Source organism: Parasteatoda tepidariorum, chromosome 9 (assembly GCF_982258835.1).
Source record: "Parasteatoda tepidariorum strain Cologne lab strain chromosome 9, Ptep-v5.0, whole genome shotgun sequence".
Lineage (NCBI taxonomy): Eukaryota > Metazoa > Arthropoda > Arachnida > Araneae > Theridiidae > Parasteatoda > Parasteatoda tepidariorum.
Genome location: NC_141763.1, coordinates 81469973 through 81614151, shown reverse-complemented (window position 1 = coordinate 81614151; position 144179 = coordinate 81469973). Strand labels below are relative to the sequence as shown.

The window sequence follows — 144179 nt, the reverse complement described above, 5'->3', positions numbered from 1 at the left end:
AAAACAAGGGAAAAATCACAGAGTAATGAAAGAAGGGGAGAAAAGATAATAATAATGATGAAAATAAAAATAACAAGAAACCGGAAGAAAAGAAATATCTAGAAAAAAAGAATAAAAATTTTAAAAAATCCGGAAAATAAAAAATTGAATATTTTCATCCGCTCACACGATTATATCCACAAAAAAAAGTGCTTTCTAATATTGTATCAATATAACCAATGCAAAATATATCAATACAATAGTGTGAGGAGAACTCAAAAAATTTTTACGGAAAAATTACAACAAATAAAATAGAACACAATAAGTATAAATATCACGTAAAAGCAGAAAATAAAATATATAGAAAAAACAGAATAAGACATGAAATGAAATCAAAAAAGCGTGAATATATATATAGCTAGCGAATATATATATATAGCGAATTCAAATGAACTTTCCTGAACGGGAAACTTTATAAAAATGATTTAAAATATTTTCGTAACAAGATTGCCACATTGCAAAAAATGAAAACAAAAGCGCAAATTGAGGTAAAAGCGTAACTAGAGGATTTTTGTATTAAAGTGCGTTCTTACTGCATTACCGAAGTGCGTTTGATTTGCTAGTTACAAAGGATGGGCCCGAAATGGATGTATACAAGGTAGTATTATACTGGATAATTTAAAGAAGTTGACAATTAATAAGTATAGAAAATAAATATTTATTTAAGAAAAAGAATATAAAATAGAAAAGCGAAAGAAACATGAACTGCCTGTTTTGCACACACACATATTTATATGTATACATATATATATATATATAAATACTAATTTTTTATTTTAGTGTCTTATAGTGTGTTTTTCTTTTCCAGGAAAACGAGGAAATAGAAAAACTTTGAAAATATATCGTTTTGAAAAATATCTTCTAAACTTAATATTGACTTAGGAATTGGATCCAAAGTTAAACTCTACTTATTTGAAGAGGGGAATTTAAAAATATTTCTAACATTTCTTAAAGCATAGATTTTGAAATATAAGATGTTTAAACTTAAACCTTTTCACTTTTAAATAGTTTGAAGAAGAAGCCACTCACGTTTACTAAATAATTCTGCAAATCCCTTCGTTTACTTTTTCTATGGAACAAATTTAAAATTCATATAAATCTAAGCATATCTAACAATTTTTAAAATTGCACTTCTTTTTAAACGAGTGTATTTGTATTAAGTCTTCAGGGTACCAAACTATTCTGTAACCGTAATTTAGAGAAAATTTCTACACATTTTTGGAATATGATTCATATGGGGGTCTACAAAATCATGTAAATACTTCTGTGATAATACATTTTATCATATTTCTCCAGAAATGCTTAACGAATTCTTTTAAAACTCCAGAAGTGATCATGCAATTCTCATACAAATTAATGTTTTTATTAGTTGCCAAATACGAATCACTATAAAATTATGAAAAAATTTATGATTATGTAATGATTATGAGTTAAAGACTCACGGAGAAAACAATTCTGGTAAAATTACCGCACTCTTTGGCAGCAGTAGAAGTTTTTCGTCTTTTTCTTCTCCTCGTAACGTTAGTTTCATTCGGAAGTTTTAGACGAAGTCAAGTTTGTCTTAGTACCTGATTCAGGCATTTCCTTGTCTTTTGGATTGGGTTTGAAATCATACAGCTGCGAAGAGGATAATTGATTGAAATGCAGGTTATAAAATAAAACAAAATATGAAGTTGTATTATACAAAGAATATTTTTTATCACTTCAGTTTTAAATGATGGTTTGGAAAGTATATCTCTTTGCTTTTAGTTGCATTTTTAATTTCACAAAAGAGTGATTTATGAAATTTTTAAATTTATTTTCAAAAAGTAAGCGAATAAATTAGTGTTTGCAAGATTCCTTCAACCATTTATGTAATAAGATTGTTCTTTTTTTTTTTACAAAAAAGTATGTGTGCTTGGTGAATGAGAATTTGAAAATGAGGTAACTATAATTATTATTCAATGGCAATCTTTTTCCATGATTTTTAACTTCCGTGATATTATAATGCAATTAATAGAATATCATAAGACTTATCAAGTATGATAATTGCTGAGTTTTGGTTTTCATGGCATCATTCAATTGAATAGCTGATTAACTATTTTTACCAAATGCACTTGGAACCTTCATCTACCCCGAAATATTAAATTTCGTACCTTTATCTTCCTGAGATATAAGAAATTTAAAAACCAGGAAAAATAAACTGATTTTATAATGTTAAATTAGATTAAAATAAAATATTTCAACATAAAATCTCATTTTTTGTCGTATTAAGTTCATCAATTATATGCTTAACTTTTTGCAAATTTGAATTAAAGATTGGCATTTAATTAAAAACTAAGATATTTGATTAAAAATAAATTTATTATAAATTCGAATCAAATAAGAAACTAGGGATTAATTAGTTACGAGGAATAGCAAAAGAAATATAATTATTTTATGCTTTGAAGGCATGGAATTAGCAGAAGATTATTTCCTCATATTGCTTAATGATGCGTAAATTAAATTAAACACTCAATGCGTTGGGTCGAGTGTAATGCAGTATACAACAAATTAGATAAAACCAAAATAAAAACTTCAAGAGATTTTAAGTATTAAGCTAATTAAGATAGCGTAAAAATGATCAAGAATGTTTAATTGATAGAGGCAAAATTAGAGACAGATTTTATCCATTACGATTTCTGTTTTATTCTAATGTAGAGAATTTAAGAAGCGTAATTAATATTTATTTAATGATTAGTGTATCGCGCTAATTTTGTGGAAGAAGCTGATTAAAACTGATTTTTTTTGCTTTAAGTCCTCTAATTGAATCAATGGTATATAATTGGAAAGGAATTTTAAAATTTTATAGCTGAATCTACTTATTCGCACGAAGTGTTTTAACTAATTTATGAAATAATTGTTACATAAAAGAGAAAAATGAATTAAAATTGTGTCCAAACGTTTATGTCCTCTTTTATGTTTTAAGATGTCTCTAAGTCTTATAATTGAGTATTATAATTACGCCTTTAAGTATCATAATTGAATCAATTATTAATAATAGAAATTGTTTTTAAATTTTAAAGTTGAAATCAACTTATTCGCACGAAGTTCTTTCACTAATTTATGAAATATTCATTACAGAAAAGAGAAAAAGAAATTTAAATTGAGTCAAAACGTTTATGTCTTCTTTTATGTTTTAAGATGTCTCTAAGTCTTATAATTGAGTGTTATAATTACGCCTTTAAGTATCATAATTGAATCAATTATTAATAATAGAAATTTTTTTTAAATTTTAAAGTTGAAATCAACTTATTCACACAAAGTGCTTTCACAATTACGCCTTTAAGTATCATAATTGAATAAATTATTAATAATAGAAATTTTTTTAAAATTTTAAAGTTGAAATCAACTTATTCACACAAAGTGTTTTCACTAATTTATGAAATATTTATTACAGAAAAGAGAAAAAGAAATTTAAATTGAATCAAAGCGTTTATGTCTTCTTTTATGTTTTAAGGTGTCTTATAATTGAGTTTTATAATTATGTATTTAAGTCTTATAATCGAATCAATAATAAATAATGGTGAAGAATTCTTAATATCTTAAAATTGAATCTATTTATTCACACGAAGTGTTTTCACTAATTTCTGAAATAATCGTCACAGAAAAAAAAAGAATTAAAATTGAGTTAAAAAGTTTGCGTCCTCTTTTATGCTTTAAGATTTTAAGATGTCTTTAATTGTTATAATTGAGTCTAAAATTATATCTTTAAGCATAATAATTGAATCAACTATTAACAATTGGAAAGAAATTTTAAAATTTTGAAAGTGAATCTACTTATTCACACGAAGTGTTTTCACTAATTTCTGAAATAATCGTTGCAGAAAAGAAAACAAAATGAATTAAAATTGAGTCAAAACGTTTATGTCTTCTTTTATACTTTAAGATTTCATTCAATTTTTGAGGTATGCATTTTCATTCCACTATTTTTTTGATCTTATATTTGAATTACTGAAACTAACTTTTAATTCAAAATAAAACTTACGAAATATTATATGCATAACGGATTTTTGGTTGAGTTGTTATAAAACTTTAATAAACGTTTACTTTTGTCATTACTTATCTATGATTGTTGATTTTTTTCACTATGATTAAAAAAAGTGATAAATACATTTGAGAAATAAGGTCCTCAATATGACAATATTATCAATAGAGGAATTTAATCCGCAATTCTGGTTTTAATTTTGACACAGTTTTCAAGACAACAACATACTTTTTAGTAGAATGTTTGTCACCCATTCTTTTAGATAAAATTTGGCTAAAAATTTGACCTAAAAATTATTAAAAAATACAAACTGTACTCTGAATACCAGAAGTATGATGTTTTCTTTGTGATTGGCTATAAGCTGAGTAATTTAATTCGGAAATACTCTTACATATAACTTTTGATTTAATTTACTAATGTGTTATCACAATTAAAATATTTCACTAATGTTTTTGAAATAGCACATAAACATTTCAAATTGGGTTCAATTTATAAGTATGATGTTTCGTTAATATCACTCTTTATATATATTTTTAGAATCCTAATCAAAGAAATAAAAATTAAGCGTGCACACTGGGGGTTGCAAGTTTATATTTAAGCATTGAAAAATCGAAATATGACAAGTCATTGTACATGTATTAAATATCATCATTAGCATTGGCATGGCAGCCTTCTGTGGGCCTAGGTCTTCTTCAGAAGTTTTTCCCAATTTACTTTTGTGCTTGAAATTGCTCAGGATTCAGGATTATAAGGGTCTTATCCATATCTCTTTCTGGGTCTTCTTCTTGGCTCTCTTATTGGAGGAATCGTAGTGAAATCCTTCACCGTAATTCGCTCCTCTGGACTCATTTTTAATAGGTTCTCTGCCCATCTCAATCTACTTAATTTCATGAATTAAATAATATCCTCCCTTTTAAAAACTCTATAAATTTTGGAATGCCTCTTCTTTCAGATATTTTCACAACAGAGAACAACACCAACCTGTACTAAACATCAAAACAGGTTTAATTGGAGGTTGAAAGTTGAAGGGATTTATAATAATTGTCATATCAACTCCTCTTTGATTTCTCCTACAATGAAATATGTTTTGTTTTATACTACATGCGACCTCTTGTACTAAGATGTGTCAAATTTTGATTGCGGTTTTGAATTTTTTTAGCTGAAAATTTAATATTTGCATCCTCCAACGTGTATACTTTTTGGTTAATTTTTGATAAGAATACATATTCTAAAAATGCTTATTATGGGTGGTCTTTACGGAACACCCTGACGAATAAAAAACATTTATATATAAGTCTTTAGATGAATGCCTATCACCCATTTTTTAAGATAAAATCGGGTTCTGCAAAATCGGGAGTTTCAAATCAGCTTTAAAAAAGTTATAAACTGACCACTAAATGACTATTGTCCTCAAAATTACAAGGTAATCAACTGAGTAGTTTGATTTGTAAGATTCATTTTTTTAAAATAATTTTAGAGTAATTAAACTATTTTATTTACACTTTAGAAGGGGAATAGGGAGTATAAGGATTTCAAATACGCTACAGTTAATTTTAATTTTTAGGGTAGTTAAAGATCTATTAATTTCGTTCACATTATTTTAGTGCTGACGTATACTAAAATTTTTAACGGTACACGTAATCAAGCTCTTTATTTACTTTTTCACGATTACTGATTATTTACTCATTTTCTATGTGCTTGTTTATTTGACAATACTGATTTTCATGGGAATTCGAATCAATTTTACAGCTTCATTGCATAAACATTTCGTTTAAAAAAGCAAGCACATATACGCACGAATTCTTTTCAACAACTGTTATTTTGTCCATTTAAAATAACATTTGAAAGATAACTACTCTCTTTAATGTGTTTCCAACAGCTTTATATTTTAGTTAGAAATTCATTTTGAAATATCAAACTGTCACTGTACATATATAAACAGTAACTATACACATACTACAGTTCGCTGCTTAATGTGTTTGTAGCAGTTAGAAATTTATTTTGAAATATCGAACTGTAGCTAAACATATACAAACAATAACTGTACACATGCTACACTTCGCTACTTTATGTGTTTGTAAGAGCTTTATATTTCAGTTAGAAATACATTTTGAAATATCGAACTATAACTAAACATATACAAACAGAAACTGTACACATACTACACTTCGCTACTTAATGCATTTGTAGCAGCTTTGTATTTCAGTTAGAAATTTATTTTGAAATATCGAACTGTAGCTAAACATATACAAACAGTAACTGTACACATACTACACTTCGCTACTTAATGTGTTTGCAACAGCTTTATATTTCAGTGAGAAATACATTTTGAAATATCTAACTGCAGCTAAACATATACAAACAGTAACTGTACACATACTGCACTTCACTACTTAATGTGTTAGTAACAGCTTTATATTTCAGTTAGAAATGCATTTTGAAATGCGGAACTGTAACTATCTTGCATAAACTTATAAAATTGGCAGAATAAAAACGTTTGAGAGAATTAGTGTGAATGTATTACAGTCATGTGGGGCTACTTTGTGCAGGATTTTGCAGTTTTTGAACTTTGACTTGTAAAAAAACTATGTTAATTCTAACTTTAGTAAAATTTATCGATATTATATTCATAACTGGACTCAGACGAGTGAATTTGATCAATATTGGCATTATTTGTATGTAATATTTGCAAATAATAAGTCAAAACATACCTTGCACAAAGTAGCCCCCAAGTGGGGCTACTTTGTGCAGCGATAGGAATTCAACTTAATAATCATGTTTTTAGTAAAATATTGATATAAAATTGTTAAAAAAGTTAATTGTTGACATTTTTAATAACAAAAATACCAAGATATGTAAAGATATTAGTTTGAAAATAATTTTCAGCTTTAAAAAACCATTTTTTAAAAAGAATGTTTTCTTAAAAAGATTGTTTATTTCAAAACATTTGAGTTTAAACAAAAGGAAACCATATACATTTTTGAGCTTTGAAAGGAATGAAATTTAAAAAATAATAACTATTACATATTCATTAACATTTATATTATTGATAAATTTGTACATAACATGCTTGTATGAATATGACATAAATTGCTCTTCAGTTTCTGTCAAAATCACCTGATGTCCTGCAAAATATATTTTAATGTGTTAAATCGTTTGGTTAATTTATTAGAAAAATCTTTGTAGAAGAAAAATGATAGTTTACTAGCTCGTTTCACGTGTTTCTTGTTAATTTTATTAGAGTTAGTATTTCTGTGGATTTTGTACTTCCGAGAAGCTTCTGCAATCGACATACCACCAACAACTGCTTGCAAACATTGTTGCAGCTTTTCTAAAGTGTAATCACGGTAGTTTCTCGTTCCAGGTATTTTTTTTTTATAACGTCTGACCATTTTTCTGTCGAAAAAAAAAACGAATGAAACTTTGCACAAAGTAGCCCCACAGTGCATTTTTTTTCATTTTCCGTTTATTTGCTATTAATTTTCAAATTTGTTTAACGCTAACATGATATAATTTTTTATTAATATATAAATAAAAAAATTTGCACTTACGACGGTTGTTTTATCAACGTCTTTGCATTTCCCAGCTAAAGTTTCCACGCGCACTTTTCGACGTCCGACGTTCTCGGAAAGTTGTTGACATTGGATAAACAAAACACACTCTGAGATTGCTTTAAAATTCGAAAAAAATGTTTTTAGCAATATAGGAGACTTCCATCTTCAAATTCCACACATTTTTAACGTGAAAAAAAAAACATAATACTGAATAGCAGCACTTGAAAAGTGCCAAATTCGAATTTGCACAAAGTAGCCCCCGCTGCACAAAGTAGCCCCACATGGCGGTACTATAAATGTGCTAATATTTTAAACTAAATGTTTTTGTAATGAAGCCATTAAATTGATTCTAATGCATTTGAAAATATGAGTTGCCAGTAAACGCACACAAAAAATGAATAAGTAAATAAAAAAAAACTATAACAATGAAAAAGTAAATAAAAATGTGACTATTATATGCATTGCAATAAATTCTAGTTTACCTCAACTCCAAAAATGGCGGAAACTACCTAACCAAAATTTTGCATCCATAATTTTGCATCCATATTTCAAGAAAGGAGAGATTTTCTTTCTTGAAAAAATATAAAATTTTTCTTTCACACATCCAACTAATGTGTATTAAAGTAAAGCAATAACAGTTTATCATCATCATCCCAGAAGAAAACTAGACTCTTTTATGTCGTTCATTTCTAGCATAATACCAAAATAATGACATTTATTATTTCATTTTGGATTTCATCCAAATACATTGTGAGATTCGTTTTACTTTATTTTTTATAAAACATTTTTATCATTACTTAAATTCTTACAAAATAACTTGGCACATAAAACCAGTAAATAGAAAATACTGATTTCTATAACAAAGCGTGTTAGTAAAAAGATTTAAATAGGTCTCTTGCTTATGGGACTAGAAGATCCATTAAAAAAGAAAGGTAAGCTCTAACTGGAGCAAGAAATAAGCTAGACCTTTTTATAATCTCGAAATAAAAATAAATCCAGTCATTTTGAAAATTGGCATTTCTTTATTTTTATTTGTTTGTTATAAGAAAATGAGTATAAAACAAATTCAAAATAATGTCAGAAAAATACTTTTTAACATATTAGTGTGAAAGCAAATTGAAAAAAGATACTTTATCGAGACTTTTGTTCTTTAGTAATCATTATTTCTTGAGATACTTAGTTCGGATCATTTTATTTTTGCTGACTAAAAAGATATTTCATAGATTTATTTATATAAATATGCTTTACCTTTTATCCATGCAATTTATATTTGAAATGCTTTCATAATTACAAATTCTGTGTTTTTTTAAAAATTTTTAAGATTTTTACAGTGCAATGATTTAAAATATTAAAAGAAATGTATAAAATGCTTTCAATAGTATAGACTGATAAGCTTCAGCATTTTATTTGAGGTATAAAATGCACTTGTAAAATTCTATTATGGTTTGATATGAAACAAGATAAATCATTTTTATTACCGTCAATAAACAAAAATAGTAGCTTTCTTCACATTCATAAGGCGTCAAGACGTAGTTCTGAAACATCTTTTACAAATGTTTGTGCAGCATGGAATTATAAGCGAAATTGCTTTTTGATCATATATGGCAGTACTTTTTTTTCGTTACTTGTACCGCCGGTACAAGTAAAAAGTATGTACTTTCACTTGTACTTCGTTACTTTTTAAATTTAGTACTTTTACTTGTACTTTCGTTACTTTTTTAGGAAAAAAGTGCAAGTATTTGTAACGAAAATATCGAATGAAATCGTTACTTTTTTCTAAAACTCGGTAAGCTTTGAAAAAAAATATTTAAAAATAATATTTATGTTTTTTTTTTAATTTATAAAATTAGTGTGCAATATATATGCATTAACAGCCAACTTCTGTTTCAACTTATACTGCACATTCAATTATTTTTTACTAGCTCAAAGGTCACAAACCCCGTGTTTGCTTTGTTTACGTTTGTGCTTTTAAAACGCGTTTCTAAAGAGTAAAACAATTTTAAATCAATGGTAATTTAAATAAATAAAAATAATAAACTAAAAATTGAAATCAATAGATAAAATTTCATTTTCGTGCAAATCCATAAAAAGTTTGATATTAAAATTATATTTGATTTTAAAATTATATTATACGATTATATTATAAAATTATATTATAATATTCTTCCGAATTTAAAAATAAATTAATATCCATAACTTTCAAAATTAAAAATAATTAAATAAATAACAACAATTTCGCAAAAACATTAAAGAACATAAGAATATTATTCAATAAAAGTTTAGGTTACTTTGAATTTTCGATTTCCTAGAAATGTACTTTTAAGTCGTTACTTTTTTTGTTCAGTACATGTACTTTTACTTGTACTTTTTACTCGTTACTTAATAAGAACTTTTTACTCGTTACTTTTTTTAAAAATACTTATACTTTTACTCGTTACTTTTTAAAAGTAACGTTGCCATATATGTTTTTGATAGCATTCTGTACGAAGAAAAACATAATTCTGGATGATAAATTAAAATATACGGTATTTAAACCATTCGTATAGTAATTTTTCGGCTCAATTACTAACGGTTTTTCTCAGATTCTTGTTTACAAAATTATAGTTTGTATTACTCCACATTTAGTAAAAAATACAAAACTGAATAATAAATATATGTGTATAAAAGGTTTTTATACACACATATTTATTGCCATGCTTTAAGGTAGTTGATAAAATTACCAATTTCACAATATTTAATTAAATTTTACCACATTTTATAAGATTATATTTCACTGTCAACTAAACCATATCATTACCAAACCTACTCGGTGAAAAGAAAAGTTCTTTTTGTGTTCTCATGGAGACTGAAATATAGTTAATTTTACCATATTCTTGGAGTTTTGACTTAGTTTATTTTCTCAATCCGGGATTTGAGTCTTAGAAGTTATCTGCTTGAAAATTTTAGATTTTTCTACCGTAAGTTTATACGTTAAATATTAAATTTGCTGTTTAAGGGGCTGTCACGTCAATGCAGAGTGTTTCTAATAGTGATTTTACAAGATTTTTTTGAATCTTTCTTACAGTATATAGTTTAATAACAGACTTATAGTAACTAGAAATGTATAAAGCTGATATTGAAGTAAAAAATATTTACTTGGAAGCTTTAGGAAAGGAAATACCCTTTTTAAAGTACAATGTGTAGCTAGATTTTTGTGAAAACATTACATAAAATGCTAATAGTGATTGAAAACCTAAAAAATAAGAAAAATCAAGTTATAATATTAATACCAGAAAGTAATGATAATTCACAGTCATTTAAAAAAATATAATTACTCAAAAGATTTATTTATTTGAATATATTTAATTATACAGTTTAGATAAGCTTTAAAATCAGTCATTTTTAAGATACTATGTCTTACAAACAGTTTTATTTCCTGAATTGATGCTAATAAACGATGCTGGTTTAAACTGTTTAATTTGATTATTAGAACTAGTGTTTTGATCTTCGAGCTCTGCTGAAAATTAGGAGCGACGTATTTGATTGATTGGGATCATACAGCAACGAAAAAGGAGAAGATGGCTTGGCAATCATCATATCCTTTTTTTTTTCTTGTGCCCAAAACAGCGGAGAGCTCCCTAGTCTCATTTTCAGAAAAGGACTTTTACTAATCAACTTGAATGAAATTATTGCTTTGAAACTGTTGAAATTATTTGTATGGTTGAAATTGATGCTTTTACACCAAAGAACCATTACATTGTGACCACCCACCATCTATACCAATGGGCTCACCCAGATTTTCATGGTTTCTCGTCCAGGAACAATGTTTTCATGGGGCACATCAGAACCCATAATCCTCATAGAGCAATCCCTGACTTCTGTGAGCTACTTGAACATAGTTGCGGACCAGGCTCACCCATTCATGGCAATAGTTTTTCCTGCAGGGGATGGTGTTTACCAGCAGGATAATGCACCATGTCATAAGGGTCGAATCGTCATGGATTGGTTCGAGGAACATTCCAGTGACTTTCCAGTTATGTCTTGGCTCCCAAATTACCCTGACCTTAATCCAATCGAGCATTTGTGGTCCTACTTGGCAAATCAAATTCGTGCTGCCACGCTACCCCCTCGCAATTGTAGGGAAATGCAGGACCAGTTGGTGAGTGCTTGGTACCAGATACCTCAGACTACCAATCAGCACCTTGTGGAATCAATGTCGCTGCGGTGCTAGCAGTTTTGAGGGCTAAAAGTGGTCCTACATGTTATATGCAGGGTGGTCATAATGTAATGGCTCTTGGGTGTATATAGTATTGCTGTTAAATATTTGGTTTAAATCGATATTAAGATAGTATAAGAAATTTGATACCTAAAAAACAGTAATCAAACCAAAATGGAGTGATAGCTGCCCAATTTTCTATGCATTGTGCAACTTAACAATTCGTTGCTTGTTTCCATTGTTGTTTCTTCGATTTGTTTAGATATTTATCCGAGTCGAGAGATTGCTTGTTTCAGATATTGACCTAAACATTAACGTCTTCATTACCTCTGTACATATATGTGGACACTTGTCTCTTAATTTCTAAACACGCTATATAAGAAAATTTATAGTTTTTCCTTCACTGAAACGTTCGCGGACGTTTAAACTTTCTGAAGATTCCAAAAAATGTCACTTATTTGGGTAGAATTCCACTTAAATACAAGTGATTTTCGAAAAATGACGTTAACGCGTTTAAAAACTCAAGTAGTTTTAAATATTATAACTTAGCTATACTGAAAATACTATTTTTTCTTTTGACTTAGTAGTTCTGTGATCTGCATGAAGCTTCTAAATTTATAGTTACTTAATGTTTTAAAATATTACAGTCAAGAACATGCAGGGGCACGCATCTGCTAATCCTTACGTACCAAGGTGCACGCACCTTGGTACGTAAAGAGAAATTTATGACAGCGTAGTACTCAAGTGAAATCTCATAGTAATATGAGTATTTAATTTTATATCGATTTAGCAATATTTTTATGAGTATTTTAATTACATGAAAAATGCGAATTAATGGATTGTTTTATATTAAGGAACAAACATATATTTAATAACTTGCGTTGCGATCTCCTGCGTTACGGAAGCTCTTGTCTTCGGTTAAAATAAAATCTTCATCTTAAAAGTGTTACTTATCAAAACTATATTTCAGTGGAAAAAAGTTTAGAACTATATTGGTCCCACCCTAATAAAAGTACCTGATAATTTCACTTACCGAAAAATTATATGTAAAGACAAATAATAATCAGGTAAAGTATCGATTCAACATTAAAGTCGATATGTTTATGTGATGCTCAAAACCATAAATTAATTTCTGAAAAATAAGAGCAAGTAAAATAAGTTAGCATAAAGTGATTGGAAAAAAGATAAAGTAATTTTATGGTTTTATGGAAAGCAAAACTGCATGACGAAAAACTAAAATTTGAATTGATAATTGTAATTAGTTTGTAATTAAGGGGAAAACAGAGAAGCAAGAAAGAAAAGCAAATAGTTCCATTATGCAGATAATAGATATGATTAAACAACTATTATTGAAGTTTTCCTGGTAAATGTTTATCCCATAGTTTCCTATTTTCTCGCATGCATTTAAAGGGACACAGTGAAAAACTGCGGAACAAACTACGGTATAAATTTACCAGCACTTTGAGTGTATCATCCGGAAAATCCATTTTTACCGTAAAACATATTATGCCGTAATTTTTGCAGCAATATTTATTTAATTAGAATGTTCCAGTGATTTTATGGTGTCATTATTACTGTAAAAACTACGGTATGTCAGATCTTCATCCCGTAACATGTTCTGGTAAAAAAAATTCTTACGGAAAAAAGTACCAGCACCGTGAATGACGGTACATTTTGCTGCAATTCGTTATGGAATGTTTCACACTGTATTAATAACTTTTAGCTGAAGGATTAGTGTTTTATAATAGTACTGGTGGGCTCAGTCCCCTCTGCTCGCTAACGCTCGCCAACCCCCGAAAATTGCTACGGAATCTTATATGGTTTGCATCGCAAACCAAGCTCGCTTCGCTCGCTACTAGCTTAGGTATATTGCAAATACACAAAATTCTAAGAATTCAAAACAATCATTCAATTCCATATAACAACTTTTTTTAAAAGAAAAATTAGATCTTTTTAGTAAATATTACGTCATTAAAATAAATTTGAATTGAAATAAATGACATGTAATTCGCTAAACCTATTAGAAATGTGCTATAGTATAAAATCTTAAGATAAAATTTCTAAAATTGATATCTCTTTAAAAAGGTTGGAATTTTGGCTACAATTAAGTCTATTGAAGATTGAAATAAGTGTATTGTAGTGGAAAAACCTGCATAAACAAACCATTATGTTCTTAAAAAACAATAGCTACGAACGATTCACAACTTTGTTAAAAAAGAAGTATAAGTCATAGAATAAATTCGTGATAAAACAAACAAATTCGTGATATGAATCAAAAATCGTCAAATAAATTCGTGAAAAAAAGCGCTTTCGACAAAATACTAAAATAGAGATCTATCGACAAAGACTTCTCACTTCTGCCTAGCTTAATAGTATGTGATTGATTATTTCAGTTATCTCTGGTTATTTCCGTTTTCGCTTTTAAAAGCGCTATATGTTAAGCCACTTCAGCTAGATTTGGCTTGTGACATTTTTAGCTGCAATCATTGGTCGATTTTCTAGCTTTGCCATTCAGGGAGTTGTAATGAGGCTTTTTTTTGTCGCCGTGTAAGAGAAATATATATATAGATTCTTGAGAAATCTTACCTTATATTATTAGATAAGAGTAATTATATAATAATAATAGAATAATACTAATAATAATAGAATAATGCTGCATAAAAAACGAAACAAAGTAGAGGGCACCTATTTAGGCTTCCATTGCTTGGCAACCTCCTCAATTTCTACTCAATCATTTTTGTCTCTTGACCATAATCAGAGGTGCTGTCTCTCCTATTGTGCTATCTGTCCTCTTCTGCTTGACAAAGGTTTATAAGCCTATTTTGAGCACACAAGCCTGAAAATTTATGTAATTGCAATAACCAATAACCAACCATAATCAGATACTAGCAGCTAAATTAAAAATCCCCAAATTGAAATATCTCACTTTTATTACTTGCATCAATGCAGATTTGATTCCATAAATCTAATCTCCGAATTCAGGTAGATAAAAGAAAATCTAGTAATTTCTATCGGTTGAAATTGCAATTTTGTTCATTAACTCAAACATTTTAACTCTCATCTAGTTTTTGGCTAGATAGAGGTTATTATGAATCCTCGTTAACTATTTTTCACGAAATATACTATTTAGCAATAATGGAAATTGCCAGTAGAAAATTTTTAACACTGCATCGGAATTTTTAAGCCTTTATTTTGCATTTCTCATTTTAAATGCTAACATTTCACAGTTTTATTTAAATTTTATTGAAAAAAAGTGTTATTAATCTTACTTATCTTACTTACATCTTTATCATAAAATGTTGTATAATAAGTAAATATCATGCGATTTGTTTATGTTGTAACAAATAAATAGTACTTTCAATTGCAAACATTTTATTTGGAATAATAACGAATATCAACAATGTAATAATAACACAGAACAATATTTAGTATAGGGGATAAATAAGCATTAATAGTGGATGCCGTTAAATAAAGGATAAATATATAATATCTAAGTAAACACCGGCATAACTTCTATCAGTTTTATGTAATTACAACCAAATATATATGTATAGATCTTTGTTTTATCAACAATCATATTATTTAATTTTTCAACCAAAGGAGAATGCTCGAAACAGTAAGATAATAATTATCTTTCTTATAATATAGAGATGTTAAAATTGTAAATGAAAATTAATATACATTGAAAGTTCAGAGACATATTATTAAATAACTACTTTCTATATTTTTTGGTTTAAAGTTTTTATTAACTGAATAATTTCTATTAACGTTTCTTTTGTTTTGCATTTTTTGTTTAGATTTATGACTTATATATGCTCTACTAATTTATGATCCACTTTTTCTAATAAATTTATGATCTGATCTACTGCTAAGGTCAATGATCTATTTGACCTAAGTACGTTTTTTACCTTTCTCAGTCTGTGTCGCCGCAAAAGTTACTATCCCCACTAACTGTATCAAATTTTTTCTCTTTCTTCTCATTACAGTTTTCAAGATAAAAATGGTTGTACCTGTTAAGTATCTTCATGTACAAAATACCAGCATATAATTGACTTGACGAGTCCAGAAACTAGTCATCTCCACTTTTTTTTATTCCAAAAATGAGATTCGGGCATTTCTAGGTTGCATACAATACATGCATACGATATAAAATATTCATAACCTTTTACTAGATATAGTATATTTTATTCAGTAAAATCTCAATTTAGCTTGAAAACATACCATATCCTGAAGATGATCTGTTCTTGGAATAAACTTTTACCGTTATAAACTTATTAACTTATAAACTTATACCGCTAGAGGGCTGCCGCTGTTGCTAATGAAATTGGTCGCATAACCTAGTAATAAATTATTTAGTTAAGGCTTTTAATTATGTTGATGCTTTTTAACACACAACGAGTGATTCACAGAGTAGTTACTCAGATGATATATGCAATATAATAAAGAGGGATAAAAGTTACTAGGAGGCGACTACAAATAATATGATACTTGCTTTCTGAAGTTGGTGACTGGAGCATTTTATGAAAAATGTGTAATTAAAATGCTTGTATGGAAAAGCAAAAAAAGAGAAGCAGGGGTCACATCATAGCAAATTTACTTATAAAGACACTATACCTGGAAAAGTTGAACTATCTTATTTCATTAGTGGTTTATGCAAATTAATATCTGCGTTGTACAAAAAAAGTTCTTTAATAGTGACAGCATAAGCTGATAATAAGGCATAATTTGGAAGAGTTACCATAATCCACAAGAAAATTGCAGACGTCAAGAAAGTCGATGAAATATAATCGATGTATCGAATCATTGTATCGATCGAAATATAAGTCGATGAATTTGTTATAATATAAGTCAAATGAGTGATCCTAGCACAGATAGTCATAATCTAAATGATTTCTGAATCTACACAAATATCCATGAATATGTAGTCTAAGACATAAATAGAGTCTTTATTTCAATTCTAAATGACAAATTATTAATATTTTCGGTTGTTAAAAGTAATATATAGTATTCATTTTAAGGTCTTGTCCAAAAACTTGCCATCTCTATGTTCTAATTATTTTTTAAATCAAACGATTAAGTGATGTTATCACGTAATGACAAAATAATATTTTGTAACCTGCCATATTTTAATATTTAAAAATAAAAAAAAGCTCCTCAACTTAATTAATTTAAATTAGTTTGGCCAGAAATAACCGTTTTTCGAGCTCATTGATTCAATTATATTAACATGATTATATAGTGATTCAATCATGAAATTTATTATTATAATATGTAAGAATAGTATTACCATTATATAAATAGTATTTATCTAATGCTAATTACATAAATAATAAATGCTTATTAACTATTATAATATATATAATTAATGGAGCAAATTAATATATACAACACTTTTAACAACTTATTTATATATTTCATGCTTATGTTATTATGTTAACAAAATGATTTTTATTAATAGAATATAAAAGTTATTTATTGGAAGTACAAAGTAACTCGATCTAGGTTATGGCCTTTACACCTGCGTGCTTTTGTTACAGCAAAAGTTATTACTCGAGCAACTATATCAAATTTTGTCTTTATTCTCTGTAGAATTTCCCTAACAGAAATCTGGAGTTTATTGTCATGCCTATCAAATGTCTTCGTGAATAAAATATCAATCTCACTTCACATCTCTGAAAATGTTTATCCTATGATGGAATATTCTCGAAATTCATAGAATAGAGAAGATAAAATTCGATAGTAAACGTAATGTACGAAAAGTATATTCTATGTTAGTTATCAAAGTAATCAGTTTAGTTTGGAAAAATTGATATTGATTTCCTATTTCCCAGGTAATTTAATGCATTTAATGTACATTCATTTTTCATATTTATTCTATAGGATTAAAGAAAAAGTTTCTATTTTTGGGGTGAGAAAATACAAACAAGTTTGCGTTATAGGCGTAGCATAGAAAAAATATACAAATAAATTTTTTTTTAGAATGAAATAATAAAAAGGTGTACACATTAGAGGGCACAAATTAAGCCTTTGCTTACGGCCGGCAAGACTCATGATCCAGAACAGCAGCTGCGATCATGCGCCGTAGGGTAATAGTTAATATTTACGTGAGAAAGATACTGAAAAACAAACAAAATCTGCCAAAACACTGAAGAGAAATGGAGATTGAACAGTATGAACACTCACATATTTTAAAAACAGATACTGTATAAGATTGACTGCTAAGACTTGGAAATATTTAAAGATGTAGATTTTAAATTCTTCTCTGTTTTCTTCGGCAATCAAACAAGTTTTGATGCTTTCAGTTCCATCATCTTGAGAAGTGATTTTTAGATATTGATAGTTGTTTTGTTTCTCGTTCAAATATAAATTTACTGTCGCTAGTATGTATATTTTTTTGCTTTATTTTTGACCAGGATTCTAAAAAATGTATTAAAGATGCACATTTTGGGATGCCAAGAAATAACTAATTGTAAAACTGAATCTGTCATTTTTATGCAGATATTCTATACAGGACTATATACGTTGATATTATATACAGGATATTCTATACGTTGGGAAAAATTAAATGACATTTTCTCTTAAACAAATTTTATTAAAATAAGCAATTTTAATAAAATTTGTATTGATGAATAAAATAAACAAGCAATAAACAATATAAATAAACAAAGAAGAATAAAAAGAAACAATCAACAATTTTTTGAAACTACTCTTTACACTGCTTACTTTACTTTCTACTTCTTACTCTCTAACGTTACACAGTTAAAAATTTCCTGGAAAAATCTATTAAATAATTATTTATTTAATTGTTATTTTACCATATTCAAGCAAAACAGTCAAATAACCATAAATAAGATAGTAATCAAACTGTTAACTGTGAAAAAAACTGTTTATTTACTGCTTTCAACTAATATGGTTAAGCAACCAGAATTTTACCGCAACAACTAAGCCCATCTAATGAAGCCGCTCAGTTCCTTGCAACTGCGTAAGCAATATATCCGAGAAGGCTAATCTGTCAGTCTCACGATTCACAGAACTGGGGTTCGTTTCTCAGCTTTGACACCACAATATTTCATCATTCTCTCAACATATGAAAAATTTCCCGCGTCCTGCACTTGCCAATGCCACTTACCTAACGAAAAAACTAGCACTTATGTCCAGTTAAGTTTACTGTTTCGAAACCATGGTTAAAAAACCGTATTTTTTTGTATTCATGGTTTTATGTGACCATACTTGTTTAAAACGGTTTCAAAACCGTAAAAGTAAATCTTTTATTTACAGTAAAATTTACGGTTAATAGGATGGACAGACTGCTGCCGGTTATTTTACCATAATTTTGGAACGAAAATTACAACAATGTACTTAATCATACAGCGTCACAAAGTTAATTACATTAAATTACCTTGTCCTTTAAATTATAATGTCACATTTATGTAGCATCAGCTTTTGATTTTGCATAAATGTGACATTGAATATTTGTTGCGAATTTGATAACTCGGTAGTCATTATTGAAATTTCTTTTTGCAGTTGACAAGTCACATTTTTTTTGTTGTCGTCTCATACAAAGGTATCCATGATAGTCACATTGGAACGTTACTATGACCTCACATCAGCCTTTTTGGGATTTCACCGTTTTACAAATAATATTGACGTAGCATAAATGACACTTTACTTAACTTCAATAAAAAGACTGCTTTTGTCAGAACCTGGTAACGGCAAAGTTACTGAAATGCTTTGAGATACTCAATACTTATAAAATTAAAATAATTAAGATATGTGCCTATCAATTAGTTTTGCAATTTTTGTTTAAATATATTCATTTTCATGCTTTTTGCAAATAAGCAATACTTGAAAGCACAAACAAAGCACAAATGATAGTAAAATTGTAAGAACAGTAGAAGATTTTAAAATAGCGAAGTTAATGTTATTAGTAAAGCTTTTCCAAAAAGATAATGAAACCTTTTACTTACCTATCTGAAACATTTCAAACAGGGCAAAAAATGTTTCCTATGGTTTCAAATGATAGGGTAATAAGTGATATTGCTGCCATCTGTTTACTAGAAGTCAAATTAATCCATATCATGAGGAACTAAAATAGACCATACTGTAAGAAGTTTTATGAAATCACAGTAAAATTTCAGACAGAAGTCTGTACACCCAATTAACAGTAAAATTTTAGGTAAGGAACATTTTTCATTTTTATGGTTTCGAAATCATTTGCAGCTAGTTAAAACCATGAATGCAAAACAAAACTCTATGGTTTAACCACTGACAACTAGGATGGTTTCAAATCCGGAAGAAAATTTGATTGGACGTTGGAGCTAGGTTTTAGATAATGGGCATTGAAGGTAGGTCGTCGTTGAGTTGTGTTTTTATCAAATAATGAAAAATAATGAGCAGTTGAACATGTATTAATTAGTTTATCTGGTTGTTTCAACTATCTTAAAAGATGGGAAATGCTTGACTTATTTTGTGTTAAGCAACTTTATGGTGCTGACATCTGTATGTGAATGAGAATATCGTATTGTAATAGTCCAGGGTTACAAATAGGCAAGCGCAGGACAGAGGAAACTCCTCGTGGGTTAAAAAGAATGGAGGATATATTGAGATGACAGCGCTGGGACATGAACACCCGTTTATTCGGTCATAAGATCGACAATATATACGCGTATAGCCCTTTAGGCTATAACGCGTACCCAGCTACAAAGAACTAAATGGCATCATTAGGATAGCCTAGTTGGTGCGATAAAATTCGAGTTGCTTAACAATATTTGGTGAAAGCAATTAATGAACGGTTTTCCTCACAGTTAACAGTTTGAATACCATCTTATTTATGGTTGATTGAATATTTTGTTTGAATGTGGTAAAATAACAATTAAATAAAATTGTCATTTAACCATTAATAATTTTTTCAAGAAGTTTCTAAAGTGTGGGATACAAGGATAATTTATAAAAATATGAGAATTTTTTTGACTATCTTCCACTATTCAATTTTGTTATCGAAAATATGGTCTCCTAACGCAAGCTAGAAGAATTTTACATTTTAAATCTAGAAGAATTTTACATTTTAAATAATATAAGGTGGAGTGAAGGAACTTCTAATAATCCTTATTAGGAATTTATTTTCCATGTTATTTTTATTTCAATAATATATTTAAATAAAAAATAAATATGGATCTTTCAAGAAAGATACTAAGAAAGTCCTATTTTTAAAAAATGCTAGACTTTTTTTGAGAGCACATAAAACTAAAAATGTTCTTGAAGCGTAACTTTAATTTTTTAGCTGATATTTTGATTTAATTAAATGCTTGAATTATTTTAAATAATATTTTTTTGCAATCAAAACATCAAAACGCTTGAATGGTTACTTATTTATGAATTGAAATTTAATGTGAAAAATGCAGATTAATATAGAGAATAGATAGAATTGCATTCGACATCAATATAAGAATTTTGTGATATTCTTCTTTTCATTTTTGTTGCTAAATTTCGACATATTTCTGACTGTATAATTCCGTTGAAAGAAGTTTTATTTAGTATAACACATACACCACATAAAAGAAATAATAAATAGGGAAATAAAATGAATTTTTATAATTATATAAGTTTAAAATTGAAACTGGGAAAAATCTATGCATTTTGCTTGTTTCCAATTTAATGATTTGTATTTTTTGAAACATTTGACAAACTACTTTAATCAAAATATTTAGCTCTTTGAATCGTATTTTTATGCTTTTATTTCAGAATACAAATGATGAAGTACCAGTAACTTTCTAATATTTTTCAAATAATATAAAAAGTAATGATGGGAAAAAATTAAATGATGATTAATAACACATTAGAAATAAATTTCTCTTGAAACCTCCTATTGGAAAATAATAGAATGGATAAGAAAAGACTTTGTTTTACTTTAATGGTCTGTAATAAATGATACATTATGAACGGCTACAAAATGGAAAATGATGAATTAATGAAACCGTATTAATCGAATTTATAATTTATTGAAATGCAAAAAAGAGTAATGCAAAATAAATGTCTTTTTCATTACCAAAATAAAAGTATTTTCGTAAAATGCAGATTTAAAATAAAATTGCCACCATTAAATTTTATGAATATGTTATTTAAATTATTGCTAGAACAGGTTCAAAATTAATTAAGATAAATTATTTCAGTCATAATTTATGATTATAAATTAATAATATTTTCTCTTAATAATTGAAAATGCGTAGTTATATCTATAAACATTTTGTATTGTTTTTCAATATAGTATTTAAGGAAATTTAATAAATTACTATTATTATATCTATACACATTACGTTATTATATCTATGCATATTTTATGTTGTTTTGCTACGTTATATGAATTTAATATTTTGCTATTATTGTATCCATAAACATCTCGGTATTTAATCAATACACATCTTGTATTATTTTGCAATATTATATTTTAGAAAATTCAATATTTTGCTATTATTATATCTATACACATTGCATTGTTATATCCATACACATTTTCTGTTGTTTTGCAAAATTATATTTGAGGAAATTTAATATTTTGCCCTTATTAAGTCAATACACATTGCGTTACTATGTCTACACTCATTTTGTACTATTTTGCAACTTTATAATTAAAAAATTAATATTTTGTCATTATTATATCGATACACATTGTGTTATTATATCTATACACATTGTGTTACTATATCTACACACATTTCGTATTGTCTTAAAATATTTATATAAGGAAATTTAATATTTCTCTATTCATTATATCTAAACACATTGCATTATTATATCTATGCCCATTTTGTACTGTTTTGTAATACTATATTTAAACTAAACTCAGTGGAGCAACAGCCCATAGAGGGCCAGGGTCTACTGTGTCCATCTCAGTTTTCTTGACCTTGGGCTCTATATATATATATATATTTATATATATATACAATATATATATATATATATATTTATATATATATATATATATACAATATATATATATATATATATATATATATATATATATATATATATATATATATATATATATATATATATATATATATATATATATATATATATATATATATATATATATATATATATATATATATATATATATATATATATATATATATATATATATATATATATATATATATATATATATATATATATATATATATATATATATATATATATATATATATACAATATATATATATATATATATATATATATATATATATATATATATATATATATATATATATATATATATATATATATATATTGTTAAATTATTTTGTAATATTTATTTTAGGAAATTTAATGTTTTGCTATTATTATAAGTATGCATATTGGGTAGTTATTATATCCATACATATTTTGTATTGTCTTGAGATATTATACTGAAGTAATTTAATATTTTGCTGGAGAAGCTCTTTCTGGCAATGTTGTTGCGTTATATTTTCTAAAAAATCTTAACGTTAAGCTATGTAAATCTTTAATGTTAAACTATCTTTAATGTTAAACTATGTAAATGACATGGAACAGTACTATTCAATATCATTTGCTACTTAGCATGCTGTACCATTTTTCAATTTCCCACAACTCTTTATGCATATAAAATACCATTAACATTTTGTATCCAATCGTGATGACTTTAAATTTGGATAAACAACTTTTCAAAACTAAAAAATTCAAAACTAAACCACTCATTAAAAGCAGCTATATTTTCTTTTCATAACTGCGTAATCTTGGTAATATATCTATAAAATTGTCAAATCTCATAGTCAACTATTATAATTCACCTAATGTGATAGACATTTAACTTTCCTTATGTTGTTCCTAGTATAATCAAATATTGCTCAGTACATGATAATACTATCATACTGTTCCTAGTATTATCATATGTTGCCTAATATATGACAATACTGTGTCATAACGTTTTTGGAAAAGTTGCATGTTGCTTAGTATATGAGGATACTGTATCATATTAACTGAATTAAACTCTGTGGCATGACAGCTCATGGAGCGCCAAGGCCTTCGGTGCCAATAACGGGTTTCTTGAACTTAAGCTCTGGGATGCAGGAGCAGATGTTCCCGTTGGGTGGTCAGCTGAATTCCCAGCGTTTAGTTACCAAGCATATGCATAGAACTCATTTCATCGACCCACAGAGGGGAGGAAGCCTGAGTCAACCTTGCTCAGTTCGAGAATAAAAACCTGGACTTGGGGCTCGGGAGCGCAAAGCGCTACCACTCAGCCACCGGGCTTCACTGTAATATATAATTTCTAGTATTATCCTATATTGTTTAGCACATGATAATACTGTATCATTTAGTTTTTAGTGTTATTATATATTGCACAGAATAAGGTTATACTGCATTATATAGTTCTTAGTATTATTATCTATTGCTTAGTATATGATAAGATTGTATCATATAGTTCCGAGTATTATCACATATCGCATTATATATGATAATACTGTGTCATATAGTTCCAAAATTATATATTGTCTAGCATATGATAATGTTATATTATATAATTATTAGTATTATGATTGTCATGTTATGCCTATAAAACAAATAATAGCTCACTTTAAGTCGTCAACTGGGGAATCCAATTACAGAGCTGTGTTCGGGTTTTGTTGATGCTATTCTCCTAAAATACCTTTTTTGTGGTTATTGTTATATAAATCCCCTCCTAAGAACATGAAAATGCATTTAATATTAATTATTCATAGATTTTGAACTCTTACTAGTTCATGATATTTTTTTTTTGAATTATTAAAAATACGTATTTGGATTTTTTGGTTTTTATTATTATTTTATTGATGCTTATTTTTATTGAAAATTAAATGAAATATACAGAATATTTAAGTATTCTGTATCTGAAGTTTTTAATTTTTTTTAATTCATTTGTTATTGAAAGGTATTTGAAGAATTAATTATTCATTATTATCACATTCAATTACCCCTGATTCAATTGTCACTGATTCAATTGTATGTTTAGTTGTCACTGATTAAGCATGCTTGCTTGAAGTTATTAATTAAGACTAATTGAAGAAATGCAATGCAATTTAAAAATCAAACTAGATACTTACATTTATGATTTACCAGTTCAAGCTATTCAGCAAAAATTCAAGAGGGAATTACTATAAGAAGGGCCATTATTCAGGGTGCCGGTACCTTTCACGGTAAAATCAATTTTTACCGAAGCAGTTACGGAACTTAAAACTGATATACCTTGATTTTTTAAAGTAATGATTATAATAAAACTACTGAATCACTCTAATTTAAATATTACTCTAAAATTACGATATAATATTTTACGGTAAAATGAATTCTGCGAATGATGCACCCAAACTACCTATACTTATAATCTGATTTGATCAAGAATTTTCTACAATGTAAGTGATAAATATAATGTGTGTTAAGAGTTTAAGTAACACTCAAAGTTTATAAAATAGAAAGAACTTTTCATTAATAAACTAAAATATTTTGAAGGAAAAATCAAAGATTCTTATGATCCCCGCCTTATAAATCTTAATAATGATCCTTAATAATAATAATGTATTAAAGAAACTGAACTTTGAGTTTGGATGGAAATTAGACATAAACCAAATTCATCATGTTGTGTTTTTTTTCTCGACAGTACCTGCACAAAACGTGCGTGATATTTAAATGAGTCACTTTATTATAAAAGGAAGAAAATTTAATGGGAAATACATGCTATTTTCTCACAGTAAAAACCCAAATTTTTTTTTTAGCATCATAATTTTCTCTAAAAATAAGACATTAAACTTAGCGACAGATGTGCTTAAGAGGATCTTTACGAGTTTGGCGTTGCAGTAAGGAAGAAGAAAAATTTCCCCAAGAGCTAGCTCGCTAAAATTCCTCCCACTTTGGAATAACAAACGCAACAATCTACTGCTGCAACCCTGTTTTTCGATTCGAAAATTTTCCCGAGTCCCGGACTTTACCGGGAGTGTTCCAGGTTGCTAGGTTGGTTGCGCGCTTTTCTACCAGCATCTGCGACTGTGCGCGTCGATTAGCATAATTCACGGGCTTCCTTTCGTATCTTTCGAATTTCCCCAAAACATTTTAAGTGTTTTTCCGCAAGGCAGTCGTTCAAGTGTGATTTTAAGAACGGATTAAGAATTGTTCTTTTTTCCCGGAAATTGCTCTTGTAATTGCTTTGAAAGATTCGATATAAAAAATAAGGTAAGCATGCTTTGATTTGTTTATATATTTTGTTCATTTTCCTATTTAATTTGTTATTATTTTTAAAAACTTAGTTTAGGGATAGGTTAAAACAGCAATGTAAATTCGACGTCATTGTCCTGGATTAAATTTTTTTAAATAAAAAATTTACAAAGGACATGAATTGGTCAAAATGTGCAATCATTTTGAAAAAGGAAAATTTAAGATGAGAGAATCTCTATAACATTAAAATTTGTAATGTTCATATATATTGTTTCGGAATAAAAGTTTAAGGAACAGATTAGTTTAAGCAAAAACATAAAACTATTTAGTTATATTTGTTTTATTATCCTTTCTTTTTCTTTGATAAATTTCATTAAAAAGTAATAAGAAGGCATTATTAGTTTTTGGAATAATTTTTGGCGAGAACTGTCTGGAGATATTGATTACATGCATGAAATTTACCATTCTATTAAAAGGTAAAATTTTTTTTTTGATGACTACATGGGGAATCGAATTCTGGTAAAAATATCATTGTGTGTGGTAATGACATTTCCGGGAAAAGTTAACCATAATTCTGGTTAATAAATAAAATATAGTTATTTTTTCGATACATTTGGTAATTTTTCAGTTCATATGTCGTACAATGGAAAAATCAATGCAAAAGAGACAAAAGAGTCAAAAATTGAGATCTTTATATATTTGACATTTTCGTACTTTTAAAAACTTTTTTTTTTTCAAAAATCAATTTCGCTTAATCAGTTTTTTGAAAATCTACTTTACAGCATGGAGAAAAAATTTTTGGTGAAATTGCCGCACTCCGTAAAATATTCTGGTAAAATTTCTGTAAAATCGTATTTTTTAAAATTTTGCCAATATCAGTACCAAAGCGGTTTGTTAAAAATTTCGGAGCTTTTTGGAGCTCTCATGGATTCTGAAACATGGTAAATGTTACCACATTCTGGTAGTTTTAATATACTTTTTCTAGTGTGAGTTTTAGTGCATAATTAGTCTGATAACATTTAAATTTGCAATAATGCTAAATGTTAATTTAAACAACTTAAGTTCTTCGTTAATTTTTCTCACAACAATAAAAATTCAAGAACTTAAAACTTAGATAAAAAAGCGACTTATTTAAAACTAACCTTATTTAGAATTAACCATGTTCAAAATATATATAAAAAATATATTTTAATATATATGCTTAAAAATGATGTATTCAAATACTTATAAATTCTAAAATTAGTATAATTTATTAGAATATTGAATAACCAAAGTTTTACTTATAATTATTATTTTCCCTGATAGTTTATAAATATATTGCTCTTTTGAACTAGCAAGTTTAACCTTAAGCGTTATTCTCTTTTACAAAAAGTCCCTTTTTTATTAGCTTTAAACATATATTTTAGTTTAATTATAGCATGTTATAAGAAACAAAAATCTTTCGTTAAACAAGCACTATTTTTAAAGATTTTCAATCAAGTAAATGTTTTTACTTGATCGAAAATAGTATAAGAATATAGTAATATAATAGAATTAATAGTTCATTAAGCCCATAGTGCTACAAACTAATAAGCTAAATGGAATAGTTCATATCGATGTTGAATCCATCAGTTTACTAGTTAGTTAAGTAGTTAATGGTAATGGTTAAAAATACAACTATAGCATATCGTTGAAAGTTTGAAAACAAAAGCAATGCTTCGAGAGCTAAAAGACCTAAAAAACTTTGAATTAAAATAATATAGTCATTTAAAATTCAAGCAGGATAATAATACGGATATTTTAAGCTGTTAAACAATATAATATTTAGATAAATTTTTTATAATTTAAAATCTACATTTTTATTATATTTAGGCTCAATTTTAATTTTTAAAATAAAATAAAGAGTAAAATAAATTTCGATAAAATTTCATTTTTATGCATGTACTAAGATATATTTTCTAAGGATTTGCGAATGTCTTAGATCATCTTAATAAATATTAATTTTGTAATTTTTTCATCGTTCTTTATATTTATTTAATAAAGGTCATAGTCATGGAAAGAAAATGTTTCACCTCTTAAACATATCTCAACACCACACTTAAATCTACAAATCTTTAAAAGCAGTTTTTTAAAAAATATTTCATTCATATTCCAAGGAAAAACCAACGAAAAGACTTTTCACAATGCAGAACTCCGAATGAATGGTTTGTTGTTAATGTCAAGATTAGCGAACGTAGAGAAAAAAAGCGGAAGTGCTAATCTCTCAAAAAGAGTATTGAAAAGTGTCTCACGATAATCAAAAAGTATCGGAAATCAAATACTTTTCAATCACATCAATAAAAGTACGTGATCGAAAAGCTGTTTAAAAATGATATGTAACGTAAATGTAGCGTAAATGCTTATATGTTTGTATTTAGAGCAAATCATGAGGATTTGAATTACATACATTGTATAAAATTCCAGAATAAATTACGGTAAAAAGTATCGACACTCTGTGTGCATCAATCGTATTATAAATTTTTCCATAGAATCCATTTTTCCGTAAGTTGATTCGGTGTCTTTTATAGTGTAGTCCGGAAATATCGTCGTAAGTGGTGGTGTGTTCTGTTCCAAAACAAACAAACAGACCAAAAAATCTTAATAGTGTAGCTCCCCTAGCGGCGTATGATGACATTTTCAGGCATAGGTTCCTAAGCAATTTTAATTCCGATGACGTGCCTTAATTCCCCTAGAATGTTGTTGTAACATTTGAGCAATCCTGTATTATATATAACATTGTTTACGCTTATATATTTCGACAAAAAAATAGTCTAATAATGTCATTTTAAAAAAGGAAGATGGAGAGGGAACAGATTGCAGATTTGAAATCGGCGATACGAAAGTATTAGATCTCATGCAACAGAAAACAAAAAGTGTTATCTTACAAAATTCTTTAGTGTTATCTTAAAAATGTTTTACAATAGTTTCCATCAATTTGTTCAGATTTTTGGAACTATACAGTTCCGCGATTTTGTTTTTAAATTTACAGATTTTTTATTCAGTAAACGCAATTATTTTAAAGTACTTATAAATCATAGCATGCTTGAAAAGTAAAACTTATTTATTAAAAGTATGGTAATACAACATAGTTTTACGATCAATTTTGTCATCTAATAAAGATGGTAATTAATTCTCTTAAAAGTTATCCGAGATTTGAAAGAAACACTGAAAAAACTACGTTCTTTTTCTTTATTTCCTTATTCTGAATGAATTACAGTTATTGGATGCAAAATATATCATAAAGACAATTTTAACTAAAGTGCAATAGTGCAGTTACCTCATTCAAAACAATACCGTATTCAAAACAAAACAAATAAAAATCATGATTCGTAATTAATTAGAAGAATTTTCCTAAGCTAAAAATTCAGACTATTTTCAAATTTAAATTGATAAACATTTAAATCATTGTTACGTACTATGAAATTTAACAAAAGAAGCTTATAAAAATATATATTGACAATACTCGTCAGAAGTTAAAAATGAAGCATCTAATTTGTTTCCCTTTGAAAACAGTAACACTTCTAAAGTATGCTCTTTTAGAATAACCTTTTAACAAACAATCATTTAAATGAATTCTTATTAAGTGGCAGATTGTAATTCTTTATTAAAACTAATAGGTAGCAGGTTATTCAAACTAATTTAACAAAATTTTAAAGGTAAATAAAGCATACAAACATTTGTGATTCACCATGAGTTAATTTAATAAAATTATATAAGCTATTAATACCAATAAGTTTATCAATACAAAAATAATAAAATGCTTACTTCATTTCTCATTTTAATGATTTTTATAGATAAGGTACCAAGTTCTTAAATAAAAGAGTTAAGTTTATTAAAAAAAATAATACATTATGGGAAATATTAGTAACAATATGTTGCAATACTGCCAACAATTCAGTTATCAAAACCTTCTAAATTTTTTCGCAAAAATCTTAAGTTTAAGCAAAACAAATCAAGTAGGTTAAAATTATCGAATTATTTCCTTAACTATATGCTATGCGTTCATTTTGTGTAGCGTTTTATTTTAATTTATAAACATTAGTAAAGATCAATAGTTATTATTTTTATTTCCGATTTTTTTTAAAACGTAAGTTTTAATGAAATAATTTCTTTTGGGGGCAAATTTATCACAAACGTTTTTCAGAGAATAACAAATGCTTGTGTTCTCGTAGATATTCGAATCACGTAAAACTGACTTCATCACACAAACTACCTGCCAAAGGCAAACCACTGTTTCGTTGATTGATAATTGCTTCTGCCAAAACCAGATTAATGAGAACTGAATAACTATATTTATTCAGATGTTTCCTTATATATGAGATTTCTCATTTCTTTTTATAGTGAATTGAATTTAAGAGTTATTATTATAAATTATTTTTTAATAATAACTCTTTTTAATAAGAACTATTGTTTTCAATTTAGTGTTCCCAGATAAATTAGAATTTTAACGAGAATTTGAAATATTTTACAAATGTAAATTATAATAATAAAATATTCATATTTTATTTAAGGAATAAAATATGTTGAAGAAAAAGCAATAAAAAAAAGAAATAAGACGAAGAAAAGAAAAAAAGAATAAGAAAAAGAAATATCATTAAAATTAATTTAAACTAGCCTCCTATAGTGACCAGATTGGTCACCTTTCAAAATTATCTTGTACAACATACAGACTTTAATGTAAAACAAGCTGAAGGTACGGGGAAACTGTATTTAAATATTCCAACTCTTCAACCCCTCTTCCAATCCTAAAGTCCCAATCTTAATTAGTTTTATTTATAACATTTATATAATATATTACCTAATCAAATTAGTTGTTATCCTCGTGGAAGTACTTTGATTTCAATTTTAACTATTTTCAAGAGATGTCTACGATATCGTTAAAGTTCGTTATATATTGAATTTTAGCAATAATTTATTATCTATATGATAAGCCTTTAACTCACACAAATCACCGTAAATATGAACTTACTGTACATTAGTTCATTAATCAAGTAATCAAGTATTGTTAAATTTCGGAGGGGGTTTCATCCCTCAAACCCTCCCCAACACTAAGTCACTGTCTAGAGTTCTATTAGAGCAAATATATTCTAATATAATAATATATAAATAAATAAATTCTTTTCAACTGAAATATATCTCTTTAAATAATGTTTTAATATAAAAGTACTGGAATAAAACTTTAGAAGAGTTTATTGGTTATAGATTTGATGTCTTTCTTTGTCTCTCTTAAACTCACTTAAAAAAAAACTAAGGAAAATATTACGGTATATTTTTTCCGCACGAAACGAATATTTTGTGCTGAAAAAAAAATACCGGAAAATGATGCAAATGAAAGTGTCACATAATTCATGCATAAGCGATTGTTGCATATTCCAGTAAAATATAAGAAAAAATGTTTGTATGCAATGTAATAAACTTAATACATACGATAATTAACTTGTAAAAATTATGTGAAACGTTAAGGAGTTATCTCAAGTTTTCTTAAAACGTTGAAGTAGACGTCAGTGGCCATAAATTTGACAACGAAAAATGTCACCCGCTGTTATTAAGTAAGATTTAGATTATTCTCATGCAAAATACCGAGTTTAAGAATTTATATATGCATATATAACTTAATTTGATGCATTAATTTAGCGTCAATAACAGACATGAATTTATGAAACAATTTGGAATATTTGTACTGAGATAGAAAATGTGAAAGTATTATTGTGTATTTTTGAAAGTATTGTATTTTTGAAAGTAGTTGGTATTTTTGAAAGATGAGTATTATTCGTTTTTGTAATTCATTAGACTTCAAACATAAATTCAACAATCTGAAAATGTCATAAAGCAGTAAAAAGTTAAAAGGAAGATATTTCTATTTAAAAGAATTATAAAGTCAATAAGAGAAATATATTCTATAAATACATCTTAAAGCAATTATGAGAACTTAAGAGTATTACGACATATTGCTTCATTTTGCCTCTTCCGTTGCATGCGGCCTGCTTGCTTATATTTATTGCTCCATTCCCTTTCCATTTAAAACTTAAAAAAGTCACTTAATTTCCTACTACTTAAGTTAAGTATTGCCTCTGGAATCATAGTGGATCAGGGAATAAAGCGTTGGCCTTCCAATTAGATGAATCAGGTTCGAATCCCAGCAGTGGCTAGTTGATAAGCATTCTGCTCCCAGCTCTCACCGACCACAGTACTGATGCAAAATATTCTCAATGGTAGACAAAACATGGGTCCGAATCCCTTTCCCATCCAGCTACACTTGAGAGAGTTTCGCTATTTTTTCCCTAAGCAATGCAAATACTGTTTAGTTCCATCAAAAAGTCTTTCATGAAAGCTAGTTTGTTCATATGTTTGATCCAAGGGGTTCTCTTGCCTTCTGGGTTGGATTCTCAATTCAAAGGCTCTTTTAGTTGAACGTTGATAGTCGTAAATTAACAATCGGGTCGGCTGTTCAATGCTGGTAAAAAATTAAAATAAAAAGTAATATCATTCAAGGATTTTTTTAAACTTTACGCCAGCAACATCTTACAATAATTTTTTCCTTCATCAATGCCATGTTCCCTATATAACGACTATATTCTTTGGCTTTGATCCAGGAGCTGCCTTGTCTTCTGGGTTGGGTTCAAAACTACAAGATCCTTATTTGAACATTTATAGTCGTAAACTAACTATCTCGTCGGCTGTTAAGCGCTGATTATAAAAAAAATACCATTTAAGGTTTCTTTCTTAAACTTTACGTCAGCAGCATCTTACAATCCTTATTTTCTTCATAACTGTCATACTATGCCATATTCCAATAAACTTCGTCCATCAAATGGAAATTTGTGATTTTCAAGTAGACTCATTCTACCGAACTAAAAATTGAATGGTCACTGAAAACTTCAGGCAGCTGATTTCTAAAGAACGTTTTCCTTAACTACTTAAGTTTTCTCTGAAAATATTATAGCTGTTTGGTATGTGTACCTAAGTGCTTTAGTTGATCCGTAACAAATTTAATCAAAGATGAGAAATCGAGTTGGAAGTGCTTCCTTTAAATCGAGCCTGATATTTTGGCTTACTGCACTTGGAGTTTACATTGATAAACTTGTATAAGAAAAAGCACACTGTAAGAAAGTCCGGATTAAAATCACGGTAAAAATTTTATTCCACAATATTAAGTTATAATTTTCTACTTTATCAAATTTATACCGTAATATTAATTTAACGTAATTTTAATTTAAATACAGTTATTCAGTAAATGTTAATGTAAAATTTCACGATTTATCAAATTGCTTGTTTCGTAACATGTTATGGTAAAAATGGATTTTACAGTAAAAAGTGCGGGTACCCTGATTTCCGGTGCTTTTAAATGTAATTTTATTCGAATTTTTTACAGAACAGTGCATGATTATTTTACAGTGAGTGAAATAATATATCAGATTTCTTATCTAATTTCTTTAAAAACAAATTTTTTAAAAAAAATTCGTATTTCGTCTTTTTTCTATAGAGTCCTTGTTTTTTCTATTTTGTACTTAAGTTTGATTTACTCACAAGTAAGTAGAGGTTGGACCACACCGAATTATGACATTAATCCCATTTTGCAGTAAAATACATAAATATTTGATCAATTAGCAAAAAGGTGCAGAGAAGCAAAATGTAGTGAAATAGAATGTTCATATATTATTTTAAATATATATAAATAGAATTTTAATATATATAAAAAAAATAGTCAGCTTTTTGTTTCGAGAATTCTAATACTATTTAAAGTTTATTGCATAATACGACAGGGAAAAAGAGAAACAATATGAATAAATTTTGATCTAAAGAATGATCTAAATTAAAATGCAATGTTTGTGGTTAAAATGTGAACCATTAGCATGGTTTTTACATCTGCAGTTGAAATTAAGTTTACGAAATAGGACATAAAAACGTATTTTTTCTGAATAAACACGATAGAACAGAATCGAATTTCTAACCCTAAAAAGTATGGGGAGGAGTAACGCAATCTGTAAAATCGGGTCATAATTGTTTATTTAAGAGAGCAGTCAAAAGTTAGAATTTACCTGCTATTTCATTTTTTCAACAATTCTGAATCAAATTACGGTAGTTGAATGCTTTTTTCCCGAGCATAATACGAAACAAAAAAAATCTGATATACAGTAATTTCTATCTTAATAGCCACAAAATCACTGAATAACTCGAATTAAATATTACTGTAAAAATTATGGTGTAATATTTCGCAGTCAAATGCATTTTACGGATGTTGCACCCAAAGTGCCGGTATTCTATGACGTAAAATTATCAATATTTTTTACAGTGCAGTCACACCTTTGAAACTGTATAAGCAAATTCCGGCACTCAGTGTGCCGGTATTATTTATATTTTTACCAGAACGTGCTACGAAACATTAAATATAATGTGCCATAATTTTTATTTCTGATATACTCTAATTTATTAATCACCAAAGTGCTGGTATTAATAAGGTAATTTGATTCAAAATTTTTTAGAATGCAGTCTGTGTAAGCGAATTTTATTGCACCAAATTTTGAAATTTTGCAAAATTCCACGCAATCCATAATAATTTATTATTATATTTTTTCATTTAGTTCATGTTCGAAAGATAGTTTTTGTAAAGTGCATTCATTTTTAGATTATTTTGAATAAAAAAAATTCGCTGAAATGTTCTCAATACTGTTTTTGAAAAAACTGTGATTTTTTAAAATTTACAGTTTTAAAAATATTTAACCGATTTTTATCTCAAGAATTGTCTATTTAAAATTACTTTGTTTAAGAGAATTTAAATATTAGAGTAATTTAAGATTCAAAAAAATGTTTTAATTCATTAATTAAATAAAGTATTTTTATTGAACACGTTTTAGATCAACAAGTTTTACAAATATGTGCAAAACGTTTTTGAATTACTTACGTTCTAAAAATTTGTCACAATTCGCTAAATATAAAATTAACTGTAAAAGGCTAAAACTTTCGACCACTCTCCAAAATTTAATGTTTGGGAGTATATTTTCTGAGTTCATTTAATCTTTCTTCATATTTCGAAGGATAAAAATTTGAACATTTCGGTAAAACAAGTACTCATTTAAAATTCTCTTATCAAATAACTGTATAAAGTACCGGCATATTGGGTGTCTCATCAGTAAAATTAATTTTTACATTAAAATATTATGTCATAACTTTTACAGTAATACTTATTTAATTAGAGTGATTCAGTGATATCACGATAATTATTACTGTAAAAATTACTGTAAATCAGATTGTGTCCGTAATTTGTTCCGATTATTATGTACAGTAAAAAGTACCAGCAAAAGAATCTGAAAGCTGGTACTTTTTATCGTAACTTAATCGGGAATTTTTGGCAACTTATTTTTTGAACCTCTAGGAATGCCTGCAAGTACAAGTAAATATTCGTGAATTAATCAGAATAAATTTACACAATATTATAACTATCGGTTAATTTATTATATTGTATAAACTTATTCTGAAAGGTACAATAGTTGTATTAATAGTAACTTAACTGACTATTTATCTACTGTACCGCTTAATGTGATAAGTGTATTAAATGTTATGGTAACATTGAATTACTGCTAGGATCAAAATGACAATTACTTGAATAGTTTTATACCAATTAGATTAACGCCAAAGGGATAAATGTCAGTATAGATTCAACTATTCAGTCTCTTGACAATCGTAATACAATTAAGTTCTAAAAATAGCACACTGAGTTATAAGTAGCAAAAGAAAGTATAAATTGAGTAATGGTATTTGATGAACACGTATGAATACTAACTACCACATTTTGCGTGAGGTATTGAATTGTAAATGTTTGAAGTGTATCTGAAATTTGCTTTCAATTTATGCCGCTTTATAAACTTTTAGTTTCTCATATGTCAAGCACTTTATCCTGTTTAAAACAAGTATATTTTTTAAAATTATTGTGTGAACTAAATCAAAATGAATTTAAAAGAAAAAGAAGATACTATACTTAACTCTAGTGTTGTAAAACTAATTTAAGAGTTATAATTTATTTTCTAATCAAGTGTATTGTTAACGGCATTATGAAGTAGACATTGATGATTTTGTCTGTTTTATAATGATGTTAAATAAATTTAAAACCGAAATAACATTAATAATGATGGTAAACAAAATTAATTCATTTAAATTTGCTTGTTTTATAAAACGAAATAAATAAAGTTTGATTTATAATGAATACTATTAATTCAAAAATTGAACTAAAAAATTATAACTTGTTCATCTGGAATATTTTCACACATTTAAAAAAAAATCATTTTATAATTGTATACGAAGAATGATAAATAAAAGTAGAAAATATAAATAAAACACGCATTCTTAAAATATTTATTCTTGATTTATTCGCATCCTTAAATGCAAGTTGATTTTTCACCCGATTTTTTTCTCATTATGCACCGAATACCGTAAAATGTATTGTGATTTAGGCTCTATGTAAAGACCAAAAAGATCGGTAATTTGTATTAAATGCGTTGGCATTGATTTTGATAAAATAAACTATAAAATATGGTCTTATAATATGTTATGAAGTTCGATAAATGTGGTAAAACTTACTAATTTTATCATGATGCTTTAGAGCATGGTATCAGAACCATTTCAGTTATGCTTACGTTGCAGTTCTGAATTTTTTGCTCAATGAATTCATAAAAAATTACTTAATGAATGGTTTAAATAGGGTAGTTTTATTGGAAATTTTTCTGCATGCGCAAGGAATGAAAATTCAGGTGCTCATTAAATAAATAAAATTCATATATATATGGGCAAAATAAATTATATATATATATATCAGTGGTTACCAACTCGCATCCAGGGAAGCCTTTTTTTGTGGTCCGCGAACCAAAATATATTAGTTGTCATTTTTTTGCGGGTAATTTTCGTAGGAAATCTATATGGGTTATAAATACTTTTAAGTTTTATATCTGAACAATTTGATATCTGTTGCACATTAATTGCTTAATACATAGGTGCGCATGTAGCCAGAATTTTTTAATATGTAATTAAATATTTCTAAAAATCTACTTCTTATTTTAATTTGTAATTCAATACTTTAGTTTTGTACAACTTGATAAAAAACTGACAGTAATATTTAATGTTCTTTCAAACATAAAAGAGTTAATTGCGGCCGCCGTCCTCATGTAAGTCGGAAACCCTATATATATATATATATATATATATATATATATATATATATATATATATATATATATATATATATATATATATATATATATATATACGTTTTTCTGGTACGTTGCTTCTGTTACCTTCAGCAACATTGATCAATGTGCATGCTTAGTTCATTCGAGCGGATTAGTCCCATCTCCATTTCTCATAGATTAATCTCAAAAGGTGGATTAAAAAATAAGAACTACTCATTTAGTTAAAAAAGGTTGCATAAGAATCGAGAAAAAAGCACTAAAACAAAAGAAAATATGGGACAAATAGGCTGGAGTGAAGTTCTTGCATTTGTTAGAAATTGCATTTATTTATTTCGAATGCCTAATAACAGCGAAAGAAGAGGGTAAGAAGAAATAGTATTATAAAATAACTATGCAAATGAGAGGTTTCATTTTTTACCAATGCATCATCTAATTAAACTTAAAAGCATATTTCTGACACTGAACTATTAAAGTGATTTTGTTATGCAATAAATCTTAAGTTCGTCAATCAGACATGCGTATACAATATACTAAATTTGCTAAATATCAAAAACTGTTGAGAAATCACGTGGATAATTATTAAAATGCATTTTCAATTACGACTAATCAAAAAGTTTCTTGTCGTATCAAAAATAAATTTTAGCTCTTTGAAAATGCAGTTAAAAATAATTTTTATCACAAATTTTATCTAAAATGATTTTAAAAATATATGCTGGGATGGTTTAAAAAACAAAAATTTGTTTTAATAATTTTGTAATACATGTTGTAAATATTTAAATCATTTCAATCATTTTTATGGTCAAAAATTTTAAAACAAAATTATTCTTAAAAAAATGTTTGTATGCTACTATTTTTAATTAAAATCTCAATAAGCTTGCAATATTTTTTTAAAAAAACTTTATACATAAAATGGTTTAAATACATAACAATTATTAGGTTTGTAGCCTCTCTATAGAAATATTTAATCGTTAGTATCGTAGTTTATCAGTATTATAAACATTATATTGATGATATATTAACATATGGAGCTAAATTTTACACTTTTTAATTATCTTAGATGTTCAGTTTAATATTAAGGGAAAGCACACATAGATAAATTATTTCCACCATAAAATAAATGAACGAAAGTAAATGTTAAAATATAATAAAAAGAATATACTTATACTTATAGAATATACTATACATTCTTATACTTATACTAACATACTTAACATGTTATATACATATACTTATACATATTAAACTATACTATACTAAACTATACTATACTATACTATACTATACTATACTATACTATACTATACTATACTATACTATACTATACTATACTTATACTTACAGAGTTTACTATAAAAATATCCTGTACTTATGTTTTAAAATAAATCCTTTTTTCAACTTATATAAAAGCGGAATTATAACAAATCAAAATATTTTCCAATACTGCCATTATATAAATTTATATAAAAACAAATTGTAAAGGTTTAAATGAATCAATTACGATTTATGTTGTCTGTACTTTTATATTTTATAATGCTTAGTAAAGACTTGATTATTTATGTCTCGCAAGAAAGCCCTGAGAAAAACACCGCTGCTTTTTTTCGAAAAAAGTTTTATTTTCTGTTTATAACATAACAATCGTTAAATTTCTCTTTTGTTGTTTATAGTATAAAAGCTTACTGAGTCTACAAATAGATTTTTTCTGTATATCTGTTTTGAAAATGTCGCATTTTTCACTTTTATTAAATTCTTTTAGATACTTGGTCTACGTGAAAGAGAACTTTTTCCTAAACGAAAAAAAATTACGACTTGCTTAACAGCTCAAATAATGTTCCACAAAATATTCGATTTATTGATCTGAGTTGATCTTTTGGAAAAAAAGACTAAATAAATTAATTTTAATATATTTAAAAGAAGTTTTTATTTTTGTTAAAGTTAATCAATTGTTTCAGTTAATGAGGAGTTTTTTGAAGGATAATTAGAACAATAGGGTAATTATTTTTTCAATAATATTTATTTAATTAGAGTGATTCAGTGATTTTAAAGTAAATATAACCGTAAAAAATTACAGTACATCTGATTTTTTGCTTCTTAAAATTTCACAATAAAAATGGATTTAACGGGAAGAAGTACTGGCAGCCTGAGTGTCGGTACTTTTCATTGTAATGTGATTTTAAGATTTTTACCGTGTACCGGTATTTTATATTTTTTCTTTTAATGTTAAACTATATTTTTGCTAATAAAATTTTTTAGTCTCTTCTGAATTTCTTTCTGTATTTTTACAGAAATTTTAAATTTTCAATTCTGTGTAATATGACATGAGACTCCTGATAAATGATTCCCAATTAATTCCCATGTAGTTTTTCTGAATTTCTTTACAGTGTAGCTATAACAATTTATTTCTGTTTCATTTGCATATGTTTTCGCGAAAAGAACCAAACAGATCACTATTCGTTCATAATTACGAATAATGATATTTTCTATATTTATAATTATTGTCGTTGTCTACATTTATCGTTATCTGTAATCATCGTAATCTCGATATTTTATCTAAGATATAGTTTTAACTTTATTTTCTATGCTTCAATCATTTTCGATTTCTTCATTCAAGTCTGGCAAGTCTTAAGAAAGGGCTTCTTATTTTGAGCGTTTGAGACTTCTTGGAGATAAGAAAGTTTTTTAACTAGCAAAAAATGTATCATTACTATATTCGGTATGCCTTATTTTTTCCTAACTTATTTCTTTCATGGCATTAAAAGTTATACCTGCTGTACGAATAATAATAAAAAATAACATTTATAGCGTTTTTATAAGTTTATAGCATAAAAATACTTGTGAAAATCAGATTTTATTAATTCGCTAAAACATGAAAATGTGTAAAGCTAAACACAAGAGAGCAATATTTTGTATTCGAAGCTCAATCAAATATTTAAAGAAATTTAGGTGGTAAGAAATGCAGAAAAATAACAAATTATTATATTTCAATTAAAACTGGATTTATTTAATTTTTATTTCTTGTATGTTACGAACTAGCAAAAATAGAAGAAGGATTTTAAGAACATATTTAGAAAATATTATTTCAAGACAAAATAAGCGAAGCTGAAAATTTTTTCATAATGCAACTACTTTCACCAAAGCAAAAAACAAATATTTTTACAAATATTCCTGAAACTAGCTATTTTTTAACTACAAAAATAAAAATATTAAAAATGAAACTCTTAGTATTTTATTTTGTACATATTCTTTCGAATTTTTATATAATTAACCAAGCATTAAAATAGTTAATCTATTAAAACTGGTGAGAAAATTTTAATTTTGAGTGTTTGAAAAAAGTTGACTTCTGAGATTTGTTGAAGGAAAATTAAATGTTTGAGCTAACAAGGTATATTTCGAGAAGATTGTTGACATTTGTCCAAGTTTACTTAATGGATAAGATTTACTTACTTAAGTAAATTTTGATAACATCTTTTATTTAATTTTAAATTCATTTTATGCCTGTAGTTAACTCGTATGCTTCAGTGTATTTATCAAATAGAATAAGTCATGATAATAGTTAAGTCTAAATTTATCTTTAAACAAAAACTATATATTGTTTAACTTTGCTTCAAAATATTTTTTTCGCGTTAGCTTAGAATGTTATTTTATCAATAGTTTTATGTAGTTTCTTCTTTTAAATTCAAACAAAACGAAAATCTTTTCTTGTGTTTCAATATTTCTGTCGCAATAAAACTGTAAATTTGCACGACTCTCCTAAAGTATTTCTTAGATATTTTATATTATTTACTTTTCTTAAATTGTTTGTTTCGAAAAAAAATTATCAACTTTTAACATTTTATTTTCAAATTATAGTATAAAAAAACGATTTGGATTAGTTTTTGTAAAATATTTGTTGACTTTTTACATCTTATTTTTAAAGTTATTTCATCTTGATCTCTATGTGCCAAGATTCTTGTAAAACATAATGTATTATAGTGAATAAAGTTATTCAATTTGCCTTAAGAAAAAGAAATAGATGTTGTAATTTGTAAAAGAATAAAAGAACAAAAATCCAACTACATAACTCCTTTGCGTACAAATGGAAATGTATCATAGATAAATAATCCCAAGTGACTAAAGATATTTCGTGATTAAAAACTTCATTCACTTTAAAAATATATAAATAGGAAATAACAGTCAACGGGTGTTCAAGTGCTCAAAAATAGGCACCCGTTTTCTAGACTTGCCATACATAAATAAGAAGAAACAAAAGTGATTTGAAATATAAAACGCAAAGTTGCCAAAGAAAAATGGAAACAAATAAAGGTGAGAAACAAAACTGAAAAAAGCCACAGTAGCTGAGAAAAATGAAAGATTAAAAACAGAGCAAGAAACAGTGGCCGAGAGAGGCAAATCAGGGTAAACTGCATTTCCACGTGCTATCTAGAGGTGAAGAATTAATGTCGTTGAAACAGTATTCATATTAATAAAACTAGATTCGAGGGCATCAGGATGAGCAGATGTGAATTGGGGGGGGGGTAATTTCGGCATTGTTTAAATTGTATTAAGCCCAAGATTCGAACAATGTGCAGCGATTGCGGATTTCTCATATTCTTGATAGCTGGCATATCTACAGTGTTTAAGCCAATATTTTAAAAAACGTCTAGATTATCTGATGTAACCAGAACAGGAATGTGTGCACTGAACAGGAATGTGTTAAATGCCTCAAATATACATATTTTCAGGTATTAGGTATACATCTGGTCACATCAGGTACACGTCACTGTGCTATATCACATATTACGTCAGGCATACATTAGGTTTCAAGTATACACAATTTCAAGTATACACATTTTCAAGTATACACATTTTCAAGTCATATTTCGATAGCATTTTACTCTCAGAAACTAGATTTTTACTGTATCCGGCTTACAACTTTTTGTTCATTTATTTTATTACTCAAAAAATGACAGTATAAATAAATAAATAGATATACATAAATAAATAAATAAATAATGTAACTTTAGACAACTAACATAAGTTACCCCTTATTGGCTACTTTGCTGCTTCTTTTTATTTCAACGCTGTCTATGTTAATTCAGCGCATTTTATCTTCAATTTTTATCGCTTATACAACCGATAAAACTAATTTCGGTGAAATTAGCGTATCAGTTTCAAGCGAGAAATCGATTAACGTTAGGGTTCACGTTCTTTCACTTTTTCCAAGAAAATCGAAAAGATAATGGAACAGGCGTGTTGTCGAAAAAATAGGTGAACGAGACAAGAAAGCATTATGATAAGCCCTATTATAATTTAGATAACTGGTTAAGTGGCATCTTAAAGAATAGATTCATTGTAATAGCTAGACATATTTTCTTGTTTTAATAAGATTTAAGCGGGAATTGGATTAGGAAAAAATTACATGGGTAAAATAAAGACTTAAAATGTTTTTAAGAATAATCCTAATAAAACTTTTAGAAACTCATCATCCATAAATAATTTCAATCAAATGCTAGAATTTCTTGTTTGATTGAGATATAAACATAGATTTTGTTTAAGATAGCTCATAAACTAAGATTTTTTGAAAGTATTTTTTTTGTAATTTAAAATTTAGTCAAAAGTGTTTGATAATTTCAGTAAAATTTTTTGATTAAAAATTTAGTCATAGATTTTGTTAGGGATGATGTTAGCTTTATGAGCTTTATGATATGAGCTGATATGAGCTTTAATCAAGATATTCGTTAGTTATTCTTGATAAAAATATCGTGATTGTTTTGAATAATTCCTCTGAAAACTGAGGGTTCTAATATTTTTAAATTGTAGCAACAATTATATGTTGAAACACTGAATTAATGCTATTTAATTATTCGCCTATAATGTGTAGCATAAACTATAAGTGCTTCGTAAAACGCGTTCTGAGACACAATTTTTAAAAAATTTCATGCAGTAATTTTACAGTATTATATTTACTTAAATATGTATATAAGCATTTTTAAGGGGTAAAGTTTAGATGAGAAATATTATTCTGTAAAATATTGTGCCAGGAATAAAATAGGAAATAAATTGTTAAGAAAACAATGCTTAGATACTTTGTTATTAGCAATAAGGTATATATTCAGCAACATGAAACACTATAGGGATTTATTTTTTCTGCTAAAACATGATGTGATTTGTGACGAAGCTTCGCATTTAAATTCCTATATAATCCACATTTATAAAGTCTGAAATATCAATTTCCCTTAACTTGTTTTTAAAATAAATTCAATTACATCGCGTGAAGAAAGAGTTAATTTACTAAACAGTGAACTAATTTTTAATCAGCTTTTGTTATACATTTAAATGATATTTGCTCCTAAGTATTTCAAACTGCCAAATTGATAGAAATTGCTTATTGACTGTTTTCACATAATACGGTTAAACAACCAGAATTTTATACACACCAACCTTATGAAGCCATTTAGTTCCTTGTAGCTCGGTACATAGTATAGCCGAGAGGATTAATCCGTCAATCTCATGACCGGCTGAACGGGTTCAAATCCCGGCGTTGACATCACAGCATTTCTTAAATTCCTTCAACACATGAAGAGTTTCCAGTGTTCTGCACTACCTGATTGGAGACCCTGTGCTATTAGAATGCGAAGCTCTCATTCACGCAGAAATGGTAGCACCACAGAGCTTCTTAACGCAAAGAAGACTAGTATTTCCCATTTTTCACGATAGATAGCACCACCAGATAAACTAATCAAGCCATTTTTCTCGGCTTATTTGACAAATTGTAACTGAAACGCAGCATAATTCCAATGTCCTGTGCCTAACGAACAGCCAGCCTTAAAAAGTTAAATTTAATTATTACGGTTTTAAGACCATGCTAGGTGTAAATGGTTAAAATTCTGTATAGTTTTGCCTTCTTGCTATTTAACTGTACCAACTTTAAGCGTTTTCAAAACCGTAAAAGTAAAAATGCTCCTAACCGTAAATTTTACGGTTAATTGAATGGATAGACCGCTGCTGGTTATTTAACCGTGATTTTAGAACGAAAAGTCTAACAATGCGCAAAGTTCAAATATTATTTTATTATCCTTACTTTTCTTTTTGGTGTAGTTCTAATGTCTTTATTTCAAATTTTAATCTTTATTAGATTCATTAAATTTTTTGATTAAATGTTTTAAGTTCTGATTAAAAAAGTTAGAAAGCTTAATATAAGGTTAGGAAGAAATTTCTTTTCGAGGGAAATCTCAATAAAATATACGATAAGATCAAAGCAAATTGATTTTAAAGTAACGTCTTATGAAGACGGGTACTGATTTTAATAGGATTCGAACATACATAGACAGATATATTGCAAAATTACGTAACATGTTGTCTACGTAAAGGGTGGAAATTGGGATAGAGCATTTAATCGAAACATTAAAAACCTATTAAATTAAATTTAACTTATTTGTTGACATAATAATTGTGTTTACATGGATGAATTTAGAATTTTTAATTAATTTAATAATTATTATTCCAAAATTCAAAATTAATTATTTAACACTAACGTTTATGAAATAATGTTGTTTAAATAAACGTTTTTGATTGCCAATAAAGATTTTTTAGAAATAAAACGCTTTTTTAAGCCTTCCCTGCTATCAAGAAATGCTAAATTTTTACTATGTAAAAATGTGATCAGACTCATAAATCTGGAACCTGACCAAAGATTGAGAAAATATAATAGTCATTTTTGAGAGAATACAGAAGAAGACACTGGCTCACTTAGAGCTGTCTTGCTAAATCTCATAATTAATAACATGAAAAAATAGATGGACCATAAAACTTAAAATTGAAGCTGCAGTTTTATTCGGATTATCAGTTTCGGATTATCAGTTCGGATTGCAGTTTTATTTTGATTTTCTTGTTCCAATATATTCTAACTCCTACTTATTATCAATTCCTTTTTTCCAACTGAATGGATAATATTAAGAAATGGCAAATAAAGAGCATTAAAAGGTGAAAACTTAACTCCTTTACCGCATACAATTAACGCATATATATGTAAATAAAATTTCTCATTAGAACTTTCTATAATAATTTAATTCCCATGTTTTTACGATGGCTTTGAGCTACAAAATTAATTCAGGATTTCAGGCATATTTGGAATTTACATAATGCGCTCAGATATGAAGTTAGTTAAACTTGGTGTAGCGTGGATATGAGTAATTCACAAAACTATGCAAATTAGGAGTCAAAATAACAGCTTTGCTCCGACAAAATTGTCACATGCTAATGAAGATGATATCTTCAAAATGTCAGCTCTGAGAAAATTTTAGAATGACTAGCAGAATGACTAATAATTCAATGTATGAAGGAAATTAAAGTTTAAAGCAAGAACCTTGATTAAGATGCTGATTCGATGAAATGAAAAAAAATATAGTAATAAAGTTTTAAATTATTTTATTGAAATTATTGTCCATGAATCTAACAAAAAAAGTTCGCTTGCCAATAACTCTGAATTTTAACTCCTAAATAATGTTCATTTGTCCTAATTTATACAATATGAGTGTCTTCCTACTTAGCAAATGTCATAGAAAGTTGAGTTTTTTTCAATTATTTGCATTTATACCTCATGTATTTATAGATCACGTATATATCAGTAAAGATTTTCCAATTTTGGCATAAATCATTCTTTATTCTATATGCAGTGCTTTAAAGTAAGTTTGTTTAATCATTTGAAAAAGAAACTTGATGTGAGCTTAAGAATTTTCACGTACACACTAACAAATATTTTATATTTTGTAATGGCAAATATTTTTTTTAACCATGGCTACAAAACTTGTTTAATGTTTTAAAATGTGATGCAAGCATCACATTGACAAAAATTTGTAAAGTAATCTTGAATCTAAAGTAAGCTTGTTTAATTATTTGTAAAGCAATCTTGCTGTGAGCTTAAAAGTTTTCATGTACCGTCATGTGGGGCTACTTTGTGCAAATTCGAATTTGGCACTTTTCAAGTGCTGCTATTCAGTATTATGTTTTTTTCACGTTAAAAATGTGTGGAATTTGAAGATAGAAGTCTCCTCTATTACCACAAAAAAAGTTTCGAATTTTAAAACAATCTCAGAGTGTGTTTTGTTTATCCAATGTCAACAACTTTCCGAGAACGTCGGACGTCAAAAAGTATGCGTGGAAACTTTAGCTGTGAAATGCAAAGACGTTGATAAAACAATTGTCGTAAGTGCAAAGTATTTTATTTATATAATACTAAACAATTATATCATGTTAGCGTTAAGAAAATTTGAAAATTAATAACAAATAAACGGAAAATGAAAAAAAAAATGCACTGTGGGGCTACTTTGTGCAAAGTTTCATTCGTTTTTTTTTTCAACAGAAAAATTGTCAGACGTTATAAAAAAAATACCTGGAACGAGAAACTACCGTGATTACACTTTGGAAAGGCTGCAACAATGTTTGCAAGCAGTTGCTGGCGGTATGTCGATTGCAAAAGCTTCTCGGAAGTACAAAATCCACAGAAATACTATCATTAATAAAATTCCCAAGAAGCACGTGAAACGTGCTATTAAACCATTATTTTTCTTCTACAAAGATTTTTCTAATGAATTAATCAAACGACTTAACACATAAAAATATATTTTATAGGACATCAGGTGATTTTGACGGAAATTGAAGAGCAAGTTCTGTCATGTTCATTCAAGCATGTTATGTTCAAATTTATCAATATTATAAATGTTAATGAATAGGTACTAATTATTATTTTTGAAATTTCATCCATTTCAATGTTCAAAAATGTATATGGTTTCCTTTTGTTAAAACTCAAATGTTTCGAAATAAACATTCTTTTTAAGAAAAAATTCCTTTTTAGAAATGGTTTTTTAACGCTGAAAATTATTTTCAAACTAATATCTTTACATATCTTGATGTTTTTGTTATTAAAAATGTCAACAATTAAATTTGTTAACAATTTTATATCAATATTTTACTAAGAACATGATTATTAAACTGAATTCCTATCACTGCACAAAGTAGCCCCACTTGGGGGCTACTTTGTGCAAGGTATGTTTTGACTTATTATTTGTAAATATTTCATACAAATAATGCCAATATTGATCAAATTCACTCGTCTGAGTGCAGTTATGAATATAATATCGATAAATTTTATTAAAGTTTGAATCAACATAGTTTTTTTACATGTCGAAGTTCAAAAGCTGCGAAATCCTGCACAAAGTAGCCCCATGACGGTAGGCACTGACAAAAATTTTATTCCTGTAATAGTAAATATTTTTTTTACCCATATCGAGGTAGACGAAATTTGCTTCCTGTTTTTAAATGTTATCAAAGTGTCACATTGACGAAATTTAATGTAAGTTCAGAACAGCGCAACCATGAAACAACAGTGGTGTTTGGTGAAGACATTTCTGAAAATTAAGAAAAAATATATAATATGGTTAATAAGACTAAAACATACGGCATTTGAACCATTCATTTGGTAATTTTTCTGCTAATATGGTAATGGTTACCGAAATTCTGGTTTTCAAAATTATATTACTTATACCACACATTTAGTAAAAGAAATAAAAAACTGAGAAGTAAATTTGATCAAATTAATGGTTTCTATACCATGCTCTAAGGTATTATGATAAAATTACCAAATTCAACCACGTTTATAAAATTCTATTACGCAATACAAAACTATATTTTATTGTTAATTTTACCAACATCAACAACAAAGAGATTTGTTAAAAACTATCGACCTTTCTGGTGTTCCCGTACCACAGAATTGCAAAATTATGGTAATTTTGTTCATACTTTTTTCTCAGTATTGAAAAAATTAAAAGGATCTTAGAAATTAGGAAATGATGCAACGAGTCAAAAAATAAATAGAAAAACGAAAAAAAAACATCTCACTATTGTTAAAATGGTAAGTTAGTCTAGTAACTGATTAAACAAAATGACCTCCTTTATCTTGCATAGCGGTTAGAAAAATTTAAGATACACTTTTTAAAGGGATTTTTAGAGCATACTATTAAAATAAAAACTTTCCTCAGGTTTCTAAACTTGCCTAGAATTATTATTTTTACCAGGCTTCATAATTTACAGTTCTGAAACTGATATTACAATTCTAAATGGCAGTTTAGAACAATTCTAAAATATTTATTATGATTTTAAAAGTTAATCGACATTTTTCCAGAACCTTTTCTTGTTTTGTTTCTATTATTCAACTCTGATTCAAACAAACGTAGTTTTAATACCAAGATTCGAAGATGAAAATTTTATTAAGAATTTTTTCCAAAGGTTCATAAAGAATCGTTCTTAATTGAATGGAACTGATTTATTTATAATTTTTTTTATCATTTTTTTATAAAATTTTTTGTCTTCAAAATGTCTATCATAGGTACGAAAATTATTATTACTTTTTCATCTTAGCAGTTATACATTAAATCCAAAATTGGCGTTTGAGATAAAACTATAAATATTAGATAATCGGATAAAATATAGATAATCCGATAGACGAAGTAAATGATGAAAAATATCCATTGAGACATTTTATCACAATTTATTTTCCATTTTCAGGAAAACATAGAAGTTATACTTGGCTTCGATGAAATCTTACAATGAAGACAAAAATAATTAATTAAATAATAACTTTGATTGTAAAAATTTATATAAATGCATCACAACCCTGAAATATTATTTTTTGTGACTTATCTCAGTCTTCCAATTAGCCTTAAATTAGTCAAATTTAATATTAAAAATTTCTTTCACTCAGATCACAGAGATAAAAATATCTGGTAAATATACCATACTGAATGATAAAGACATTTCTTGTCGAGAAAACATAACTTTGGTAATAAAACCCAAAATATAATGCATTTAAATCATTCATTTGGTGTTAATTAATTAAAAACTTTATTCGCTTCAAAAATATACAAATTGGAAATAACAGTTGACATGCCTCAAGCTCTCTAAAACAAGAACCCATTTTCAAGATTTGCCAGACGTGAATGAAAAGAAGTGATTTGAAAAACAAAGGCAAAATGGAAAAATACAGATGAAAAACAGAATAAAAAATAACTCTTGGTTCCTCACGGTCACTTTTCCTGCTCTGTTTTTCAAATTTTTTCTCTCTCGGCTACTGTTTTTTTAATTTTTTTTTATTTTTTAAAATTTTTTTCGATTTATTTTTTTTTTAAAAAGTTTTTCGCACTTTTATTTTTCCATTTTTTATTGGTAACTTTGTGTTTTATGTTTCAAATCACTTTCGTTTCTAATTATCCCTGTCTACCGAATCTTGAAAATAGGCACCTGTTTTTGATCTATTGAAACATGTTTAATGTTATTTTTAATTCGTATATGTTTAAAGCAAATGAAGTTCTCAAACAAGTAATATCTCACAGTTTCTGTTTCTTGGAAATACTTTATTTAACATTCATTTGATAATTTTTCCGTTGCTAATGCTTTTGCAGAAAGTCTTGCTTTCAAATTTGTAAGCTTAATACCACATATTTAGTAGAAAATACAAAACTGAAAAGTAAATTAACCGAATAAATATGTTTTACGCCAAGCTCTAAGGTATCATGATAAAATTACTAAATTTTACTGAGTTGTCCAAATTTTATCACGTATTAAAAAACCATATTTTATAGTAATTTTACAAAAATCATTTCCAAAGTGCTTTGGGTAAAAATTATCAAGCTTTTTAGTCTTCCCATAGAGCTAGAAACATGGGAAATTTTATAATATTGACTATACTTTTGTAGTTTTGACTATACTTTTGTAGTTTTGACTATACTTTTGTAGTTTTGACTATACTTTTGTAGTTTTGACTATACTTTTGTAGTTCTGACTATACTTTTGTAGTTTTGACTATACTTTTGTAGTTTTGACTATACTTTTGCAGTTTAGACTACACTTTTTCTCTAATTACTAATTTTATCTAAGATATGAGACCTAATAATGAGATATGAAACTTAATCTAAGATATGAGGCCTATTTTTTGGCAATCAATGCAATTTTTAATTGCGTATTATATTTTTATAATTACAATAATGTATTTTAAAAATAAATGATTTTTGATGGATGATTAACGCAATATTATCTTTTTTACAAAACCAAAAGCTTTCACGTTATTTTAAATTTTTTGTAAAATATAAAGAATTAGTAAATTGGAAATATACAAATTATTTATTGGTTAATTGCGTTTTTTTATAAAATGAAACATTTATTTACAGACATAAAATATTCACTAGAAATTGAAAACCCCTTGCTTCTTTGCAACTCAAGACACTCTGAGTTTTTTTTTATGAAACATTCGCCTTTTAGTGACATTTCTAGTGCTTCATTTCCGCCAGGAAAGAGATTTTGTAGGATCTTCTCAGTAATTTGATTTACGGTCTATCTGATGCCCGATTGCTGCATTTGCAAGAAAAGTCATCAATAAAAGGTCAAATTTCTTGCTTACGTGACGCGTTTCTGGATTAAATCTTCTCTTAAGTAAGTAACTAAAGTTGTTATTTCAATTGCTATTTTTATTTGGACCTGGATATTTGAAATATCTAAGACTGTTTATTCATTTGGGATCAAAATGCAGTACTTTTATCACTGAAACTGTTTGATTTATAATTTATTGAGTTCTGAAAGTCAGGGATAATTGCCTTATATGTTTCAAATAAATACTAATAATGTCAGTAGATGTAATGCAGTATGCAATGTTAAGTGTCGAAGCGGAATTTGATTCAGTGTCAGCCCTTTGACTCAGAATTTTTTTTACTCATATTTTTTTATAGTTCTTTCATTATTTTGTCGTAATTTAGGTCAAAATAAGTGAAAAATATTATATTTAACATTTTTAATATTATGGGGTTATGACATACAGTAAGAAACATCGTTTTTTTCTGGGTTAAAGGCAAAATTTTCTGAACATGGCTCACTTCCAAACAATAATTTTGAAATTCCACCTAATTTGTTGCTTTTTCGATCTAAAAGAGTTCTTCAAAAATGAAATTTTTTTAATTTACGAAGCCAGGGGCCGTGGGGGTTTGAGATAGAGAGCTCACCTTCCAATGATCCAGGGTTCGAATCCCAGTGATGGCTGGTCGATACGAATTCCGCAACCAACTCGCACCAACCACAGTGCTGACATGATATATCTTTAGTGGTAGACGGATCGTGGGTGAGAGTACCCTTGCCATCAGACTAACCATAGAAGGTTTTCTTCTCTTTGTAACGCAAATGCAGGTCAGTCCCCTCAAAAAGTGTTCCACTTAGGCAAATTTCACCCAATATAAGGGTTCCCATGTCCTCTAGATTCGGTTCAAAAATTCAAGGCTACGGTGTTCAGCATTGATAGTCGTAAACTCAAAATTAGGTCAACTGTTCAGCGACTGTTATAAAATAAAATTTACAAAATCAGCTATTGATTATGAATGGAAAAAAAATTTAACTACAGTTTTGCAATTTGTATTTTAATAAAAAGATAATTGCTATGATCAAAAAGATTCTTTTAGTATTTATTATACCGTCATGGGGCTACTTTGTGCGAATTCGAATTTGGCACTTTTCAAGTGCTGCTATTCAGTATTATGTTTTTTTCAAGTTAAAAATGCGTGGAGTTTGAAGATAGAAGTCTCCTCTATTACTACAAACATGTTTTCAAATTTTAAAACGATCTCAGAGTGTGTTTTGTTTATCCAATGTCAACAACTTTCCGAGAACGTCGGACGTCGAAAAGTGTGCGTGGAAACTTTAGCTGTGAAATGCAAATACGTTGATAAAACAAATGTCGTAAGTGCAAAATTTTTTATTTATATATTAATAATCAATTATATCATGCTAGGGTTAAAAAAATTTGAAAACTAATAACAAATAAACGGAAAATGTAAAAAATGCACTGTGGGGCTACTTTCTGCAAAGTTTGATTCGTTTTTTTTTTCGACAGAAAAATTGTCAGACGTTATAAAAAAATACTTGGAACGAGAAATTATCGTGATTACACTTCAGAAAAGCTGCAACAATGTTTGCAAGCAGTTGCTGGTGGTATGTCGATTGCAGAAGCTTCTCGGAAGTGCAAAATCCACAGAAATACTATCTCTAATAACATTCACAAGAATCTAGTGAAAAGTGTTGGTAAACTATTATTTTTCTTCTACAAAGATTTTTCTAATGAATTAATCAAACGATTTAACACATAAAAATATTTTTTATGGGACATTAGGTGATTTTGACAGAAACTGAAGAGCAAGTTCCGTCATGTTCATTCAAGCATGTTATGTTCAAATTTATCAATATTATAAATGTTAATGAATATGTAATAATCATTATTTTTTAAATTTCATCCATTTCAATGTTCAAAAATGTATATGGTTTCCTTTTGTTTGAACTCAAATATTTTGAAATAAACATTCTTTTTAAGAAAAAATTCTTTATAAAAAATGGTATTTTAATGCTGAAAATTATTATCAACTTAATATCTTTACATATCTTGATGTTTTTGTTGTTAAAAATGTCAACAATTAACTTTTTTAGCAATTTTATATCTATATTTTACTAAAACCATGATTATTAAACTGAATTCCTATCGCTGCATAAAGTAGCCCCACTTGGGGGCTACTTTGTGCAAGGTATGTTTTGACTAATTATTCGTAAATATTACATACAAATAATGCCAATATTGATCAAATTCACTCGTCTGAGTCCAGTTATGAATATAATATTGATAAGTTTTACTAAAGTTTGAATTAACATAGTTTTTTTACATGTCAAAGTTCAAGAACTGCGAAATCCTGCACAAAGTGGCCCCACATGACGGTACCATTTTTTTTATAATTAATAAATACCACGATAGATTTTTTCTTGTAATTAGAGTGCAAAAAAACATATAAAAGAGACACAGATATCCCATCTGCGTGAAAGGGTCAAAAGGAAAAAAAAAAGAATCTTTTAACGGGGTCTAAACGTAAATTTCTATTTATATTTTTGAGAATTTTTTTAATACTTAAAAACACAATCCTCTTACTAATATATAACCAGAACATAAGTTTCCTACTCTCATTGTATTGAACTCAAATCAGCTTGTATTATTAGTTCGAGAGATGCAGAAATGCAAAAATTAAAATATATCTTAGAATAATATAATACACAACTAAAAGCTACACACATATTTTAACATTTAACTTTGTTTTTTGTAGATGAAAAGCAGTATTAAAAACAGCAACAGACACTCAGCAATTCGTTATCGAGTGTAAACAATTACAGACGAAATCCAATACGCGAGAGCATTGGATTAAAAAAGAATATTTAACATATAATATAAATGTGCGCAAACTCAGTGTAAACTTTTTCAATTTTAGGTGTTTAAGGCTTTCATGCACCTATTAAATTGTATATGAAAATTCGGTTTGATATTATTGCAGAAAAAAGTCTCCCTTCACATAATTTTTTGGGTTGTTCAGCAACAATTTGGGGAGTTATTACCCCACAGCTCTTACAGTGCATGAATTTGAAATAGGCTGAGCAAAACCGAAGTGGATGAAAATTAAATATTATAAATAATTTCAATCCAATTGTCAGATTTATGCAAATTTTCTTGCGATCGCTCAGGTAATAGATCTTTCACCATCCAATGAGGTGAACCAGGTTTGAATCCCAGTCGATATATCATTCCGCATCCATCTCGCACCGACCACAGTAGTGGCGTAAAATATCCTCAGTGGCAGACGGATCATGGGTTAGAATCCCCTTGCCGTCAGGCTAACCCGAGGAGGTTCTCATAGTCTTCCTTTTCATGTAAAGCAAATGCGGGTTAGTTCCATCAGAAACCCTCCAGGGAGGCAAATTTCTCCCAATTCTTGATCCAGTAGTTCTCTTGTCTTCTAAATTGGGTTCAAAATTACAAGATTTCGTAGTTGAACATTGGTTGTCATAAACCAGAAAATTGGGTCGGCTGTTCAACTATGGTTATAAAATAAAATAAAATTTTCTTGCAGGAATACAATTATCTTTATTATACAACTAAAACATACATGACTTTAATATCAGTTAACTCTTTTCTGCGAAATGTTCAGCATCGTGCTACGCGAAAATAAACTTCCTTCTCGTGCTCTAATTGTAAATAATGTACGGTTGCCGTCAGACGGTTTCCAAATATACTCCACGGTAGATGAAAATAATTCATGAATGGAGTAAATGCATATGAGTTTGGTGTAAGCTTTCTCCTTATTACATCATAAGATTTAATTACTCAATTTAAAGTTTTATGAACGCTCGATATGATATCAACTTGAAATAACACACATTGTTTGGGATTTAAATTCGAACAGAATAACATCACAGTTTTTACAGTGTATGCCAATAGGTTGTGTGTTGATTATTTGTACTGTAAATTTTGTTAATGTTTCAATTTTAATTAATTTCAGAAGCATAAATGTTTTAATTTAAATCTATTATCGAATAGGATTACTTCTCAGTCTTTACAGTGTATGACAATAAGTTGTGCTTAGGTTATTTATACTGTACCTATGATGTTACAGTTTTCATTCATTTTCGAAGTATAAGTGCTTTAATTTTAATCGATAATGGAATAGGATTACCTCACAGCTTTCACAGTGTATGACATTAGGTTGTCTTTCGATTATTTATACTGTAACTATAATGTTGCAGCTTTCATAAATTTTAGAAGCATAAATGTTTTAATTTAAATCGATTATCGAATAGGATTACCTCACAGTTTTTACAGCGTATGACAATAGGTTGTGTTTTGGTTATTTATACTGTACTTATAATGTTACAGTTTTCACAAATTTTAGAAGTATAAGGGTTTTAATTTAAGTTGATAACTGAATAGGATTACCTCACAGCTTTCACAGTGTATAGCAATAGGTTGTGTCTTGATTATTTTTCTATCACTATAATGTTTCAGTTTTCATAAATTTGTGAAGCATAAATGTTTTAATTTAAATAGATGATTAAAACGAATATGCTAATAACAACAATTGTGCATTCCACGTATTAATAAAATATAATTTTTTATTGAGTTCTTCCCCTTAGTTTATCGTTATTTTGCAAATTTATAACACAAAATCTAAAATTTTTTTTAATTGACTTTTTATGTTTTTATGATTTTGCAAAATAGGTTCTGGGATCGCCTTAATGTCTGCGAATAGATTAATTTCCAGACTTCCTTTGTAGTTACTTTGCTTCTAATACAAAATTTATTGAAGAGCAAGATCTTATTTAGTAGAATAAAACAATGAGCTATTCCCGTATCTATCGACTTCATCCTATCTCTAGGGAGAAATTCCCTACCGTAAAGAATCTAGCGTGAACAAGAACTTGTAAAGATATATCATGAACTACGCACATACATGTAAAAACAGTAGTCCTCAAATAAAAAAGAAGAAAAAACTAAAAATAAAAAAAAAAGAAATCGAAAATAATTTTTAAAAAAAGGAATAACATATAATAGTCTTGAAATTGAAATTTATAGAATTTATTGCAAAACTTTTGTTAATGTCGCAAATGAGTTTGTAAACGTAAAATATATCCTAACACAGGTAACCTGTACTATGCATATAATCCTTCAAAAAGTCACACTAGCGATTATGTATGTTTATTTCTGAATATGTAGAAATGTTCTGCTTCCTGTAATTAGCATAAAACCCTTCCATTTATAGTTTTGTAACGTCCAATAAATGATGCAAAAATGTTAGAAAATGATTTCATTTTTGATCAGTATGCAACAATCAATTTATAATAAAGTAATCTAAGACTTCTAAGAGAAAAAACGCAGTTAGTTCTAATTTATATTACAAATACAAGCTTTTGAAATGCTAATAACTTGGTATTCAAAAAAATTTTTAAATGATTTTTTAATAAGGTTTGAAGCTCAGAAAAAAGTACGTTTTTACTAAAATTTATTAAGTTTGTCATTACAGATAATTTTAAATACTAAAATTAATTTTAAATTAAAGCTAAATTTCTCGAAATTATTATGTTTTGATTTTTTTAAGATACGCGAAAGTTATAATTTTCTTATGTTGTTGTTTCCATTGCCGCTTGCCAATGCTAGCAAGACTGCCTGGGAAACCAAGCGAATTTAAGGCAAAGGGTGCGTTTCTTGTTTATCAGTGGCGCCATCTACAGCAAAGAATACGACTTCAGCCACACACTCACGTCACAGCCTGTTTTACAAGGCGGATCCATTGTAAGACAGGCTGCCTATCATCTATTCCATCCGCTTTCCATTCATTAATCCCCTGATTGTGGTTTCGACCTTAATCAGAGACTGATCAATCTGCAATTCAGAATCCCCAGAGGTAGTTTGCTTTATTTAATAACCGTCCGTTGAGGAGCCGACCCATTTTTTGGACTTATGACTACTAATGTTCGACTCCGTAGCCTTGTAATTTTGAGCCCTATCCAGAAGACAAAGGAACAACTGGATCAAGTTTTGGGGGGAAATTTGCCTTCGTGGAGGACTTTTCTGATGGAACTAACCCGCAATTGCATTGTATGGAGAGTAAAACCACGAAAACCTCCCACTGGTAGCTTGATGGCAAGGGGATTCTAACCCCTGATTTGTCTACAACTGAAAATATTTCGCATCCACACTGTTGTCGGTAAGAGCCGGGAGCTGAATTCGTATCAACTTGTCACTTCTGGCATTCGAACCTGGTTTTTATAATTAGGAGGTGAACGCTCTACCCCCGGAGCCACCATGAATCCCTCAGAGGTATTGATTTGTTATGGGGAATTGGAGGACTTAATTACCCTGACAGATTTAACGTTCACCAATCACCGTTTAACGCACGACTTTTTTTCGGGTGATGTGATTGGGGTTCTCATGAACACGATTCCAACGCTCTACCAACCGAGCTATCTCAAACGTTTTTTCTTATTTAATGCAATGATATTTCTTATTTTTCTAAAGTACCTTCAGAAAAAAATTGAAAATACTTATTTTTATATTGAGAAGTGCGACTACAGTAGAAAAATATGACAACTTTTGTATTGTTTCTTAACATTAGGAAAATAATTTTTATTTAGGAAATTTCAGAAGAACTTAAATGCAACAAGAAAAATCAAGTGATATCGTAAAATACATACACTCATCATGTATTTTCAACAGATGCAAATAAAACGATTTTTAAACTGATATTTGCATGAACTTAAATATTAAAAAAATAGAAAAAACAATGTAAAAAAGGGAAGTTGAAATCCAATATTGTAAGAAGAGAAAGTTTAGCACTGTTTAAATAATAATAATAAAAAAAAATTTGTAAGTTTTTATAAATTTTAATGCTTGCAAATACTTATGAATGCTGGATTTTATTCATTCGCTAAACCAAAAGTCTATAAGCAGTAACTAATGTTAACTTTTTTAATTCGAAATAAAAAAGCGTAATATTTTATATTCGAAATCCAAATAAATTTTTAAAAAACAATTTGAATAGTACACACTACCGTATAATTCAATTTTATCGTAAAATGTAAAACTATAATTTTTGCAGCAATATTTATTTAATTAGAGTGATCCAGTGATTTTATGGTAATTATAACTATAAAAATAATCACGAAATATTAGATTTTTTAATTCCACATTATCTTCCGGTTAAAAAGGATTTTACGGTAAAAAGTGCCAGCACCCTGAGTGACGATACTTTTTACCTTTTTTCACAGTAAAAGAAATGTAGGAAAATAATAAATTATTCTATTTCATTCGGAACTGGATTTCTTTAAAATTTTTGTTCTTGTATAGTACGAACTAACAAATATTAAAGTATCATTGTCACAAATCATTATAACAGAAATATTTAGAAACAAACTAAAAACATGCTTTTTATATATTTTCTCTTACGAATAAAATCATCTATTCAACTGTAAATATTCTTACTCTTCGTTGGATTAGTAATTCACTGTCAAAATATATTTCAATACTTATCGTTAAGAAAGCAGATGATTAATTTACGGAACAAATGCCAATCGATATTACTGTCTTGTGAGTAAAAAGAGAAGAAAATAAAGAAGAGGAGAATATATAGTTTTTGTCACTCGTTTGATAGCTCGAAAGAGAAACTTTAGTAGGGTTATAAATATTTCTCGAGATAAGTAAAAAAATATGAAGCCATTGATTTCGTATGACAAGATATTTGAAAGTTCTTGAATGAATAGAAGAAAAATGTTACGTACAGTATGCCAAAAGTACTGATGATACTGATTATATTTTTCGTAAATAAAAACGGGATTCTGGTAAATAAAACTAAAATATATTAAGCCATTCATTTGGTAACTTTTCCGTTTATATGGTAACAGTTTACGAAATGTTCAGGCTTTCGAAATTGTAGTTTTTATTACCACATATTTAATGAAAAAAATTTATATTGCTCTGCATATACCTACTTAAGATTATGTAAAAAATATTTTCCATGTGAAAAGTCTTTCTGCGGTGAAACAATTTAAGAAATTCTGCTATTGTCATTCTACCTTTAATTTTAACATGATCTTGTTCTCTAAACAAAGGTTTGATTAGACTACAATAACAACCATGCATTTCGTGATCGTCATTGTACTAACTTATCCCCTTACATTTCATTTATGAGATGGGAGCTCTATTAATATTCTAATTCCGTAATGAAGAGGTGGGTTTATTATCTCGTGTCAATAAATGATAATTTCTGGTATGGAATCCCTAAAATTGGAATATATCTAAAAGCTGAAATTAACTAATACTTCTTAAATACTCGTAGCTATGTGAAAAAAAATCATTAGAAAATGGAAAACTTCAGTATCTTAATAAGTAATTGTAACGTGACGAATGTTATTAAACTTTAATACAACTGATCATATATTTAATCGATAAAAATATAATTTCATGAATTTTCTGTCGATTTTGTAGATTTTTTTCTGATAATGTATATTTGACTCAGCGAATAACTCAAAGTTTATAATATGGGTCATTTTCAAAATCTGGTGTCATTAGACTATTACTATACAATTCTTTTATACAGTGTTTTTAAATGCTATTTTTTGGTAATGTATGGTAGATATTTTCTTAGTATGGTAATGGCCTTTTGGATAAAAAAAACTGTAATTTTGGTTCATGAAATCAAAACATACTGCATTTAAACCATTCATTTTGGTAATTTTTCCGTTCATATAGTAACGGCTTGCTTTAAATTCTGGCTTTCAAAATTTAGTTATTATTACCAATTATTCAGTAAAAAAAACAAAACTGAAAAGTAAATTTAACCAACTAAATGGTTTCCATACCATGCTCTAAAGTATCATGGTTAAGTTATCAGTTGTTTCCACATTTACAAATTTTATCACATATTATAAAACCATATTTTATTGTTAATTTTACCAAAACCTTTGATAAAAATTACCAAGCTTTTTGCTGATTCAATAGAGTCAAAAGCATAGTAAATTTACCATACTTTATTAGGTTTGGCTATACTTTTTTTCCAGTGTGGCAGGATTAGACCCATCTAAAAGAAATTTGGCTCCATTTTCATTTGAAACAAAATTGATAGCAAGAAAACTTGATATTTAAAAATTTAATATGGATCAAACCTTGTTAAATCGGGAAAAAGAATCTTATTTTGACATTGTTCTAGAAAACTATTAAGGATCCAAAAAATAATAAAATGATAAGTGAACAAAAATTTATATATATCATACCAAAAAAAAAACGCAAAAAGTAAACAAGCAAGCATTATGTTTGAAAATTTAGTATTAAAAATCTCTCTTATTTATCTAACATCTCTGTAAAAAATAGAGAAACTAGTAGTTTCCTTAACAGAAATAAAAGACAGTAGCTGCCAATTTGTAACTTTATTTTGAATATGAGTATTTAAATTGTTTAAAACGTCCAAAATTGAATTTTACCTTCATATTATTTTCTGCACATTTTTTAATGTACAGAAAATAATATGAAGGTAAAATTCAATCTCATATTAAACTTGTAACTTAACAATTAACATATTATTGTAAACATTTTTAGTTGTAAAACGCTATTTTCTTTTAAAAAAATTACATTTAAAATACTTTTCTTAGTTGTTTTTGTTCATCAATTTGTTATATGTTTCTATAATCTTCATTATAAAAACATCTTTTGTTTCACTTGATAATAATGAAGTTTTCATTTTGGATTTTAAATCATACACTGTAAAAATTTCAGGATCAATTTATGGTAAGAAATAGAGGCACTCTAAGCGCTGGTACTTTTTACAACAAAATTAATTTTTACCGGGATATGTTACGGAATATACCGTAATTACATACCGTAATTTTAATCATATTACTGTATTTTTTATATAATTGCATCTTTCCATAATTTTTAAAATTCTGTATTTTTTTATAGTATTAATTACCGTAAAATCTTTGAATCACTCTAAATAGATAAATATTTCTGAAAAAATTGCGGCATAATATTTTATGGTAAAAGGGGATTTTAAGGTATAATAGATTTAATGGATGACGCACCCAAAGTGCTGATAATTTGATCCAGAAATTTTTACAGTGTAGATCTTATTGATTTTATAAGTATGGCAATGCAATTTTAAAAACGTAAAAATTTAATTTTAATAATTTTTTTCATATTTTGTAATTTTTAGATTTACTTGTTAGTTTTGACTTTTTCATTAATTAAACCAAAACTCTTTCGATATATAATTTAAAGCAACCCTTACAAATTGTTTCGTAAAGTGCTCTCTAGAATGTTTATAGCAGAAAACGCCACAATTTCAATATAAGCAAAAGAAAAGCTCTTGTGTATTGTGCTGCCATCCAGTAGAAATTACGGAAATTATAAAGTACCTATCTAGAAACTTTACTAAATGATAGTTTGATGTAGAAATGCCATTTTGGTGAAAAGAGAGGCGTATCATTGTTTTGCCCCTAAATCTTCAAATATGCCACAACATTATCAAAATAACATCTAATTTTACTTGCCCATTTATGTGATTATAGAGAAACTTTCAGAGGAATGAATGCTGATTTATAAATTACAAACAATAATTTATATTCCTTTACTTACAGAAAAGAAAAATCTGGTAAAATTACCGTACTGTTATGATAATGGCATTTCTGGTAAAAAAAGATCGTAATTCTGATTAATAAAATCTAAATGTATGGTTTTTAAACCATTCGTTTGGAAATATTTCTGCTCATTCGGTAATGGTTTATTAAAAATTCTGGTTTTCAAAATTATGTTTCTTAATACTACACATTCAGTAAAAAAGTAAATTTTACTGAAAAGCAAGCTTAACTGAATAAATGGTTCTTATGAAATGCCCAAAAATATCATGATAATTTTTCCAAATTTCTCATCATTTATTAAATTTTATCAAATATTATAAAACTATATTTTATTGTTAATTTTATCAAAGTAATTAATCGCGTTGTTAAAAATTACCGAGCTTATTTGTAATTCCATAGAACCAGAAATACGGTACATTTTCCCATTTTCTAGTTGTTCTGATCATACTTTTTTTTTCAGTATGTTTATAAGTAAGATTTTAAACAGAACATATAAATCTTTTTTTTTTATATCAGTATAAGAAAATACCTCATAAGAAACCAGTTTGAATACATATATTGAAAAAAAGTCTATTCAAACCAAACTTCAAAATAAATATATCAAAGTTAAATTAAAGGGAGAATTGTACTTGGTATTCATTAAATGTTTTTAAACAACTTTCTTTTTAAAGCAAATAGAAAAGAAAACCAAAAAAAAAAAAAAAACTCAAACGAAAAACAAAGTATCTCACTTTTTGTTACAGAGATTGAAACCAACAAGCATCGTTATTTTTTATTAAATTAAAGTGCAACATTTAATTCTTATTTGATAAAAATTTGTTTTGAAGTATGGTGACGTGCGAAAGTTTTTTTTTCTTTCTAAAAGAAACATACTTTTTCTCGAACAGATCGAATTCCTCTACGCTTGAAGAAGTTTCTTCCTTCTTTTATCGAAGATATAACGGTCGATGTTCTTGCCTTCAGGGGTTTCGATGTTGTCACTGGTATACATTTGCTTGCGACAGCCCGGCTAGTTTCTTGTGAAGATTTGCAATATCGATAAATCTGACTCTCTGAATAAATATAGAACCCAGAATAAAAGTTAGTGAGCTCTCAAATGTATTTTGATTTTTCTCTATTTTTTTTGAAGTTTTGTTAAGGGCAAAAGATTAGATTTACACAAAATAGCAATTTAAATCTTTAAATATATCGTTTGTTTTCTATGATCTAAAATCTGAAATGATGATTTCAGTTAATGTTTGGAGGAAACAGTCATTAAAATAATTTTTAAAGTTATAATTTTGATTTGAATTAATCATTAGGTACATTGCAAAAATAGACGCTCAAATTTCAGGAAACTTTTTTCGTTTTAGACGAAACCGTTTCCTGGGAAATGCTCTGAGCAATTTGTCTAAGTGACGAAATTACTATCGGCACTTCTTTGAGGAAAAAAATTTCGGCAAAATTAGAGACATTATTCTTTATTCTAAATTTACCCCCACCCCACAAAAAAGCTGGTAGTGCCTACAAGTATTTAACTTTAATAATTATCATTTCATCGTAGGTAACATATTGGATCAATATTACGCTAAAAACACAAGGACAGATAAAACAGAGATATAAATTAATCCCATGCCCGAAACGGGATTCGATACCGATATCTTCTTGAAACGAGGCCAATACTTTGACCACCATACTGTACAGCACGATCGGCTTACTTCCTCACTTGATTTTTGATAGTCTATTAGACATTGGAGTTTCATCATTTTAGTTAACATTCTTCTTCAATGTACTACGGTGCGGTTTCGAGTTGTCTTCTTGTATTTGTGAATTCGCGTACATTTGGCAAATGGTGGCCAATACTTTGACCACCATACAGCACGATCGGCTTACTTCCTCACTTGATTTCTGATTCTCTATTTGACATTGCAGTTTCGTCATTCAAGTTAACATTCTTCTTCAATGTACTACGGTGCGGTTTCGAGTTGTCTTCTTGTATTTGTGAATTCGCGTACATTTGGCCAATGGTGACCAATACTTTGACCACCATACAGCACGATCGACTTACTTCCTCACTTGATTTCTGATAGTCTATTCGACATTGCAGTTTCATCATTCTAGTTAACATTCTTCTTCAATGTACTACGGTGCGGTTTCGAGTTGTCTTCTTGTATTTGTGAATTCGCGTACATTTGGCAAATGGTGGCCAATACTTTGACCACCATACAGCACGATCGGCTTACTTCCTCACTTGATTTCTGATAGTCTATTCGACATTGCAGTTTCATCATTCTAGTTAACATTCTTCTTCAATGTACTACGGTGCGGTTTCGAGTAGTCTTCTTGTATTTGTGAATTCGCGTACATTTGGCCAATGGTGACCAATACTTTGACCACCATACAGCACGATCGACTTACTTCCTCACTTGATTTCTGATAGTCTATTCGACATTGCAGTTTCATCATTCTAGTTAACATTCTTCTTCAATGTACTACGGTGCGGTTTCGAGTTGTCTTCTTGTATTTGTGAATTCGCGTACATTTGGCAAATGGTGGCCAATACTTTGACCACCATACAGCACGATCGGCTTACTTCCTCACTTGATTTCTGATAGTCTATTCGACATTGCAGTTTCATCATTCTAGTTAACATTCTTCTTCAATGTACTACGGTGCGGTTTCGAGTAGTCTTCTTGTATCTGTGAATTCGCGTACATTTGGCAAATGGTGGCCAATACTTTGACCACCATACAGCACGATCGGCTTACTTCCTCACTTGATTTCTGATAGTCTATTCGACATTGCAGTTTCATCATTCTAGTTAACATTCTTCTTCAATGTACTACGGTGCGGTTTCGAGTAGTCTTCTTGTATTTGTGAATTCGCGTACATTTGGCAAATGGTGGCCAATACTTTGACCACCATACAGCACGATCGGCTTACTTCCTCACTTGATTTCTGATAGTCTATTCGACATTGCAGTTTCATCATTCTAGTTAACATTCTTCTTCAATGTACTACGGTGCGGTTTCGAGTAGTCTTCTTGTATTTGTGAATTCGCGTACATTTGGCAAATGGTGGCCAATACTTTGACCACCATACAGCACGATCGGCTTACTTCCTCACTTGATTTCTGATAGTCTATTCGACATTGCAGTTTCATCATTCTAGTTAACATTCTTCTTCAATGTACTACGGTGCGGTTTCGAGTAGTCTTCTTGTATTTGTGAATTCGCGTACATTTGGCAAATGGTGGCCAATACTTTGACCACCATACAGCACGATCGGCTTACTTCCTCACTTGATTTCTGATAGTCTATTCGACATTGCAGTTTCATCATTCTAGTTAACATTCTTCTTCAATGTACTACGGTGCGGTTTCGAGTTGTCTTCTTGTATTTGTGAATTCGCGTACATTTGGCAAATGGTGGCCAATACTTTGACCACCATACAGCACGATCGGCTTACTTCCTCACTTGATTTCTGATAGTCTATTCGACATTGCAGTTTCATCATTCTAGTTAACATTCTTCTTCAATGTACTACGGTGCGGTTTCGAGTAGTCTTCTTGTATTTGTGAATTCGCGTACATTTGGCCAATGGTGACCAATACTTTGACCACCATACAGCACGATCGACTTACTTCCTCACTTGATTTCTGATAGTCTATTCGACATTGCAGTTTCATCATTCTAGTTAACATTCTTCTTCAATGTACTACGGTGCGGTTTCGAGTTGTCTTCTTGTATTTGTGAATTCGCGTACATTTGGCAAATGGTGGCCAATACTTTGACCACCATACAGCACGATCGGCTTACTTCCTCACTTGATTTCTGATAGTCTATTCGACATTGCAGTTTCATCATTCTAGTTAACATTCTTCTTCAATGTACTACGGTGCGGTTTCGAGTAGTCTTCTTGTATCTGTGAATTCGCGTACATTTGGCAAATGGTGGCCAATACTTTGACCACCATACAGCACGATCGGCTTACTTCCTCACTTGATTTCTGATAGTCTATTCGACATTGCAGTTTCATCATTCTAGTTAACATTCTTCTTCAATGTACTACGGTGCGGTTTCGAGTAGTCTTCTTGTATTTGTGAATTCGCGTACATTTGGCAAATGGTGGCCAATACTTTGACCACCATACAGCACGATCGGCTTACTTCCTCACTTGATTTCTGATAGTCTATTCGACATTGCAGTTTCATCATTCTAGTTAACATTCTTCTTCAATGTACTACGGTGCGGTTTCGAGTAGTCTTCTTGTATTTGTGAATTCGCGTACATTTGGCAAATGGTGGCCAATACTTTGACCACCATACAGCACGATCGGCTTACTTCCTCACTTGATTTCTGATAGTCTATTCGACATTGCAGTTTCATCATTCTAGTTAACATTCTTCTTCAATGTACTACGGTGCGGTTTCGAGTAGTCTTCTTGTATTTGTGAATTCGCGTACATTTGGCAAATGGTGGCCAATACTTTGACCACCATACAGCACGATCGGCTTACTTCCTCACTTGATTTCTGATAGTCTATTCGACATTGCAGTTTCATCATTCTAGTTAACATTCTTCTTCAATGTACTACGGTGCGGTTTCGAGTAGTCTTCTTGTATTTGTGAATTCGCGTACATTTGGCAAATGGTGGCCAATACTTTGACCACCATACAGCACGATCGGCTTACTTCCTCACTTGATTTCTGATAGTCTATTCGACATTGCAGTTTCATCATTCTAGTTAACATTCTTCTTCAATGTACTACGGTGCGGTTTCGAGTAGTCTTCTTGTATTTGTGAATTCGCGTACATTTGGCAAATGGTGGCCAATACTTTGACCACCATACAGCACGATCGGCTTACTTCCTCACTTGATTTCTGATAGTCTATTCGACATTGCAGTTTCATCATTCTAGTTAACATTCTTCTTCAATGTACTACGGTGCGGTTTCGAGTAGTCTTCTTGTATTTGTGAATTCGCGTTAGGTAACAAATCACGTGATTTTGTGAAAAAATTATTCTCAAAAGTAAAGAAAATCTAAAGAGTTGTTGAATAGTCAAAAGTGAGAGTTTTATTTCTTAGAGCCTAGAATTCATTTATTGATGTGTTTTTTTTAACGTTTATGTAAGTTCAATTTTTTATCAAGTTCGAGATAAATAAAATGGCAAATTCATATCGTTATATTTTAATATTTTTTTCTTAATATTTCAACAACTAATTTGTTGTTCTAAATATTCATAAAATTACTTGCATTATTTACTTATTTACTTTTCTTAGAAACCGTTGAGTGCGGGAGTTGAGTGCATGTACCATGTAAATGACATTTTTAAAGTGGCTATAATAAGAGTAAGAAGCAAAGGCGTGACGTGGTATACGAACTACTTTATTCTAACTTTATTAGAGGGTGATGTGGCTAATAATTATTTGCCTTATTTTATTTACCTCTACCTAATGTGAAATAAAAATCATGCAAACATACTCAAAACTAGTGTGGATTGCTTATGCTAAAATTAAAGTGAATGTAAAATCGTTTTTGTAACTTTGAACGCAACCAGATTGATGTGATCATTTTATATTATTTTCCTTGATTCATTAATTTCCCTGAAAATGTTACTTACTTGCTTCATTCTTTAAGCGCATTCAGATTGATGCGATCATTTTATATTATTTTCCTTGATTCATTAATTTTCCTGAAAATGTTACCCACCTGCTTCATTCTTTAAACGCATTCAGATTGTTGCAATCATTTTATATTTTTTCCTTGATTTATTAATTTCCCTGAAAATGTTGCTTACTTGCTTCATTCTTTGAACGCAACCAGATTGATGTGATCATTTTATATTATTTTCCTTGATTCATTAATTTCCCTGAAAATGTTACTTACCTGCTTCATTCTTTGAACGCAACCAGATTGATGTGATCATTTTATATTATTTTCCTCGATTCATTAATTTCCCTGAAAATGTTACCCACCTGTTTCATTCTTTAAACGCATTCAGATTGTTGCAATCATTTTATATTTTTTCCTTGATTTATTAATTTCCCTGAAAATGTTACTTACTTGCTTCATTCTTTGAACGCAACCTGATTGATGTGATCATTTTATATTATTTTCCTTGATTCATTAATTTCCTTGAAAATGTTACTTACTTGCTTCATTCTTTAAACGCATTCAGATTGATGCGATCATTTTATATTATTTTCCTTGATTCATTAATTTTCCTGAAAATGTTACCCACCTGCTTCATTCTTTAAACGCATTCAGATTGTTGCAATCATTTTATATTTTTTTCCTTGATTTATTAATTTCCCTGAAAATGTTACTTACTTGCTTCATTCTTTGAACGCAACCAGATTGATGTGATCATTTTATATTATTTTCTTTGATTCATTAATTTCCCTGAAAATGTTACTTACCTGCTTCATTCTTTAAACGCATCCAGATTGATGCAATCATTTTATATTATTTTCCTCGATTCATTAATTTCCCTGAAAATGTTACCCACCTGTTTCATTCTTTAAACGCATCCAGATTGTTGCAATCATTTTATATTACTTTCTTAGATTCGAAATTTTTTTTCTTTCTAAAAGAAACATACTTTTTCTTGAACCGATCGAATTCCTCTACGCTTGAAGAAGTTTCTTCCTTCTTTTATCGAAGATATAACGGTTGATGTTCTTGCCTCCAGGGGTTTCGATGTTGTCACTGGTATACATTTGCTTGCGACAGCCCGGCTAGTTTCTTGTGAAGATTTGCAATATCGATAAATCTGACTCTCTGAATAAATATATCATTTTATATTATTTTCCTTGATTCATTAATTTCCCTGAAAATGTTACTTACCTGCTTCATTCTTTAAACACATCCAGATTGATGCAATAATTTTATATTATTTTCCTCGATTCATTAATTTCCCTGAAAATGTTACCCACCTGCTTCATTCTTTAAACGCATTCAGATTGTTGCAATCATTTTATATTACTTTCTTCGATTCATCAATTCCCCTGAAAATGTTACTTACCTGCCTCATTTATTAAACGCATCCATATTGATGTGATCATTTATATTATTTTCCTTGATTCATTAACTACCCGGAAAATGTTACTTATTGCTTCATTCTCTAAGCTTTTCATTTGTATATAGTTGATAAAATTTCTTAACAATATTGAAAGTTAATTTACACAAAATTAAACTATGATGACTTGACAAATAATTACCGTTCTACTTGGAAACAAATTATATTTTCAACCGATTATTGTTCTGAAATATATAAAGTTTTCATAATATTCGCAGTAAACCCGCAGTAAAAATAATTTTATTTATTACAAAAAAAAAATTTAACATAGGAATTTTTACAGATGATTGCAGAGCTCTTAGTTGCTTAATCTGTTGGGGTTATCATAAAATGCTTTTAATAATTTTAAATAGCTTTAATAATAATCTATTTTTTTAAAGATTTTATTATGAATTATAAACCAATTTATTTCTGTAATTTTTAAACCAATTATATTTTGAGCCCATTAGTGCTCCGAAATACATAAAATTTTCATAATATTCGCAGAAAACCCACAGTAAAAATTATTTTATACATTATAAAATAAGTTCAACGTAGAAATTTTAGCAGATGATTGCAGAGTTGCTTTATCTGATAAGGTTATTATAAAATGCTTTTAATAATTATAAATATAGCTTTGATACTTAATCTTCTTTTTATAAAATGTATAAAACGTATTATACTCAGAGAAAAAAAAAGTATGAATATAACAAAAACTACCAGAATATAACAAAGTATACCGTGTTTCTGCTTCTAACCAAAAAGCTCGTAAATTTTTACGTATTTATCGTGAAGTGCATGAGTAATAATTTTGGTACAATTAACCATAAAATATGGTTTTATGATATGTGATAAAATCTGGTAAATATGGTAAAATTTAGCAATTTTACCATAATATGGTAAAAGTAGTAATTGCTAAATTTATCATGAAAATTTAAAATTTAGCAATTTTACCATATTTACCATTGTTTTCTTTTAGAGAATGACACAAAAACCATTCATTTGCCAAAATTTATTTTTCATTATTGTATTTTTTACTAAATGTGGGAAAAGAAGAAGTGTAATTTTGAAAACTATAATTTCGATAAGCCGTTAACACCTTAAGGGAAAAATTACCAAATTAATACTTTAAATACCGTATATTTTGGTTTTATTTACCAAAAATATGGTTATTTTACCAGAAATGTCATTACCATACTGTACGATAATTTTACCAGAATATTTTTCTCCTTGTTTGATTTCAAACCTTCAAGTCTTACTTGATAAATGACAATCACATAAATGCGATCCGGTTTGAAATCATACTCTTTTTTTATGAGTAGTACTCTTTGTGTATCAGTATCATGACTAAGTTGTTTTTGTGTTTACTATAATTTTACTAATTTTTTAACAACTAATTTTTCTATAGAACAACTTCAAAATTTAAAATATTATCAGATAAATTACGTGAGATTTTAGCACATGCTTTTCATGCACATCAATGAAATCTTTTAGCATCACACACATCTTTGCTTTTTATCATTGCGATTAGATAATCTTTATTTAATGTTTTAAAAAAGTAAAAACTACATTTAGATAGTATACCAGTATATTTTATATTATACTAGTGAGGTTTGAAACTCAGCCCTTTCAATTTAAAAATAGACAACACAGGATAAAATTAAGGAATTTTAAACATGTAATGCATTTTTTTTTAATCTTTTGAAAACATGTTTGTCCAAACAGAATTATTTTGCATTTTAAAACTTTTGATGTATTTTAACAGCATAATACTTTCTAAGACTTTGTAAGTAGCTTAATTATAAACAAGTAGCTTATAATACATAACATAATAAACAAATAGCTTATTTTACGTTCGATCCCATAATAAAGCTGTTTTTTTCATGTAATTTTGCATTGTATAACATTTTGGAACTGAGCTTCTATAAGTAATTTTTTTACTATCTATGAATTCCAAATAAATACTTTAAATATATGTTTAAGTCTAATTCTAAAACTTATAGTTAAAAATAATCTATATGAAGGCATTATTAAACTAATGTTCATACTTCAATTTTGTTTTCTATCATATTGTTTTCTATTTTGTTTTTATTATTTCTTTCTGAAACTAACTGTTACTGTTTGTTCATTTTTTTTCTTTCTTTCTTTTGATAAAATGAGAATCGTATTATTGCTTTTATCAGGAAATTATTTCTCTGTTTTATTTAATCAATGGTAGAACATGAACAGATTTTTCTTATTTATTTAATCTTTCCTCTGCAGAAAGAGGCATTTATAATTATTTTTGAATAAGTATAGTTTTAATTTGTTTTTTTATATAGGTTTTTAAGCTAAAAATATTTAATTCTGATAACTTGCATTCTGGAAGAATAAGAAATATTTCCGAGAGATGCGGATTTTTAGTTTCTTTTACTTCTTTTTTTCATTCTTTCAAACCATTATTTTGCTTTTAATTTTAATTCATAAAAAAAATTAGTCACCCTTAAAGAAACCTTGAAATGCATCATTTTTACTATAATACTTTGTTGCTAGACTCTTACTTGATTTTTCATAATTTCTTTAGGTTAGGAGTGATGAATATGTTGTAGGATGAGTTTGTAATGAATATAAAAATATTTTTCCTGCGTCTTATAGAGTTTAGTATATTTAATTATAATTTCTTAGAATGAGTGATGATAAATATCCGTCGGTACAACCGCTAGCATTCTGGAAAATTTAAAATGCTTCTGTAAATTTGAAATCAAAATGACTTTTTTTTTAAATTTCCAATGGCAAGGCAAAAAGGTACAAATAGAAAGATGAAATAAATAACGAATACAAATGTGTGTAGGATACCAAAGAAAGAAGACCGAAGTCATTGCCTTAAAAGTTCTCTTGCTTCCCAATATCTTGAGGACTCAGTGTGTCCATGAAGGGCCCCACATAGAAGCAGGTGGTCCCTACCCAATTTCTCTTCAGATTTACAAAGTGGACTAAAAGGCGTGATTGAAAGACCTATGCGGTATAATTGAGCAGAAAGACAATCGTGGCCTGTATATAAGCGGAAGGCAGCAACTGCATCACTTCTTGGATTGTCGGGAATTAAAGAAGAACTTACATTTCTCCAATTTTTCAAAGCTGTGCGAGTCTGAAGGTCTCGCAATGAGTTGGTTTTGCATAAATTTTTAAGGAAAAGTTTGATTTTCCAAAAGGAAGTTGCCGTATTTGGTTGTTGTAGCAAATTGGCACCTTTTTTGGTAAGTAAATCTACCTGCTCATTGCCCCAAACACCACAATGGGCTGGCACCCACTGGAGGACTATTCGTTTCCCCCTCAAAAATAAAGACCTCAAGAGGTCTTGACATCGGGAGATCTCAGGTGTCAAGGGACGTTCGTGTGAGCTAATTGATTGTATGGCAGCTTGTGAGTCCGAGAAGAGGACTGCATTTTCAAATTTGTGTTGGAGGGCCAGTAGCTGCTGTAAGGCCGTACTCAAGGCCAAATTCGGTGCCAATGTATCCCGCTGGTACGTAGAAAGAGAAAAAAATTTATTATATGTTATTTTAGAGGCGAAACAGAATTCATCTTTTAAGTTTAGTTTTATTTTTCTATTTCTAATTTTAACTGTAATATAATGTTTGCTAATATGTTACCTATTACGTCTTCAAATTATAATTGATTTCAACTGCAATTTTTTAAGATTTTTTTTGGAGTTTTAAGAAACATTGCTCTTTTAATAAGTAACAAATAACTAGACGCTTTAAATTAAGTTAATAAATTAATAAATAATTATGATTTAATTTTTATTAATTAAAACATTTTTAATTATTTTCATTTATTAAAAATGTTAATTCGCTTATTAATTAAATTGTTTTGAGGGTGTATTGAAATGCTTTTCCACATTTAAAGTATAACATACGTTAATACATATGTAATATATATATGTCTAAAAAATTATTTGGTATTACATTTTCGTACAATTGGTTATATCAGTAATATCACAATTATTTCTAATAATTCATTTTAGGTACGCTACATACAGTATCATTTATTTTAGATACATCTAAATTGATATAATTTAACTAATGTATTTCTCAGCAAAGCAGTTCTTAAAACAAAATAAAGCTCGTTAAAATGTTTTTTATGAACACGTGTAAACTATTTTAAGCGTTATAACAAAAATAAAGTTCTTAACTACAAAAAGAGTTAAGCTTTTTTACCATTGGAAGGAATGTCTTGAAACGTTGAAGTTAATTGACTGCTTAAGTAATTATTTTCCTGTAACAGAATAGCTCGATAAAATGGAGTGAAATTAGCTAGTTAATGTTGATTTATGTCACCGCCGTAATTAGTTTGTCACATGATACACCCTTGAAGCCCTCTTTGAAACTTTATTCTATACTTTTCAAACGTTATTTTTTTGAAGAAGGTTCAATTTCTGTCTTAATGAAATAGAGTGATTCATAATACAAATTGAAATTAGATATGTTCATATAATTCTCAAAAAAGTGAATAAATTGAAAAATTTATTCTGTAGTTTACAAACATTATTTGTTGGAAAACGGTTTAATAACTTTCACAGTGAAATAGAACTATTCGAATTATAAATTGAGATTAGATATATTCATGTAATTCTCTAAATCCCCCAAAAATTAAAAAATTGAAATTTTCATTACATATTTTTTAAACGTTGTTTTTTGGAATACAGTTTAATCTTCATCTCAGTGAATTAGAACTATTCATATTAAAAATTGATATCGGATATATTTATATAATTATAAAAAAACGAATAAAGTGAATAATTTAAAGATTAGATAAATAGTGTGTTAGAGAAATCAAAGTGATTTACCACTACATATGAATATGAGAACTAATAAAATAACATTTAATAAATTAATAAAGTAATACCATTTTGTCTTTTATATTTATTATTTACAAATTAGAATCGAAAGCAAAGTTCTTAATCGATTTATTTCACACTATCATGCATTTTATAATTTTCGATCAGTATTACTATCATATCAATATCATTACCAATAGAGCAATATCATTATTATCTATCTTTACATGAACCCGCACAGTACATAAAATTTCGTTTAAGATTTTAGAGGTGAGTCAGAAACCCAGAATAAAGAAAAAAATATTTTCTAATACTACCATTCGAGCGTCTTTACACGTACTTAAGAATTAAATACTCTTCAAAGTTACTAGGAGTACTGAAAAAATTGTTCTGAATATATATTTTTGAATTCTTGAAAAAAATCTAGACTAAACCATTATATCTACGGAATCATACCCGTCGGGAGTTGAAAATTAATAGTAAAGCAACAACAACAAAAGAAGAAGGCTGTTGAAGTTTTTCTCATCAATATAAAAAAAAAATTTGTATATACAACACATGAACTTAATTTCTGGATGAAACAGATAGGAGTTGATAGATGGTTTATTTTATAATTGTCACGCATATATTTGTAGGCTTGTTCGCATTTTCCTCAGTACCGATTTATTATAAACCCTTAATAAGTTGATGATCAGATATCACGAGAGAAGATTATTATCGAGATTTATCTATTGTAGCTTGGATTAAGTGGGGTTGAATCCCCACCGTATCCGTATGCATATGGGAGGTGGACAAAATAATGGAGAAGCTTCTATACCAACACATTTTTTCCTTCTTCATATTTGTTCAGAAATACTCAGTAAATCATTTTATAACTCCAGAAGTGTTTAGATCATGCGATTTCTCATACATATAATGAATGTTTTTTAAATTTCTTAAAATGAAAAATAAAAAAAAATATTTAACTACTCATATTTTGTGTAGTCTTAACCAAGTTTTTCTCACATTTCAAGACAAATATTTTATAATTAATTTTAAATTGCTCTTAAAAACTTTACTTAATTTCATTGAATATTTTTAAAGTTATAGCACAAAAACGTAAGAATTTTTATAAAAATGTCCATGTCTTCAGAAAAACGAAGGCTCAGCTTGCGAAATTTTGTACAATTATTTAATATAATAAAAAAAATAACTGTTACAAGTTGCAAATTTATTGCTGCACATTTTGCTATAGGGTGTTCAAAAGCATTACTTTCCGTTTGTAATTTATCGTCAGTCTCTCAATCCATTAAAAGCCTTAAACTTCTTTAATATGTATGAGAAATCACATATCCTGAACACTTTTAATTTATAAATACTAATATTTCTGACGCTATAAAATAATTCTCTTTATATTCGTGAAGATATATGAAAAAAATGTATTAGTATAGAAGCTTTTTTCTATTATTTATTCCACTCCCTGATATTTGTAATTAGCACATAAGCCTGCATATGTATGTGTAACAATAAATAAATGATTAGAAATATATTGATGCATCCAGTGTTGAGGTGGGATTCGAATCCCCTACCTCCATGCTTCACTTCTGGATGTTGGGGCAGTCTGCGAAAGTTACCGATTAGGTTCATCCTTATTGGGGCATTTGTGTATTTACAAATACACGAATTTTATAGATTTAAGAGTTGGTAGATGCTGGCTTTTAGCTTACATAGATGTGAAAACAACACAACAGACCAAAAACAAAGTTAACAAGCTTTTATTAAATTAAATAGAGGTTATGAAGCTGAAAATTTTTGCGTCATCTAAAATTATATTTTAGCTAAAACTACCAACTCTTTTGGTAAAATTACTAATTTTTCCTCTTTAACTTTCAAACAGCATGTTAGTAAAACGATATTTTATAGTTAATTTTACCAAAAGCCATTACCAAAGCCATTAAAAAGCACGGTGCACAGTACCGTGCCTTTTATCATTTCCATAGAACTAGAAAACACGGTAAATTTTACCATACTCTATGATTTTTGACAATACTTTTTTTTCAATGCATATAAAATTCATGTATTTAAATCTTTGTGTTAAAATTTGGTTTATTGAAAACTACTACTCAATGAAAGTATATTTTGTCTCGATAATTTTCCGAGTAGTTCTTTTTTTAAGTTATGCCTTAAACCACAAATCTAGAAAAAAGGCTTAAATAGTATAACATAAGAATAAGAATAATTGAAAGGATTTAAAGAGACGTATAGCGAAAGATTAATAGAATAGATTTATAGTATAGTATTAAATAAGAATAATAGTAAAACGCTTAAATAGTGTAGATATATAGTGACTTAAAATGACAAAATAAATTGTTCTAAGTCTTAATTTAGAAAATTTCATTTTGTAATTTAATGTTTTTAGCAATTAATTAAATTAATTAAATTAATTAAATTAATTAAATTAATTAAATTAATTATAGTGATCGATTAATAGAGTAGATTTATAGCATAGCATAAGATAAAAATAACAGTAAAACGTTTAAATAGTATAAGATAATAATAAAATTATAGATTTATAGTGCATGATAGTGATTTATTAATAGCGTAGATTTATAGTTTGGCATAAGATAAACATAATTGTAAAACGCGCAAATAGTATAAAATAAGAATAAGAATAATGGTATAAATTTACAGTGATTTATAGTGATTGACTAATAGTATAGATTCATAGTATAGTATAAGATAAAAATAATAGTAAAACGCTTAAAATAGTATAAGATAAGAATAAGAATAATAGTATAGATTTATAGTGATTTAAAATGACAAAATGAATATTTTTAAATTTTATAAGTCTTAATTTGCATAAGGACCTTTTGTTTGTACAGCAATTCAGTCCATTAATTAAATTAATTAAGATGAGTATTTCAGTTTATTCTAATGAAATAGAGTTATGACGAAAAAAGTAACAATTAAGTATGAATTAAAACAGTTTTTAAAAATTAATTTATAAACTGCTGTAGTGATTAAATTTTCCGGAATAAATTTATTTATTTGTTTTATAATCGTTTTTTGAAACTAATAGTGCACTTATGTGTTTGTAATTGAATGTCTTAAATAAATCATTTTAAACAAAAAATATTTCTGTCATCGGAAACCTAATTAAGTTCTTGACTTTTTTAAAAGTATCAACTAAAATGATTGCTTTTAAAACATGTCTTAGAATATTTTTAAAATAAAATGAAAATGATAAAAGCATAAAACTGCAATACAGTGCTTTGAAATTTTTTCACATTTTAAAGCTTTGTTAATAAATATCAAAGAGATGAAATTTTCAAGTTTTTTGGAAGAAATATGTTTTAAAATACATTTTTTATTTATTATTTATTTTTCTATTTATTATTTTTTATTTATTATTTATTTTTCTATTTATTATTTTTTATTTATTATTTATTTTTATTTTAAATATATACCTAATTACTCACGAGTAATTAGGTATATATTTAGTGAAAGATAATTACTATAAAATCTTGGGATATAATTATTTAAGATAATAATTTTTTTAATGTATATTGATGTTGCTCATAATAATATTAATAATAATATTAATAATAATAATGTTCGTAATAATTATTTGTTCATAGTAATAAAAATGTTTGAACAATTGTGAGCTAAAATTCTTTCAATCGAATGATTGCAAAGTTTAGTACACTGAAGTTTGAATGACAATATACTATTATACACGTAGAAAAAGACTTTTTGCTGAACTAGGCATATAAAATAATTTTGAACTCGTAAGCTGTTTAAAATTTTGTTTCATTTAAGATTCTTGGAACTCAATGATACGATTGAAAAATTTGTCTAAAATTTTATATTCTGAGATTTAATTGGTCTGGAAATATAAAAACTATTTTTCTACTATTGATCAAGTTCATTTAAAATTTATGTCTAAACCTTTGTTTGACCAAATAATCAACCTTTGTTTTACAAAAACCTTTAAAGATATCGTTATAGTTCATTATATTTTGACTCACCTAAATCTCCAAGTACTCATTGACAGCATTAAAAATGTAACTTTATATTAGAATACAGAATTTTAGATTGAACTGAAAATAGGAGTGCTTACCGAAACCATAGGAGAAGTTGATTTAATCAATAGATACTTAAAATTTAATTTAACTATAATAATAAAATGACAGTACCGAAAAATTGGCCTTAAATTTTATATTCTAAGTTTTAATTGGTCTGGAAATTTATTTCATGAACTCTTTTTTTACTATTGATTAGGTTCATTTAAACAATTCAATAACCAAAACTTTGATTAACCTAATAATCAAACTTTTTTTTTGACTAGCACCATTTAAGATTTAAACGTAGTGCATATTGGGTTATCTAAGAACCTAAGTAATCACTGACAGCATTGAAAAAAATAACTTCACATAAGTTTCCCGAATTTCGATTGAACTAAAAGTAGAATTACTTACCAAAAGTATTGAAGTATTTGATTTAAATTTAATAGATACTTAAGTTTAGATTTTATTGAAAATCTTAGTTATTACTCATTAGGAAGAAGAAGTTGATTTAAATTTATCAATTTATTCGTTGTTTAATCTAAAAGTTAAAATACTCTCTGATATCATGAAAAAAATATTGACTTCAATGTCTAACAAAAATCAGTACATTCCTAATAGTGGATCAGTAATATACATTTTTTATTATACAGAAATACTTTTTAATAAATAGCATTAAAGTAAAAATAAAGCAATGTTCACAGATTAAAATTAATTTTTAGTGGGTTTGTAAAAGTAATTTTTTTAAAGTGCTCATTGAAGAAAAATATTATTTAAATAATTAATTTTTGAACTTTCATTCATAAGCCTTTCTTTGAAACTCGGAGTGTACTTTACCTTCGAGCATCCAGGGACTTTCCTTCCTCGAAAACCAATTATTTCTAATGTCCCTGTAATTAAATTTTTGTAATTTGTCAAACGTTTTGGCATTTTTAATTAGAAACAGTTTTTTTAAAAATGTAGTTGATTTTTTATAGAAACTAAATAAATAATAGAAAGTTAACAGAGACACAATTAGTTGCTTTTCTACGTGTCTTATTCTTTAAAAAAATGAATGAATGAGAAAAACTCAGATTTACAATTTCATCGAAAATTTTTTGTCTTTAAAACCTGAAATGTTCACAAATACCTGTATTTTCAAAGTGATTGAACTGATTTTTACAGGTATTAAATAGTGTCCAACATAAGCAGTATGCAGAATCTCAGCACTTGGTGGCGCAAGTATTTACAGCAGTTAAGAGACGGATGTTGTGCAAGGCACAACAGTCTCCCTTAATATTTTTTTTCTAAATGCTTCCAACATTTAATTATTTTAAAAATTTTATTTTACAAGATTATGGATGTTTAAATATATTTTCGAAAGCATATTTTATTGCATTTTCAACACTGAGAAAAAAAATGACATCGAATTAATACAATACAATGTCCATTGTACAATTATATATTAATGAAATACAGTATTCATGTCCTTTTATTTCTCAGAGGTACTGTATTAATAAAAGGACATTAATAAGAGGAAATAAAAAATAGGTAATGTCCATTGTACAATTATATATTAATGAAATACAGTATCCATGTCCTTTTATTTCTCAGATGTACTGTATTAATAAAAGGACATTAATAAGAGGACATCAGCCATAGGTAATGCCATTGTACAATTATATATTAATGAAATACAGAATTCATGTCCTTTTATTTCTCAGAGGTACTGTATTAATAAAAGGACATTAATAAGAGGAAATCAAACTTAGGTAATGTCCATTGTACAATTATATATTAATGAAATACAGTATTCATGTCCTTTTATTTCTCAGAGGTACTGTATTAATAAAGGGACATTAATAAGAGGACATCAGCCATAGATTGTTACCTAAAAACTATGTTAATCTCAAAATCGAAAATACTATTTGGTTCCACATGAAAAATTTATACGATTAACAAAAATTTTTTTTTTTTTTTTTTAAAATAAAAAACATTGCGTGTTTATATTCAGAATCTTCCATAATAACTGCCCATAATGTGTAATTTTAGATACCTCTCCAATACTAAAGACAACATGAAAAACCTTTAAACCAATGATTATATTGATAATTGTAAGGAATTTTAATGCTAATCACCTTTCATATATTTTTTGTTTTTCTACACTGAAAAAACAATAATGGCAAAATCTACCAGAAAATGACAAAATTTATCGTGTTTCTGGTTCCATGGGAAGATTAAAAAGCTCGATAATTTTTATTGAACCTTAATAAAATTCAAAAAAATGGAACTTTATTAAATTGTTGATTTGAAATGGAAATTGAAACATGTTTCCGTTTCAGTTGCAATTTGAGCGCAATCAGGGTCCTGAAACCCAATTATATAGTTAAATTTGACAGTTATAAAGGTTAAAACACATTTAAATGACAATTAATGACAAGTTTTAAGTAAATAATACGCAGGAACGTAAGGAATAAAATGACGTAAGGAATCTTTTATGTCTGTATAAAAAGTAATAAGAAGTAAAATTGTACCTTTTTAAGGCTTTTAAATCATGGTATTATTACGTTATCTTCGTTTAATTAAACCGTTCAATTATTTAAATACCGATTATATATTATCTAAAACTATTTTCGACTAACAATTGAACTAACAAGAAAACTTATTGAGTGATTTGATGTATTTTGTATTTTGAGTTTTGATGTATTATGTTTTATTTCTAATGGCTGGGGCCATAAACAAGAATACGATCAAGAAAAATTGAAGCAAAAGTCGAAAAAATAGAAGAAACTATAGTAACAATAATGTCGAAACGTTCTTGAGATAAGCTGTCGATGATTATCGTCCTTTAAATCAAACATAAAAACATATTTTCTCTGAATAACCATACCTATTTTTTGACGAATTCGGATTTTTAACCCCAAAATATAGAGAGTAGACGCAATTTGGGAAATATGGTCTCCAAAGATTATTAATTCAAAAATATGACTTTTTAAAAAAGTCGTATTTTTAAAATTAAATTTCTCAAGAACTAATTTTGCTCAAAGTTTGTATTTTCCCATACAAAATTACATTCTTTTAAATGATGATAATTATTTCATACCTTACCATTAACCATTAATAAATAAAGCAATAAAAAAGTAATAGATTTCTACTAAAATTAATTTTTTTGCATGAATTATATTTTGGAAAAACATCATGTTTAATAATGATTGTGTTTGAGATATTCATTATAAAAATTGTCAGCTTATTAAAAATGTGAGGAAAATGCTTAAATCACTGAATCTCGTGTTATACTTCTTTACTTTTTTAAAATAATGTAAAATATCACGAAGACTTCTAGAAAAATATCCTGCTTGAAAGCAATTTTTTATTTATTTAAAAAGCAAGGGAAAAAACGGAACTTTTGAACGTAATGTAGGAAATAATATTGATAAAAATATGTGAGATACTAAAAAAAGAAGAAAGTTAAAAAACGAACTCTTACAATTGTACTTAGAGGGTATTTTAAATTTAAATGGGCAACAGTTTGAGCAGCATATGTTTTGTATGAACCCGGATAATTCACAAACTATCACAAAAACCAAAACGAAAAATAAGTGCCTATTAGCATCAATAATAAGTGCCAATCATCAGTGTCAAATAATTAATTTACTGATGTCAAATAATTAATATGTATACCATGACGACTTCTAGGAAGATATCCTACCTGAAAGCAATTTTTTATTTATTTTAAAAGCAAGGGGAAAAAACGGAACTTTTGAGTACAATGAGGAAATAATAATAATAATAACAACAATAATAACAATAATAATGTGTGCGATACTAAAAAGGAAGAAAATTGAAAAAAAAACGTACTCTTACGATTATATTAATAATAACAATAATAATAATAATAATGTGTGCGATACTAAAAAAGAAGAAAATTAAAAAAAAAACGTGCTCTTACGATTATATGTAGATGGCATTTTAAATTTATATGATCACCATTTTGAGTAGCGTATGCTTTTCATAAACCTGAATAATTTACAAACTATCACACAAATCAAAAATATAAAGAAGTGCCGAAGCATCAATAGCAAGTGCCAATCATTAATGCCAAATAAATTATTTACTGATAAATAAATATTGAGTGCTACATTTTAACTGCATAAATTTTACATATTGTGCATATTATTTATAGATATATTGTTCAACATATTGAAGTAAATTGCAATATTTGATTTCTGCAATGAGAAAAAAAAAACAGTATGGTCAGAACTACTAGAATATGGCGAAATTATTTGCGTTTCTGGTTTTATGGAAGCACTTAAAATTCAGTAATTTTTACTTAAACGCTTTGGTAATGATTTTGGTAAAATTAACAATAAAATTCAGTTTTATAATATGTGATGAAATTTGATCAATGTTGTAAATTTTCGTAATTTCATAATGATACCGTAGAGCATGGCATAAAAATCATTCATTCGGCATAAAAACCATTATGCCTGTTTGAAATCAAGCGAATTATTACGACAGAGGGTGCGTTTCTCATTTTTCCGGTGGCGCCATCTATAGCTAAGAATACGACTTCAGCCGCTGTCACGTCACAGCCCGTTAATGGGAGGGACCCATTCATACATCAATTTATTCATCCACAGATCTTAATTATGACCTGAGCTAGAGAATAATCAATCTCCAATATAGTACCCCCAGAAGTATTGATTTGTTATGGGAAAATGGTGGACTTTGTTACCCGTCAGATTTAATGTGAACAAGTCACAATTTGCTACACGGGGAGTATTTGACTGGTGGGAACAACCTGGATACGACCCCCTGGAAATAGGCCCTACGTCCTATCAGTCCGGCTATCTCGGTGCATGCAATGAAACATTGTTTGACAATACACGTAATGAAACATTATTTGAAGATGAATATTCAAGAATTAAATTTAATAAATTTCATTTTAATTTTTTTTAATATAATTTTTGGAAAATTGCTTATAAACCCTTATGTCAAATGAAAGTGTTCAGTTAATTAATTTTAAATAAATTAAAAGCACTTGAACTTTAATAACGATTAATCTTACAAGATATTTATTCAATTATATTTTTAAAAACCGTATTACTCATTAAATTTCATATCACTTCTTTCATTAATGCACTTGTTATTTATATGTTAACTTAGTTCAATTAACTTTCGGGTTTTGAAGAAAGAAGATAAATTTTCCTTCATTTTTAAAAAGTTGTTTGCCAAATAAGATGAATTTGATGTCAAGCATTAAAAGGAAGTGGTCTTGACAGGTTGTCGGAACAATTTGAAATGTGTGAACTTTTACTCTAGTAAAGGCTCGAGGCGTTTCTTGAATCTCAGTTGTTGTACTGCGGCGAAAATGGCTTAGACGTAATCCCGCCATTATTGAGTATTGAAAAATTAACTGATTCTGTTTGAAAGAGGGGCACATACTTTTTGAATATTTAGGAATTATGTTTTAGAATTTATGGTGTCGTATATTATTATAAATTTATAGAATCGAAATATTTGTAAATAAATATATTAATTCCCTGTTATTCTGAAATCTTGCAACCATTTTATGGGAGATCTTTCTTATTTTACCACCGAAAGAAACAGTATTTTAAAACTTATTTGATGGTATTTTGTAGAAAAATGCATGTTTTAAGGAGGAAAAAGTTGTTGATAATTCAATCTTTAAATTCACGTATTACAAAAAAAACTTATTATTAATTAGTTTTTAAAATGAGAAAGTTTAAATCAAATTTCATTGGCATCTTTTCGTAAGATGTTTTTACACGAGATCTCTGCATACAGACAGTTTGCTATTTCAGATCACTAAATCATTGAAATATATAAATCGAAATTTTAAATTTTTGTTCGAACAAAAAAAACAGAGAGAGGTCTAAAAGAAAATGAGAAAGTTACTTCCTAGATAAATTTCTCTAAAATTTGAATCAAGAGGGAATCCTCTCTTAATATATCGTGTGATCCATTATTTGACTATTATTTAAAAATTAGACCAATTGAATGCTTGGCAATGACGTCCTCTTAGGTAAATCATGGCATTTGTTGATTCAGAAGAATATATATATGAATTAAATTATAATGAAAAGCAAGGACGTATGCAATATTTATTAATGTCATGACGATTTTCTGTTCTATTTATAGGCGTTTATAAAGTATATTATTAATGTAAAGTAAATTCTATCTCATCTTCTAGAATTGAATTTTTTTTTACAAATATAAGAGAAATTTTAGCAATGTCAAGCTTAAGATTCTTAATTATAATATCTTTTGAGTCTTGTTGTTTCCTTTTTATGTTTAGAAATATGTAGCAAAAGTATTTTAAAATGTATTAAAAATGTTAGAAATTAAGCTTAGTAAATTGTGAATTAAACATTTAAACATTGTTTTTTTTTTGAATAAAGATATCAAATAAAATTTGAAATATTGTTTGACTTGGTGAAATATATTTGCAAGAGAATACCCATTTGCTTAATGTTTTAATACTTAGAAGAAAACAGGAATTGTAGATAGTACTACAACTTACAAATATTCAATTACATCTAAGTACCGATGCACAAAAGATAGATATATATGTTAAGTACGAAACACTTTAATAAATCATAAAATCATTTAAATTAAATTAATAAAATGAGCATTTTCTTAAACAAATCGTCGTTATGATAAGGTTAACTAATAAATACTCTTTACGATAAGGATAAGGTTAACTATTAAATAAACTAAGCTAAAACGATAGGAATAATTTAAATATCAAAATTGCTTCATTTAAAAAATTCTTTGGTTGCACATATCTTTTCATATCAACTACAACTTAACAAAGTTAACGTTTTGAACTTAACCTTGTAACTATTGCTTAAAAATAGAATTCAAAAGTGACGTAATAATACTGAGTGTAAAGAAATTATTATTGACATTGGAATGATGAAGAGCATGTCCCCTCGCTTTTTTGTTGCTCTGTATTTATAAAAAATAACTTAATGAAAGTACTGAGTATTACTGACTATTTACAATCTCATGCGTCCCGGAGTGAACTAATCGTAAAGACACGATTCCCAGTAAAACACCACCGAAATCAAGCATCACTGGATGCGGTCAGTAAGTGGGTGGGTGACCACTTTGATCAGCCTGCTTTGATCAGTCGAGGGTGCACGGTATCGGTTCTCTTCAAGCTGTTCTACCATAAAGTGCTCAACTTCGCACGCAGGTCATCGGGTTACCAAAGCAGAGGAGTCATCCCCTCTGCAGAGGATCAAAATTGTGATGGCATGTCTTTGGATCATCCTCAGGAATGTTTCCCAGACCGTCGCCTATAGTCTATTGTGCAGCTTTAGTGCGACGTAAATAAATTACCTTCCGACCATCAATTTGATCCAATTCAAGTGTTTATTCAATCACTCATGTATTAGGCTTATGGGAATGTATACATATAGAACATTGTACTTTGAATGACGGGAGGAGCCGAAATGGCTTCTCAGGTATTTTGGCATGTACCCCATAACCCCTGGTACGTTTAGGTATAAGTTACCTTAGTGTAGGTAAAATGTACCAAGTTTCATTAAAAAAATAAGAGTATTTTAACATATCTATAATTATTATTCTGGGAGAGGCAGCACGGGACCCTTCAGACTTTCAGAGTATGCAGCACTATGCAGTGAATATAATGTTAAAATGTCACACTACTATCTTCGGTATAATTGTAATTTTAGAATATTTATACGTATCACACTTTTTCAGTCCTAATTTTATATGTTGAATTGTCATCATGATCTAACTTTGACTCAATGATACTGTGACTGTTACCATTCATCCCGAAAATGAAATAAATAAAAAAAAATTGAAAAACTTAAAATTTGTCTACATAGAGCTATCTTTTATCTCATTTTAGTCACCGTCAATTCGATGAGCTACCTATTGTGGATACAAAAGTATAGCCAATTAATTTGGAAACATAACCTTGAAATTTTAAAGAAAAAGTACAAGTATGTGGAACTGAAGGTACTGTTTTAAAATAGAAAAGAATAAAATTCTGAAAAAATATACGTTGTGGCATATGGATATTTAGTACGTAAGTATTTGGGCCAAGTTTAAAAAGAATTAACGGAATGTATTGCAATTAATTAGCAATGAATTATTATTATTATTAGCTATTTATTAAGATCACAAGTTAAATTGAGGTATATAAAACACGTCGTTTGTTATCAAATTGTTCCATTAATTTTAGGCAGTTAATACTATGGTTTCATAAGTTCGACAAAAACCGAATATCATTAGGATTTTTTTAATTTCTTTTGATGCACAAACAAATGTTAATTGAACTAAATTGTAATTATCTGAATACTCGTTCATGTCCCGAGGGTTAAAAAAAATCAACAAATCGGTGTTAACCAGCATGCCCCAAATCATGCCCCAAAATGGAAGACATTGACTAACACAATTAAGTTAAAACAATTCCATTTTTTAAAACCTATTATTATCTATTGTCTTTTCCGGTTGATTTACGTTATTAGATTAAGTAAAACATGCGTTTAGAAATTCATCTCATCAAAATAAAAATTAAATATATTCAGTATTATTTGGCAAAATATTAGTGCTAGTGTTCAACTCCTGATAGTATAAACTTACCATAACATCACATTTCGGTTTCCTTTTGGGGATAAAAAAGTCTTATTTTCAGAGGTAAAAGTAAATAGCTAAGTTGGACCCTGCTTTTGAACGTATTTACAGCAAATTTAGTCTGAATCGGTTCAGAATTGCGAAATTATATTAGGTATATAGACTCATTTAAACATTCTGCTTTATTTATGTCGATATTTTTGTGTCTCAGTCACATGTGTTAATTTAAATCTTGCTTAGTGATTATATTCTTCGAAGATAAACAAATTTTATTAAGCTAAAGATAAACAAATTTTATAAAGCTATTTGATTCAGATGAAACGGCATTTGTGATAAAAATATCCTATTCACTCCAAATATTCAAAATCTTGATTATTCACCAGTTTTTTTAAAACAACCAGATTTTATGGAAGCTGTCTTTAAATTTTATATTTTTGGTGCATGCAAAATGATCAAAAAATGCCACATTTATGGGAGATAATAATAATTTGTCTTGATGACTTTATTTTTTTATTAAGATCGTCCCATTTATATGAGAAATATGAAAAATATATCCTTATTTATATGAAACTCCTTTTGCATTCTAATATCAATGCTCTTCAATGTGAAAAATATATCCTTATTTATATAAAACTCATTTTATTTTCTAATACCAATGCTCTTCAATATGAAAAATATATCCTTATTTCTATAAAACTCCTTTTACATTCAAATATTAATGCTCTTCAATGTGAAAAATACATTCTTATTTCTATAAAACTCATTTTATTTTTTAATACCAATGCTCTTCAGCATAAGAAATATATCCTTTTTGATATAAAACTCCTTTTACTTTTAATATCAATGCTCTTCAATGTGAAAAATATATCCTTATCTATATAAAACTCCTTTTACTTTCTGATATCAATGCTCTTCAAAGTGATAAACATATCCTTATTTATATAAAACTGCTTTTACTTTCATATATCAATGCTTTTTAATGTGATAAATATATTCCTATTTATATAAAACTTCTTTACTTTCTAATACCAAAGCTCGTCAATGTGAAAAATGTATCCAATATCAAGAAAAATAGCCTTTATTAATAGAAGGTTTAGTCATTTATTTTGTTCTTCACATAGTCGAAATTCCTTTCCTTTTGTCTAACAATACATCTATAGATAAATTTGATGAAGTTCAGCAGGTCTTCTTTGTCAACAATGTCAATTATGTATTGATGATACTTCATAGAGAAAAGGAGGGAAAAAAACCGATATTTCGTTGAGTCAGAAATAATATGCCTTGAAGGTGCCGTTCGTTTTCTCTCCCATTGATTATTGATCTCCTCTTAGCCACATAAAAAGTTCCACTTTCTTAGTTTGTTAAGTTCTCGCTTTTATAAATTTCTTGATTTATTTCAACTTACAATTTTCTTGACATAATTTTTTATTTTCTTTTTTTTCTCATTATAGTTCTAATTTTTTTTTTTAAAGTAGTGGATAATTAGTTACATTATAAATTCTTAATGGATTGAAAGCTCCTTTTTTAAAAAAAATCTTTTATAAGAGTTATTTTATCGATTTTGTCCAAATTTCGTTATTTTCCATTTAAAATGAAACAATGTGAAACAATATAAAAATTTGTACACCCTAAATTGAAAAATCTTCTTGACCTCTGAAAAACCATTATTTAAGAAAATAATAATGAACTATAGGTAATGATAAAAATAACTTTTATGTGTAGTTGTTATTAGATTTAAGATTTTCCTAATATGTGCAAATTTGTGTTTGATTTACTAAAATACTTTCCGAAATATAGCAAAATGCGCTAAAATGTGAAATTAACATTAAATGGCCTAAACTTCCAATCGTTCTAATAACAATGCGACTGGCAAAATTACTAGGTAACTACTATCATGTTTTCCAGGTAGTGGCTACCACCCATGTTTTGAGGATCTAATCCTTTAAAAAAAAGTATGTTTTTTCAAAGAAAGTACGTTTCTGTGAGTGATTCTGTAACTTAGTTTGACATACATAGTTTGAAATAATTAATTAACATATCAAAAATATACGCCTACGCGTTTTACCCTTATCGTACCCTCACTCCACTTTGCATCGCTGTCATAGAATCAAGCATTCTTTACCTGAAGAACTCCGAACAAGGAAGTTCACTTGTCAGCTCTCTCATGAGCTACCTTTCATTGTTTACTGCTATTGCAGCAGCCAAAATAATTTTCTTCGTGTATATAGTTCATTTGTTTTTTTAAGTTTTGAGTAATAAATGTTTAATCAAACCATCACAGTCCTATTTTAGACCAATCCTTTCAATAGCTGAAATTGGCATCAAGGAGCAAAAAAAGTTATTTAGGGTGAAAAAAGTTATTTAGGGGATTTAGGGTGATTAGGGCACATAAAAGTTATTTAGGGTCATTAAAATAAAAGTTATTTAGGGTGATATCTTTTTCTCTCACAATTAAATAGCAGAAATATAGACATTGGATAAAAACATGAGACGAACAAAAATATTCAACATGAGTGATTCTAGAAGAAAAAAAAGAAACATATTATTTATAAAAAAGAGTTGAGGATATTATTGTTCTCTTTAAAAAATAGACAAATAAACTCTTAAATAATTAATTCTATCTTTTGTCTATTGAAAGAATTACCCACGCTATTCTAAGACTGCCTGCTGCTAAGGAAATAGCCCATTTCAAGGAAGGAAGGTCCTCAATAAATCGACGAAAAATTACTCTCTTTTCCTTGTCAGCTTGAGTTAAAACCTGCCTTAAATAATGACGCATCACCCCTACTGAAAATAGCTATACATCTTAAATATAGTTACAGCTACTGCTCTAGATAAAGAGCGAGAGGAGTTCCATACATCTACAAACAATACTTTACCACTTGTTTATCTGTTGTCATATCATATGTATATATCATATGTATTTGTTTAATAATACAAGCAGTGACACTGTATTAAAAAGACATTAATAAGAGGACGTCAGTCATAGGTTGCTAGCTTCGGTTAGTAATATACTATGCTCATTTAAAACTTTAAAAAAATTAGTTCTTCATGAATTATTAATATAATTAACAACAAGAAAATTAACTATTTTTCTTACATCCAGAGTGTTGCATCGTAACTGCCTTTTATGTATTTTTTTTTGCTCCTCATCAATAATAAAGTCAATATGAAAAGCCACAAAATCACTGATAATATTAATACTTGTAGGTGTAATTAATACTAATTGCCTTTCACATCATTTCTGTTTCCTAGACACTAGGAAAACAAATTATGGTCAAAACTACCAATTTATGATAAACTTCAACGTATTTCTGGTTTTATGGGAACGCCAAAACGCTCAGTAATCTTTATTGAAGCGCTATGTTAATGATTTTGATAAAATTAAGAATATGGTTTTATAATATGTGATAAAATTTGAAAAATGGGGATTTGGTAATGTGTAGCAATTTTACCGTGATACCTCAGCGCATTTATTCAGTTATACTTACTTTTCAGTTTTGTATTTTTTGCTCAATGTGTGGTAATAAGATCAATAATTACAAAAACCAGAATTTCCTGCAAACCGTTACCATATGAACCGAAAAATTACCAAAATACTATGAATCTTGATTTTATTAACCAGAATTATGTTTTTTTTAAATCAGAAATGTCATTATCATGCAGCACGGTAATTTTACTAAAATTGTTTTCTCCAAAGATGATTTGATGTTCCCAATTCCGTCCTCCTGCTGATTTTGATCACGTTTGTGTTTTCTTCTTGATTAAATATTTGTCTGGGAGACCTGATGTGCATAGATTTTGATAAAGATTCTAAAAATATATGTTCGAGATTGTCCTTATGGGACACCCAGTGTGTTAAATAATCTTCTTTTTACGCTTTCATTTAATTTATCCATTGTTTATTTCTTGAAATTAAAAACGCAACACAACCAGTTGACTTCTTAAAATTGTTATTATTTGGTTATTAACATGAGAACAATTATTACTTCAGTCAAAACATTAGTTTCAAGCATGGGATTTACAACTTTATTTTTATTTTGTAACACAAAAAAAGTCGAAAAGTTTAATTCATAAAAAGATTTCAAAAGTTTTTGTCATAAAAAAGCAACTAAAAAAGTGCTTTACAAACACATTGTTGCAAGCATGTTGTTGGAACTAAATAATTTTTTTGTAGTCATAAAAACTGTAACAAAAAAATTTTTTAAAGAAAACGTTACATTGCCTATGGAATATTCGGTAAAGATTTAATTTGAAGATATTTAATTTTTTTTACCATATAACCTTTTATGCCGGTTCTCTTCCTTTGCTATTATAAAACAAGTTCATTTTCAATAAATTAATAGAAATAGATTTTATATTGATATTATTGAATTTAAAGATTATTTAATTATTAGATGGATTTTATTTAGATTTTTAGATTTATATATTATTTAATTATTATATAATAGATTTCTTAAAAAAAATTCTATGAATTAATAGGAATAGATTATATGGAATAATATAAAAAGTAACTATGAAAAATTGTGATTTGATACCAGAGTAACAAATTAATTATAAATGTGAACGAAAGTGCCGAAACTTTTAAACAATTTTAACCAAAAAACATTTAAAATAGTAAATTTATACAAATCTTTTTTAAGCTTTAACTTTAATGATAAAAATTTCTGAATTTCGTGTTCTGAATATTTTTACATACTTTTTTCGAATTATTTTAGAATAAAAATATTTTAAGCACGTCGATTGTTTAGGATTTTAATAAAATAATATAAGGGAAGGAAGATATATTAAAACGCAAATTGAGTTATTAAAAGAGATATGAGCGAATCCATTTGCAGACGAATTATATAATGAAGTAAATACACCCAATTTATTAGAGTTATGTAAGTTCATTTTGATATTCATTCGTAACTGATATTTATTACCCTTTATCCAACATATATCATGATCTGCAGAGCAAAAGATGACACTCTGCAGGTCTCCTTTATTATCAATGTCAGTTGTCCTCTCATCTCTCATTAGAGAAGGCCAGATAAACTGATAAATCACATGATCTAGAAAGGACTGTTGATTTTCACATCTACCGTGTATTGCTGTTCCATTAATAATAGTTCCCATTATTGAATTCTTCTACAATAGGGGTGCAAAATTTTAGGAAAAATTGTCAATCTTAGAAGAAAAAAATTTGCATGCCACTTCCAACTTTGCAACATACAAAAAAAATGTAAAAATAAAACTTTAACTTATAGGATGATTACGGCATGTTTTTTGTAAGTCCGAACAGTAAAAATTAATATATATATATTAATTTATATATATATATATATATATATATTATATATATATATTTATATATTAATATATATATATATATATTTATATATTAATATATATATATATATATATATATATATATATATATATATATATATATATATATATATATATATATATATATATATATATATATATATATATATATATATATATATATATATATATATATATATATATATATATATATATATATATATATATATATATATACATATATATATATATATATATATATATATATATATATATATATATATATATATATATATATATATATAAAATTAATATAAACTAAAAATGGGAAAACCAATAGTCGTTATTAAGACACATCTATTGGTACAAATAAATGCCATATTTCTGAATAAAGAATAATTATCCTAAGATAAAAATTATTCAAAACCATGAAACCATGAAAACCTGGGCGAGCCCATTGTTATAGATGGAGAGGGGTCATAATGTAATGGCTTTTCGGTGTTTAGGTCATCAATATTAAGTCAGTATTAAAGTGACTTTTAAATTGGTTGCTATACAACCGAGTTATCAATTTAAGGATTAGTTTTTGAAGATGCTTGTTTTGATTGTAATAAATTGTAGTAATTTTTAAATCTGCTGTTTCATTACCAAATCATTGATTAGTTTTTAGAAATTTTAGCAATGATTGTTTTATGTGCATACCAGTTTATCTTGACCAATATTTTGACTCATTATGTTCTTAATCGAAATTGTTCGCGCACTAACTTTCTGAAAGCATGATTTCGTAAATTTGGGAAAATTTTTGTTGATTCAAAGTTTCAATATTCGATATGATTTGAATAGCAGGGGTTTTGTGTTCATTGTCGTGAAATTGTATTTTTTTTTTGTACTAAGACACAAGTCTGATTAGCGAAAAGGAAAAAAAAATAATAGTATGATAATTAAAACATAAGTGCAAATTTAGGTTTCACTGTCACTATCAAGGTTAAGTCAGAAATAAATAAAAGTGGCTTTTAAATTTGCTGTTTTATAACAGATTCTTCTTTTTAAGGATTAGTTTTTGAAGAAGCTTGTTTAGATTGTAATAAATTAATGTAGCTTTTAAATTTGTTGTTTCATTAACAACCATTAAACAGTTTTGAGAAATTCTAACAATAATTGTTTTGTGGGCATACCAGTTAATTTTGACCAATATTTGGACTCATTATGCTCACATTCAAAAATATTTGTTCACAAACATGCGTTCATTAAGCCAAATTACGTAAATTTAGGAAATTTTTTGTTCGTCCAAAGTTTCAACTTTCAATTTGAAAAGCAGAGGTTTTATGTTTATTGAGGAGACATTGTACTTTTTTAAATTTGTAATTTTTTTTAAATTGCTAAAATCTGCCTCTTTAATATGACATATTAATTGAAGTATGCGATATTAGGTTGATAAAAGTGAAGCGGCAAAGCATATTTTTATGAAAATGAAAAAGCAACAGTTGAAGTATACAGAAGGGTTATTTATTTAAAAAGTTAATTAAAAATTTTCAGTAGAAATTGAGAAAAAATATTTTAATGCTTTAAATGGATTATTTGTTATACAAGAGAAAAAGGATAACTTTGATATTGTAATAGAAGCTGGTGAAAAAAGCAAAAAAAGGCCGAAAACTCTAGTACTTATAGTACTTAAATAAACTGTAACAAGACCGAATTTAGAGTTCAAAAATTGTTTTTTCCAGAAACGTAGACATAAGCCCTTAAATAATGGAAAGAATTCTTTTGTTTTAACTAAAAAAGGGCAATCATGTAAAAGATTCGCAAGAAAAATTTAAAGTATATCTAAGATTTCTTTCTAAACAGGAAAATGGAATTAAAGGACTTAAAAGAGCTCTTTTATAAATCCGTTATCTCAGCAATAATATCAAAGAAGATAATAGTTTCAAGGTTTGTTAAAATATTTGTTCTTACCTTCAAATCGAACGAACTTGTTTAGAAAATGGAGTTTCCTATAAATTAAGTCTAAATCAATTTTATATTCATTTATACTAGCGAAACACTTTTTCAAATGTTATATAAAAAACTAATTCTCCATGATAGTAAAAATTATTAGGTTTTCTTTTAAAATTTTGTCATTGAATTTCTCTAGTTGTATAAACATAATTAATTTGGTAACGGATTATCAAAACTTCTTATAGTATAGTGTATAATTGGTTAGAGTATAAAGGGACATTGAATTACTTAATCCGATTTTGTTAAATACGTCGATTTTATTTGAAATGATTTCCTCCAAAGCTTTCAATTTCCTCAAAAGACGAGTTGTTTACTTTTCTCCGTAGTTTTTTGCTCAATGAATTCACTCCCTAATCAATATGGTATAGAAAACATTTTTTAATAAAAATGAGTAAAGCTATGCATTTTGGGATCATTGATTCATTTATCTAAAAAGATTTGACGCTGTGTGATTCATTTTCGAAGACTTGACAATAATAAAATAAAATCAATGATTGACGCACTGCAAGTGCTTGTACCTCTAATTTGTGGTAGGTAATGGTTATATGGTTATGGTAATGGACTGAAGCAACTCTCATCAAGAGAAAACTGTCCTGTAGAGAAAATCAGTCGTCTTCTACCATAATACAATGCTTCTTATATTTCGTTGATCTATAAAAAAAGTATTGTTCATAAGATATATCACGCAAGTATTGAGATTGTATTGTATTTCGTGAAATTCTAATCTTTAGATCAAAAGATATTTAGGGTGTGTTGTTTTTATCGCCGAATGTGTAACTTTGTACAATGCGTCATTGAGTAAATTTTATTGAAATCAATTTTCTGAAAATTTTACATAAGTGAACTGCCTCTTTACTTATTATGCTTCAGAAAAATTATTTTACTAGTGCTTTCTTTATCTTTAATATGTTATATATATTATTAATTTCTTATTTTTAGGTTTTATAAATGGACTACTATGTATTGAGTTTATTCATCAGTCAAATGTGACGATGGCACTTCAGCAGCGGGAAATCTGCAAAGTTGGAGAATCTCCCACACCAAGGAGACGGTCCCTAAGTCCCCGACGTGGATCTGGCCATGTAGACAAAGAACAAGAACCCCTCGTCACTTTGAATCCGAATTGCGATCCTTCCAAATCATCTAAATCAATATCTTCCCCATCTTCTTCCAGATCCTCAACACCTGAAATTTTACGATCGCCGTCTAAAGGTGAAAGGCGCATATCAACACGTCTTCTTATGCAGAAAGGTGAAGGTAAATCAGATTTGGCATCAAAACATGCTGGCTCCAAGTCACCAAAACATGCTGCGTGGAAAACGTCTAAATTTTTCAGTCGTAGTATGGCTTCGGGAGAGTTGCTCAAGGGATTTAAGAAGCTGTCGGCATCAGCGCCACCAAGTGCACCGTTGGCCGAAGAAACGAGTGAACCTTCCACCTCTGATGCCAAAGAATCAGAATCAAAGTCTTTTAAAAGCAGATTCAGTTCCCTGCGAAGAAAAAGTGGAAGTGATTCAGACAGTGTGCCAAATGTGGATAGTGAATCCTTAAAGGTAATGATAATATTCAAGCATGTAAAGTTGCAAATGTTTGAATATAAATAGGGGTATTATTTTTCGGAAGGTAATACCTGGATATAAAGTACGCAAGTATCCTAAACTCGGAGAATCAAAAATCCCCGCACTGAGAAAAAAAGGTGTGGTCAAAACTACCAAAAATATGGTAAAATTTACCATGTTTCTGGCGTTATGGAAACATAAAAATGCTTGAAAATTTTTTCAGAAGTGCTTTGTAATGATTTTTTGGTAAAATTAGCAATAAAATATGGTTTTATAATGTAAGGTAAAATTTGGTAAATGTGGTAAAATTCGGTAATTTTATAACGATAATTTTAAGCATGGAATAAAAACCATTTATTCGGTTAAGTTTACGTTACAGTTTTGTATTTTTTGCTGAATATGTGGTAATAAGAACTTATATTCTGAAAAACAGAATTTCCAGTAAACTGGTACTATCAGAGCAGAAAAATTTCCAAGATATTTAGATATTAAGCAGAATTATTTTTTTATTTACCAGAAATGTATTTACCATGGTATGGTATTGCTACCAGAGTTTTTTCTCTCCAAGCGGTATAACTATGTATGGATATTTACGTTTACGAGTTAAAGTTTAAACAAGGCAAATGATTGAAAATGATTATATTAGTCATGAATAAGTTAAAAATTTTAAACTTAGCCTGAAATATGTATGTATTTTTTTTAGGTTTTGTAAATTATATTGAGTTGAAAACTACAGTGGAAGTAAAATTAAAATCCTATAATAGATCAAGTTATGAGTTGCTATACTTTGAATGTTACCTCTCATTCAGTCTATATTTACATAAACATCGAATAATTGTTTCATAAGAAAAAACATTAGATAGTGTTGGTATTTTTTTCGTTATGGATTTATTTAAATTTAAGATATGATGGTATTCTTTTTCCTTATGCTTTTCATGCTAATATATACTCTAAATATATATAAATTTTCATTTTAAAGAGTGATAAATGTGTTTAAGTTTCGTTTTCAGATTCAAAGTAGTCAAGAGAATTTAAGAAAAAAAATCTTTTGTTGAATTAGAACGATACTAAAACATATCAAAGCTCCTGCAAGCTCTTAAAGTAATTCAATTTATTCACGAATATGTTTCTTTATTGAAAAATCTAATGCTATTCATATTTGTATTCATTCAATAGCTTAACATTTTAAGTTTAAAATAATTCTAAATTCACTAAAATTTAATTTGTTAGAAAAATAATTAAGTTTGATTTTATGTCTATTTGAATTGGAAATTTTAAAATTAATTTCTGTTTTTTTTCTCTTTTAAGCTGGGAAGTCCGGAAGTCAGAGGAATCATTTGCAAGAAGGAAGACCTTCTTTCTCTCATCAATAAAGTACCAAACAACAAAGAGAGACGAGTGTCTTCCCCTGCTGAGCTAATCGTTCCAGTAGCTTCCAGTCTTCCAACATCACCTATACCAGTTCTCAAGTCCCCTTCCATCAAAGTTGCTCCTAACTCTCCACTGACTCGTGGATCCTTCAGATCCTCAAGGTCAGCATCCCTGGATCCAACCACCTTGCCCAATGTCGAAAGAGCGGTGTTCAGAGGATCCCCAAACAAGCCAGCAATCAAGACTGTGGTATACCAACCTCCTTCAACGAGCCCAGCTCGTCCACCCACTATCAGAAGAACTGTAACGGATGATATATGCATAAAAAAGACTGGGACATTCTTGGAAGTTGTACCAGAGGTTAAAAGACGGTTGTCTGGACCTTTGATTGAGATTAAAGACAGGATTGTAGAGGAAAATGAAGATGCTGAAGGAGAGAGCAGTGATGCGCCGGTACAATGGGACGATAGCAATTTTGTGGATCCAAACTTGCTTGGTGGTGCAATTGAAGCCTTTTTGAAAGGCATGGGTTCGTCTCCCACGCCTACTCCGACGTCAGAAAAGAGAGTTTCTTTCAAAAAGAACTTGATTAAATGATTTATCGATGTGGATATTTTACATCCTTTTTGAGCATGGAGTATTGATGTTGTAATATGTGTTTTTTTCTAATAACTGTTTACTTGAAATATTCCAGATGTTATAAAAAATGAATTTAATTAACTTTGCATTATGTTGGAAAAAAATTATTGTAGTTCAGCTTAAGTAATGAAAAGATCTATCATTATTTTTTGTTGCTTATTTCAAATTGGGCAAACTTCCGTAATCCAGTGATCCTGATGACTTTTACGATTAATAAACAATTGCACGCGAAGAGGTTAGGTTTATGGATTGAAATTAAGTCACCCAATTTTGCCCTTCAATTGTGTCCCATTCTGCATTTTTTTTAAATTTTTTTATTTCTTCCATGCGCTTTTCCGGTTGGCGCAAAAACTTGATGAACATTTTAGCGGAGGATCCAATTTATTTTTCATTCATTGGTACCCAATAATGAAAGAGTTCTGAGATTGAAATAACTATGGGTTTGTAAAAATAACTGTGTTTATATATATATATGATATGGACATCAAGAACAACTGAAACTTAACGATCAAATTCGTTATAAAAATTGTTGTTATGCAAAGATTTTATAAACTAGTTTTATTTTTAATTTTAAATATTTCAAACCTAAATCTAATTACTTTTAAAAAAAACGGAAATAACTTTAATGAAATTAAATATCTGTTAATATTATAGTAATTTTAAAAATAAGTAATGTGATATTACTTGAGTAAATTATATTGTGATTCTTATATGCACATAAAAATATTGTTGTTTCACTTTTTTGTTTAATAATCACTGTTAGAAAGAATTTTTCGAAATTGAGCAAAAATGTATCAAGATTGCTCCGAAACAAATATTATCGATTTTGAAAATCGATAATATTTGTATATTGTCGATTTTTTATTACCCACATATGCGCTTTTTCCCCAGCATTATTGAGCATTTTGACCATGTTACTACACGCAATAATGAATACAAGGGGTTTTCAAATTTGGCTGTATTTGTTTCGGAGCTATTTTACCCCTTTTTTGTTCCATTTTGAAAAACCCTTTTCTACAGTGATAGTAAAAGCTTTATATTGTAATATTTTCTCGATGTTATATAATAATTTTCAAAATTACGTGTCACATAATTTGCTCAATTTTTTTATATGACGTAATAAAAATGAAATGCATTATTGTACAAAAGGAACATTTAAGAACAAAATATATAATTGAATACAAGCTTTAACGTGATGCGTTAGACATTTTATATATTTAAGATAGTTCATATATCATATTTTCTTATTATAGCTAACTGAGAACATAAAATGTCATTTATATGGATTTGAAAATCGTTTGAAGTTCACAGATAATTCATAAATGTTTGAGAATATTAACCTATAATAACATTTATGATACAAATATATTATGATTGTTAAAAAATATAAATAGAATTTTTTATTAACTAATATTTAAAAATTTTATTTATAAATTTTAAATTCTATATTCAACTGCCAAATTAATAGATATTTTTTAGTCTTTTCTAGTTTATTGATTTAAAACACATTTTAAAAAGTGCGTTGAGACTATCAGATTTTCAAAGTATTAATTAAAATATTATATTCAATAGTTTATAGTGCAAATAAATCCCATGAAGCTTCCGAATTTGAATTGAAAAAAATCTGATGCAGGAGCACTCAGATTTTTAAATACATGGTTCTTTCAATGTTGCAGTATGGTTACATTTAAGGAAGATTTATCATTATATAATTTTGTTCAATAATTATATTTAGTTAAATATGTGTTTGGGCTTACAATTATAAATGAAATAAAGTAAAGTAAATAAAAATATATTTTTTAAAATTATTATTAAGCATTCATATATAAAGCTAGATCACAAACAATTAATTCAATTTACTGAAATAATTAATAAAATTATGCGAATAGATAATAAATAATTAATAGAAAATATAAGAAATTGTTACTTATTAAGAAAGATAAAATGAACAAGTTGTAATTTGTTTTTATTAATAATCTATGCTAGAAATAGTTATTTTTTTTCTCGAGAAAAAAAACATGTAAAAAATTAGAAAATCATACAAAGAAATTATGAACCTCATATTTCATAAAATCTAAAAATTATTTGGCCACATTTGATTAGTGCGAAGTTTATATTCATCGGCAAAATTTAAGAATGTTTTTTTTTAATGATTTTATGCAATGTTTTTTCATCTTACGATACATACAATATACGTATAATATCATGCAATACTTTCCAGAAACAAATAAGCAATGAAGAATATTTTATAATATTACAAAAAATGCCGTTTTTGTTGAATTGCTTTCAATAAACTGAAATATTTCCAGTTATATATTCAATATGAATGAATTTATAATAAATATATTAGAGCATAACAGTGTTTTCTCAAAACCAGCCGGTTGAAGCTCTAATTCTTCAAAGTACAAACTCTAATTCTAGTAGTTAAAGTACCGGATTCTGTTTCTTAGGCCATTTTTGACCAAAATATATATTTAATGAATATAAGTATAGAGCTTTCTCTTTCAAAAACCGTTTGAATTTTGCTTCGACGTCAAAAAGAAAGAAAATTTTTTAGTTCAAATTACTTCGAATTTTGTATGAATGCTTTTATACTATGACTGCTTCTATACTAGGGATTAGACTACGAATCAGAGGAGAGCTATTATTTTATATTTTACATCTAAAATAAAAATAATTAATCACTATTTCTCACTTTTTTTTGCCAAATAAGTTTGTGTATTTGCTGTAAGATATCTAAATAATTATATTATGCCTAATGCTTAGACTATTTCTTGGGTTTAATTTTTATGAGTATTATAAAGCATGATTGATAAAAATTTTTTTTAAATAAGTTATTTGATTTGGAAAAAAAAGCTCACTTTTCGCCCTTTTTGACCAGTTTTGCAGCTTATTTTTTTAAATCAATTTTTCTTGTATTTATACCATGTTTCTAAAACAAAAATTTCAAAATTTTGTCTCTCTAAGGTATTTGGGTATCTGACACACAATAATTTAAAAGACTTAATTCTTGCAGTTAACTGTGTGGAATACGCACCAACATGATAAGCAAACTGGAGTGGATATGAGATCTTTCTCTAAAAATTGTGGTCTGAAATATTCGAAATCAAATATTTGGCAGGCAATGTTCTATTAATTATTCTATTTCTGTAATTTTTAATTTGAATTAAATTGGAATTTGAAATTAATGGATAAATTAAACAATAAAGCTATCAGAAAAAAATATAAGAATTATTAACTCATAAAGACTATAATTTGTGAAAAGTATATTACAAAACGAATATTATTTTATTTACAATTATTTTCCTTTTATAGAGAGAATAATTTAAAAATAAAGTTCTTAATTAATCACTCTGTAATAAGAGCCGAAATGAAGCAATACAATATTTTATTTGTATTTTTGGCAACAGTTCTGCATGTAACACTCAATGTATATGTTTTTTTTATTCTATATAGCATGCTTCTCTATTGCATCTAAATAAATCCCACTGCTTTTTAAAGTAAATTTAAATATATTTCAATTCCAAGCATATATTTATTCATAATCTTCTCTGTGTCTCCAGAATTGTGTTTGTATAACCTATTTGTTGCAAATAAAATTTATTTACTATTTACTTTTTTAGAGTATTTTAAATCATTGGTATAAAATAAACTGATATTCACTTTTGATTAATAAATTCAATTTGATTCTGTGTTGTTACAATAGTTTGATTCATTTGAAAAAAATATATTTTGTTTAAATTTTCATTTTAAATTTATGTTTGAAATGGTATGTTATGTTCGGATAGAATTTACAAACGGCCTGAAATTAATTAACAAATTGTAAAAAACTGTTTATACGACTATTAATGCATATAAAATGATTGTTTTGTTGTGTAAATAAAATATTTGGGTGTAAATAATGTTAAATATGAATGTTTGCGATGGAATGTTACCTTTGTGTTTTCTGAAAATATCATAAAAAAAGTTTCCTTGAAAATTAATGAGGCTTGCTGAAATATCTTGTAACTGTACATAAAAAATAAAGCACAATTTTAATTTATTTTTAAATTGCAACATTTATTTTTACGCTATTTTAAAAATATCAAGTATATAGATTTTGGTACAGTACTGCTGCATTTGACTCCAGTATGTGGATGAACTTCCGTAAATGATGCCCAAGACACTTGAAAGTTATATTATAATTTAGTTGTTGCAACCTTCGTGGGGAAATCGTAATTGTGACATCACTAAGTTTAGTATTGAGATTATTGTCTTTTGTTATTGTGCTTTTTTTGTGGTTTTAGTTTTAATTTTTGAAAGTTATAATATGTTTTATATTGGCTATCTTTTATGCTTACTTTTTCTCGCTTGATTCAAGGAGAAAAAAAATCTAGTAAAATTAAGAACTGAATTGTAATAGCATTTCTGACGAAAAACAAACTATATTTCTACCAATAAAAACAAAAATATACTATATTTAAATAATTTTGTTGGTAAATTTTTCACTCATATGGTAATGATTTATCGGAATTTTTGGTTTTCAAAATTATAGCTCTTATTACCACAAATTTATAAAAAAATATAAACTGAAAAGTAAATTTAGAAAAACAAATGGCTTTTATGCCATGTTCTAATGTATCATGATAAAATTACCAAACTGTACTTAAAGTTGTATCTCATAACGTAAAACCACATTTTATTGTTAATTTTACCTGCATCTTTACCAAAGCTCTTCATTAAAAATTACCAAGCTTTTGGGTTCCCATAGCAACAGGAACATGGTAAATTTCCTCATATTCTGGTAGCTTACCATACTTTTTTTCTAAGTGTCAAGAAAATAGCTAGCGAAAAAAACTATATGGTACCCACTGAGATCCAAATGAAATTTCCAGCAGTCAATTTTTATTTAAATAATTAAAATATCAAACTTTTATTTTGTACTTGACATTTCATTCTCCGTTTTTAATCTTTTCTTTCCTCCATTTTCAAATGTTTTTATTTGAGTTTGATTTTTCACATGTACTTCGTATTCAGATTCTATTGCATATTTTGAGTCCCTACTCATTTTTTGAGTTTGATTTCAGCGCATACTTTGAATTCAAGTCCTAATGCAAGAGATTTGAGTTCAAGTCCTAATACGTATGTTTAGCTTCATAATATGTAAGGGTATTTTCAGCTCTTAATCTCAATGTGATAATCTTGCTCTTTGTTGGAAGGCAACCTCAAGCTATCAACGACATTTCTATCTTTCAGAAATATTTTCGACTTAGTGTGTTTATAAATGCTTATATTGAAAATATTTTTATGTACCTGCTTATGCACCGCGTTACCAAAAGTAATTGTTTGTAAATAATAAAAATATATGTTGAATGTTTATCTGTATACAATTTATGTAAAATGAATAAAAATTGATTATGTGTGTTTGTCTTTGCAGTTTATTGGCCGTTGTTGCAACTTAGCATTTGAAACACTTAATGTGGTTTGCATCACAACATCAAATAAGAATTTTACCTGATTAAGAATCGTTAACTTTATAAATACGAATTTTAAATATATAAATTACGTAATCAAAAAATCACAGTTTCAAGAGCTCAAAAACGCGCTCCTATTTTACTCCTATCTGGAAAGACGAATGAGAAGAAACAAAAATTATTTTAAATATAAAGTGAAAAGGTTCTAACGGAAAATGAAAAAATAAAGGTCGGAAACAAAACTAGAAAACCAACAGTAGACAAAAAAGAAAAAAAGAGAAAAACAAAACAAGAAAAATCACAGTGACTGAGAGGGGTAAATTTGAGTAAAATGCAATTGCGCGAGGTATTGAGAGGTGGTGAGGAGTTAATGAATTAATATAGTTCTTGCAAGGGTATTTCCCATTCACATCTGTCAAGTCTTGAAAATGGGTGTCTGTTTTTAAGCGATTGAAATATGCCGACTGTTATTTTCTATTTACGTGTTTTTGAGCGAATGAAGTTTTTTTCTCAAGTAATATCATACAGCTTCAGTTTCTTAGGATTATTTATTTAACTTAGTAAGGATTGTGTATTTTCTAGCTTCCTTTATTCTAGATTTGCCGACCAGGTGGCCGAGTGGGTAGTTTGTCTGACAGCGGAGCCGATGGTTGCGAGTTCGAATCCCGCTCAGGGCGCGGATATTTCTTTCTCTCTCTCTCTGCGTTCTATGTCCTTTCCTCTGCTTGATTGTGCGAATGTGACCCGCCCTATAAACGGGTTTGTGGTTGTGTGACGTGGATGACGCTGCTCCACCACCGCGTCTTGGCCATAGGTGCTCACTGGGTAACAAGAAGAGAGTAGCAGTTCTGGCATTTCTGAGGCCAAGGGGAAATTGACCGAAGTGCCCGCCATTAACCAAAAAAAATTTTTTTTTCCTTCTGGATTATTGTCATGGTTGTAGTAGATTAATCATTTCGATTTGTCCATTATTTTTTTTAGAATTAAAGCATTAAGTTTTAGAGACAAGAGCCATCTATTCCGTTAAGTTGATGTTACCAGCATACCAAACTTAGTTATATATATTTGAAAAAGCATGTTGTGTAATGAAAATGGCATATATCTATGCATAATATGGCAAGGTTTGCATAATAATTACGTTAAGTGTTAATAATTCTATTACACGTTACGTTCTGAATAAATTTAAAAAAAAAAACTTTTGCGTACATAATATGAAGTGTAAACAGTAAAAAATTCCTGATCAAATTGCGGTAAGAAGTGCTGGAATTCTGGATGCCGGTACTTTTTACCGTAAAATCCACTTTTACAGAAACATGTTACGAAACAAAAAAAAATCCGAAGTACTGTAATTTTTTACAGTAATAAATACCGTAGAATCCCTGAGTAACTCTAATGAATTAAATATTACTGTGAAAAGTAAGATATAATATTTTACGGTAAAAGTGGATTTTACGGGAAAATGGATTATGCATAAATTTCTATGAAAAGATTGAATTGATTTAAATTAAATCAAAAATAAAATAGATTCGGTATTTACAGCCAACTTTAGGGGAAATTGTGATACCTTTACGTATAATATACAATTACTAAAACAGTAGAATGCTTGGTTTAGTCACGTTTGTAATAAATGTTTCTTTTTATTGATCAAAACTTGATATTTATAGTTAATGAACGTATACATATATAAGTTTTACACATATTTTGCTCAAAGTGCCGAATTTTTCCCATCATCGAATTATAATATCAGAAAAATATCCGTTCTACAAATTAAAATTTGCATTTTGTGAATGCAGAAAAAAATTCTGGTAAAATTACATTAATGGATGGTAATGACATTTCTGGTAAAAAATAGTAATATAATTTTGATAATAACACCAAAATATGCGGTACTAAAATCATATTTTATAATTTTTCCGGTCATATAGCAGCTGTTTTTCGGAATTTATGGTTTTCAAAATTATAATTCTTATTACCAGACATTTAGCAAAGAATACAAAACTGAAAAGAAGTCAATTTATCCGAATAAATGGTTTTATGTCATTCTCTGCGGTAAATTTTACCATGTTCTAGTAGTTTTCTAACCATACTTTTTTTTCTCAGTCGGTTGTAACAAATTTGCTTATAATTTCTGATAAAAATTAAAAGTAATATTGCAATGAATGATTTCTTAAATGAAGATTAAAGTTTGAGCATTTTTATGGAAATCGTTCTCAGTTTCTTAAAGAAAATATTAAAATGTAACCATGAGAACGGATCTTTTGTACTTTGTAGCATAACTACCACTATAAATATTAAATACCAATTCACAAGTATATAAGACATGTTAACTTGATTCTATCACGAGGTACCTTTTGATAGATGAAGGTTGACAAAGTCTAAAATTAATTCCTCACAGTGGTGACCTGCGAACGTGATATGAACATGCCAATATTGATGGATGGTACACATTAAACAGTTGATTTGCATAAAATATACTGATCAAAGAAAAGGAAAAAAAATCCGGTTAAGTAAATAAAGTCTCCCTGTTAGTAAACAAGAAACGAAGAAAAAAAATAATGAGCGAAGTGCTATAAAAAAAGAAAAATAATAATGAAAGAAATGCTATAAAAAAAGAAAGATAATAATGAAAGAAATGCTATAAGCAAATATATATATATATATATATATATATATATATATATATATATATATATATATATATATATATATATATATATATATATATATATATATATATATATATATATATATATATATATATATATATATATATATATATATATATATATATAATGAGCAAAAATTGATATAAATAAATAAACAGCACGAATCAACTAGTAGTATTTATTCATTGAATTCTATCACAAATAAAATTCTGGAAGGGGAGCAATGTAGCGTAACTACCACTATAAATATTAAATACCAATTCACTAGTATATAAGACATTTATATAAGACTTGATACTATCACGAGGTACCTTTTGATAGATGAAGGTTGGCATTGTCGATAATTGAATTCCTTTCAACTTTCTCAAAGAAACATGTTTTGTATTTTTCAAAGAATGATATTTTATAGGTTAAAATTTCGATGTCTCTATTTTCATTAAATTAGAAATAAGCGAATCTTTTAAATCTTAAATTGCATTTTTGGGTAAATAATTGGGTGTAACTTTCCTCATGTTTTTATTATCTTTCATCGATTTCTTATAAAAATATTGCTTTTGCACCAATATAGAAAGAAGCAAAACGGATAGTTGTTTATCCTTCTTATTGGGACATGTAATCCTATACTTTTATTTCTTAAGTCCCAAATACAAATCCTCTTCCTGTAAGCCGATTGGTATGCAATAAAGTACAGTCAATTCAATCTTAAGTAAATTTTCTTGTAGTATTTTTTTGGAAATATTGTGTTCTATGAATTTTTATGAGAGCATATTAAAGATTGCGTACAAAAAAAGAAAAAAGTGGAATACCATTTAAGTTTGGAAAAAATTAAGGATCGAAAATTTTATTTTTAAACTTTTATTCCTACATTTTTTAATGAAGGATTTTATTTGACAGCGATATTTAAAATAAAATTATAATGCTTTTACATTACGATAACGGCACAAAATTGGAACGTTTCAATATTTTAAATAAAAAAAACAAAAAGCAATACGCAAAAAAGATGGAAAAAGATCGAAGTAACATTTATGGTGGTTAAATAAGTTTCATTAAATATTATAACTATACTACTATCTACATCTCTATAGTACATACCCTGTTTTTTCTACTACGCACTAACTCTGTTGTTCTTGTGTTAGTATTTAATTAAGACACTTGACAGACATTTATTTTTAGTGAATATTTAAAAGACTCAAGATTAACTCCAAAGAATGTATTAAACATACAATGTGATTATAAATATCGAAATGCTTGCTACGAATGCTGAATGAAATGTGTAATATATGTTTCAGAAAGATATTCGATGCCCTCCAAAATGAACATAATTTTCTAAGTGCTCAGAAAGGTTTTTGAAATGTTTGCTAAATAATAAAAATATTGTGGTAAACTCTGAGTGATATTGAGGTAGGAAATTAATATAAAATATGCTTTGAAAATTTTCTGAGAAAACGTATTATTTTGCTACAGAAAAAGATTTTTTTTAATAAAAAATTGTTGGTAAGGAATTGTTGATAGGAAAATGAGTATAAAAATCTTCAAACTAATGGTCAGTAACTTCAGAAAGCTTTACAGGATATGGCAGAATTAATAGTAAAATTAAGATATACCAAACCAAATTGTGCAGATAAGTTAAGCTAGTTGCTATTTCGGTGTTATTGAGGTTCAAAACTATTAAGTCATACGGTTCATAGGAGTGTGGATGCAGTTTCTTTTATTTCCTTGACTCCTTCACCTGCAGACATTAGCTGAACATAATGGAGTGGCCTTCACGCTTTGGGTGATCCTACTAGGAATATACACTTCCAACGAATTTCATGTACGCCAACCAGGGCAACCCTCTCACCCCGTTGATGTAGTCTGCTCGAACTCTGAGACAGGTCACCTGAAATCTCTAAAATTCTCTGGTTGAGTGAAAATCATGGCGCACTATACTATGGCGTACTACCATGGCGTACTACAGCATGGTTTCACCATGATGAAAACCTTTTCCCATTGTTTTAAATGGCAGCTTCTTCAGGCCACAAATATATCTTAGACTGTCTTGAACTCAGCAAGGAAGAAAACTACTCCTCTTTACTGTTTGTCTTCGACATGCTTAAGTCAAAGACTTATTCGACCTGGTCTGACCGGTAGAAGAAGACTATTGAGTTCTTTTTAGTGAAGGAACCAGCGTACCAATGTCATTTTACAGAGTCTGAGGCCCATTTAAAAGTGTAAGTTATTGGTTTAAATTTTTTTTAACTATTAATAAGCTTTGTTAATATCTGATTTTGTAAACTTAATAGCATATTGAAAATAATTCAGCATATTAAAAAAATCAACATAAATGTATGTCCAATCTTTGCCCTCTAATCCTCTAACACATGCTTTACTTTATAGATTTAAGTTTTGCTTTTTAATACCATAAAAACTTTGCATTATTTCATTGTTTTAAAACTTGAAAATCCACATTTAATGCCAAAAAAAAGTTTTGTTAAAAATAAAATATACATGAAATTGTAACACTTAAATTATTTTTAATCGAAGGAACCATTTATTAGAACGAGACTAAAGTGATACGGAATTTCGGGTTCGAATTAATAATGCATAAATATTAATATAACATTCTGCACAATTCATGAAGCTATTCTCAGATATTTCATTACTGAAATATAAGGTTTATTAATATTCTAATACTCTGTGATGAAATATTTACTACAACTGAGTGTTCCCTATTTCCGGATTCCGTTATGTTTTGTTATTGAATTTGTTTAGGTAAAAGGGAGTAATAGAATCTGGATCGTATTCAAAGTGTTGGTATCAAAAATATATAAATAAATGATAATCGATAATTTAAACGAATTATTTATTAGTATGGCTTATTCGTTATTTATTAAATGGGAAATGTAAGTATTGATGTAAAAATTAAAACCAAAAATTTTTTTTTCACCGACTCAATGATTGAGAATTTGTTACTTAAAAACACAAAATTTAAGAAATTGTACAAAATATAAAAAAACAAAGATGTGTTTCCTCTATGACTATAAAAAAGTTTTAACGAAAACAAAATTCAAAAAATTGATTACATTTAATTTAACAATTATCAAACATGTAAAACTCAATTTTCTAACGAAATTTTAATCAAAGTAAAAAAAGAGCTTTAACTCGTTTTTTATTTGACTTAAATGAAATTGTATAGGCAATTAAAAAGGGACATTATAGTTTCATTTTCTGACAATTAGAAGTGGTCAAAAATTTACAATTACTTTGTTAAAAAGTGTTAAAAAAGGAATGAGAAGCAAGAACGTTTTTATGAAATCACATTCTTTCGATTCACATAGTCGATCAATATTACTTTAATTCTAAGGAGCTTAAATTTATTTATATGAAACAGCATGCGTGAACGAAATATGAAATTATTTTCTCTTTTTTGACTATTGGAAGTGGTAAAAAATGAACAAAGTAGTTTGATAAAATTAAAATCAAAACGTAAATAAATTTTCAAATTTGCGATTTTATTATTGTGATTTAACTATATGAAACTGCACGTGTGAATGAAATAGGACATTAGTTTAGCTTTTCTGATGATTGGAAGGGAAAAAAATTAACTTAGCCTTTCGGTAAAATTGAAACAAAAATTTGTGATTTTATTATTGTATTTTTATTATATGAAAACTGCATGTGTGAACAAAATATAACACTAGTTTCCCTTTTTTGACGATAGTTCTTGTTAAAAATCAACAAAGCACTTTAATAAAATTCAAATCAAGACGTCAATAAATTTTCAAATTTGTGATTTTATTATTGTGTTTTTATTGCAAGAAATTGCACGTGTGTATGAAATATGACATTAGCTTCGCTTTTTTGACGATTGGAAGTGATTAAAAATCAATAATGTCGGTAAAATCAAAGTCAAAACGTCAATAATTCTTTACATTTGTTGTTTTAAATTATTTTGTTTGATTTAGACGCCAAGAATTCGAGAAGAAAAGGAAAATTTACAGTCACAATTTTCAGAAAGAATTATTTTTTAAATGATAACTGGTTTGCTGTTGTAAATTATTGAAAACCGTCAGTCTATTTAAGGATGCGCTGTATCTATAGCACACTCATGCCTGCTGGAAGAATAAATGTACAGTTGAGTTAATTTAATATGTAAATCTTACGAATACGAATCTTTATATACACCTTAAATAATTCAGGATCCCATTACGGCAAAAAGTACAGGTATTCAGGGTTCCAGTACTTTTTACTGTAAAATTCAATCTTACCGAAACATGTTAAGGAACAAAAAAAACGATATACTGTAATTTTTACAGTAATAAGTACTGCAAAATCACTGTTTAATTCTAATTAAATAAATATTATAATAAAAACTATGGTATAGTATTAAATGGTAAAAATGGGTTTTACCGTAAATTTGCTTTAAGGATGATGAAAGTGCCGCTACTTTATGTCGTAATTCGATCTAGAATTTTTAACTTTATTTCAGTTGGAAATATTTTATATAGGAACACTACGTTTGGAATGCAAATAGTGGAGAAAAAAAATCGATTTTATATTGTTAAAACATATTATTATAACTTAGATTTTTTAAAAAATAATTTGTAGTCTGAAAATTATTATGTACATTGATAAAAACTAAATCTCAATCTTTTAGAAGAAATCAACACGTATCTTACTTTAGAAAAGTTAGCAATGATATCCTTTCACTTTGTAAAAAATCAATATATTGATTTTCAATCATTACCTTCGAATCAGACTTCTCTGTAACTTCCAGGAAAGTGAAAGATACGTTTCTCCTTAAAAAAGAAGAAATATTGCATATTTTGAGTAATAGCACAGAAACAGGGCGAAAGAAATGCTATAAATATCTTTTCAATAGAGTTGCTCATTTTACATTAAATATGAATAGCACATAAGAGTGCATTCCTGGAAAAGGATATTCTTAGAAAAGATTATTCTATATAGAAATAGGAAATATAATACTTTTTCACAAAAAAATATCTAATAGAAAGTTGAGGATTCCCAGAAAATGTATTTAACTTAAGGATAAGAATTTATTAAAATGCTTTTAGTAAGATTATTGGTATATATTCTGGAATATAGGTTTTATAAAATATTAATGTGTGTTCTTCATGAAAAGGCTATACTAAATATCTGGGAAATTTCTTTACGCTTTGAATTATATTACAAGCATCGAGTTGCTTTAAACAGTCTCAAAATAATATATTTGAGAAAGTATTGGAAAATATTATTATCTCTAATTATATTACTTATACCAAAATTATTCCTTAAAGGAGGAGTGTAATATATTGAAGGAATATATAGAATATATAGAAGGTAATAAAAAGATCAGCAAAATATTCAATTTGTTCAGAAGAGAGTTTTTCAATGTGGGTTTTTGCTAAAATACGCTGTGATTTGCATTTAAGAAATAAGATGTCAATGTGTATTGCGTAGAATGTGTTATAAATTTTGGATAAGTGTCAAATACGTATTTGAAAAGAAAATTAAAGAAATGGTTTGTATAAAAATGCCACATTTGAAAATTAAGTGATGACTTATCGGGGCCGGGATAGATTGGTCCGTAGGGCTCTGGGTCCATGTCCGAGAGTTCATGGGTTCGAACCCCGTCGGCCGAGAACTCTCCGTGCTGTAAATGGTGACTGATGCACGTAAAATCTGTCGAGTAGCAAAGTCCTCCATGTTCCCATAACAAATCAGTACCTCAGGGGGTACTGGATTGGTGATCGATCGTTCTCTGATTCAGGTCAAAATTACGATCTGTGGATGAATGGATGTATGAATGGAGGGCCTGACGTATGGTGAGGCAGAAGTTGAATTCTTGGCCACAGATGGCGCCACTGGAAAACAAGACCAATCGCACCTCACTGCCTTAACAGACATACGAGATAGATAGAGAGAGAGAGAGAGAAGTTACTTATCAATATAGTTATATAGTATGTATAGTTACATAATGTGCATGAAAAGTTTTCTTTTTTTTTGTAAAAACGACACGTTTACAGTAGTGTGATTTCTAAATACAGCTATTTTAGTATGTATGAATAGGTTTTTAAATTAAAAATACATGCAGTCAAATTTTCAAATTGTTCAAAAGAGTGTTCTCTAAAAGTATTTTTGAGGAGCAAAACCAACATTTTCAGGTAGGAAATAAAATGCTTTTATGTATTGTGACGTAATCTATTGGAAATTCCGGAAACGTGTCTAATACCTATCTGAAAAGAATGTAAAGGAAATGCTTGATGTAAAAAATGTTTGATGTAAAAAGTGTCAGCCTTGAAAAATGTTTGGATTATTAATAGCTATGTAGTATGTACAGTATGAACAAGAAAGTTGATATAAAGGCCTGAGTAAAGTGCAGCTGACCAGAGTAAGTCTAGCTATAAAGTATGCATGAAAAGTTTGACGCAAAAAAGTCACTTTTGAAAGTACAGTTTATGTAAATACATTATCTTAGATCCTTTAAAAATGAATTCATAAAACTAAAAATATCTTTAAAACTTTATTTTTAGCTCTATCTTTATGTATTTTTGTATAAAATTCCAGACAAGAGGACCAAATGATTTTTGAAAGAAATATTAAAACAAATTAATTTTGCATAAATTCAAATTAATACAATAAATCATAATAAAGATTACAGTAAAAGTTTTGACAAAGAAGTTACCCATGGCGTCACTCTCAAGTTAGGCTGTTTTTTTTTAATTTATATACTTACTCTTTTATGTTAAGAAATTATATTTATAAAGAATTATGTCTATTTCGTTTCGGTTGTAGAGCCAAACGTTTCCGAAAATATAAATTTAGGAAATAAAATAATACCTATAGTTGTAGCTAAATATTTTTTGTTGGGCAATTTTGGGAAATTAATTTTAATTCAAATTAAGTTATATTATTACATTTTACTAAAAAATTATATTAAAAAGATAACAGGATTTCTAGAATGAAAATAAGTAATCGAAACTATTCCTTTCCTATGATAACTGCAATGAGAAGAAACTTTTATTTATACTCTTGTTTTTTTTATTCTGAATCTAACTTACAAATTGTGCTTTATTAATATTGAAATACTAATCTTCAACTTGCAAAGATTTTAAATGTCACCGTTTTTACTTTGTTAATAAATTAATTGTTTTGAAAGAAGTGAAACATTATCCTAGCACAGAGTTGTGTCAGGGCACAATTCGTAAAAATTTCTTTTAAAGCCACAATTTCTTGATTACTGTTGTTGCAATGCAGTCAACACATTGTCTCTAACGAATTAACCATCGTGGCTCAAAATAGTATATACTATTTTCGCATATTTTATTCATGGCAAAAATGGATGAAATATTTTTAAAATATCGTAGTAATGTGGACATTAAAGCTGTAAAATAAGGAGACAGACACATTAAAATAAAAACTATATTACTAAGAAATCTAGTACACAATAGATAAACAATGATTAATGGTGATGGGTTTGATATGTAACTGCTGAGTTGATAAAATAACTTTACATACTCTTCATTGCCTAGAAGGGGACATTTTCATGGAACATCACAATTTCTAACAGAGCTGTGAAGATAAGATGTACATAAAACACTGGATCAAACAGTTAAAATAAACAATGATTAATGGAAGCACGGAGCATTACCGTGACATCGGCTTGAAACAGAGGAGGAAATATGTACGTACAGGTACAACTAGACAAAACAGATATGATAAACAATGATTAATGGAAGCACGGAGCATTTCGTTGACATCGGTTTGAAACAGAGGAGGAAATAAGTACGTACAGGTACAACTAGATAAAACAGATATGATAAACAATGATTAATGGAAGCACGGAGCATTACCGTGACATCGGCTTGAAACAGAGGAGGAAATAAGTACGTACAGGTACAACTAGACAAAACAGATATGATAAACAATGATTAATGGAAGCACGGAGCATTACCGTGACATCGGCTTGAAACAGAGGAGGAAATAAGTACGTACAGGTACAACTAGATAAAACAGATATGATAAACAATGATTAATGGAAGCACGGAGCATTCCGTTGACATCGGTTTGAAACAGAGGAAGAAATAAGTACGTACAGGTACAACTAGACAAAACAGATATGATAAACAATGATTAATGGAAGCACGGAGCATTACCGTGACATCGGCTTGAAACAGAGGAGGAAATAAGTACGTACAGGTACAACTAGACAAAACAGATATGATAAACAATGATTAATGGAAGCATGGAGCATTACCGTGACATCGGCTTGAAACAGAGGAGGAAATAAGTACGTACAGGTACAACTAGATAAAACAGATATGATAAACAATGATTAATGGAAGCACGGAGCATTACCGTGACATCGGCTTGAAACAGAGGAGGAAATAAGTACGTACAGGTACAACTAGACAAAACAGATATGATAAACAATGATTAATGGAAGCACGGAGCATTACCGTGACATCGGCTTGAAACAGAGGAGGAAATAAGTACGTACAGGTACAACTAGACAAAACAGATATGATAAACAATGATTAATGGAAGCACGGAGCATTCCGTTGACATCGGTTTGAAACAGAGGAGGAAATAAGTACGTACAGGTGCAACTATATAAAACAGATATGATAAACAATGATTAATGGAAGCACGGAGCATTACCGTGACATCGGCTTGAAACAGAGGAGGAAATAAGTACGTACAGGTACAACTAGATAAAACAGATATGATAAACAATGATTAATGGAAGCACGGAGCATTCCGTTGACATCGGTTTGAAACAGAGGAGGAAATAAGTACGTACAGGTACAACTAGACAAAACAGATATGATAAACAATGGTTAATGGAAGCACGGAGCATTCCCCTGACATCGGTTTGAAACAGAGGAGAAAATTACTCCGTACAGGTACAACTAGACTAAACAGATATGATAAACAATGATTAATGGAAGCACGGAGCATTCCCCTGACATCGGTTGAAACAGAGGAGGAAATTAGTACGTACAGGTACAACTAGACAAAACAGATAAGATAAACTATGATTAATGGAAGCAAGGAGCATTCCATGACATCCGTTTGAAACAGAGGAGAAATTAGTACGTACAGGTACAACTAGACAAAATAGATAAGATAAACTATGATTAATGGAAGCAAGGAGCATTCCATGACATCCGTTTGAAACAGAGGAGGAAATTAGTACGTACAGGTACAACTAGACAAAACAGATAAGATAAACTATGATTAATGGAATCAAGGAGCATTCCATGACATCCGTTTGAAACAGAGGAGAAATTAGTACGTACAGGTACAACAAGACAAAACGGATATGATAAACAATGATTAATGAAAGCACGGAGCATTCCCCTGACATCGGTTGAAACAGAGGAGGAAATTAGTACGTACAGTTACAACTAGACAAAACAGATAAGATAAACTATGATTAATGGAAGCACGGAGCATTTCCCTGACATCGGTTGAAACAGAGGAGAAAATTAGTACGTACAGTTTCAACTAGACAAAACAGATAAGATAAACTATGATTAATGGAAGCAAGGAGCATTCCATGACATCCGTTTGAAACAGAGGAGGAAATTAGTACGAGCAGGTACAACTAACAAAACAGATAAGATAAACTATGATTAATGGAAGCAAGGAGCATTCCATGACATCCGTTTGAAACAGAGGAGGAAATCAGTACGTACAAGTACAACAAGACAAAACAGATAAGATAAACTATGATTAATGGAACCAAGGAGCATTCCATGACATCCGTTTGAAACAGAGGTGGAAATTAGTACGTGCAGGTACAACTAAACAAAACAGATAAGATAAACTATGATTAATGGAAGCAAGGAGCTTTCCATGACATCCGTTTGAAACAGAGGAGGAAATCAGTACGTACAGGTACAACAAGACAAAACGGATATGATAAACAATGATTAATGGAAGCACGGAGCATTCCCCTGACATCGGCTGAAACAGAGGAGGAAATTAGTACGTACAGGTACAACTAGACAAAACAGATAAAATAAACTATGATTAATGGAAGCAAGGAGCATTCCATGACATCCGTTTGAAACAGAGGAGGAAATCAGTACGTACAGGTACAGCAAGACAAAACGCATAAGATAAACTATGATTAATGGAACCAAGGAGCATTCCATGACATCCGTTTGAAACAGAGGTGGAAATTAGTACGTGCAGGTACAACTAAACAAAACAGATAAGATAAACTATGATTAATGGAAGCAAGGAGCTTTCCATGACATCCGTTTGAAACAGAGGAGGAAATCAGTACGTACAGGTACAACAAGACAAAACGGATATGATAAACAATGATTAATGGAAGCACGGAGCATTCCCCTGACATCGGCTGAAACAGAGGAGGAAATTAGTACGTACAGGTACAACTAAGCAAAACAGATAAGATAAACTATGATTAATGGAAGGAAGGAGCATTCATTGACATCCGTTTGAAACAGAGGAGGAAATCAGTACGTACAAGTACAACAAGACAAAACAGATAAGATAAACTATGATTAATGGAAGCAAGGAGCATTCCATGACATCCGTTTGAAACAGAGGTGGAAATTAGTACGTGCAGGTACAACTAAACAAAACAGAAAGAATAAACAATGATTAATGGAAACACGGAGCATTACCGTGATATCGGCTTGAAACAGAGGAGGGAGTTAAAAAGTACATGTACAGCTAGAACAAGCAGATAAGATAAACAATGATTAATGCGTGCACGGACACGCACGGAATCATTGTGAAGGCAATGTACACGTGCACACATTGCCTTGACAATGATTTCAAACAGAGAAGGAAGTTATGGTTTACATGCACACCTAATCAAAACAGCGACCAATAGCTTTTTATGAAAGTGACTATGCGTGAATAGTACCTCAATTGAATAAATGCTTAAACGATTGTAAGCAATACTTTTGAGCTTCATTAAATAACTTGTTTTTATCGATTGTGCCTAATAGAACAGACAAACCAAATGTTGCTTTAAATTGTGACTAAACGAACGTGAGACACATAAAATCAATGACTAATTCATTTAAGACACCCTTGCTAAAATCCTATTTAAGATTATCTTTTCCATTTTTCAATTTTGAAAGAATCAGTTGATCGCTACAAATTCTGCAAAAATAATATTTTACTTAGTTTTCCGTGTTTACAATAAAGAATATAAATTATAATTTTAAGTCAATATGGTATAATTCTTAATGATTCCGTTTTTCTGATTAATCATAATAAAATAAAATAGCTTAGCATTTCTAAGGAACATTGGGAAATTTATTCGTTAGCATTTAAAATATTTATAAGATTTTTAAAGAATTAATGTTAAACTCAAAGAACTTTTCTACAAAATTATATTCTTAAATTTGAATTGCATTTATCAAACGCAAAACCATACAAAAATAGGGAAATTATTTGCGTCAATATTCTCTGAGATAAAAAATAAATAGTAAAAAAAATAAAGAAATTATGCGTATCCATTTATTTATCATAACAAAAAAATTTAAAAGTGTAATTATGTTACCGATAAATGTCTCTATTCATAAAGAAAGATTTGTTAATATTTTAATTTTCTACTTTAAAAATTTGAATAAAGAAGACTTTTTTACTTAAAACGATTAGTATTTTTTGTCTTTTTATAATGAAGGCAAATCTGAATTTTAATTTGAGTTCTTTGTTTAACTGTTAATTATAATTACTTTTATATTGCCAAAAAACAGCCTTTTCATTTTCCTAAATTGCTCTAATTCGAGGTTTTTTTCCCTGCGAAAAGTGCATATTCTTTTAATCATAATTAAGGAAAAGTTTGTTAAAGATTTTTCTTAAAAAAAATAAAGTGAATAATTTTTTTCTATAGCATCAAAAAGGAAAAAAAAATGCAAGCTTTGAAATTCTATTAACTTGCAAAATATTAAAATTGAAAAATAGTAGCGCATTAAAATTAAATTTTGATGTCTAAAATTTTAGGGGTTTAGGAGTGTAAAGTATCATATTTAAAGTGTATTAAGAGTGTAAATTTCAAAACTATTTTAATATATGTGCAGGTTGAAATTCGCATGTGCATTTAGATATGTGTATGTTGAAAATGATTAAAATAAAGTTTAATTTGGAAAAGGTAAATTATTAGATGTTTTCACATTCTTTCCAAAAGTGTCCAACAATTAAATTATCTACAAAGTTTTTAAGGATACAAATTATCTTAGCTTGAAAAACAAAAGATTTTTTTAAAGAATCGAAAATGATTTCGAGTGCATCAAAATAGAGAGAGAAATGGAAGCTTTAAAGTTATATTAACTTAGAAAATATCAGTTTGAAAAATAATAGCTCAGTAAAAATAATTTTTATAGCTAAAATTTTAAGGGCATCCACAGCACCTCTGAAAAGACGCGGATGAGGAAGGAGAAATTTGGTACAACAGCGGAAAACCAGAAACTGAACCACTTTGGAAGATGTATAGAACAGTACGGGTACGAAGCATGATACCATCCCCTACAAGAACTCCGCATCCTCCAAATCGGTCTCTTTCGATGATGTCTGAGGATTTATCACGTGTTCCTCTGTGTCTGCAGATGTGTATGCTTCCAGAATCACTGATCAGAGTAAATCTGCTCTCATCAGTGAAGAGTATTCGACCCCATTGCGCATCATTGTCAGCACAAGAACTGAACTTAATGGAACACACTGTACTGACCACCGTCTAGTTAGATCACCCTTGTTCAGTCTTCTGGCCACGGTAAAACGCGATTTCGGTCATCCAGTTCTTTGCTGTGTGTGCCTAGCAATTTTTCCTGCTGTCAGCCGTCTATTCCTTCTAGTCCTTAAGACTGTATACGGTCATCCGCTGCCGTGGCTGTGCGAGGACGACCTCCACTAAACCTCGGGACAGCTGTTCCTGTCGTCTGAAATGTGTTCCAAGCACGTGCTGTGGGTGATACCGAACTTAGTAGCCACACTGGACACTCTTCGACCTACTTCCAACCTCTCAATGATTCAATCTCGCGTAAACTCATCCAGATGTCGTCTTCTGCGTCGTTTGTTGACCATATCACAACATGACAACAAGTTCACTTCGTTTAAACTGATGTACAGTCCGCAAAAAAAAAAACGAATCACCCTGAATAACTTTCGTTCTAGTGATCGGATTTTCACGAACTAAGTGTCAATCTTAATGGTTCCTTGGGGTGACCTCAAATATGTTAATTAATTAGTGCTAACTATTAATTAAGTTACGAAATCAGACACAAAAACGTACTTTCTTTGAATAAGCATATAATTTTTTTTACATATTTGGAATCTAGACACTTGAATTAGTGGGGGTAGACAAAATTTAAAAACAATTGGGTGGTAAATTGGGCCGCAATAAAGGTTTATATATTTGGCGATAGTCCAGAAAACCGCCAAAAAAAAGTCGCCTGCGCAAATAAATATTTTAAGATAACCCATTGACTAATTCAAACGAGGAGTGCTTAATTTTACTAGGTTGCTACGCAACCAAGCTCTGATAGTAAAAAAATTGAAATAATGTTCAGTGATTGCTCGGAGGGGTTTAATTTATTGTTAATAGAAAATATCTCGAAGTTTCTAGGCAATAAACAATTTTTTTAGGGGATTTCTGTCCAAAAAGCAAACGAAAAAATTATTTTAATCTCCTTTGAAAAGTAAATTTGAATCGATTTATAAATTATTTATGATAGTTTTTAGAATTTAAATACATTAATGTTTTATCTGATATTATTTAGATTACACTGTTTTTACTATATTTATTCGAGGATTTTATACTAAAATCAAATGAGCATAACTTATTATAGCTATATACAAAATTTTAGGGATAATCATTTTTACAGCTTTAGTCGAGTCTTCTAGGCAAGAAAGTTTGAAGAAAAAAAGTGCTTGAAAAATAAAATGTAGATTGTATAATAATTCTAAGGCACATTCACAAGGTTTTCTATAATTTACGATATTTCTTTTTTCTATAACTCAAGGAATTGCTGAATGCTTAGTGGCATTTTAAAAAGATTGAAATATGTTATGTTTAAGAATAAGATATTGAAATAATACGTTGCATATTGTAGGATTCATTGTTTAAAAAATCGCTTCATTCTACTAGATATTTAGGTTACATCGTTTTCTTTGGATAAAGATGATTAGCAAATAGCATCCTCATGTTTCGATACATTCTGAAACTTATACGTTCGCAAATTCATCATAAAATGTCGCACAGCATATTCTTCAATTACGATAAGCTACATTTACCACCAAATACTGCTACTATGGTTATTTTTGTTTTCTAACATATATATGATACTCTTTTTTTAAACCAGTGGTTTCCAAACTTGCATTACTACGCCTCCCTTAAAAATATTTAAACATTTGGCGCCCCCCTGAAGATTTCATAAAATAAAAACACAAACATTTTTACTCTTATAAAATTTATTAATACAAACTAATGGAAAACGATATTTTATTATTGTTTTTAATGAGATGGATGTGCTTGTCTATTAGCATAAAGTTTATCAAATCTTGGTGTTTGTGACGATATAGCTATTCGTAGCTCTTTTTCTACAACTAAACGATCTCGATATCTGGATTTCATTGCAGCCAAGGCAGAAAATCGTTTCGCATAAATATGATGCTGCGAACGGCAGCAGTACTTTCAAAGATTTGTTTGACAAAGTGTTATATTCTGTATGAAGATTCAACCAGAATTGAACCGAAGATACAGTCTGAAATTTATGTTTTAATGTAGTATCACAAGATAATTCAATCAATTTTTCTTTTTCAATTTTTGTCAATCCATATTCATCATCTTCTTCGTCGATAAATGGATTCTGTATCCACACAAACTTTGTAAAATCAAGATCACCAAAATAATTCGAAAATTGAAGCAACAAACCATTCAAGTGTTCCACAAAGAGATTTTTGTTTGCTTCTATGTTATCTCATGTCAATCTTATTTTTTTTGCAAATTTGATTTCCATAGCTCCACTTTTTTAATAAATGCTTTCACTTTGTCTTTTTGTATAAGCAAATGCATTTGCGGTTCTTGCATTGATTTATTAAGAACACACAATTTTTCAAAAATGTCAATCAAATATGTAAGTTTAACGATAAAATTATCATCCGTAAACATATTGCCGTCTTCATTATGACTTTCCTCGAGAAACATAGCAATTTCTTCTTTGAGTTCAAGTACCCTTTGAATCACTTTTGCACGAGATAGCCAGCGGACTTCACACTAGTACAGAAGTGACGTGAAATTAGCTCGCATATCTTCACACAGTTTTGCGAACAACCTTGCTTTTAATGGACTGTTTTTCATGTAATTTATAACTTTCGTTACTTTTGCAAAAACATTGTTAAGTTCCTCGCTTATAGTTTTTGGTACGAGAGCTTCTCTGTGGAGCATGCAGTTCGTCCAGAGAACCTCAGGTGTTTTCATTTTAACTAGTGTTTGAAGACCAGTTTTGTGTCCCGCCATTGATTGTTCACCGTCAGTACAGAGCCCAATGCAATTATTTAACATTATGTCGTTCTCATTAAAAAATCTGTCTATTATTTTGAAAATTTCATTGGATGTGGCTCTGCCAGGAATTGGTTTGCAAAATAATATTTCTTTAATTATATTAGTATCTTCAACATATCGAACATATGCAATTAAATGTGCGTCTTTAGTTACATCAGTAGCTTCATCTACTTGTATGGCGAATTTTGAAGTACACATTCGAGAAACTAATTGGTCACAAAGATCTTCAGATATATCATCAATTCTTCTGCCAATTGTATTATCAGCAAGCGGTATTTGTCGCAGCTGATTCGCATAAGATTGGCCAAACATTGTTTTGACCATATCAATAGCTACTGCCAAAACTAAGGTTTCTGCTATTGTGTGGGGTTTTTTACATTGCGTGATTCTGTATGACACTAGGTATGATGCTAGTAATGTATTTGATGTATTATGAATAATTTTTTTGAAATGTTCCTTGTTTTTAGATAACTCATCCAATTTTATTTGAAAAAATTCTTGGAGTTTACCAACGTATTCAGAAGGAATAGTTTTAAGGTACCGTTTCAATTTGCCGGATCTCATACTATCAGCAGCCAAAACTTTTGAACACAGCAAACACATTGGTTTTTCCACATTATCGTTAATAATATTAGTAAATCCAAACGATAAATAGTATAAGTCGTATTTCCTTGTCTTGGGAGCTCCTCCTTCCTTTTCCTTGTGGCTTGTATTCCTACTACTTGTGCCAACATCAGAATCTTCATTATTAGTGGATTTTCGCTTATATCCTATCAAAAACTTATCCATTTGTCTGGAAAAATTAGGAATAATATTATATTATTCTAAAACAATAAAACTATTAAATTACTTACTATTATGATCAGTGGGCAATCACGTCAATAACAATAGAAATACAACCTAACGCTGCTGAACCAATAAATATTAGCTGTGACACGAAACAAACCGGTGAACTAAACGTGCGTCGATCTTTTCTGGATGTGTGGCATCCAGTGACGTTAGTGCGTGCACATCAGGCTCTTGTTAAGTTGTGTCAGTCGAGTGTCGTCAAATTAACGACTTCCTTGGTTCAAAAGATTTGCCGGTGTCGAGGTATATGGATGCTAAGTTACGAAATGTTTAGTTGAACTATGCGCGATAAAGCACGATGGTATTTTTCCATTTATTCTCTCATTTTTTGCATAGAAAACTTTAGCAGTAATTTGGAAAATTGTTCACTGTGACTAATTTTCGCGGCTCCCTTTAGACTAGTTCGCGCCTCCCTAGGGAGGCGTGCCTCCCAGTTTGGAAAACGCTGTTTTAAACAGAGCTCGTAAGATCCTTAAGATACTGAAATGGGGGCACAAAAACTTAAAAGATAAAATATTTAATTTCATTAACTCAAAATATCTGGTGTCAAAATATTAATTTTTAAGTTAAATATAACTTTTACAATATTGACGTTCTTACGTTTTTAAAGACCACATGAATCCTGATAAAATATTAAAATGCATATGTTTACTTTAACGAGTGTAAAATCCTTATCAAAATAATGATCAAGACCCAAATGTAAAACTGTATAATTGACGATAAAAACTCAACTGGCTTCAAAACATATGAAGAGGGAAGTAAAGGTCGACATGTTTCGAAATTTCAAATATAATCGCCCATTCTCACGACTTGTCAGGCTTGGATAACTTGTGACTTTTATTATTGGACGCTCAAAACATGTCTATTTCTGTCTGTTTTTATTATCATCATGTCTGTTTGACATGTCTGTTTTTATTATCATCTATTATTTTTTTAAATCAATGAAGTTTTTATATTTTCGATTCAGTTTCTTAGGATTATCCATTTAGTTACACAACATATTAAATTATTTCCCTCAATATTAAAATAAGTTTTACATATGATATAGGCACAGGTTCTTAGATTGAAAAATTAATAATTCATTGCTTTGTAAAAAAATCAATGCAGTAAAAAAAATTTTTTTTTCTTGCTGCAAGCCTTAACATTTTAATTTAAGGTCATAAAAAATTCCGTTTACAATTGAAATTTCAAAAGTCGAATGTGAAAATGGAATGTCCCCTAGTACCAGGAATCGAAATTAAATAGTTACAAGGACAACTTTTTTAAACAAGTTAGCGTTTCCGTCCTACTCGAAGTTGTTTGAAAAGGTATTTTTTATATATCGATTCCAAAGTTTATTCTACATATATTCCAGGGTATACTTTCGGAGTATTTCGATCGAGTTTACTTTTACACCCTTATTTGCTTAAAAGTATTAAATAATTTACTTAAAATAAATTATTCAAGCTACATGATTGAATGCATTTATAGTATAATAATAAACGGAGCTTCCAACGCATATCCTTAACCTTAATACCGCTATCATTAAATAAATTGAATAATCTTAGATAAATAATAAAAGTTAATTTTTCCGTTGTTTTAATTTTCAAGGAATAATATGTTTCGATCAAACAGATTTCATTCTGGAAATAGCGAAATTATTGAGTAGGTCCCTTGGAGCAATATCATTCTTATCCTCTTTTGACGAAATATAGGAAAAATTAGTTTTCACAGTTTCTGTAAAAAGTATGTTAGCCTACTTGCCACGTTTTTTTTAATACTTTTTTTATTAAAATAAGTTCGGAAATTGTGTATTTTTTATAACATTTTTTTTGAAAATCAGATGACTCTAAAATTGGCACAGCTTTCGGAATCCTTACAAATTTCAATTTTTAGTATTTCCTGCTTAACAAAATAAGGCATTTTCCTGATAACAAATTATACTACAATAATATGTTGGAAATCATGCTAAAGTAAAAAATTAAACTAAATAGTTTAGTATATTATCAGAAAAGAAAATCTACTTGGTATCATAAAGAGTAAAAGATATAATGAAATAATTAGTGAATCACACGTGGTCAGATAAATAAAAATTTAATTTCACAACTAAGATAGTAGGACGACATTTAAGATACTGAGATATTTTAAGACACTAAAAAAATTGGCTACGCATTCCACAGCTTTTTATGTTCGGTATCTTTATCCTCTTTGTAGTGGCTTATAAAACATCAATACTATTTTAGATAATCTAAGTTGAAGTCACAAGAAACAAAAAAAAAAGACAATCAATAATATATATTCTTTTTTTAAAAAAAATAGTATGCTAAGTAAATAATCAGCATATTATCAGAAAAAAAATCTACTTGGTATCATAAAGAGTAAAAGATATAATGAAATAATTAGTGAATCACACGTGGTCAGATAAATAAAAATTTAATTTCACAACTAAGATAGTAGGACGACATTTAAGATACTGAGATATTTTAAGACACTAAAAAAATTGGCTACGTATTCCACAGCTTTTTATGTTCGGTATCTTTATCCTCTTTGTAGTGGCTTATAAAACATCAACACTATTTTAGATAATCTAAGTTGAAGTCACAAGAAACAAAAAAAAAAGACAATCAATAATATATATTCTTTTTTTTAAAAAAAATAGTATGCTAAGTAAATAATCAGCTGTTTTGCATTAAATAATTTTAAACAGCTGAATGTTTTTAATTTCTTAACAAGGTTTTATTCTTAGCTAGCAGACAATAATTCTTTAAAAAAAACTTGACTATAATTTGAAAAGGAAACCTAAATTAAAGAAAATCTAAATTAAAGTTCCAAAAAAATTATTAGTATATTAATGAAGAAATAATAAACGTAAAATGGTAAAGAATAAGAATTTTAAAATTTTAAATTTAATTAAATAGTTGGTAAAATAGTTCTGCGATACACTTCCGGAAATTTCTTTTAAGATTAGGATGATATAGGGTAAACCAACAAATGAAGGAGCATTTTATAGATATTTCTTAGAAATAAGGTTTTAAACGTTTCAATTTAGATTGATTGGTAACAGTAGCTTACTACCTAACAATAGGAAGTCATCTAACAATGCATTTAGTTACCTGTTCTTTGAGTCTTCTCTAGAAAAAGTTTTGAATTTGTTAGTATCTGTTCAACGCCTTGTTTCTTTGACAAAATTATACGGCCAGTGTTTGTTGTTATCCGTTTAAACTACAATTAATTGCATATAATAATGCTTTTTCTTCTCATTGTGAAAAAAAGAATTCAAAATATGGTCATTGAAGTTACGTTTTATTTATTTTAAGCATCATAACATAAGCAAGTACTGAGATTAGGTCGTGTTTATTAACTGGATTACCGAACGATGAAAAACCAATGAATAAACAAGTGTTCCTTTACTGGGATTTTTTCAAGTTAATGAAAATAAAAGAAAAATTTTAATTTTCTTGTACCTTTTGTCATATTATTAATCAAAATTATGTTAAAAAAAAAAAAAAAAACTTCTAACCAGTGAAGGAACAGGCATGTTCCTTCACTGAGAATAGATTTCCCAGTGAATGAATAGTATGTTTGAAATATGATTTTACATGGATAATTAGTAGTTCAGCGACATAGAGGACTCCTAAAATTCAGTTAAATGTTGTGTGAATAGTTCCTATAACAATTTCATTTAAATATGCAAATTTAATTGCTAAATTTATTTAAAGAATTATAATAACAATTAATTTATTATTTATCTTTATAAATGTAGTGATTAGTTATTACATCATACCTTAGACTCCTTAATAAACTATGTTCATTAACTAAATATAACAACTAAATATAATAATAAAAGCTTGAATGGAAAATTTCTTTGCAGGATTTTGTGCCAATAATTAGCTAAATTATTATCTTATTGCCGTCTTTAATGTCCTAACGGGAACTGGTAGGAAAAATCCATTTAAAGACAATTATCTAGGTGAAAAATGGGTGAAGTTTTTTTAAGGCGGCATCCACCGATAACTTAGTGCAATGCGAAGATAATTTCAAAACGCAAAACTTCCCTTAGAGAATAATATTCGAAATACTGGTTTTAAGAACTTCAAAAGAATCTTTAGGAGGGAAGTAGCCCTGGCATCCTTTTATAAAGTGATTGTATTTACAATGCGAATGAAACAAGAGTTGAATACTGCCCTTAAACGGAAAAAATCTGCGGCCTTAAAAATTATAAGGATTTATATTCTAAAGTACCTAGGAAAGAAAAAGTACCTCCATTGGTAGTTTTTCCTTACAGAAGAATTCGTTGAGATATTACAGAATCAGTCCCTGCTACATATTTCATTGGAAAAAGCTATTCATGAAATGAAACGATGACCGCAGCAACATTTTACAAAGATATTGCAAATGTTTTTACCCATGGCTAATTAAAAATGCAATCAAATTCCATATTTTGCTTCTTCCGGATAGGTATAAATCTCATATCAATTTGAAACTGAGCAAGTTTTCTTCCTCAAAACAAATTTTCTGGTTTAGTTTTCTACGTAATTCTTGGAAATCTCGTTAGATCTTGAAAACAAAAGAATTGTAAAACAATATGTCTAGAAAATTTTACATCCATTTTTAGATAAGATTTGAGACATCAACTGATGAAGTTAAAATGCTTTTATGAAATGCGATATTTTTTCATTTAATGTAGAAAACGTTGACTGTAACAAATGCATGCAAAACAGACACCAAGAGTTAATGAGCAAGACAACTTATCAACAAAACGCATGCTTCGAGAGTAACGATGCGCCATTTCTTCAGAAGCTTGAGAAGGAAATCTCACAAGTTATGTTGCAAATTTTTAAAGGAACATTGACAGAAAAGTTTAATCTCCCAAATATCCAATAGCCTGTGCTTTTCTCAATATTGAAGAATTTATTTCAAAAAGAACAATTGTATAATCAAATTTTGGCTCTGAAGCTGAGACAACTAACATTAATAATGAAAGTATCTTGAAAACTGATTTTGAGATAAGTCCTCTTGAGGCATTGTTAGTTGCAAAAACAATTGGTTTCATAAGTAACTACTAGATGTAAGTCAATGAGAGATGGGTTTTACTCAAACTTCGAAACTCCTCCTTCTCATTTATTATCCAGTGAGGAATTCTGGAAATGGAACTGGAAAATCAAAAGAAATTTCGAAGATACATTTACATTGGCCAAAAATTTGGAAAAAAGAGGAAGGTTAAGTTAAAAGAAAAAAATTACTCATGACGAAGAGAAAAAAAATACTTAAAAAGATTTAAAAAAAGCTTAAAAAATATGGGGGAAAGTGTAAACAAAAAAATTATCGAATTATAATAATAATAAAAACATCATCGGATTACACAATGATAAACATTCATAATTTAGAACGGACTATTAAACTGTGAGAAAAAAATGAAAAACATTTTTTTTAGAATCATGTATTCAAACATATTTTACTTTCCATTCCATGACTGAAAAAAAAGTAACATTTTCCACATTAACTATGGTTATATGTCGTAATTCCAAGAAAAATCTTGTTTTTAGACATTTGTGTGGCCTATGGATTCCTAACGAGCATCAAACATTATCAAAATTAAGTGTTCATTCTCTGGAAAATTTAGTGTTTATTCACTGGTAAGAACTGTTCCTTCACTTGGTCATCTTACTACTTATTATTTAAACCACCAAAAGCTTAAAACAATATTATGTAAGTTATCTAACTTTTTTTACATAATTTGCATTTAATAACAAATATGTCGACACCATCATTTAGCTAAAATTACAAATTTTGAAATTTTTATGAATTTTTTTTAAAGGCAAGCTAAGCTTAAGTGTTCCTTCATTGTTTAGTTTACCCTATAAGATGTTGAGAAATTTGCGATGTTGTGAGAGATGTTTAAAAATGTTGACTACGTATTTTTATTAATATTTATAAAATATATATTCAAGAAATTGATAAATATATTATTCCAAATCTATGCATACGTATGTATATTATTGAAATTGTATCAGTTATTGAAAAACAAAATAAAAAAAATTAAAAATAATCACATTAAATAAGCACAATCTGGTGTATTCTATCAGAAGCACGCTTTTTTAAAACTAGACATTTGTTGAATAAAGTGTTTTTTATTCAAAATTCTTTACTAAATTGCAAATAAATTATTAAATGACTAAAAAAGAAACATCGTATTTTATAGTGTGAAAGAAATAAAAAAAAAAAGATTTGCAAACGAGTATTAGCGAAAAAAATATGAATGAAATTTTACGCTACGCGCGCGAAGTCAAGTTCCTCCCAAGTTTATCACATTTTAATATTAATCGCTCCAATTAGTTATTTCATTATTGTCGCCAAATCATTTTTTTAAAAATAATTAATTTTAGTTTTTCTCAGCTTCTAATAAATAAAAACAGTTGAAACTTTAGATTTTTCAATTGAAAAATATGTAGATTAATATGGTATAAAAAAATTCATACCTTTTAATTCAATATTTTTTCATCCTCAGTTTAATTAAATAATAAAAAGTAATAAATAATTATTAAAAATTATTTTTTGCATGAAATTATCTTTGGGTAAATGAGTTTTATGAGTGGGTGCAATTTTTTCTTGAATTGCTTCATTAGTTTTGAAAATATGACTGAAAACGCAAAAAGCGAAATTAACATTAAGGGGTACGAACTTTGAATCGCTCTCCTGACCAAACTATGGGGACCACATTTCCCAGATTGCGGCTACCCCCTATATTTTGAAGATGAGAAATCCAAATATGTAAAAAAAAATGCATGTTTATTCCGAGAAAGTACGTTTTTGTGTCTGATTTCGTAACTTAATTAATAGTTAGCACTAATTAATTAGCATATTTGAGGTCACCCCCAGGAACCATTAAGATTGACACTTAGTTCGTGAAAATCCGATCATTAGAACGAAAGTTATTCAAGGTGATTCGTTTTTTTTTTGCGGACTGTACACTATGTAATGCCATTCATATAAATACTGAGCTTCCTCCGTCAGCTCCGTTCCACCGCTTCATTTCCTTACGCACCCCATGGTATGTCATGGTGCATATAGGCAAATATTCTACTTTATCGTGATTGGTCTTCTCAATGACCTTTCCATCCATTGTAACTGCTTGTTTTGTTTTTATATTAATTGTTTCATTTCGCCTTAAACCAGTATTATGAATCTTATGTGAGAGCGTTTTCCACTTATAAATTCTTAGAACAAATCCTGAAATGCATGACAAAATCCTTTATAATGACAATAAAGTATTTCTTATAAAACTTTGGTTAATTTAACTAATATATGAACAAATAAACATAAATTAACAATAAGTTAATATCCTGCTTGAAAAACGTGAAAGGTATTATAAAATAGTCATATGCGTTAAATACAACACCATGACCACTTTACTCTGTTTGCTTCAATGAAAATAAAATCTTGAAAATTCCCAGTAAGAAGGATCAAAACTCAAGATGGCAGTAATTTTTCATTGTAAAGCCAATATTTAACTTAAAAATTTATGATAAAAAAAGGGAATTAAAAAAAACTTATTGGTATATGAGTAGAACAGTAAGAATATATATATATATATATATATATATATATATATATATATATATATATATATATATATATATATATATATATATATATATATATATATATATATATATATATATATATATATATATATATATATATATATATATATATATATATATATATATATATATATATATATATATATGTATATATATATATATATATATATATATATATATATATAAATTTCCTATTTACTATGAAAGATATCAAAAGCAACTCAGCTAGTGAAAAATAATGTAATATATTCTATTTCCTCAATCTCAGTAAAGCAATATTTCAATCAAAATATAACAGTTTTTGTTCTTATAACACAAAAAATCTTTTCTCAAGTTCTAGTTATTTATTCATTAATTTTTTGGTTGCTTTCTTTGAAAGGATTTAAGAATTTTGGAGCAATTACAGGAAACTAGTTTAAACCTTTTTCGCTACGACTTTCAAAGTAAACTAATCCTTTTGATATTCGAAATGCAGGAAGTCGCCTTTTTTATTTGAAAAATTCAATTTATTTTTTATACAATGTTACCGAAACAATTTACTTCGTTTATATTTTCCCGGAGTTATCCACCAACAATGTTTTTCTGCATCCTTTTACAAGTTTTGATTTATGTATTAACAAATAATGTATTCTTTATTTCCTGATTCTGCGTAATTTTTCTGCAAATATGTGTGTTGATAAGTTGACCTTCTCGTTCGATGTGCTGCTTGGTAAAAAAAATCTCTTCCCTAAAATTTCATGACAATTTAGTGAGGATGAAACTACGTTGTACTGTTATGAATAGCATCGGTAATTAAATTAAATGAAAGATTAAATTAATTTAGTCTCCAATTCACACCAATTATGCAATTCTAGTGGATCTAACGCATTCCATAGGCTTTATTTAGATACGCGAAAAGCTTATAAATCGGATCAAATTCAATCTCAGTCTTATATTATAACGCGACAAATATTGGTATTATCTTGTGATTGTCATATACTGGATAGATTGTCATAGCTGGATACTGTTTCAGAAATATTTACCACTGTTTTGAATCACTGAGTTTATTCGTTGTATTAACCAAAATTTTGACCCATATTTGATCTAATTATTAATTGAAAGTTTTGACTAGAAACTGACGATTCTCTGTTAAAGTGCCTGAAGGATAAAATTCGGTAGTATCTTAGCCTGACGGTGTAGAAATGGTGTGAATGTTGGAAGATTTTTATTCCAATATGAATCAATTATTTAAAGTTGTGAATTGGCAATAATATGCATGTCATCTACTAAACAATAAAAGCAGTATTTGAGGAATTTGTTAAAACAAGTCTTGAAAAAAATAATATTTGATTTGAAAAAAATAATATATATATTTTTAAATCTAATAATATTTTTCTAAATTCATTTTAAAATGCGTAATGATAAATAACATAATGATAAATAACATAATAACAGTGATAAATTGGTGCATCATGCTTTAAAATCAAAACCAATTACAACGAAACTCGTTTCAGCATTACTATGTAAAACTGAGTAATTTATAAATGATTCAAGTAAATTATTCTACTGCTCAGAACAGGGTACTTTATGTGCGATTCAAATAAATTATTCTACTAGAAATTATTCTACTTAAATTATTCTTAGAAGATAATTTCTTTGAGAATTGAATGTAAAATTCTGCGATATAATGTATAATAAATTCTACAAAATACATATTTGATTTTAATATTATGTAACTAAAACACGGAAATGTATGAGTAAATTGAGAGTTATAAACTTTAAATGTATGGTTTCGAAGTCGATTTCAACCCGTCACAAACCATTATTGCTAAAACAGAGATTTAAGCTCCATTTTTTCTTTAGCTATAGAAAAACTGGGAATTAGTATAGCATATGAATATTACGAAATATCGAATTTTACGAATATATATATGTATGTGTTTTTAGAATATTTGACACCCAACCTGTCACTTGATTTTAATATCAAAATTTTATCTCATACCAAAAAATTATAAAAAATTAATAAAGTGTCCCCTAGTTGAACATGTCAAATGCAGCTATTAATAATATTGTGCAAATAAAACACGAAAGTGTGCATAACAAAATTAAGAGTTGAACATTTCAAGTGAGGACTATTAAGCCTTTTTCTACCCGTCTCACATAATAATTACTTTATCAGCGATTCAAGCGCCACCTATGCTTAACTTCTTAAAATACTAAGACAAGAGAAAATTATTTTAAAAAAATTTCCAAACATATTATTGCATAGTTATAATTTTTTGGAAAATTCGACACTTTCCCTTTTACTTGATATCAATATCAAAATTCTCCCTCATACCAAAAAATTATGAAAAAAAATAAAGTGTCCCCTATTTGAACCTCTCAAATGCAGCTATTAATAATATTGTGTAAATAAAACACGAAAATGCGTATAACGAAATTAAGAGTTGAACATTTTAAGTAAGGAATACTAAGCCTTTATCTACCCATCTCACATCAGATTTGCTTTATCAGAGATTTAAGCGCTACTTTTGCTTTACGTCAAGAATGACTAGGACAAGGGAAAATTATTTAAAAAATTTTTTCGCTAATATATTATAGCATATGCATGCATTTTTAGAAAATTTGACGCCATTTTTTTTTAATAAAGTATTAAAATCATGGGGGTATGTACTGTATTAAAATCGGTTACGGTGTTAGAATAAATTATTCTACGTTGTAAATAAAGTATTTTATAAATGAATCGATTAAATTCTTCTGCGATGTAGAACTGAGACTTTACATGCGTTTAAAATTAATTACTTATCGATGTTTAATTAGATATTTTATTAGCGAATTGTATAAAAAATTCTGTGTTTAGAACTGGGTGCTTTGTAGATGATTCGAATAATACGGGGTAGAACTGAGTACATCCGTGGTTAGTTGAATAAATTATTTCAAACAGTGAGTTGATAATAGGCTTTAAAAGCAGTCTTTTATAAATAAAAACAGTATAAGAAACTCACATCGAGCCACGGTTGCTTAAACAGAAGATTTTACGCTTCTTTCCCAATGCTGCCACAAGTTCGAATTCTGGAAATAACTGGTCGATTTGCATGATGGCTACAGGCTTTCAATTACCACAATGCTTCTGCAAAATCTTTCCAATGTAAGAGGGATTTAGGCGCAGATCTGTCTAGACATCGTAATCACGACCTAAGGGGTAGAATTAAAAACATAAAACAGTTTATTTCATTCGATTAGAAGCGTCGAATTAGAATTTTTACTACTAGTAAGCAACAAACACTAGAATCTCACCAAGGAAAATGGACTGCAATTCCTCTTCAGTATTGTTCTGCAAACAATCCTGGCACATGCTGGTACTATCAAAAAGCTTGGAAAGGGATATAGCGGTATTCATGCTTTGTTTGCGCCGCACTAGAACTACGCTATATTACCCTAATTTTAATAGAATGACAGATTGTGGTTGGAACCACTCAGCGTCCGTGGCATGCTCCACAACAACAAATACCAAAGATAGTTATACTAACTTCCACATCTCCTCACCACGCTTTACAGATGTTCAACACTGTGTATATATTCCAACAGAAAACATTTACATAAGAGTATATTCTGTAGAGGAGAGTGGAGTCAATTGTAAGAGGGCACGATTGCAACAGAGCACAAATTTCGAGTGTCGGGTCCTAGCTTTGGTTCCTAGGTGGCGCATAAGGTGTATTTAATAAATCTACATGCACACCCCTGCTGGTAACCATTTTTATGTACTTTTGAAAGAGTTACATCACAAAAGATATTTTAACGCTACGTAAGTACTTTTTTTGTATTAGAATATTATATTGTAACAAAGTAATTTTGTTTAAACAAATAAAAATTATTAACTGAATATGTAAGTGGACACCTTAATTAACATTTCAATAAAAAATTAGTTTTGTTAATTAACTAGTATTGTTTTTAACAAATGAAGTTAAAATGGCGCCTTGGGGACCATTGTAACAATAAGTAAAGAGACGACTGTAACAGCTGAAAATAAATAATCTTATGTTTACAAACCATTACTTAACTCTTTAAGAACCACCAATAGTTTCCTATATCATTTATATTATGTTGCATGTGTATTATTTTATTTGTCACCATTCACAGCATAAATTAAAAATTTTAACCACTTAAAGTTAAAAGTTTAACCCTTTAGGTCTCTGCTCATTATTGTTTTTACTCCTAAAATATCGCTACTATTTTAAACAATTAAAAAATATATCACAACTATGATAATATGTATAATTAACTATGTTTTAGTTGAATTTATGAACTGTTACAATCGATCCCGTAAGTGGGGACAATTGTAACAAGTGCACGACTGTCAAACATTATTAATAACTAATATAATAACATTTAAAATAAGGTATTTATTTTTTTTTTCTAGTAGAGGATAGTCTTCTTTACTCGTCTGTCAATTAATACTAATAATATATTAGATTTTTTGTTAGTTAAAAATAGTTATGTAAAAAATGTTACAATTGACCCCACTCTCCCCTACTATTTAAACACGTTCTCAGAAATTGTCATTTTCAGCATAGGATATATCTTTCAAATAGAATTTTGCTATTTAATGACGAACATGATACGAATTTAAATTCTACTTCAGATAACAATGAGGGTTTTAATTTGTGTTTTTTATTTTTTCAATATGTGTGTTTGTTTCAATATAATGTTTATTTCAGCAAATAAACGTTAAGTATAAATTTGATAAAATTTAAGCATAGAATATATCTTTTAAAAAGAATTAATTTCGATTAAGAGACGAAAATGATAAGAAATTAAGATCCACTTTAGATAAAGATGAAGAAAAAAAAAATTGCAAAATAACAACAATGAGGGTTAAAAAAACTGTGTATTTTTTCCTTAAGCTACAAGAATTGCTGTCTTATAACATAAGAAAGACAAATGAGCAAAACTGTATTTAAATTAGCACTAGAGGACTTTTACAAACTTCTTTCATTTTTCACCTAATTAACATAGTGACATTTCACTAATTAGAAAGTTTCTGCCCACAGTATGATGCCATTTCTTTGCTGTAAAGAAAAGTAATTGGCTGATTAATTTTAAGGATTAAAAAGAGACCTTTATAATTGAAATTGTATTGATAAAAATCGACATCATTTTTTTATTCTACTCGAAAAGACACAATTAAAATGTTTTGTTTTTTTCATGTTTTGTGTCTTTCACTTTTTAAACCAAACTCTTTTAAAATATTATACAGTATGAAAGCTTTTAGTCTGTACACTAAATTATAGCTAATGAGTAATTAATTATATTTGATATGTATGCCAAAGTTTTAATTTTTTAGTCAATAGTCATAACTTAGACTTACATAAATGAAAAAGTTATTCATTTACTTAAAAATGTAATTTATTATTATTTATAACTAAAATGATGAAACTTTGCATAAATACTATTTTAAAATTTTAAAAAAAATAGATATTTTTTTAATCTTCAATATCGATTTGCGTTTGTCTCAAAATGATGGAGCCTTAGCCTTCGTGATCCCTTACCCAGCCAACATCAGGATGTTGCAGGAATGTTTTACTTAAGAGTATTGAATTGACACCATTGTACTTTGAAAGCCCTTTCTTAGGGTAAAAAGTACTGAAATTAGAATGGATGAACTTATTAAACATTTTGAATTGAAAAAAAAATATTATCCGATAATTCTACTTAAATTTCTACAATTGTTAATTTGCTGAAACAACAATGATATAATTAATTTTTTAACCCTATATTTTATGCTTGCCTCTAGAATATCTACTCCTTATAACTGTCGTTGAGCAGCACAATTTTGTGTTTACAATTTTTGTGTCGACACAATTTTGGGTTTACGACTACTAATGTTCAACTCCGAAGTCTTGTTATTTTGAAAACTATCCAGAAGACAAGGGAACTCCTGGATCAAGCATATTCTGAGGAATTTACCTTCGTGGAGGACTTTATGATGGAACTAACCCGCATTTCCGTTACATGGAGAGGAAGACCACGAGAACTTCCTACGGTTAGCCAGACGGCAAGGGGACTCTAACTCATGATCCGTCTGCCAGTGAGGACATTTTACCTCAGCACTGTGGTTGCTTCGAGCCGGATGCGGAGTTCGTTTCTGTCAGCCATCGCTGGGATTCGAACACAGTTCACCTCATTAAAATGCGAACGCTCTATCACCTGAGCCATCGCCGCTCAGAATATATACTCTGTAAAAATTAAGCAAAGATATGTCAAAATATCTCCAAAACAAATAATAATTGAATTTGAAAACCCATGTATTCAACATTTTAGCAGCATAAACTCATTTTTGAGCAAAATACATTGTCTCAAAGGAGAGGTGGAGATAATATTGAATAATAATGTTAAGACTGCAGGTAGGATTCAAACCAAAGACCACCGGAAGTCGAATGAATGCAATAAATGGACCATCCTGTATAACTTATAATCTAATCATCAGATCTCACATTCTATGACTCAATTTTAAGTTGTCCGAGAAACTGACTTCAAATATGCTAATTAATTAGTGCAGACAATATTTTAAATTACGGAGACAAATACAAGAGTGAACTTTCTCTGAATAAACATGCCGTTTTTCGATGGAATCGGAATTCTGACCCTCAAAATATAGGGGGTAGCCGCAATCTGAGAAATATGATCCCAGTAGTTAGGTCAGAGAGTGGATTTTGTAATTTTAAGATACGATTTCCTGGAACGTTTCTGCCAATTACGCTCAAATTTTTTATATTGACAAGTTAAATTATATTTTTTAATATGATGTGAAAAATGTATACACTTAAAAATTTTTTTCTATTATTAAATAAAATATTAAAAACATTATAAATAATTATTAAAAGTTAGATTTTGCGTGGAATTATTTTTGGATAAACAAATTTTATAAGTACGTGAAATTTTTTTTCCATTTCGCTTGAAAATTATCGGACGAAATATACGATGAAACATGCAAAAAGTTTAATTAATATTACGGTTTCCAAACTTCTGACCTTTCACCCCTACCAAATTTATGGGATCGTATTTCCCAGATTGCTGGGGTCCCTGTTATTTTGGAGGCAAGAAATCCGATTCCATTGAAGAAAAGGTATGTTTTTTCAGGGAAAGTACGTTTTTGCGACTGATTTTGTATTTTAAAATATCATCAGTCCAAACTAATTAGCATATTTGAGGTCACCCCCTCGAGTCGTACAGATTGAATCCTAAAATGCAGAGACCCGATCATTAGAACAAAAGTAATTCAGAGTATTCCGCTTTTTTTAGCACTGTACAACCAAATCCATGTCGAGTTAGTAAGCTTCATATATTTCATTCGCTTAAAAGTTTTTAAGACATAGCGGGAACAAAAAGGGAGATTAAAATTACCGATCTTCCGACAAAGCAATTGGAACCATATTTTTCTAATTGTAACCCTTTAGACCAATGAAATTAAAAATTAATACATCATGAGTCATGACGAGTCATTGCGGCGGTCATTATGCAAAGCTTTCTAACTGTAACTGGATTGGTTCGTGTAACTGTGGGGGTTATACCATCCTACTGCGAAACCGAAGTTCATTGGTTCGAATCCTGTCGACAGCCAACAAACGTCTCACTCGTTCCACATCACGTTGGAGATTATTCTTTTTGCTTAAAAATGAGTGCATGCTGTTTAAATTTTGGATTAATGGGTTCGGTTAATTCAACTATTATTTATTTCGGAGCTATATCGACATATTTTTGCAGAAATTTGAGGAATGCTTTTTGCAATTAAATGCTTTTCTTATTATCTGAATGTATGTTCTGTCTAAGATAAACTGCGTTCCACATCACGTTGGAGATAATTCTTTTCGCTTAAGAATGAGTTTATAATGTTTAAATTTTGGATACATGGGTTCGGTTGATTCGACTATTATTTATTTCGGAGCTCCTCTGATATATTTTTGCAGTGAGCAATACTTTTCACAGTAAAAGTTTTTATTATCTGAATGTATGTTCTGTCTAAGATAAACTGCTTTCCTCATTACGTTGGAGATTATTCTTTTTGCTTAAAAATGAATGTATGCTGTTTAAATTTTGGATACATGGGTTCGGTTAATTCGACTACTACTTATTTCGGAGCTATATCGACATATTTTTGCAGAAATTTGAGCGATACATTTTACAATAAAGATTTTTATTATTATCTGAATGTATGTTCTGTCTAAGATAAACTGCGTTCCACATCACGTTGGAGATTATTCTTTTTGCTTAAAAATGATTGTATGCTGTTTAAATTTCGGATTCGGTTAATTCGACTATTATTTATTACGGAGCTACTTTGACATATTTTTGCAGAAATTTGAGTAATACTTTTTACAGTTAAAGGCTTTTATTATTAACTGAATGCATGTTCTGTCTAAGATAAACTGTCTTCCATTTCACGTTGGAGATTATTCTTTTTGCTTAAAAATGAGTGTATGCTGTTTAAATTTTGGTTACATGGGTTCGGTTGTTTCGACTATTATTCATTTCGGAGCTACTCTGACATATTTTTGCAGAAATTTGAGCAGTACATTTTACAATAACAATTTTTATTATAATCTGAATGTATGTTCTGTCTAAGATAAATTGTGATAGAGCTCTAAGGAATTGTCCACTATTCAATAAGTCAGATAAACTTTTTATGTCTCATCGCCCGTTTTATTCTATGGCGTAAGAATCCTATAACGCAGTTTATGACACAACTTAAGCCTGTTATATGATCCTAAAAGATTTGGATAACGATTTTATGTCATGGTGTTTATTAGATGACTTCTTACCGTAAAAGATGTCTTCCGATGATAAGCAGGAAAAATAAAGGCTATTAATGCATATATTTTATATGTGTTCGGAAAATATAATCTAAATAAATTATTGCTATATCCGAAAATAAGATTTAGTGAAGAAAAAAATTGATCTTAACAAATATTCTTAGGAAATTAATGTTTGCGTAGATCTTGTTTAATAAAAAGTGATTTTAGTTGTTTTAAAAATCATCTTAACTGTACTGATACATTGTTTCTGGCGTAACATTAAACTAAAAGGAATCACTAAACTTTTACGAAGTAAACATACTTTAAAGAGTGGAAATTAAAAGTAATTTTCAAAATTATATATATAATACTTACTCCAGCCGACCGGACTGTGAAAGGACCAGGGAGCTGACCTGACATCAGAAAGGTCCTGGGTGCGAATTCCGGACAAGGCATGTGGGGCATTGTATATCACATATGAAATGTTTGTTTTACAACATAAATACATTTTGCTATATTTCACCTAGTTAAATTGTAATACATGCTTTAATTAATTTGCCGTGAATGACATTAATTTAATTACGTTATTTTAATAGGGTATATTTTTATTAAATTAATAATTTTTTAACTAAGAAAAATTAGTGTGATTTAATTTCGACCTCTTTAATATAATTTATGTAATAAATTATGACAGCCAACTAAGCTATTTTTTCAATATGTTATTTCCACAATACATTGGATTAGAATATTTTAAATAATTGTTTATTATTATGACCCATAATTACCTATAATATATATATATATATATATATATATATATATATATATATATATATATATATATATATATATATATATATATATATATATATATATATATATATATATATATATATATATATATATATATATATATATATATATATATATATATATATATATATATATATATATATATATATATATATATATATATATTTCCAATGAGCTGCACAATCGGTCTTGCCGATGAGCAGACCTAGTGCGTTCTCCAGAGGTGGTATCCACTCTTTCAGGACCACCACAATGGGTGAGATACCGTTGGTCATGTTAATTTGGACGTCTAGTTTCTGCCACACTAGATGGCAGCACCGAGACTCTATTTGGATGCTAAAGTGCACTAGGAATTTAATTTTGCCGGAAATACCAAGAGCCAATAAGGCATTCCAGGGATCTTTTACATGCCGCATAATCATACGACATGGCCGTTGAATAATAATATATAATAATATATAATAACTATCCATTCGAACATTTTTTTTCAATTTTATTTTGTATAATTATTATTATGTAGATTAATTCTTTAGTTTTCATTATGTGATGTTAACAAAATTCTTATTTCATGCTATTATTTTTTTCCTGTCATTTCCTTGTTTGCTAACTGTTACTTTTTGGTGTTGACCTCATATTACTACTGACTCAAACAAAAATTTTTTGTTCCAATGGGAATTATCAGAGTCGCTTTAACTGATCTTTCGCATGTGGGGATCCTCTCTTAATCTTTTCCGCCATTTAATATGTAATATTTTTCAATAATTTTTGTTCTCTTCACTGTAGCATGAATGTTCTTTCATTCTCAATACGTACTTTCTGTTCTCACTGTGACCCACCTAATATGGTGCCCCTGAAAGAGTGGCTAAAAAATCTGCCCTACTTATACCTAAACAGACAAGTGTCAATCGGTTGGGCATTTGAAAAAAATACTTACTCGTATAAGAACAAAAGGAATAAGTTTGTGTTTTGAAAAGTAGTATATTAATCCTTATATAAACCCTTTTTCAAATCGAAAAATCTGCCAATTATTTAAAGTGCATAGATAAGTGCTATAAGACGTGAGTCAACAATTAAAAGGGAACAACACAGTGGAAGCATATAAAAAAGTAGGATATTTTTAAAGAAGTTTAAAACGGTTGTGATAAACTTAATAGAGTTTTTCATCTTATTGTAAATATCTAATGTACTACAAAAACAAAAAAATTAATAAATTAGCACTTGTGTAATATAATGCATAAAACTTATTTTTTTTTAAAAAAAAAATTATCCATAGCTTGCTGTACTCATAAGTTGAGAAAGAAATCATCCAAACTTGATTTTTTTTAGCGCTCATGAATATAATTTTCGTTTCACGCAGGACTTTTAAAAACTAAATTTTTCCCTAAACTATCTGGTTTTGAAAAAGAATAAAAAAAATACCCCAAAATAAGTTACATTTTCGTAAATTACTCAAAAACAATTAATCTAATTCAGAAAAACCTATGTGAAATGAAAACTATATTTATTTAGAATATTGTGTAATCGGTTGAAAATTCTGCAAACTAGAGATGCAGTAAGCAAGAAAAACATAGTTTCGAGTAAATTGCGCTTAAATTTTTGTGATCCATATAAATACATGAAGTTTTACAACTAATCAGGTCTATAAGATGCTTCTTCTTAATCATCTTTAGCTACCTCAACTGCTAGTCTAGCCCCTTTTCCTGTCAATTATCATCATGTGACGCCTCATATTTTTTTAGAGTAGCAGCCGAAATTCCACAGCCATCTTCATTTAGGGCATATCCTTAGGCTGCTGGGCATTAATTTGTTTCTAATAAAACAGACAATAACTTTTTGCAATCTTCATTAAAAATTATTGCAACTAAATCTGTTGCAGTTTCATCTATTTACATTTTATATACATGTGCCACATTGTATATAAAAGGACTGGTTTGCATCTTGTCTATCGAAGTTAGCCTTCTTCCCCTATGTATATTTTTTGGAATTATGCTGTAGCTTTTACAATTATAGGAAAAATAATTGAATATTCCGGAACAATAATCTTAAAAGGATAAACTATCAAAAAAATGCAATCAATGTATTCTCATTTTTTTTGAAAATTTTACCATGTTGTTCCCTCTTAAAATCAACGCGAAAGAAATTTATTTTCTAGCATGGGAAAAAGAAGTAAAAGAATCTACATAAATTACATTTGATCAATCTATAAGATTATTAATGATTACAAGATTACAAGATGCAATCCTGATTTCATTTGTTCGAGGAACACATTTCAAATAGGGTTATTGATTACATTTGCATTTTTTTAAGTTTCTAAATCAGACGCGAAGATTTAATTTAAATACTCATTCCGTTTTTATGATTTAATTTAATTCCAGACTCTCAGTTTATAGGGTACCGACGCGGTCTTGAAAATATGGTGTGAGGAAAATATAAATACTTGATGTTATTACTATTTCGAGCTTTTTTATATAATGTATCTAAAACTAATTAAGTGAAAACATTGCACAATAATATCTAACTTAGTTTCTAAAAAATAAATATCAGATAAAAAAAATTCACATTTATTCATTTTTTTAACTGTTTTTTATTCTCGCTGCTAATTAAATTTTTTTTATACACAATACTGAAATTAAAAACTTTATTTATGCAGCTTTCATTATGCTTCTTGGTTGTGCCCTTGGGTCAAGGATCTAAAAACAAGATAAAAAGAATTTCTTTATACTTTTTTATGGAGTTTTCTTTGCAATTAGAACCTATTGAAAAAAGTTTTCTTTTATCACATTCTTTAGACTATTTAATTTAAACTTTAGATGTCATAGTTTCTAACTCTTAGAAATGTAAAGTATTGTTACATCCCAATTCGCTAATTTGATATTACAAATACAGGAATTTAGAATATCAACCCAATTAATTTTTTAAATAAGTAATATCCTTCTATATATGGGCAGACCTCTAAAACCTTTAACTTTTGATTATAAAAAAAATAATAAAAAATAATAGGCATAAAATATCAGATCGTGAAAACAAAAATTTAAAATTTTTGTTTATACTTATAAGGGCATCAAAATTTTCGATGTTCACGATTATTTTCTGATATTTTATACATTTTCAAACAATTCTGGAGGTGTAAAAATAGTGTGCCTATTACTTATTATTATTTTTTTAATTATCAAAAGTTAAAGGTCTTAGAGATCTGCCCATACATAATACCAACTCACACAGAAAAAAAATTCAGGTAAGATTACCAAAATGTTTTTTAAATGACATTTCTTTTAGAAAAAGACCATAATTCTAGTATCAAAGACCAAAATTGACCATTCACTTAGTAATTTTTCCGTTCATACGTTGACCGTTTGCCGAAAATTCTGGTTTCAATTATTATTATTCTTTGCCAAATTAGCTGAAAATGTAATGCGCTGTTGTTCAAAACATTCTGATCCAAAAATTGATAGATTTCGAGATACGAAGCCTCAAAGATAAATAGTAATTCTCAATTCTCTAATTTAGTCACGACATTAGCGTTGTGTTCCATGTGATGGTTGTAGGGCTCATGTTATGTAGTGTTGCTCATGTTTTGGCCCTTATAAGGGCTTCTGATTGTTTAAACAAAAAGATACAAGTTTAAATAGTTTAGCTTAAACATAACTAGTAGTCAATTATTTGAATATTATTTATGTTTCGTCAGGGAGTAGATTCGCTGTATCATATTTAAATACTATTAATATCGCAGATGGATATGTTTGCTCCATCTATATCCTAAATACCAAGCAATGTGAAATGCCAATGTAGTAAATGATAAAATTATCAAATTTATTACTTACCAAATTTTATCACACTCTACAAAACCGTATTTTATTGTTAATTTTACTAAAATCATTACCAAGACCCTTCAATAAAAATCATTCAGTTATTTTATGCTGCCATAGAGGCAGAAATACGGCTGTAAATTTTATCACATTCTGTTAGCTTTGACCATTTTTGACCATGTTATCTCTATTCCGTGAATATCCTAAAAACCATATAACACACGCAATGGGAAATACCAATATAATAAAAGATAAAATAACCACTTTAATTATATTTACCAAATTTTATCACATGTTATAAAACCATATTTTATTATTCATTTTACCAAAATCATTACAAAAGCGCTTTGGCAAAAATCACTCAAATTTTTATGTGCTCCATTGAGCCAGAAATACGGTAAATTTTATTATGTTCTGTTAGCTTTGACCATTTTTGACCATGCTATCGCTATTTCGTACTTATCCTAAAAACCATATAACACACTCAATGGAAAATACCAATGTAATAAGTGATAAAATTACCACATTTATTACATTTATCAAATTTTATCACATGTTATAAAACCATATTTTACTATTCATTTTAGCAAAAATATTAGCAAAGACTTTTATGTGCTCCATTAAGCCAGAAATACGGTAAATTTTATCATATTCTGCTAGCTTTGATCATTTTTAACCATGCTATCGCTATTTCGTGCGTATCCTAAAAACCATATAACACACTCAATGGAAAATACCAATGTAATAAGTGATAAAATTACCACATTTATTACATTTTCCAAATTTTATCACGTGTTATAAAACCATATTTTATTATTAATTTTAACAAAAATATTACCAAAGCGCTTTGGTAAAAATTAGTCAGCTATTTTGTGCTCGCATGGAGTCAGAAATACGGTAAATTTTATCATATCATGGTAGTTTGACCATATTATCTCTATTTCGTACAGATCCTAAAAATCATACAAAACACGCAATGTGAAGCAAATTATAAAATTACCAAATTTATTGCATTTACCAAATTTTATCGCATGTTATAAAATCATATTTTGTAATTAATTTTACCAAAATCATTACCAAAGCAATTTAGTAAAAATTACTCAGCTTCATTGTGCTCGCCTAGAGCCAGAAATACGGTAAATTTTAGCATATTCTGGTAGTTTGACCATTTTCTTTCCTCAGTGCACATTTGTTTGTCAATCGTTAAAGCGCATAACTTTCGACAAAGAAAGATTTAGAAACGGTTAAACTGCATTTATACTGTCACTAAACGATTATTGCTTATTTGGTGATTAAATGAAAATGTTGATCTCTTCCCCTTTGACATTTGCCTTCTCTTAATAAAGTCAGTGACAAGGTGATTTTCGGAAATCCATTATTCTGAGGACAAATTAAGAATAAATAGATTTATCATTAGTAATGAAGAGATAGATAATTATTAAAAGTGACATAAATGCCTTGTAAGTACCTTTTAAATGTCATAAAAATAGATTAGCTTAAGTTCTTTTGTCGCAAGTCAATATCTTTTAGCACAAAATGAAAGAAATTTTGTTTAGACAATTTGAGATTTATTATAAATTCAATTTTTTTATTAAACTTCTTTTTGCAAATTTAAAAAAACTTAAGAATTAAATTTTATAGATTATATTTTTCGATACAATCTATAAAAATATATTTCGAAAAAATATTGTAATATCTTAAAAAATTTTTTTCTCTCGAACTGAATAAATTTTTTTTTGTTGAAATTAATTATTTCGTTAGCTTTACAAAAACAATGCGATGTCAAAAAACCGGAAAATTTTAAAAATCTATTACATTTCTTCCAACGAAGGGTCACACTAATTAGCAGTTAAAATAATTATTTCATTGATAACTGCATAATTTGATGCAAAAGAAATGTTTTAAATGTTAAATTTTTTTGTTGTTGTTTATTTTCATTCAGAATAGCATTTTTGTTCTGCTCCTGAAAATTACCTTTAAAGACTACAATAATGGAAGATAGACTTTCAGTTTTTGTCATTTTTTAAATTTATGAAATTCAGACACGTGGTGTCTCAGGGGATAGGACGTTCGCCTTCCATTGAGGTGAACGGGGTTCGAATCCCAGCAATGGCTGGTTGATACGAATT

At 28.4% G+C, this 144179-nt stretch overlaps 2 protein-coding genes across 2 annotated transcripts; one reads left to right on the top strand and one right to left on the bottom strand.

Annotated features, from left to right (window-relative positions):
• The first annotated feature begins 25740 nt into the window (after nucleotides 1-25740).
• Nucleotides 25741-97470, top strand: LOC107442729 (uncharacterized). The gene is made up of 3 exons (XM_016056361.4): nucleotides 25741-26014; nucleotides 93951-94564; nucleotides 95879-97470. The coding sequence occupies exons 2-3, from the start codon at nucleotides 94004-94006 to the stop codon at nucleotides 96536-96538; spliced, it is 1221 nt and encodes a 406-aa protein (XP_015911847.1). The 5' UTR covers nucleotides 25741-26014; nucleotides 93951-94003; the 3' UTR covers nucleotides 96539-97470.
• Nucleotides 97471-119940: 22470 nt separating this feature from the next.
• On the bottom strand, nucleotides 119941-121017 carry LOC147804278 (zinc finger BED domain-containing protein 5-like). Its single transcript, XM_087151486.1, has one exon. It carries the CDS (start codon nucleotides 121015-121017, stop codon nucleotides 119941-119943), a length of 1077 nt encoding a protein of 358 aa, XP_087007612.1.
• Between the last annotated feature and the right edge of the window lie 23162 nt (nucleotides 121018-144179).

What these genes read in the sequence shown, in the direction of transcription:
- LOC107442729 (XM_016056361.4), top strand. Translation starts at nt 94,004, where the DNA reads ATGGCACTTCAGCAGCGGGAAATCTGCAAAGTTGGAGAATCTCCCACA. An exon ending in TGGATAGTGAATCCTTAAAG is followed by an intron (nt 94,565 to 95,878) that starts GTAATGATAATA and finishes TTCTCTTTTAAG; the next exon opens with CTGGGAAGTCCGGAAGTCAG.
- LOC147804278 (XM_087151486.1), bottom strand. Translation starts at nt 121,017, where the DNA reads ATGGATAAGTTTTTGATAGGATATAAGCGAAAATCCACTAATAATGAA.